Below are 106,246 nucleotides of genomic sequence, written 5' to 3' on the forward strand. Positions count from 1 at the left end.
CACGGAAGGATTTTTAATCTTCTTCACAAAGACAATCTTTGCAGGAGGGGGAAACAATCAGCTTTTATGGGGCTGTTCGCTCCTTTATTTATTTGCAAATTCTCAGCAACAGTCAAACTTGAGCAAGAGATTAAAAAAAAAGAGAGACAATCCAGGAAAGGTGAACAGGCAGGATGGGTATTTTTCTTCTTACCATATCCCATGGAATAAGAAACGGATGTCTTACACGTATATAAATAATAGCCATCTATAACCTACCGGTATTGAGATAGAAATGAGGTAACAGTGGGAATTTTATCTCATTCCACATGAAAAATGAGTCTCCTGTTGCAGGGAGTTTAAAGGCATGCCTTTGAAGCTGCAGGCGCGCGCTCTTCCCTGGGGCAGGGGGCAGCAGGGGCAGGTGGCACCCAACTGAGACCCACCCTGGTCCCCCTATGCCTGGGGTCTCAAGCAGGTGCCAGTGAGGGGCTGGGGGTCATGGTCCTCTTGGTGCTGTTATCACTATGCCCCAGGTATGGGAAGGTCCCTCTCCATCTCCTGCCCGCTGCCTTGTCCCCACAAAGCAGCACCCCTGGCCTCCAGGCATCCAAATTCTTCTCCTCTTGAGGCGGGGGATATCAGGGGGCATTTTGTACCCACCCAATTCTCCAGTTTCCCATTAAAAGGTGAGCATACAAAGGCCTCCCAGAGCATGCAAGGGTTGTTCCTTTCCGTAAATGTTTTCAGTCCTGGCATACCAATTGCTCGAGGAGGTTTTGGAGATCTTATTAACAATTCTAGGGGAGATCCTATTGAAATGGCACTATCAGGTTGGTTAGGACCAGCCTGTCTTCATCAGTCAAGGAGTTGCCTCTTGATGCTAACCACTTAAATAAAAAAAATCAGCACCTCCAATTCACGGCATCTGCTGACAAAACAGTCGTATCACTCGGTTAAACCCACAGAGTTAAGAATTAGGAAATCAAGGTCACAAAGAAAAATCATGTAATGCTGTTGGAGATAGGCTTTTCATGAAAGTCTCTGAGATTTCCACTCCTGCAAAATATATATATATGCACGTGTGTGTGTATATATATATATATGTATATGGCATTTCATTCATTTAAACAGAGAAGTAATTAGATCTTGCAGCTCAGACTGCGACCAATTATCCTACAAACAGCATATGGGCACGGAGGAAAGGAATAGTTCCTGAAACACATGGTCTTGTATCCAAGGGTTTGTCAGCCAGCGAGCAAAAAGGAAGGTCTGTGGAAACATCTGTCTGATCCTGCATGTGCCCCAGCAGTCCTGGCTGAATCCATCCTGTGTGTTCTTAGCCCTAAAACCTGGCCTTGTCTGCAAAGCACGGGCTCGGAAGTGGATAGATAAATGCTCTAATCTCGGTGCATCGTAAACTTGGAGTGCATAGATCCATCACGCTGCTCCTCAGCTGTAGGAAGGGGAATAACAGTGCTTCTTTCATCCTGCTGCATCTCTGTGCTTCACCTCCCCAGGCTGCTGACCCTTCTTTGGTGACGTCCTCCTCTGATGCGTGTGGTTTGCTTACCACTGAGGCTACTGACTTTTTTTTTTTAACATATATTTAAGTGCTACTGCACTAAATGGTCATTATAAAGCTATAAATAGTTCCCAACACTCCAATTAGGAAGCTGTACTTAATTGCACGGGCAAGCAGAGGGAAAAGTTGGCTGCTGCTTGCAGTTCCTGATGGGGAGACTCTTGAACTTAGCAAAAGGCATCCTGAGGTCATCTGAGCACCTGGACAGCAGGCATGTGAAATGGCTTCTCCATAGGCCAGGAGCATGAGAGGGGTGGCTGGGGCCACGGTGCCTGGTTTATTTGGCACCCATGGGTGGGATGATGGGTGCACAGAGGAACTGACACGTGAACTTGGGACAGCAGAGCATCCCCTGCTTGTCCCCAAGCATCCCCAGAGCCTTGCAGAAACCACCGATGCTGCTGGTACGTACTACGGGAGGGAAATGAAGCAGGGGACATTTTACTTTAGGGCTTTTTCAAATAGTTTGGGAGGATTTCCATGGACGTGGAGCCTGGTGTGAATCGTGTGGTGAAGGCCCTTCCTCTGCCTGCTCCCACAGCGGCATCGCGGAGAGCAGAGCACAGAAACTGCGCTGAATGGAGCGCTCAGCGGTGTCCTTTTCACATTGCTCAGACAGCGGCCTTCCTCTGCGATGCCTTTGGAGCAATTTGCATGCTATTACCCACAGTGCCTCCAGCTTTAATGCTATTACCTCTTGGCAGTCTCTCTAACCTAATGAAGAGAAGCACTGCAGTGTGCCCGGACTACTCTTTGCCACCCCCACCCCCTCCCCAGTTATTTTTTTGGGGAAGAAAAAAAAGTTTTGTCTGCTTTTTTTTTTTTTTTGGTTGCTATAGAAGAGGGAGGTTCTGGAGGAAGAAAATGGGAGCGTGATAAACTTTAGGACAGGACTGGCCACGATACCAAGTACCACACGGGTTGTCTTGCTCGCCCCAGTGCCCACACGACCCATTCCCTTTATTTTATTGCTCACCCTATAGCCTATTCCCTTTCCCCTTTGCAGCACTTCCACCGCCTACTGCTCCTGCTGCCTTCCCTGATCCATTTATTGCAAAATATCATTTATTTTCTTCTGTTTCTTGTTGCTTGTACAGGGGAGTAACGCTGCAGGCTTCCAGGAGATGGTTTAAGTGTGGTCCTCTTCTAGGTCTACGCTGCTCTTCAGGCTACCTTGTTCCTCTTGCACTAGGAAATACTTGCCGAGTGATGTAATGAGATATTCTGAGTTTTGAACGTAATTTCTGGAGATGTTGCAGGCTGTGAGAGTGTGCCAGCCCGCTGCCTGCTCCCTGGCAAGGAGCCTGGAGCAGGGTTGCTGCAGACCTGGCTTCCTAATGTGGCCTTCAGGAGGCTCCTGCCTCCACCAGGATGGAGGATTTGGCCCCAGGGGAGGGCACTGCTGTAGGAAAAGGACACCCTCTGGAAAGTCAGAGGGATGTGTGCTTTGGCAGGGAGGCATCGCGGCGCTTTTCCCTGTTCCCTGGCGCAAGCCCAGCTTTTCATTATCTTCTTAAAGCAAAGGGCTGGAAGGCTGAGCTCTGCCTGTCGGATGAGCAGGGTTAGCTCCCCGCACACAGCAGCTTGGTGGCTCTTCTGGAGGGCTGGGAGGTCCCCGAGGTGGGCTTGGGTGGCACAAAGGGCTTTTCATTGGGGCTGGTGTGTGGCTTCCTCCAGCCTGGCCCATGGGGAAGGGAGAAATGTTCTCCCAGAGGGAGGATGGATGTGAGAACAGTAAGAATAGGGCTGGCAAAGCATCCATAACATCTCTTTGGGCTTCTGGTTTTGGCTCCTTGAGAGCCAAAAAAGAAAGCTGCTGCTTTCTCCTCTGGCTTGAACGTCCCGTGCGTTCCCAGAGAGCACCTGAAAAGCGTGTCGGGCACTGAGTTTTGGTGGCCCTGTGTGCCACCCTGTCCTTTATTCTGTGCCTTGGAGCTCTCTGAGGAAACAGGACGAGAGACAGGGGTAGAGCTCATCAGGGGGAGCAGGATTTGGCTGTAAAGCTGCCCCAAAGCAGAGCCCCAGCAGCAGGTTGGGTGTGGGCTGAAGCGCTGGAGAAGTAACCAGGCTCTCCTGGAAAGCTGCCCCTCCCTCCTCCTCCTCCCTCTCCCTGGCTTATTAATTAACCTCTGTTAATTAAGCCACAGCTCTCGTTGCTAGAAGGTAGGAGCATGTTCAGGAGCTTAGCAGGATTAAATATTATTAGATGTTCTCAGATAATAACAGTGGCTCTGTGTGCAGAGCTCCAGTTGGTGGCAGGCCCACAGACCGGGGGCTAGAAAGTCGGGGAGAAAGTTTTTATTCACCGAGTCGTGCCTGAACCAGAGAGTCTGGCTCAGTGGAGAGAAAAAAAAAATAATAAAAAAGCTGGTTTTGGTAGCCAAGCTCTCCTTAACCTCACCTGTGGAGCCAGAGGCTGGGAGCAGCCGCTACAAGAGGGGTGGTGAAAGGTGAGATGCTACAAACCAAGCTCGGGCGCTTCGTTTGGTGGAGTTTAGCCCTAAGCAGTGAGTTCTGTGCAATATCTTTTTCCTTCTCAGTATCCTGCGGTGGTCCTTCCCCCCAGCTCCTGCTTGGGGTGGGATGGGGGAACAAGGCAGGGTGATCCTGGAGCAGAGACAGAGGCAGCCGCAGAGCGTGCCGGATTATAAAGTGAGCAAACATAATATTTACATCCATTGGGCTCCCGTGTTTGACTAGAAGCTAAACAATTTAAGGCAAGATTGATTTGCGCGTCAAAGGGTAAACCGGGTCAGGGTTATGAAAAGTAGCTTTAAATACCATTCACAAAAGCACCAGAGCAAATCCCCCCGGTGCTCTTTAAGCGCTGGAAATGTCACACGGAGATCGCTCGGGCTGGGGCGGTGCTGCCGCGCGAAAGCAGCGCTGTGAAGTTGTCTGCTGCTGAGGTCTTCATCTGATGTGTTCCTTGCAGTCAAGCAGGAGCTGGAATTTGCATCGTGTCAAAAAATTCAGGCCCTTTGCAGGTTGTGGTTATTTATTTATTTTTTATCTTAGGAATAGGAAGCTGCAAACTCCCCGTAAAACAATAAAAAAGTCAAGGCAGATTCACAGAGGCAGTTTATTCAGGTGACAACACAGCATTCCAAAAACGTGGCGAAGAACTTAAAGCGTGAGAGAAATTCAGATGCTTCCCTGCTTCTCTCCCCACCTCTGGTCAAACTTTTAATTGCTGGAATTCAAAGCAGCTGCTTTTTCTTGCTGGAAAACTGCTCCCTTACATTTTTAAAGCAGTTCCCTTTACTCTAGGAGCCTTGGGAGCAGGATGGCACCTTGTTCCCGTGGGTCACAGGGTTTGTGCATGAAGCAGAGGATTTTTGGAGGGGCAGAAAGGCTGTGGACACTGTGTGCATGGGATTGGGGTGATGCTGCAGAGGGGAAGGTGGGCTAATAATCACTGACTGCAAAAGTAAAACAAGAAAGGGCCCTGAGTCATGCAATGAATGGCCTCAAGCACGTTTAGCCCTTTTTCCTATGAGCAGGCTGTGACTTTCCCCTCCCCAAATGAACCCTGACAAGCTCCTATCCAAACAGTAATAATAGTAGTAATAACAGTAATTATCTCAGCAGCAATATTAATCATAAAAATAATCTTTTTTTTTTTTTTTTAATTCACCGCTCTCAAGAGCATGAAGCAGCCTTGCAGAGCTCGTCCGGGCACTCGATTCTCACGAGCAGGGTGCACCGGGCTGTTTGGGTGCAGGATATGGCCACCCTGATGCTGCTGCCCCCCTTTGCACAGCACTCAGGGATGCTCAGCAGGTTTGCTGCATGGGTTCTGGCTCCCATGTGTGTTATCAGGAGCGAGTTAGTTCCTCCTCGGTGTTTTCAGGTCTGGCTCTGCGCTGGAGTCATCTGTAGCCCCGGGTCCTCCTCTGCCTGGCTTGCCCTTTATGCTCCCAAAACCTGATCACAGGGGACGAGGCTCATCCACCAGAAAAGGGCAGCTGGGTGAGCAGCCTCCTGGCTTGATGTTCTGCTGCTTCGGAGGGATTTTCCTTGGTTTTCCCTTTTCTTAGGGAACGACAAAGCGGGAGAGGGAGGCCTAGGGACGGATGCAGGGAACTGGAGAATTCCTCTTTTGGCTGATGCTTTTTCCCCTTTGATTCAGCACTGGCAGCCTCTCCGAAAGCAACGTGCTCGGGGGTCTGCAGCCTTGCTGGTGTTCAGCCAGGCGAGTGGATTCGGGTGGCTGCGTCGCAGCACGTGGCTGGAGGTGATGCTCCTCTGAGGGCAGCACGCAGATGGGTCTCCGGTGATGGAGCTCAAAATGCCAAGGAAATGCCATCACAGAACTAAGGAAGATGTGGTGCTGAGTTTGGGGAGAAAAAATGCTTTCTGGGGTCTTCACAGTCCCCATCCCTGCGCCACGCCGGCTGCTTGGCGCTGTGGCAATTAATCACTTTGTAAATATCTTCTGGTTTATTACATAAGCAATAAGCACTTTGTCGGAAATTACATAAGTTATAATCCAATTAAACAATAATTACATTGTAATGGCTTTGTAACTATGGCATTAATTAACTTTTATTGCCCTGTAAATTAACCACGGTATTGATACGGCGTGGAGAGCAGGCAGCTGTCTCCGGCAACAGGAGGGGAACCCCAAAAGCTGGGGGGGGGGGACCACCAAAGCCCGTGGTCAGCCTTGGCGAGAGGGGGTTTTGTTGGAGCTGGGAGCATGCCCAACGTGCATCCTCTTCCTCCAGGCTCTTTCCCTGGGGAAGGGAAGGGTCCTGGTGGGCAGGGGTCCCTGGGGACCGGGGTTGAAGCAGTGGGAAGGCAGCTGCACATCGGGCAAGCCGCACGCCTACGCCTTGGTGCTCATCTCCACCATGGCTCGCCCGTATATCCCAGGTGCTCGAGGGCCTGGAGCCACGGCCAAGGTCCTCCCAGGTAGCCCGATACCTATCGCCTCTTTGGATGGGAGGATCCGTGCTTGGTGTTGGGAAATCTCCTTCCTACAGGGGGTTTCTTACCTGATGGCAGCACTTCAAAGCGCCCGCTGTTGATGGCTCTCGACGCCTTCCCCAGGGGACCAGAGAGCGGGGCTGGGATGGGGCTCGATGTGAAATTAAGATGCCAGCCTCTGACCAGGAAATCAGCCCTGTGCTGATGCTCCTTGGCACACGGATAGCGGGGGAAGCGTTTGCAGACCGAACCTCCGGGTCTCCCAAACTAAACCTCCGGGTCTCACGGGGTTTGCTCTCCATGCTCCTGAATACACACGTTGTGAGCAGCTCTGCTGAAAGCCCAGCATTTATTGCCCAGGTTTAGTAGAGCTGTCTTTACACCAGGCATGCTCAGGATCTAGAAAACCAGTGCAGCCACTCGTGTTCTCGTATAACCGGTCTAGTGATGCAGATAGGGAAATATAACAAAATAATTATCCTTTGATCTGGCATAATCTCTAAATCTCCTCCCCGGCTTCTGAACCCTGTTGAACTACCTCTCCGCTCCCTCCCGGTTTTGTAGCTCTCTGGCATGCTCCTGCTTTGCCACGTGGCTGCTCTGAACGCTGCAATCGCCCAGGATGTGCAAGGAGCCATTACTTGGCCATGTGTTGTCCTACTTTTGTTGCTGTGTTGTTTTTTTTTCGTTTTTTTTTTTTTTTTTTTTTTTTTTTGCTTTGCACAGACGCATTGATCTTGGAAAGAATGCAGTTTGCATGCAGGATTGGAGAAATGGGGCTCAGCATCCCTCTTGGCAGAGCCTTGGGGGTGGCTGGTGGGCTTCTGTGGGTTGGATGGCAGCAAATAAAATGATTATGGAGACCTGCCACCTTGTGGGAGCTCAGGGATGTGGCAGGACCCCTGTCCCAAACCCCTTGCTCTACACACGGGCTGGTTTTGGAGGATGCACCTGGGGATAGGGATGGCCACTGTTTCACCTCGGCTTGATGGGGTGTGGGACCTTCTGGTCTCCTTTTGGGACAGGTTTTGGCACCCAAAAATGAGAAGTTTTTATTCACTGGAAGAAGAGTTAAGGCCACCCCCTCCTCTTTTTGTGAAAATAGATGGGGAGATAGAAATAAGCTAGGAGAGGCGGTTGGAGGTGAAAGCCAGTGATGGAAGAGCCATCCATCATGTTGGCTTGGGCCTGATGGGAATTTCCATGTTCTCCAGCCTGTGTGCATGTGCTGTGACCTCCCGGCCGTGCGTTTCCCCGGGCCCCCCTCCTGCCTGCCTGGGCCAGCAGCCCCGCTCCTCCGCAGGCTGTCGCTCGGAGGGCGAAGGGCATTGCAGAGAAAAAACAAGACAGTGGCGGTGGCAGCTTGCTGTTTCTCTTCCCAAGCTACTGCTTCTGCAAGAGAAGTGGATGTGGTGATGTGTGGCGGTTGTTTTCCCCGGTTTCCCAGGGGTTCCCCAAATTTCCCCTCTTTTCAGGGCATCCTCAGCTGCAGGGGCAGACCTTGCTATTTCTCTGGGCTGCGTCACATGTGGCTGCGCTTTTAAGAGATGGGGAGGAAGGAGGGGTAATTAATCAGTGAAGATACTTTGCTCATTTAACAACTGGAGTTTAAATTATTGATGCCCAAGCTTCGTAATGCACCAGGAAATGCGACAGATGTCGTCAAAAGAGCGGAGCCCGGGTAATGTGAGACCACGCTCCAGCCCTATTACACTTGTGTTGCAGTGGGAAGAGGACGTCTCTTTTTCAGCAAATTAATAATGAGTGCTGATTAGCACAAAACAGATTAGCGAGGTTCCTCTCTATGCGCTTTGTTTCGTCAATAGGAAGTTAATTAACAGTCCTCTGCCTTCTGACACCCAGCTCTAAGACAACATGTCAGCGTCGTGCAGGCCTTAATCTTCGATTATGAGTTTGTTCATTTGCTTTAATTTTAGCTACTGTTGCCTACCTCACGTGAGCTGGCTGGGAAGTGTGTTTTCATAACAGACGGGCTCATTTTGTTAATACCCTAAGTTTCCTTATTTCGAGGAAACATTGTATTGGTTAGAGCATTGGGGCTCTCTCTTCTGGCATGAAATTATGACCTGGTTTAAAAAAGAAACAGAAAAAGCACCAAAAAGATATTAAAGTGGTATGCAGAGTATTTGGGACATCCTACAGGTAGGAGAGCGTGATAAGGATAGAAAATGCATTTTGCCCTATAAATTGGAATTATGGCCCTGGGGCATAGACACCCCTGGACTTGTTTCCCCTCTCCAAAAGATGCACCACTTGGTGCAGGACTCCTGCACGTAAAAGGTGCCCCTATATACATTCACTCCAACCTTTAGCTCAGGCCGCTCTTTCTTAAATCACCACATGGTTAATTTTCCTATATTTGCCTCTATTTTCCCATAATTAGTGTGATCGCTCCACAAAAGCCTTGCCCCATCCCCACAAAACCTGGCCGCTCGGCGGCGAGCATCGGGGCCCTCAGGTTGGACGCGCAGTGGACCTTCCCGAAATGCCTGTGCTGGGAGCCGGGACAACACCCAAATTCCTTGTCAAGTCTTGACGAGAGAGAAGCGAAAGTCCTGCTCAGGGCTCTCCCTCCCCTCGGAGCCCAGTCGTGACACCCCATTGCCATCCCAGGAAAAACCACAAGGAAAATAGCCCAAAGACGCTGCCTGAATTAAGAACGAGCCTGGAGCTCCCGGCCTTTGATCTTCATCTCCCTTCTCCTGCCCCCACCCTGCGTAATTAAAGGGAGCAGAGAACGGGTTGCTAATTAACAGGAGGGAGGGTTCCAAAGCACAAATCAGATAGATCTGTTTCCATATAACCTCTGAGTGCCTGCTCTTTGTGCCGAATTCACCCGTTCGGGTAGACGTACCCAGCCCCATAGACATCCCCCTCCCACTGGGGCCATTCCTGCCTCTGCCACCGTTGGTCTAAATCCTGACATCCAGCAGGGTCAAAAAAAATAAAAAGAACCAAACTTAACAATAAAAATAAGCAGTTGGGGCAGCAAAAGGAGAAGAGAAGAATGTGAGAGGGGATCTGAGGGGCTGCCAGCGAGCAGAGGAGCTGGGGATCAGCAGCTGAGTGCAAAGAGGGGTGGCGCAGGATGGAGATGGGGCAAAGCCTGGTGAAAGCCAAGGAGAAAGGGAGGACACGATGAGCTGTCCTGCTGGCTCCGAGCTCTACCCAAATCACCCCTGGCCCCGAGGGAGACACCGCTTGCACCTATTCGTTTTGAAAAATGGGTCCTGTTCCACCTGTCGTGCCATTACAAATCGAGGAGCGACGGGAGTCAAGGGGAACAGCGACTTCCATCCAGGAGCGATGGGCGAAGAAAGGCGGCAAGGATGGGGGAACAGCCCACCTACCTGCCTCCTTCGCTGTAATTAACCCCGGTGCTAATGAAGTGCAGCCAGACAGCTACCTTCATATGATGGAGAGCTTGCGAGGAGCAGCACTAGCTAATGAGGACATTACAGGCTGATCTCTCCCTTGTCCGCCTCCTCTTGTTTTAATATTAGGCTAATTTCACTGTAATGTAGATTAATTGGCACCTTTCTGACTATGAATTCCTTGGACAGACAAAAAATATTATTATTTTTTTATTTATATATATATATTTTTTGTTTTTTGAAATTTGTTTTCCCACCCCAAAAATAGTTTGATTTACAGGAGAGGCAGGGAAAGGGGGAACATCTCCTCTGAATACTAGAAATAAGACCCAGATGGAGCCTGAGCAGGAGGAAAAATGAATTTTGTTGTTCGGTGAGCAGATTCGTCTCACCCATTCTCTTGCTGGGCAAATGCCATTCCCTCCTTTCTCAGTGCAGTGGCAAGGTGGAATGAAAGAGGGCTAAATATGGCAAATAACATGAAGAAAGAGCAGGAGGGAGCATTGCTGAGCACCTAGCTTTGCAGACTGATGGAGCCCAAACCCTACTATTTGTGGAAATGCCTTTGCTCATTTTCCTCCTGGGGTGAATTTGGCAATTATTCCATTTCCAGGTGGTGAGCAGCCATAACGGGCTAGGTTCAGCTGGTGAGGACCATGCTGGCTCATCCAGGACGTATGTATCAAATGTTTTCTGGGCAAGGGCTCCTCTGAAAGCTCTACTTTCCACTCCAAGCACGCCATTTCTAGGTGACATTTTGCTTTAATAAGTAGGTATCTGCAACCTTGGAAGTTCTTCATATTTGTCATTACTAGTACCCTAATCATCTCCCTGGAAAAAAAAAAAAGTGAGATCCTTTTACACCTGACTAATTCTGCTGCTGTTATTCAGTGCTGCTTTCACACCACTTCCCGAGTCTGCCAAGACACCCTTGAACCTGTTTAGAAAAGGTTAGGATGCTAATTAAGAAAAGCTATTTTTTCCCCCCTAACCTGAGGGAGAAATGGAAAAAGGTGCACGAGCAGGGGTTGGATCTATTATTATTCTTGGTTTTTTTTTCCTGCTCTGCAATGTATGTCCTGCTTTTCCCAGGGGAGCATGCTGCTCCTGCAGGTCCTGTGTGCCGGAGTGGATACGGGACAGGAGGTTAATTTGTAGCCCTGCGATGCACGAGCTTTCCCTTTGCACAAATATTGATCTAAGGCTGTTCGAATATCCGTCCTGACCGTAATAGCAGCAGGGTGATATTGCTGCGGGAGATGTGCAAGGACGTCGGAGGGGAGGAGAACGGGGAAAGGAAGGAGAGGTTGGTAGGAGCTGCGGGTGGGGAATCCATGTTCCCTGCCTCTTTTCCTTAAATATCTTCTTAAATATCTTCGTCTTGACATCTCCCTCACCGGGCTGGGCAATATTTCAAAGAAGGGGAAAGCTCCTACCGCCTCTGCTCCGCAGCAAAGCTCTCCAGAATTCCTTCTCCGTGAACAATAATGAAAAACCTTTGTAGATTAGTTGATTAGTCAGCTCCCCTAATTAGCTAATTGCTCCATTCTGCTTTCACTTGTGCTTTTATGTCCTTCTCCAAACCTTGGGCTGAAGGAACGATGCCCCTGCCTCCTGTGCCAGGGCTCCAGCACTGCCTTACGCAGCTGTACCCTCGCCTGTCCCTCCGAGCTGCCACCATCCATCCCCGTTAGACTCCAGTCCCTCTTTGTGTTTTGTGGGACGTCTTTCTGTTGCCTGAAATCCCGTGGGTTTTTCCCAAAGCTGCAGAAGGGGATGTGCTGTCTCTTGGGCAATGGGTGAAGGTGGCTGGCTGCAGATCTTGGGGCATGGTGACGGTCATGGCAGGACAGACCAGATATTTTCAAAATACAAGGTCCTGTCTCTGATAGAGGCAATCCTATGTGATCAGAAAACTGTGTAAGTAGAGGGCAAACAGTGGTGATATTTCTCCAGAATACTTGTCCGGCCTCCCATGGTTTGCAGACCAGGGGCCTCCTCACCCATAAGCACTGTGTTTGTACATTAGAGGCTCAGCAAACACGCTTTCAGCAGAAAAAAACCATTTTTGTCATTTTTTAATGAACTCTTAGGAGCTCTTAGCAGCCACAGATCGCCTGTTGAAGAGGCTCATGGCTTGGAGACGCTCTGAGTAGAGCGAGCGAGCTCATTTTGTTTGTTTTGAACCTGTGAGCTTCTTCTGAGGCTCCTAGTCCTTGCTCCAGGAGAGGTGAAAACAGCTTTTCTTGTGCTCCTCAGATCTCTGTTGTATTCCTTTCGAAGACTGAAGAGCCCTGACCTAGTGTTCCTCATTCCTTTGATCATGGGATTGCCAGTTTCTGAAGCTCGTATTCTCTGGATCCATGGTAGTTGCCCTATACCCTCCAGATGGGGAGGGGGGGGCAGAGCTTTGTGGAGAATTCAAGGCTGGGCTTTCTGCCTTGTTTTTTGCTCTTCCTTGCAAGTCCTTTCCTTGTTCCTCCACGGGAGCGGGAGAGGAGAGGAGAGGAGGATGTCATGGTCAGGGGGGATGAAGGAGGGAGGCGGCAGGGGAAGGTGATGGGAAGAGAGGGGCATCAGTGAAAGCCAAATCCAAGGGAAGTGCCAGAAGGAGTGATGTACAGGAGCTGGTTAAGGAGGGAACTCAAGCCAATAAGTTGACTTTCCCCCTCTGCAGCTGCAGCAACGTCCTGATGAAGGGCCCAGCAAGAGTCTGAGAGATGATCCTGTCTGTGGCCAGGGGCAGGAGCCCCCCTGCCTCCTGCCTTTCCCATTTACTCATAGAAATGAAGTCTGTGGCGCAAGACCCTTAAGCTGGTTAGACACTTGAGGCTCCAAAGTCCTTAAGCACATTAGCAGCTGGAGGTCCATTATTATTCATTGAATCTCTCCGGGGCCGATTGGAATCCTCCTTTTAATTGTCTGCATCCCCCTCTCTCCTTTTATCAGGCAAGAAAGAAAGAAAGAGGGTGAGAGTCGGGTTATCTCATTACCCATCCGGACCCCGAAATGGGACACATGCCTGAATCTGCTCTTCCCCAGCAGTTCAAGGAGGGAGGGTGGCCCGTTTTACATATTAATGGCAAAATTACAACCCTCCCCTCCCCACACACACGTCCTGCATATCTCCCTCAGCACGCTGCAGTTAATAACTCACACTTCATTAGCATGTCTGTGTGGCCTCGTGGTCCTTCCCTTCTGCTGATGAAGAGATACCGGGGAGGCTTAGAGGGCTGGGAATTGGGGCAGGACAAGCCGAAACAGCTGCTGAGATCAATTGGGCCGGATGGGAAGCTAATGAGCTTTTGGTGCATGGGACTTTTCAGTGCTCCCGTGCATATTTACTGTGGCAGCCAGCGCAGAGCAAAGGCACCAGGGGCCACAGCTCCTCAAGAGCTGTGAGGGAACCAGAGAAGACCTCCAGACTGACCACCAGCAGCAGAGATGGTTGTATCATCCCATTGCCCAAGGAGCTGGACCAGGGCAGGAAGACTGTTGTGGCCATCACAGCCCTCTGCCCAGCTGGAGCAAGGTACATGGGGACACCAAAGCCCATCTGAGCATCATTTGTTGGCACAAGGAGCTGTTCCTCCTTGCACAACCCCAGTGGACGTCATCAGTGCCCTGCATTTGTAGGTGAAGCACCGAACTAGCATGTTGTGAAGCTCCAAGCCACCAGCAGGAGCATCTTTGAAGAAGGGGGTTAAATGAAACCCACCCTGGGAGGAGCAGGCCGTACAAGTCCTCCTGCCAGCGTAAAGAATTTTACATCGGGAAACTCATCTCTCGAGCTCGGTTCTCCACACACTGAAACATTAATCAACTTTTGAACCGTGTCCCGTATGAAATATTCATCTTTTCTCCTTGTGAAAAACAAACCAGAACCCCCAGCTATCTTCAAAGCTGTCTTGTGGTGCTCCATGCTCTGATCCTTTAGGAATTGCTGTGTCATTTCCACCTAAGTTTATTCTGTGACTGCTGGAGAGAGAGCTAAAAATCACTTCCAGAGTGACTTCGCTGGTGTGTCTGGCTTCGCGAGACAAATGCTTTTTGGCTTAGAATTTGCTGGCCAGACCCCGGCCAGTTATATTTCCATTAAGGAGAGAAAAGGGGTTTAATGCCATTTTCAAACCTAATTTCATGGGTAGCCAATTCACGCTGTGATCCAGTGGCAGGTGATTTCTTTATTAAAACGTCTGAAAAGAAGGCAGCTTAGATCAGCCATCCTTGAAAGGGGAAAGACCATCCTGCCAGCCCTTCAAAGGCCGGAGGGAAAGTCTTTTTGGGAAGCATGGGAGCCGTGAGCCTCGTAGGGATGGTCCTGCCTTTCATGGAGACGTGCGAACACAGCCCCAGCATGGATCTTCCTCTGAAACTTACTCAGCTATGTGCCCTTGGATAACAGCCTTTTCCCTAACAAATAACTGCTAAAAAAAAAAAAAAAAGGCATAAGAAAAAATAATAAAAGGGGAAAAAAAAACACATTATAAAATGTAGCTTCCATTAGCAGACCGTAAGGCACTTTTAGAAACGTTGAGTGAATGGAGTCTTTCCCTTGCCCTATCTGGGGTAAACAAATCCATCCTGTCCTTCAGCTTGATCTTGCAGTAATGTCATAATCCCACCTTTATTACATCACTGTTGTCATGGAAATAACTGTGATTTCATAAAGTCTCCATAATGACTTTACCACAAGATCCATTAGGATGGGAAGATGGATTGTGAAGGCTAGAAAAATGCTTTCTTTAAGCAAATGCATGCTGGATAATTAGCAAATGCAGCAAGGGGAAAGAATGGAAATTTGATGGAGATAAATAAATGGATCCATCCTTAACATGGGCTATTTATGAACGTTTTCCTTGATTCAGTTTCAGATGGCACAAAGGCACTATCATAATATTCCTGGTCAAGTCTAAAAGTCCTATACTTCGGAGCATAGCCAACACATGTTGAACAAGAAGTCGGTTCCTGCCCCAGCGAGTTATCCTCAGCCTTTTGAGGTCCCCCAGATTTTGGAATAACTTTTGAACAACTGGACGCTTTTAGGCTTCCACTGGTGTCCCGAGAGCCACCCAAGGTGTTGTGGGACCAGGTGCCTGGATGGTCCCAGGAGGAAGATGATGGAAGATGGCAAAGAAACCTCTTGGGCTTGCATCCCATGATCAGGTGTTGGAGGAAGAAGGCTGCCTTAACTCCCTCAGACTGTTTGGAGGAGCGATATTGAGCACAATTTCTTGCTGGACATCAGGTCTGCGGCTGCCCCTTTCCCTGCAAGGAACTAGAGCTGGGAGGGGAGGTGTTGGAGCACCAAAGGTTCTCACTTGAGGCCTGCTGGCCTCATGCTGAAGCACAGCTTCCCTCTGCCAACCATGCCTGGCCTGGGAGCAGAGAGGTAGAAAAACACTCCTGAGCTAATTGGAGTGGTCAAGGTCTAGCCAGCGGCATTTCACGCATTAGCCAAATTTGAGCTAAAACTAATCTCCCAGTCAAGACAAATCTTTCCTCTGCAATCCTCTTACTGCGTTTACATATGAAAATCCATGAACACTTGCTGAACAGGGCCATGGTGAGACTTGAGGGGATTGCTCGTGAAGTGGCTGGCAGTGCTGTCTGGAGAGGTACAAGGCTCTGATGGACCCGTGTTCCCCAAACTCCTGTCCCCCAGGATCTGGGCAGCTGGAGCCCAGCCTGGGTGTTTATATCAGTCCTCCTGGTAGGTGAGAAATATTGGCAAATGGGAGAAAGAAACCTGGAAGGACCTGATGCAGGTACATAAGCATCGGTGAATGTTATCTTGTTAATCGGAGAGCCTTACCTAATTTTAATTGCAAGCCTTGTTACTGACTGCTGTCAAACCCGTGATTTTGTGCATTGGCTTTGAGGAATAACAACTTTTCATGATTAATCATCGCTGCTGGTCACACGCAGTCTCTAACGATCTCCTGGGATGGCTTGCTGGAGTGGGAGGAGAAGGTTTTTAGCCACTTGTCCTGGCTGGGCTCCAGCTTTGACTGTGATGATTGGCCAGACAAAATTCATCCCGTGCCTTTAGCCACCCGTAATGATGTTCCTCACTTCATCCTGGCAGCGACAGGGCTGGATAATGTGTGGTCTGAAACATCTGTTGCAGCTCGTAAAAACACCACGTTGCGGGGGGTGATTGCTCCTCTGCCGCAGAGCCAGGGAGCCACAGGCACAGCGAAGCAGTCATCATTGCTGACGGGGAGCCGAACAGCTTGGCACGTCCCAGGTGGGCACCGCCTTGCCCCTTCCTGCCATAAATACTTGAAATGTCTATAAACCAGCTCTGGAGCACATCCCAGGTTGTCTCAAAGCAATCTGCAGGGAAGCAGGGCTGCCTCGGTGCTCACTCACCATCCCCGAACCAAGGCACCGTGTCCCGGGGCACAACCCAGGGCTTCTGCATGTGTTTGCCAGCTCCCGTGGTCAAGAAAAGAGTCCAGGTGATTATTTTGGATCTGAATTTGGAAATAGGGTGCTGTTGAAGAAGTTTTCTTCTGTTTTCATTTCTTCAGCTAAAAAAATATTCAGAGTTAAAAAAAAAAATCACCTGAAACCAAGAAACTACATTTTGGGCAAAATGAAGCATTTTCAGTCAAGCCGAAATGAATCTGTTGACCTCCGAAGCATTGTTTTTGGGGTGTGATTTTTCAGCTGGATCAGCGAGCCAGCAGATCTATTATTCACACTGCTCTGCTAATGAGGTCCTGTGGTCTGAAGAATACGTACAGTATTGACACCTCACTCCTTTCCGTGTCTGATGCAAGCTCTATGAAAGTTGGTGGAAAAAAAAAAAAAAAAAAGCTTTTAATAGGAGCTGGGCCAAGCTTCTGATGCCGAGTTTTGTTTGGGCCTGCTTGAAGGACATGGGGATCCTTTCGGATGCATTACGAATGGAGTCCTGGTTTGATAAACAATGGCATCTTTTTCCTTCCCTGAAGTATACTCTTACACATCTCTCGGATAACACCGATTTATTCTGTTAGGCTGTTAAGGGCTGCAAACTCTGCCTGTTTATTACCGGGATGTTTTCATCTCGAAACACACACTGCTTTTGATGAGGTCTTCAAGGAATGCTACTTCTGCAAATGCGGTGATGTAGCATAAACACCCAAGCAGAGCAGGGTAAGACATTGCCTATCTCCTTGGCTACCCATGCCAGTCAGGAGGAGAAATCCTTCCACCATCAGAGGTGTCCCTGCACCTTCAGATGCTCGTGTTGCTTTCTTTTGTGCCTGCCTTATTAGCAGTAATAAATAAACACCCCCCAGAAAGAAGCAAAACAATCCTGTCCTGCATAGAGGAGGCTGTAGGTGATGTGAAAAGGAGTGGGGATGGAGATGGGAGGATGTGGACGCTGTTTGTTTCTGTGGGAAGAAGTTAGGAAGGGATGAAATTGACTTTTTTAAAGCATCCAGCTCATTTATTTATTTATTTTTATTAAAGTATCCAGCTGCTGCCATGATTTTTGCTTTCAGGTTAGGGATGAGCGCACAGCCTCCTCCCAAAAAAGGATGGATAACCCTTGCAGCTCCTTCCCCTCTTCCTCTGCTCACCCGAAGGGCAGCGATGGTAACCCTGGTTGGTGGAAAGGTTTGTGAACATACGTGTGTGGCAGCCCCTCAGGATGCCAGGGCTGATTTGCCTTGATGTCGTGCTTGTTTTTGCCCTGTTCTTTGGCTTCCTGAGGACCACTTCTGCAACGCTGAGTCTGCTCTGAGCAGATGTAATCAACCCCCTGTCTTGCCCCATACAGTTACTGCAAATGGAAGAAGTGGCTCAGGGATGTTTCGAGTGCTGAGCCTGGCTTGTGCAGCAAATACTTGAGGTTGGATATCGGCCCCATGGAGCTGAGCAGGTGAAACCAGCTGAGGCTCGTCCCTGCAGCACTGGATGTGCTCCAGCGGGGACATCGGTTGCGAGAGCAGAGAGGAGCCCACTTTGTGCGTGGATCTGCTGAGCCTCCCATCACCTAATCGTCAGGGATGTCTTGATTTAAGCCAGGAGAAGGACAAGGAGGGTTATTTTCCTGGCTCTGGGGCTGAGCACCTCAAGAGCTTTCTTCATGGCCAGGCTTTGCTGCTCCAGCTTTGGAGGGCAATCTCTTTTCTGTTCTTATTTCAGCAGGTTGTTCAGGACCAAGTGGTGACAAACGGGTCCCTAAATAACCCTGCCTTCAGCAATGGCATTGCTGTTCCATGGAGAAGAGAAAGATGTGGTTATAGCAGGGCTTTTCTGCAGCATGTTGCTTGTGTACCCCTGTGGGAGCTGAGCTGGTTCGGAGGGTCCTGAGGAGGGGAAATAAGGAGAGCAACCCCCTTGCCAACAGGCCTGAATTAGCCCCACTGCAAAACCTTTAAAGCTTCACAGATTAAAAGGTGAAAAAACTGCAGGCCTGGACTCCTAGCAAGGGCTGGGGGACGCAGAGCCCCCAGTTTGTATGATGGGGGACTTCTCCACGAAATAAGGCTGCAGAAGTGGAAGTGCGGCGTAACAGCGGAGCTGGGTTCATTTGTCAAACCCCTCTCTGCTTCTGCACTTAGGAAAGTGAAATAATAATTGGGAGCAAAGCTTAGGTTAATCTGCGCTGAGAACATGATATTATTAAAAGAAGGGGCATGGGGGGAAGCACAGAGCTTTGGTGGCTCATTTTATTTTCAGCTTTATCTTTGACGGTCACTGGCACTGGAAAATAACACTTGTCTTCATTGAATGAAGTGATGTGTAAGGAGAAGTCCTTGTCTGGGGAAGAGCTGCTGGTGAGACCCTCGACACCCCTTTCACACCAGTCTCCTCCTCGTGAGAGTTTTGGACCAAACCTCATAGGTGCCAAAGCCCCTGAAAAGGAAATGTGGCGTCAGCTAGCATCGGCAGTGTGAAATTGCCCTCTGTCCTCCTTCTGAGCCCAGCTCCCTGCCGAGATGTCCCCAGACATGTTGGGTTTCCTTCCCCGAGGAGCATGGCCAACATCTCCCTCTTGTTGGCTGTTATGGACATCTGCTCGTTCTAGCACAGGTCTCCGCTGAACGTAATCACACCAAAATAATTTTGGCAAGGCTGGGATGTGGTGATGCCACTGAGCCATGGCACAACACAAGAGATGCTTGTGGTTTGGGCTGTGCTCGCACTGAGCTGACGACGGGATTCCCAGGCACAAGTTAATGAGCCGTGATGCCACGGAACCCCCTGGCAGAATTATAGAGCCGTAACTCAGCTGCCACAATTGGGTTCTCCATACACAGGGGCACCTGTCAGGAATATATTACTAATGTATTTTTATACCAGGCCTCGTAATAAGTAAAGAAGGGCTCCAGCTGTCTCTAGTGACTTTTTAATCATCTAAGGATGCGTTCAGCTAAAAGCTCCACACCTGAGGTGACAAACACCCGGCCTGTTGGTGGGAGCCACTTTGCTTGATGTATTTATGGGAGCTGCATGGCTTATTCTGCTGCTTCTCACATTTCTTTGTGAGGAAAGAAAAAAAACAGCTTTTTCTTCTTTACAGCTGTAAAGAAAACCTTTCTGGAGTGCAGCAATGTCTTTCCTGAGTCAGCTGCTTGTCACTTTGCATTTAGTGCATCCCAGGTAGGTGCTCGGGTGCCACGAGCGATGATGGTGTTGGATACAGATGTTTTCTGCCTAGATGATGAGAATTCTTTGTATTTTATTTTTTTAATGTCGGTTAATTTTCTTATGAAAAGAGCAGAGGGCCTGTGGTGCCCAGAGCTGGGGCAGCCTGAGTAAAGCTGCTTTATCAGGCACCCAGGCTGTGAGGGCTCAGGTTTGCCTGCCCAAAAAATGCCCTAGGAAGTCTTGGTTTGCTTTGGGTATGTGCTGGTGTTGCTGGGGAGTAGCGTTACCAAATTTTGTTGGAGACAAACTGCTGAAATGGCTCTTCTCAGCATGGATTTGAGCTGGTTTGGAAGGTTGCGTGTGCTGAAGAGAGGCAGGTTTGGCTTGTCCTGAGGCTGTTGGCACTGAGAGGTATGGGGACAGAACAAACCCAGGGGAGCCTGGGTTGGTCAGAACAGGAGCTGTAGCCGGCACAGAGCCTCCAGGAAGGTGGCTTTATCCCTGCCAGCTCTTGTGGCTGGGCACAGAGCTAAGCCTGTGAGCTCTGCTGGTTGCGCAGCTCAAACCACACAGCACCGTGTCCTACGATGTGGGTGGGATGCAGACCTGCTTGTGGGTCAGGAGCTGCAAGGCACCCATAGTCCTGTCTTAGTACAACTTGCTTGCTGTGGTTCTTGTATTATTCCCTGAGATTGCTGCTGCTGGGGAGATGGGCTGGGTGGAGCTGGGGTGTGACACTGAGCATCTGGACTGATGTCCCTATGGAGGGCGCGCATGGTGATAGCATCACTGCCGAGATGTGTAAATCCCTGGGATGCTTTGCCTTGTGAGGTTGATCTTGAAATTGGTCTTGGTCTGACCATGTTCTGTTTTTTCCCTGCAGCCCCCCTGATTTTAGAGGTTTAGGATTTGAGAGAGCTGTTGGCAAGCTGACAGCACAGGGAGGTCCTCTGCTGACCTCTTCTCCTGGTGTCTCTGCAGTCCAGGCAAATTGCGTGTGTAGAGCCTGGCTGTAGGTTTTACCTCTCCATCAGGTATCGCGGCAGCTCCTGGGAGCTCTAAGAGCTTCCTGCTCAGCCCCGGGGGCAGGTTAAGCTCGGTTTTCCTTGGGAATGTCTCTTGATACCTTTTACAGTTTAGTATTTGTCTATGGTGAAGCATCTTCCTTTCATACTAAATGCGTGACTATTATATGCATGGCTTATTTCCAGATTCCTAGAGGAAGCAGGAGGCTTCCTTCTGCTGTAGGAGGGAGGAATCTGTGTCTGCAGCCTCTCTCAAGCTAGGAAGCTTCCAACATTCAGTGACTTCAAACCCAGCACCTCAAGAGCTGTTTTTTTCCTGTGTCTCCTGGTTGATTCGGCTAGAGGCAATGTGTGCAGGTTTCCCTGAGGTGCAGGCTACAGGCATGAGCAAATTCAAGGCCAGAAGAACATTTTGGAAGGGCATCGTAGGTTGTGTGTGTTTGCTTTTTGTTGTTGGTGGTGATGTTTGTTTGGCTTTCGCTAGGGAAGGCATTTACCTCTGGGTTTTAGAAGTGACCTCCTGCAGTCACCCTGTGGATTCAGGAATCTTCTCCCACTGTCAGCAATTTTACCATGTCGTAAGAGCTTAATTTCCCACTCTAGAGATTGGTTTATTAAACATGCTTGTCACCTCTGGGCATGAGCTTCAGGGGTCCTGCTAAAAGAAGACAAATGTGGGGGGGAAGAAAATAAAGAACAAACCCAAACCCCAGTAGGTTCCAGATTTCCCCTTTCCCCAAAACATCCTGGTTTATTTGGTTTATTCTGAAGTCAGGGGACTTTGCATCTTTGCCAAGTCCATCTGCACTCTTTGGGGTGGAGGTGGGCAGTGCTGCCTTGGTCCAAGGTGCTGCCCTGCTCCTTGTAGCATTCCCGATGAGTTTGCAGGACTGGGGCACGCTCGTGCAGCTGCTGCGGGTGCGCAGCAGGCGAGGCAGGCAGCACGTCGCCCTTCATCAGCTTGATCAAACCTCCTGCCGGGAGCAGCATGGCCTTCAAACGCCATGTTAAATGAAGCAGGAAGGTTGTTGTTTCAGGAAGGACCAGTGAGTACTGCTGGGGGGTCCCCGAGGAGGCACTCGGCAGCCTCAGCGCGAGGGATCCGCTGGGAAGCACAGGTCTGGTTGCGCTCCCTCCTCGTTCGTCTGAGGCCTTGGGAGATAAATGTCGGATTTGAATGACTAGACTGTGGGCAGCCAGTGGAGAAAATCAATTAAAATACCAAGCGGCTTAGAAACAGGAGCTTTAATTACTACATCGACAGGTCTTAAAAGGTGAAAGAAGGCATTGCCCATGAGCAAGACCTTGCCTACCCTTGTGGTTTTTATCCCAGTGGTCTCAAGACATCTCTGGGGCATGTTGTCTGCGTGCACATGAAGAACAGCCAGCCAGACCTCCATTGCTCTGGACAAGGGCTTGCATCCTGTGCCATGCAGGGTGAGCTGTGGGTGTCTGGGCTCACCTCTGGACATTCTCCTGTGTGACTGCAGAGAGGGATGAAGGCTGCACGAGCCGTGGGGGGCTCGGTGAGGCTCTGGTGGTGACCACGTCTCCTCCCCTGTCACAGCACGCCAACGCCATTTGCAGTGCCATTGCACAATGAAACCAGCATGCTAATAATACCCTGAGTGTGGAAAGCACAGAAAAAAAGCATTGATGAAACTACTGCAGGCTTTCCAGAAGCCTGTCCACATCGGTGTCATGCACAGGGTGAAATAAGGCTTGGTGGGAGCCAGCCAGGGGATGCTTTCTTCTCCCACCCTGGCGGAAGAGGTTCAGGACGCAAGGATGCTCTGCAGGACGTGCTGCTGTCTGCCAAGGGAACAAACCAGACTATTTTTATGTTTTTATGTAACTTGTGGGGAAGAGAAGAGAAAGATAAGCCCTGCTCTGTATCAAAAGCTTGGACGCATCAACTTCCAGCTCTTCTTTCCAGGGGCTCCCAGCAAGCGATTCCAAATCTTCCTGTAAATCTCCACTCCACTGCTGCCCCAAAAGAAGGCAGGAGGATTTGGGATTTAAACCCCCGTTGTTCGGAGGAAAATTAAAAAAAGGGATCTGCCTGGAAAAAGTGGAGGAGGCATCCCCTGCCTGCAGGGAGGAAGAGATTTAAAAATATTCCCCGTTGACAGCAAGATGAGTTATTGCAGTCCCTAAGCTGCCGGGATGGGGCCGAGCTAAAAGCCTGTGCCGTGCAGTGGGGGAGTTACTGGGGCTGTGGCGAATCCAGACTGGGGGAGCTGGAAGGGATGAGTGCTTTTGTCTGCTAAATGCTGTGCTGTCAGCTCTTGCTGCTCTTGAGAGAGCCTTGCAGCATCTGGTGGTGTTTCCTGCAATGAGCCGCGCGGCTCTGTGATGCTCCCTGCTTTCGCTTTTCCTTTCTGAAGAAAGTTTCCAGGCTTGAGGCTGCCAAAAACATCCTGGAGGCAACAAGCTGAGCTCACCCCAGGGCTTAGAAACAGGAAGGAGGAGCAGTGAGAACCCATTCTTTAAAGAAAATTTTAAATAAAGTGCTTTATTTTGAGGAGGGGGGAAAGATGCATTGCTTCTGTAGAGCTGGTGCCACCGTGGGGCGATGGGGACAGGACAGGGCCCCCTCCTGGGTATGTTATTGGGATTTTGGGGTGTGTAGTGCCACAGGTGGCAGGAAGGACCCACTCGTGGCCGTGGGCTGTCTCTCTTGCATTTTGGTGCTCTCCTTTGGGATCAAGCTGCCATGGGATGGCTGTGGGGACCGGCTGCTCATTGGGCCCAGGACATGGGCGCGATGCATGAATGCCGGCTAACGGCGCTTCCCCCGTGCCAAAACCAAGAGATGACATTGCAGAAACAGTCTAGGTCAAAATAAATTGCTTTCTGGCATTCTGAGATTATCTAAACCCTTCCTTTTCCCAGGATGAAAAGGAACAAAGATTCTGCTCTGCTCTGGAAAAAGCCTGGGATACCATTTCTGTGAGCCATGAGAGCTTATTAGGGGAGAGGGTAAACAAAGAGATTTGGGGTTAATTTGCTCAGGAGGGGGAACGAGGGAAGAACAAGATACTGTTTTTTAAAGCCTGCCACTTCTCCTGTCAATAACAGCAGGCTGCTGGTTGGGGCTGTTGCAGGCAGTGGTGTCTTTTCAGCGTATTGACGGGCAGCCCTCGGTGGTTTCTCTAACTGCACATCGATTTCACGTGGACTTGCTTCCAGCCCAGCGGCTGCCCCCCTGATTGGAGCGGCGGCAGCGCTGCCGTGTCACCTCGAGCCCACCCTGGCCACCTCTTGAGGCTGTCCCTTGGGTTTTTTCCCCTACACGAGGTGCCCTGGGGCTTTTTCCCACCCCGAGGCTGTGCTGATTCTGCATTCCCCGCTCGCCCTCCCTCGCATCTTCTGCTGCTCCTGCTGTCAGCTCAGCAGCAGATGCCTCTGCACCTTCTGAGGCAGAGGATGCCGGGTGTTTTCGGAGCCGGCAGGCTCCCAGCCCCCCCCCAAACCCCCTGTCCTGGGAGGATACATCTGTTTGCAGCACTCAAGCTGCTGGCAGCTGTCGGTACTGCTGGTGGTGGGACCAGTCCCAGCTGCTGGTGCTGACCCCATCCTCAGCACCCAGTGCTCTTCTGTGGGGTGGCTGCTCCTTTTGGAAGGATGAAGGCATGCCTGGGGGGAAAAAATGATGAGGAAACCTAGATTTAAGAAACAAAAAGCTCTATTTCTTTACTTAAGTGACCATGTGCTTAAGTCCTTTTCACAGAAGGGGTTAGGTTGGAAGGGACCTCTGGAGGTCATCTGGTCGTCACTCCCTTCTTGCTACACTGATGTCTCCTCTGGGTTAGGTGTGTCTGGCCAAGGAAGGTCTGCTCCAGAGCCGTGTGCTGAGCCTCCACAGCTGGGGATTTTCCTCTAAAGTCTCCTAATATCCTCATTTCCTTGTTCCTCTTGCAGACAGGTATCCCTGAAGCTTCCCCAGCTTTGTTCTAGCACAGAGAACTTTGCTTGGGAGGGCTCCAAAGAGAGAGGCGCATGCAGGGAGAAAATCAAATATACATTTTTTTGAAATATTATGGGTTTCAAATGCTTGAAAGTGGGCTATAGTGGAAACTCTTCTTTTCAAAATGCATGGAGTTCCATGTTGATGCCGTCTGCAGAGAGCCGTGGTATGAAGGGAGAGTTTCATGCTCTGAGCTTCCAGGGGATGGACAGAATAAAGTGTCCCTTTTCTCCCTGAGCTCGCTCTGGTGAGCTCTTCCTCCTGCTTGGGAAATAAAGATAGATCTGCAGCTGAAAGATAAATCCTAAGGCTTTTAGTAAAATTGTTTCCTGCTGGGGGCCTGGCAAGAGCAGCACAGGGGGCTGCTGAAAACAAAACCCTGCTGGGGGACTAAATCTGAAAGGCACCTGGCTGGGCATCGAGAGCATCCTGGTCCTCACCCTAAGTAAGAGAGAACTTCTCTAGAAAACATTGGCATGGGCCAGGAGCATTAAAGTGGAACTCTAAGCCAACTAACAGCCATGTAATTACAACCCGTCCCCTCCTCCTTGCTGCTGGCTTCCCTGTGTAATTTCCTTTTAATTTTTGCTTAATAGGCATGTGTGAGAGATGAGCGGCTCGGCGCGTTGCTTGCCCTCCTGGTGTTGTTGGCTGGAAGCAAAGGAAGCCCCGGCCGTGCTCCATCCATTCCCGGCTCCAGCAGGGTGCTGCAGCCCACTGGAGCTCCTATGTGAAATCTCTCCCAGCCACGCTGTGCTATCCCAGTTCCAAGGTGTGTGTCAGAATGGGAGGCTTTCACGAGCATTAAATTAAACCAGTACATGGGCTCTGTTTTGGTTCCCAGGCATGCATGTTGTATCACTGCGCCGCTCTGTGTGCTGTCTGATAACAGCAGCACCCGCTGTCTAGGCTTGGCCTGCAGGACAATATGCAAAAAATCTTTTTAAAAAAATCAGAAAAATAAAAAGCAGGAGACTGGTAAATGCAACTTTGGGTGTCTTGGCCTCTTTAGTCCCTCTGACTCCCTGGCTGCCATGCAATTAATTCTGCAGAGAACCCCCCAAAATGTCTAATTGAGTTGTTTTCCCCTGGAAATTACAGGAAATGAGGGCTGAGGGCTGCTCTGGTTGCATGCTCAGCAGCTTCACCCACGTTTTCTGATGGGTCTCACAGCTTGACTTACCTTGGAGCCAGCAGCAAGACCCAGAGCAGGGCTGTGGAGGTGCATGAAGGAACCAAAGAAAGGTGGAAGGCCCTTCTGTGGACATCCCTTTAGGGTGGATGGATTTGGAGCTGTGCAGGTGATGTTCCCACCAAGTGGGGAGGCTTGATGGGTGCTCAGCTCCGTGGAGAGCAGCGGAGCGCAGGGTTTGTGCACCAAGCATCTGAAGCATCCTCCCCACCGCGGCACCCTTTGCAGAGCCTCTCCCCCAGTGCACTTGTGAGGTAATTAGATAACTGCCACGAGCAGATAGGTGTGCTTAATAAGCATGCTAATTGGTATTGACCAATGTGTGGCAGGCACTTTGTCAAGTGCCAATTAGAAGTGCCTAAGAAGTGCTCGAGAAACGAGTGGCCAGTGATTAGACCTCAGGGTGGGGGATGTGCATGCTGCTGGATAACCAGGACAAGAGCCACCTGGCTCCAAAAAAGAAAAAGCTTTTCCTACCCAAAACAGCACATGTGGACTAGGCACCATGCTGCTAGGAAGCTGCTGCCCAAGTCTCCAGGCATTTGGCTGTGGGCACCCAGCACCCCAAGGCTGATAACTGCTGCACGTCTGCAGCAGCCTCCCCAGAGCGGCTCCGATGTTCTCATTCGCCTGGCTTGCTTTATTTATTGCCACCGTTAATTAATTTTTTTTGGATAGGAAGGACAAGTCCCCTGAGACCGTCTGCGTGCTGGAGACCATTACTGCATTGGTGTCTGAAAGCTCCAGCACACAAAAAGCCCCGGCTGCTGTCAGCTGGGTGCAATTAATTAACTGGCCCTGCTCAGGAACTGCAGCCCTGTGGCTGTGTTGTAGTGGCTCTGGTCTGTGTGGCACCAGGACACCTGAAAAAGGGGCTCGGCTCAGAGGCACAGGGCTGCTAGGACCCCCAAGCTACACCAGGTGCACCAATCCCTTCCCAAAAGGGGGCTAGGGTTAGGGTTATGTGTGACACCCCTGTATGTGTCCTCCAGGTGTGAGCAGGTTGATCTGAGCCCAAATTCAGCCTCTGCATCCTTTTTTTATTGCAGCAGAGGAGAGCAACTCTTGTTTTCCCCAGTCTGTGCCACTGGCTTGGTGCACACACTCGGTCCTGGAGTGAAATGGTGAGCCCCAAGGTGCGGGGCCGTTTGGTTTTGTGTGCCATCAGGAGCCCATTGCTCAATAGTGCAGTGACATAATCTCACTCATATTGATTTTTGTTTATATATCTAAAATATATATGAACATGTATGTGTAGACAGATGCACTACTGAAGATGCAAAATCCTAACTCCTGGAAGGACAAAACCCCTTTCCTCCAGGCTTGTTTTTAAACCTGAGAAAAGAAAGAAGCATGCGGGGATGCTGATGCAGGTCCGTAACGTGGGGCTCCTGTCCCCACCCCATGACAAAAGCCAGCCCCAGGAGCGTAGGGTTTCAGCAGGTGACTCCTGTGGTCCTCTCGTGTCACATTTGCTGCACCAGGTGAGGACTTCACAGCAGGACAAAGCGAACAGGATGAGGACAACACAGCTTGTAACCTGTTTTATTCTCTCTCCAAGGTGCTCTGGGAGGGTCCAAGGCTTCGCCCACAGCGATGCCCCCCAGTGACTGCCAAGTCAAGCAGGTTCCCTGAGACCACCTCTACTTCCAAACTCCCCCCAGCAGGGCATCGGCCAAAAAATCCAGGCGCCAGGAGGAGCAGGAAGGGCTCCAGCCCCGTTAACCTTCAGGAGGTGAGTTGTGCCTCGTCCCCACCCCGTCGCTTATGGTGCCCAGCCTCCCCAAAGCACTGCTCACTGTTATTGCTCCTTCCCTCCCTGGGATATACAGAGTGGGAAGAGAAAAGCCCCAGCAAATTAGGCAGAGCAGTTTATCTGACAGGCCAGCGCTCTCCAGAACAAAGGAACAAACAGAGTTTGTCTTGTGGCCAGGGTGACACTGTGCCACAAAAGAAGAGCAGGGAGAAGTTAATTAAACTGTAAAGAAGCCATTTGTTAAAGGAGGAAAGTAAGACATGGCTGTTCTTCAATACTGCAGGAAGGCTCATTATAGAGGGAAAACATTCTTCAGCAGTTAATAAACTATTTTCTACAGCATAGCTTTGAGAAATGGTTAAGGGAGTGTCCATGGCTCATTTTAATGTGGAGTTTTGCAAGGTGTCCATGGCCTGTTGGCTCAAATGGTGTAGAAAAGGGCTGTCCCTGAAAACTGGGGAGCTTGGCAGGTGGGTAGCTGCATGCAGAGCCCCTGCTGCCTCATTTTTGCTTTGCCCCATGTGCACAACTGCCACGAGATCTCGGTCATGCTCCCAGCTGTGGGGTGGGAGCCCTTTTGGGGTGAGCTTTTTGCTGGCTGGAGCACAACTGGGATGCTTCTTCCAGATGTGCTGGCAAGGACAGCCTTGGCTTGTGGAGGGCTGATACCTGAGAGCCTTCCTTGCCACTGGATATGTGTATATATATACATATTTAAAAACCACAGCCAAACATGATTTGGGGTGACACGCTTTCCCATTTTTTGGGGAGGATGCTGCCTTGAGAAGAAGCTCATGTGCTTGCTGACACCCTGGAGCATCAGTCCGGCTGCAGCTTCCTGAATCTGGAGAGCAATGTGATGCTCCAGTGGGCTGGTGATTAAAATGGCTCTGCAGCTACCGTGCTACCCCAACATCACATTGCCCCAGTTCTCCTCTGTGACATAAATCATATTTTGGGAGATGTCACCAGCAGAGTCCCAAGGGAGCCTGTGCTGGCACCTTGCTATCTGGTATCCTCAGAAAGGACCTGGCTGCAGGTCCGGGGAAGAAATGAAATAACAGCATGTGCTGGCAACGCTGAGTTAATACCAAAAAGATTAAAATACAGCCAACCTCCAAGAATGGGAAGAGGACCTTCTGATTCTTAGTGACTGGGTAATAAAAGGGCGGATGAAATTCAAGGCTGCTAAATGAAAAACAATGCACAGGGGGAAAATCATTCTAACTTCGCACATAGAGCAGTGGGCTCTGAACTGGCTGTTGCTGCTCGGGGAAGAGATCTTGGAGTTATGCTGGAAATATCTATCAAAGTGACAATTTGCGCTCTGTGGTAGTCCAAAAAAACGAAACATAATGATAGGAGTTGTGGGGAGATAAGAGTGAAATGGGGAATGCTACTCTGCTGCTTAACGAATGTCTTAAGTAATTTGTGAGTGGGTCCTGCCTTCTCAGCCCCAAAAACGGATGGGGAGAAGCCTAGAAAATCAGCCACTGATGGCAGGGGTTGACTTAAGTTAGGGATGAGTATGAAATCACATATATCGTGGAGCTGAAGAATTGGCAATGATAGCTCAGCTGAAGAAGCACACAGTGCTGGGAGTAGGGACAAGTGAGAGAGGCTACCAAGAGGCAAGAGAAACAAAATCTTTCTTGGACGCAATATCCCTCAGCCCTGGGAGGTGACATGTCGGACCTCAGCCCAGTCCAGCTGACGGAAAGAATCTGCCCGGCATCACCCTTTACAGCCAGCAGACAGCCTGAGATTCACTGCCACCACTTACCAAGGAATAATGAAACATTTCCGGAGACAGCAGTAAATCTCTCCTGCCACGACGCTTACCAGCGCCTCTTCGATCTGGGAAAAAGGTTTTTAAAACTCAGCAAAGTGGGAGTTATGATGCTGCCATGCCCATTGAAGCTGTTTTGGGGGTGAGCAGTTTGATGGGGCCCAAAAATGGATGCTGGAGGTAAGGTCGAGGTCTGGATGCAGACCTCGAGGTCGTGGCTGTCCCCAGTGGTCATCAAATCTCCAGGCTCAAAGGGACAATGCTCGTTTCTCCTGTCCTTGGGGCTGCAATGAGCACAAGTCCTAAGGAAGTCTGAATAATAGGGGGATCCGAATAGTCATGTTGAGAGAGGTTGTTGGGTTGGAAGGATGCTCAGGAGAGGAGAAGAGCTGGATGAGAGCCTTGGGATGGCCACCCTGGGACGAAACTCCCTTAGTATGTCCTGGTTGGAAGCATGGCAGAGGGCTGATGATCATCACCGTATTATATTGATGCCCAGCAGAGCCTGGACAATAAAATTTCAGTCCCCCAGCAGCACAAGAGGAGGGGGGAAACATGCAGTGAGGAGCAGTGGGGGAGAAGGGGACATCAGATGGCAGCAATCAACAGAAAAGCTCAACTTAATGGGATCAGCCCTTGTTTTGTTCCTATTATCAGCACCTCAGGAGCGTGCCTTGTCTAATTAAATCCTGGTCTCCAAAGCACCCAGCTGAGGTGTGTGTCCCAGCAGCAACTGCTTGTGTTAGCGCTTGCAGGTCGGGGGCAGGCAGAGGAACGTGGGGTTCCCTGTGCAGCCACTCTTGGCCCAATAGCTTTCTATAAGCCTTGTTTCAACTAGTTTGGCTCTCCTTTGGTGGATTTCAGTATCTTAAGGCTGAGGACTTCTCTTCCGGATGTTGTTGTGCCATTATTTTTGTTTGCTTTGCGATGCATTTAATGCATGGTCTGCTCGAGCTGTAGAGGCTGGGAATGGTTATTTCTAGAAGAGGTCTTAATCCTGCTTTGGAAAGAGCAGCCTCTTCCACAAAGCGCTCTCGTCTTCCAAAATCCTCGTGTATCCTGAACACATCCAAGTGTACTGTGCAATTTTCCTGCTGGCATGCTGGAGCCAAGCCTGGGTCTCCATGCTGCTGCGTGGCCCTGAATGTGCTGGCTTGGGAGGGAAAGCATTTCCTTTGGTCTCTGTCCATGGTTTGCTAGGCCTTTCAAGCAAGGCAGGAAGAAAAGGAGAACTCAATTTATGCTCTCAGTCTCACTCAGCAGTTTATATGCCTTTGGTAAAGTTGTGATTGTTATCAAGGCTATCAAAGCCTCCAGAGTCTGAAAATCAAGGTGAAAGCTTGCTTTCATGGATTATTTCCAGTCACTTTTCTTCTGGCTCTGCTAAAAATAGCACAGGAATAACTTTCTTAGAGCTTTCCTATTCCCTCCTGGCCGGAACGGAGAAGGTCAGGAGCCTGAAAGTGAAAAAATAGTGGGGGGAACGAGTCACAGCAAACTTCTCACGTGCACGGCCGCGGATGAAATTGCTCACTGTTTTTCCTTTGATCTGAACCTGATTAACTTTCCCCTGCCTCCTTGCAGCTCGTTTGTGCTCCTAAGGCTCTTTGTTTTCCAGGCTTAGCACAAAGGAAATTTTTGGACTTATGGGGTGTTTGGGTCCGTCTGGAGCAGCAAACTTGCATTTTCATCCATTTTCCTTTGGAAAGCTAATTGGGAACATCCCCCGAGCTAGAAGTTGGTCTGACAACTTCTCTCTCTGTGTTTTAGCACCCTGATCCCAAACCCGAGGGTGACAGGGCATCACACCTTGGTGTCATGATATATCTGCTTGGTTTGCGGGTGAGACCTCCCCATGCTGGCCATGGTACAGGCATGGACCCAGGTTGCTCTGAATCCTCTGGCAACGTAAAGCTCTTCAGCTGCACTGATGATGCCTGACTTGCTAGGCTTAGACAGGCTTTATGTAAGAAAAAGGCTTTTTTTAGGTGCTACGTTGCATTTCGTTATATACAATAGCTTTGCCTTGCAAGAGTTCTGGGTTTTGTTAATTACTGGCTTTGTGTCTAAATTTGACTCTGGTTTGTTGTATCTTTATTGTCTGAGGTGTTTCCACATGATCTAACATGAGATAGCTGTTCCACATGAGATTACAGCGTTATCTTGAAGTACGGGTACAGCCAGGAGAGGAGAACTGTTTTTAGGGCACGTGGAAATGGCAAAATAATAGTTTCTTCCCAGAAAGAAAAAAATAAAAGGAAAAATAAGAAGCTTGGTGCTTACCAGGAGTGGGAAGGCATTGCAGCTGAAAATACAGGTTTTACCCTGTACAGAACTCAGTCAGCTGCAGGTCCTTGAGTTGTGATGCCTTCAAACAAGGGAGTAATGCTGTTTTTTCTCAGCTGGCTGGTCTTCACCCATGGAAGAACCTCCTTTCTTCTTGTCTCCTTAACTAGATGGAAGAACCTCCTTTCTTCTCGTCTCCTTAACTAGATGATGTGCAATGAACCTAGGGCCCAATTCAGATGTGTGTGCTTACATCTCAGGAGCATAAAGCGATCCAGAGATGTCAGTGGGATTGTCATGGGCCTGCGTTTACCGATGGCCTCACAGTGGTTTTCAGCCTGGGCTCCATCCATTGCCCCGAAGTGGTGTCTGAGCCGCTCGTGCGAACTGATGTTATCCCCCAGACCAGCTCAAGTGGTCACTGGGCTGCTTGTTATAAATAATAAAAAGAAATAATTGGGGTAATAAATAACAAAACCACAAGGAGCGAACCTCAAGTACCTTTGTTTGTGCACAAGGGCCCTCTTTTGCATGCAGAAATGGGGATCTGCCTCTCCCTAACCCCAGAGTTTTATGGGTGTGATGGGTTTAGGTTCATTTTCCCTTGCTCACTTCTCTCTGGAGCTGTTCGCAACCTGCGTGTGCTGTAGCCAGGAGAGCTGGCAGCATTTGACCCACTCTAAATCCATTGACAAAGCTTTAAGAGAAAGAGGAAAAAAATACAAAAACAACAAACTGATGCTTTTTGTTCCAGAAACTTTTCTGCCACCAATTAAGTACAGAATTGAATATGACCAGCCAGGTAGAAAAATGAAATAAAGAAGGGGTTTGCTTGCTGTTGCTGCTTTCTTCTGCATTTTTCTCCTGGCGCAGGCGGGCTGCCAGCGCTGATGTGTTGCTGGCTGTGTCAGCAAGGGTCAGGCACGCTTTTTTTTTTTTCAGCTTCTGTCAGCTGCTCGGCCAGTCACCTCCCTGTGTCACCTCTTCTCCCGTGTCGTTTGAAGGCCAGCAGCATCACCTTTTTGAAAGGAAACAAAGCTAACACTGTTCCCAGGTTTTGCTGGAACAGGCAGGGGCACAGATCACCTGCACTACGCTGTGCAAGCATTTGCAAGAGCGAGGCTGGAAGTACCAGCATTGCTCATACTCCGTGAAAGCCAAAAAACCATCCCCAGTCTATTTCCTACCAGCAGGGAGTCCAAGTGCCTGCAAATGTGGCTTCTTGCTCCGTGGCTTTGTGCTATAACAGCATCGTGGGCTCCCTCTCCTTCCCCTCCCCAGTTTTCCAAGTGATCCACCTGGACCTGCCCATGGAGCTGCAGCAGGTACATGAATAATTTTGTGATGTATCTTGGTGCCTCTCCATTTAGGGCTCCAAATCTCAGCTCAGTTCTGCTCCTCGGGCCCCCTTTCTGGTGTCTGCTGGCCCTGTTCTGCAAAGTTTTGCTCTGTGCTGGAGGAGAACACGAGGACACAAAACTCTGCTCCTGGGGAAGGGCTTCCTCGGAGTGCTGGGCTCTGTGTAAGGAGAGGAGACTGGTTTTTTTTTTTCCAGTAAATAAATCAATATTGAATGTGTCCTACCTTCCTTTTATTTTTTGGTCCGTAGCCAGGAAACAAGAGACAGATGTATTTTTTTGAGGGCAAAGAAGGCAGCAGTTAGCCATGGAAATAATATTGGCTACTCCCTGCATTGGAGATAACTCTCTGTGACATGCTGTCTCAGATTCTTCCTCCGCCCCCATCCACAGGTGAGACCAACTTCAGAACTTAAATCCAATACATAAAGGCAGAGAGGGAAATGTTTAATTGTCTGGGCTCTGCTGCAGGCTGATAAGCCCACATTGATTTTCTGTAGCAAAGTCTCCAGAGCGTACGTGTTGGTGTGTGTGCGGGACGTGCATGAATGTTTCCTGCTCCTTTGGTATTTCTGGTCTCCCATTGCATGGCGAGAGCTTGATGCTTCCTCCAGAAAATGGCCGTTTACAGAGCAGTTAGGTTTTTTCCTTGCTTGCTTGGTTTTTCCTCCTTTCAGCTTGGCTTCCCACACTTTCCCTACCAGAGGTGGGAGAGAGGACTTGGGGAAGGTGGCCCTTCACCAGCACGTGTCCCTCAACCTGGAGCTAGAAGTTGGGTGAGTATTTAGGAGGTTAAACAACCCTCCAGCCCAGGGGTCTAATCCCTGCCTGTTTCTGCTTGTAAATACAAACAAGCAGTAACACACACACAAAAAAAATGCAAGTCCCAACTGTGTTTTTATTAATAGCTTGAGCTGTTTTGCACTGGAGATGCACAGAAAAAATGTTCAGCTAACTTTTTATCTATTTATTTTGAGGGCTTAGTGGAAGCAAAAGCAGCAATAAGAGATGCTCCAGCAAGTTTTATAGCTCATTTCTGAAAATTACAAGCTCCGGAAATTCTGGATGTCTAGCCAGGACCTGGCTGTTTATCTCACCTGAGCCTCCAAACCCCATGAGGTGCTCCCAGTGTTAATTATAAAATGTTGGTCTGTAGTCGGTGATGGAGAAACGTCCAGAGGAGCCCAAAAGGGGACAAGCAGCGTTCAGAGGGGATAAATAAATAAATAAATCAAAGAGAAAACTCCAACCTCCCTGGAGATATAATAGGCTTAGCAGGCCTGCTTGACACATGTCGGATGAAATAAAATAAATAAATAACCGAAAACATCACCGTTGGTAAGAAGATTAGCTTGAACGCGGGGAAATTTCTCTAGGGACCATCTGTGGCCAGAGCTGGAGCCGGCAGCTCCCTGGGCCTTATCAGAGCTGTGGATTCCCCCTCCCTGCCCGCAGGGGTGGTGATGGGGAGCTGGGGACACATCTGTGGGGGCACCTCGATTGTCACCGTCCCCATCCCCAGCTCACCTGCTGGAAATAACGCGATGTGACTGCCCAATTTGTGAGTGCTGCCCCTCCAGGAAGATGACCAGTCCCTGGGCAGCAGATTATCCTCTGGTTTATTACAGCATTGTTCCGAAACAAATCCCACGAGCGTCTGCCTGTAATTGTTTTTCCCTACGTGCGGGCAGACCTCTCCTGTACAGACCCCAGGCTGAGCTTGAGGCAGTGGCGTGGAGTGGGGAGAAGCCCCCTCTTGCCTTGCTGCTGGGGTTTCCACCTGCAGCATGGATGAAAAAACAAAAGACAGGTGTAGTTTTCTTTGTTTTAAAGAGAAAAAATTGAGCTTTAAATATCTGAAGATGCAAGTGTATGGGAGATAAGGGGTTAGCATGCGCTCCCCTTGCCATGCTGAAAGCAGGACGGTCGCTGCTGACATCAGCCTGGAACTGGAGTTGTTTGGGTGATTTTGGTGATGTCCCTGGGGGTGCTTACCCAGCAACTCCTTTCTTCTCCCCACCCCATCTCCATGAGTGGGCCCTGCACCACAACCCTTATTTTCCCTTCCCTTTTTCCTGTTTCACAGGGACAAGCCCCACTACGAATTGCTGCCTGGCTATCAATAACCGCTCCAACACGGGCTGCCTGAGCTGGTGGCCGGGCTCTGTTCCTGGAGAGTGCACTTTTATTTAATAAAACAGCGCTGCATACAAATGAAAAGGTGTGCTGAGCTCGCTTCTCCTACCTGATATTTATGGCTGGAAATAGGAGCGTTTATTTGGCCAACGTGTATTAAAAGGGCTGTGCAAACCTTATTTTCTTTGTTACAGACCCGCTCGTGACTTAAAGCTCAAAGCTGCTCACCTGAGAGCTGATTTCCAAGCAGAAGTAACCTCTTTTGGGGAGGAAAGGACCTCCTTGCCTGGATGAAAGCGTCTCAGCATCATAACCACCATGTTCCTGAGGGGTTCAGATAAAGCTCAGAGGCCACAAGGTAAGGCTGGAGATGGAAAAACCTTCTCATTTTGCTCCCTAGCTCTGGGCTGTCTGGAAGATCAGCTCAGAAGACAGCGTGGTGGAGGGTTGTACCCATAAAACCACATCTCTTAAAAAGGAATGCATTATCTATTTTAAAGGAATAAATGAGTAGAAAACCTCTGGGTCTTTTACGAAGCAGCCATCGGGAAGAAAGCTTTTAATCTTCTTGCTGTAAGAGAACTAGGAAATTAGCTGCTAACCAAGCGTTCCTCTTCCACTTTACTTTTTAGGAAAAAAAAGGTATCTGAATGGTGTTTGAATGGTCCTGAGGTCCTGTCACCGGGGTGGGATGCTCCTGTTGGCAGGCTCTTCTCTACAGGTGGACCCTATCCTTGTGTTGGGGTGTTGGGATTTGGACACGGTTAAGATCTGGGAGGTGCCCTAATGCTGCTGGTGGTGTAGTGGCAAACTGAGCTTGGCCAGGCAATTTGTTCTGAGAAAGGTTTGTGTTGTTTTTAATTAATACCAAGAAAAAAAAGAGTGAGAACATAACATCAGCTGGGACCCTGCTATGTCTGACACCTCCATCCTCCCATTCTGACGCTGCCTGGCCAGCCTGTCTGGTAAATGTATTTGATGTTTCTGTCTCTAAACATGATGGATAATTAAGGCTGGGCTGCTGCTGGGCGCTGGGTACCGCACCTGGGGGGATGCGCCATGCTGGGCACGTCCTGGGCTGCCCAGGGCTGCCTCATCAACACCCCCTGCTTGGGAAATAGGTCTTCTTTCTCCACTGATGCAATTTCTTCCTCTCTTTAGACCTGGTTATTCAGCCTCTTTCCTCAACATACCTACTTCTGTTCCTTGACCTGTGCGTGCAGCTCAGCATTCTTTCCAGCTTCTCTTTCTCCACCTCGTGCCCTCCCCTCTGCTCCTGTCTCCCTGCCCTGTCCCTTTCCCCTCCCATCCCCTACCTCCTCTTTGGGTCTTGCAGATTTTGGAAATTCACATCCCATTTGGTTCCTGCCGATGTAGAGATATCGTATCGCAGGCAAGGCGTGCAGGGCCCTCTCGGAGCCGCAACGTTAATTAATGGTAATCCCTTAATCGCAGGGTTACGCCAGAGACCTCAGTGCCCGATTTGTCCCCTCCTGAGCAGCACCGGACCCAGAACAGCAAAATTGCCTGCCTTACAACAGGCTGGGCACCCGAGGTTATTTTCCCTCTGATTACCTATGTTTGAACAACAAGCTATTATCATATTCTATTTTTTATTCTTCTTGCTGTTGGCTGCCATAATCTGACAAAAACACCTTTGCCACAATTAAAAAAAAAAAAGGGAAAATTATTTCTTTCAAAATTTTTAAAGGGAATTAGAGTTTGCTAGGATGTTTTTTTTGTTCCCTTCTGCCCTTCCCCCTGGCATCAACATTTTTGTTCAGAAAGGGGCTGAAAAGCCCTGTTTCACTCAGACAACTTATCTCGTTTGATCTGGAATTTTCCCGAGCTCTTTCATCCAGTCAGTCAAAACCGTTCAGCTCTCTGCTACCTGACATAAAAATGCCTTTTTTTGGGGGGTAAATTTTGTGCGTTCTTCAACACCAACAAGAAGTAACCAGAGAAAATATCAAGATCATCTAATTCCCACAGAAAACTCCTCAGAGCACCTTGCAGCCTCTCTAAAGATGCTCGATGCTTCCTTTTGGGCTGTCTTCTCTGGGTGCTCTGGTGAAACCTCTTCCTCCAGTGCAGAAAATTACAGACTTCTCCCCAAAACCCTCTCTGATAAAAACCATCTCTGGTGTACCCAGCATCAGGCAAGTGGTCGTTGCTGGGGCCAGCCCCTTCTCTTGCTGCCCAGATGGGTGTAAGGAGGGATGGGCTAACAGGTGGGGCGCATTGCCACCCACAGATAACTGGCTGCACCCAGCTGCTGGGGGGAAAAGGGGAATTGGGGAGCAGCTCTGGGTTGGCGAGGGGCTTTGGGGAAGCCTGGGGCTCTTCTTTGCTGAGCCTCTGTCCCTAGACTTGTGCTGGAGGAGCTCTGGGTCTGCTACAATTCAAGTTAGTGCTTACTAGCTCCTTAAAATGTCTTTTTTCTTTTCTTTACAAGAGCTAAAAGGCTCTCTCTGGCTGTGCTACGGTTTGCCTTTTGCACCTTTCCTTTCCTGGGGAGGTAGAGCCTGACTTTGTGCGAGCTGTTAAGCCTGCACCAGCTTTCCCTTCATCTTGGGGCTTGAATTTCCTTATCTTCTAGTGCTTGGATCAACCTTCTAGCTCATGATTACTGTATGGGGAAATGCCTGGGAAGATGTTGGCTGAAAGCATCTTGGTTTGCATGCACAACAGCAGCAATCCTTCGTATGGAAAGGAAAATAGCAGAGGAGTATGGGTGCTCTGAGATGTGCTGATGAGTGTGTTTAGTGGCTGTGATGTGGATAAAGCCTCAGCTGTGCTTAGCCTTGCTCTTATATTACTTTGGACGGGTGAACCGGAAAAGGAAAGAAATGAAAAAGGAGTTGCACATGCATAAAAATTAGAGATGGAGAAGACCTGGGTCACCTACTCAATACTTTTCTGCCACAGGATGATTGTTCCTGGGCTGAGAGCTCCGCTCAGGCTTATGGCAAGGAATACATTAACCTTTAAAACAATGGCATTACAATGTTAGATATTTTCTTTAACCCAGATGCTACAGTCCTGAGAAATGCGAAGTGCAGGTTGTGTCTGAGCAACTGCTCCCCCAGGAAAGGTTTTGGGGGCTTTTTTATTTTTTTATGAAGGGGAGCTTGGCCTGCAGTTGCAAGCAGTATTAAAGTGGAGCACAGCTGGCCAGCTGTGCCACATCCTGCCATACCAGTCTACCCTTGGGAGCCCAGCTTTAGCTGTAGGATCAGCTCATGATGGTACAAAGCATGGAGGAATTGTTGTTTTGCAGAGATGCTGTTGGTTTTCCAACCCCTCGCATAGAGTGGCTAAATGGTACTTTAGAGCTGAGCTGCAGAGGTCCTGGGTAATTCCATCTCCTGCTTCTGGCTGTTTACTGGAGGGGGATGACATAGAGATCTTTCTTGATCTCTTCCCATTTCAAAGCAGGATGGAAAACATCGAGGGGATGCATCTTCTTGAGTTTTGTCAGTGCCCAGGAAAGCACTTCAATAGCAGTGATTTGCCTGTGGCTTTCAAAGGGGTGCTCTTAAATTTCTAGCAGCATTTTTGCCCGTGCTTCATAGGCAGGGAAAGGGGAATGCCAAAGTAGAGGAGCTCTGCCTGGTACCATCCTTGATACAAGCAGAAGTAAATGAGACTAAATGAAAAAAGAAAAAAAAAAAGGAAGAAAACTCCTAAAATCCCACCCATATGTCTAGGAAAAGCCTGGTATGTTAATCCAGAGCACTCTGTCTCACTACCTCATTTTGAAGTGGTCAGAAACCTTTCTAAAGGTACCAGGGTGATCAGCCAGGCCTGATTTGGAAGCCACTATTTTATTTTATTTTATTTATCTTCCATTTGGGCTGTTGTCTGCTCCTTCTCCAAGTTGTTCAGCAAGATGCGACACAAAGGCATGGAGAGATGTATTGTTATCGGTGGTTGTTGTTCCTAAGTCTTTATTGATTTTTATGAAAGAAATAATAACAACGTGCATGAGGGATCCAGCTAACAAAAGAGGTCCTGCAGTACACATCTCGAATTAAATATATAGAAGCCGGATCCAGCTGGGATATTGACGGGCAGGCACAAAGCGACGTGAGTCAGCGCGGTGCTGGAGCAAAGGCAGGACCTTGCCTCACCACCTTGGTACCAGAGCTGGTGCCTGGGACCCAGAGTTGCCCCAGCACATCCTGCCTTTTGGCAACAAAAGAAGACACGAGGAAGGAAAACAAAGGGCAGACCTGGTCCTTGTGGCTGGTCTCCTCTTCCCACCGTGTTGACTCCATGGCTGATGCAACCCATGTAGGGAAGGAGGTGAGGAACCAGCTCCAGCGTTGCAACCTCTCAACTTCATCTGCTTTTAGCCAACTCCAACAGAGAGCTCAATCTCCTTTCTCCCCTTTCTCCCCTTAATTTTGCACATTCTCGTTTGTGGGTGTAACTCACAAGTGAGACCTTTTTGCTGTGGTTCCCCAGTGGGAGCAGAAGCGACCTGACCTGACGTTGTTCTTCGTGGGTCTGTGCCTGATTCTTCTTCCAGGAAGCCTGAGAAATTCAGACAAGGCTCAGGTAATCCTATAACGTCAGAATTTGTCTCTCCCCTGACTTTACAAGGAATTCCAGAGCATAATATTGAATCACAACCATATCTCTGCTCTTAAATCATTTCCCCTAGCAAAACATCACCCCGTAGAGGAAGTCCTTTCAGCGAAGACAAAAATGAAAGCATTTATCGCTTTGAAAAGATCCCTCTGTGTGCCAGAATCAGTGAGAGAGAGAGAATGGAAGTGTTAGTGCCTCCGGCGATGCCTTTGCAAGGCTGTTTGTCATCCCAGCCCAAGAAGCTGAGCACACACAAATATTAAACTAATATTTTTGGTGCTTGGTGAGTTTTGATCGGCGGTTCACGGCGCCTGAGGCATTGAGCAGGAATGAGATGCAGTATCCTGAAGCTTCGTATTCATGGCTGAGTTGACGCTCCTTTTATATTTATTTATAGGTATGTGTGACTCTTATTATTGCTATTTATCTCTAGTATTTGAGAGAGGGAGATGCTAATGATAGTCAGTAGCAGCACCCACCCAAACTGCCAAGTCAGGAAGCAAAACAGCAGAATAAAGTGTTTTGGGGCCTCGAGACGCTGCCTATACCAACTTGATGACGCAGCAGGTTTATGCTCCAACATGAGCAGGGAGCTGGCAGAGGATGCGCAGGAATCCTTGTTTCCCAAATCTCTCTGGTTTGGGGTCAAAAATCCTCCTTCCTACCTAGGTACAGGCTGAAAAACAGCAAAAAAAGGAAACTGAGAGCTGGTTAATCTCCACAAGGTCGAGGTTGGTGCAGATGCTCCTGCACGCAGTGGGATGGAAGCCTGTCCTGAAGTGGTGCTACCCGATGTGACTTTGAGGAGCTGGGTTGGTTTATTTTTTTTTTTCTTTTTCTTTTTTTCTTGTACAAATGCAGAGGGAAAATAAACACAGTTGTCAACCCGTGACCCTTCTGAGCAGCCAAGGCCACCCCTCGTGCTCCAAATAGCCACTGTCGGCTGAGATGTGCTTTGCGGGGAGCATACAATTATGTGGGCTCTTTCAGCATCTGGGAGCGGTGTAAGCTGTTATTTTCTCGAGCAAGGAAGAGGCTGAGAGGTTCAGGAGACAACAGGCAGCTCTGCGAGAAAGCCACAGTTAACCCTGAGTTAAATTTAACTCCCTGGGAACATCGGGAGCCTTGCGGCACATGAGGACGGGCACCCTCCTGGAGGGAGCTTCTCTGGCTCCAAGCTGCTTTGTACGGGGAGGTTTTGGGGCAGAAAAGAGCTGAATGCTAAAGAGGAGAAAAGACGAGAGGTTCCTCTCCCAGCCGTCTGTGAGGGTGACTCACCCTTCCCAAATTCCTGGCAGTTTCTCTCGGTGACCAGCAGCTCTAGCTCGCGTTGCTGATTCATAACTGCTGGAAGCTTCTCTGCCTGGGTTCAGGGTAGGAAAATTGATGTGTTGGCTCTGATCTCACAAGAAGTTGTCTTAGAGAGGGCAAGGGGCAGCCCGAGAGAAGGGAGGGATGGTAGCAAGAGAAGTCGTAGGGAGGAAGAGGTAAAGGAAGAGGAGGTGGTACCCAAGAAAGAAAATGTGTTTGGATTTCAAGTGATGGGGAAAAACACTTAGATGATCCGAAGCCAAACAACAGAACAGCTTGATGTGATGAATGATGCAAAACTCTGCTGTGATTGATTTCTTATTGCGGCAGGGTTATTAGTAATAAAATCAATACCAGTAGTTAGCTAGGCCTAATAACTACACAGATCAGGTCGGATTAGATTGATATTACTTATCCTAATAATCCACTCTTGTTGCTATCACATGCTAGGTAGAAACAGATAGTGGCTTTAATTAAAAACAGGGGCTCCAGCACTTCTATTCACTCAGTCATAACTGGAGATGGCCCGTCCTTACCCCAGCAATTAAATCTGTCCTGAAGGCTTTCTAAATGAGAAGAAGGACTCCATTGTTTCCTTGGAGCTGTTTCTAAAATAACCAAATGTTGTAACTCAAAGGTCGTAGCACAAACACTGTCTTTGTCGGCGGATGGGTTGGCTGTGTTGACCTCGGGTATTTCTGACTCGTGTGTGTTCCCCAGGCACTTGTCTGGAGGAACCAGCAGCTTGTAGTGTCCAGAAAGCTGGATCTGTGGTGGGAGAGCAAGGAGAGGGGACCTGGCTGAGCTTTTGGGGATGAGCTGCCCTGATGGGTTAACCTTTAGGACATCCCCTGCAAGAAGACAAGGTGCTGGGGGGTGAGATGGGACCCTCGACCTGCATGGTGTCAGGCAGTAGAGCTTTGTACTTGCCTGCCCTTGGATAAAAAGGGCTTTTTGCAGAGCTGTGCCTGCCTGCTGGGCTCAGCAGGGTGGGTTTGGCTGGCTGAGGAGCACGAGCTGCTGGCTTGGGGAGGCAGCTGATGGAGCAGTCCAAAGGTTTCCTGCCCCCAGAGCATCTGGAGACCGTGGCAGGGCAACTCCTGAGGATGCTTCCCTTTGGATGATCATTACCAAAAAAAAAAAAAAAGCTGCTGGGAATTAAGCTTTGGACCGTGCAAAAGCCCCCAGACTGACCTTGCAGCAACTCTTGGTGTTCTGACATCAGGTGTTGGAGCTACGCCTCATGCTGGAGCACGACCATAGCCCTTCAGGTGTTCATGCCAAAAAAAAATGTGTTGAAGCCCTTGCTTGCAGATGAGCTGGGTCAGGCTGTGGTCACCACCCCCTGCCCCATCTCGAGGTGACGGCCGTGCCCAGCAGCTCACCCCGGGGAACCGGCTGGTGGCCTCAATCAATGCGCTTCCGCGAAAAACGCCAGCGTAGGGAAAACAGCATATTTAGAAGCAAAAGGCTCACCGGGTTTTATTGAATTTGTTCCAAGCCGTTCTGCGTTCAATCACCCAGAAACTGTCTCCCTGCAGGCAACGATATCTTTTACTAACGAGTGTTTGCTGTACGAAATAGCCCGTCTTGTACTTCCTGAGGTCTGTGTGCGGTGCCTGCCCTGCGTTGGGGCTCCTTCCTCCTCTCCTCTTTGTGCCTTAGTCATGGTAACGAAACCTTATGCAAAAGGGGAAGAAAAAGGAGGAGGAGAGAGAAGGAGAAAGCATAAGAAAATGTACCTAATGGGTTCTGCTCTGGTCCCCAGGTGGAAAAACTGCATCCTGCACTGGGGCAGCATCACCTGAGTGATTATCTTCCTTGGGATGCAAAGGGAGGCTTTCCACCTGGAGTGTTCCCCAAGTTACCCATCCCAGCAGGCAGGGCTGCCTGCCCGTGCCCAAGGTGGGCTCTGTTTTGGGAAGCTTTGAACCCTGCGGTGGCCGGGCATTGAGTAGGCAGCAGGTATTTTTCTCTTGCCAGGAGCCAGGTCTAAATTATTTCTCTTTGGGGAAAGGGAGCAAGAAAATGCACGTGCTGCTTCTGGGGAGGTGTGTCTGTGCTGTGCCTCTGATGCTGGAGCCAGGAAGCATCAAATTGCCTTTTTCTCCTCCGCCTGGCTTGGTGCTCTTCTCGCTGGCTCGCACATCCTGTTGGGTTTTGTGTGCTCTTCAAAGCCTAACAGCAGTGTGTTTTCTGTGTTTTCGGGGTCTAATCGGGACAAGCTTACCAGGCCTGGGCTTTATCTCACAGTGGTTAATACAGCTCCACACTGATTTAGAAACACCAGGAGGCAGGAGCTGTTCCTCCCCGGGCACCCTGGAGAGAGCACAGCCAGAGTTTCCCCAAAGCACACGGGAACACCACTTCCACCACAAGTTTTGTTTGGGCTGCTTTTACTGCCCATATATAACAGATTTGCCTATGTCTCTGCTTCTCTGGAGTCGTCAAATATCACACTTCCCACCCAGCTGCACCCTATTTGTGGAGTTAGGTTTATATTTGTTCTTTTTTGGCGTGTTTCTTGTTTGGCTTCTGTTTGATTTCTGTTTTTTCTTTGTGCTCGAGCACCCATTTAGGCCCCAAGGACCATGTCCCAGGAGGGCTGCAGCTGGCTGGAGGGCAGCACCTGCCCTCTTCCCACTTGCTGGGGGTCCTCTTTGCCCTGTCTCTACCCTACCACAAGTCTTACTCTGCTGGCTTTCACATGGCTTTCTGCCCCTCCAGACGTGTCAGCCCATGTCTCTGCTTGCTGTAGGGTGAAATCCTTCGTGAACCCCAGCAGCACATCCAGGTGCCCACCCCCTGCTAAATGCTGGAGGAACAGGGACTGGGGTGGCTCAGAATCGACTGCTTTTCGCTTGGAGCGTGGCTGGCTTTCTTGGGAGTTTGGGGAAATTTTTAATAGCGCTGACTATTGATAACCTGTCACTGGGAATTTGCTTAGCACTTCACGGTGCAAGCGCTAAAAATACAAGGTCCCGCTCCCTGGAGCCTTCGGGAACATTGAGAGAAAGCAAAACCTGAGAGGCAGGAGGGTTGTGGAGAGAAGTGGAGATACCAGGGCATGGTCAGCCAAAAGCATAGCTGCCAGATTAATGGCCCTTGAAGCTGGAACCCTCTATTTATCCTCCAGACATGCGTGGCAAGGGAAGCCACCAGGTCTGCTGCAGCAAGCCTCGCTCTTCTCAGCCCAACGGTGGTGTTGCATCAAGAGAGATGGTTCTGGAGGGCTTCTGTAGGCAAAACTGCACAAGGAAAAAGATGGAGAAACCTCAAAGTGTCAGTCCCCTGCTGATGGTTTGGGAGCTCTTGTACCACGGCAGAGGGAGTCAAAGGGAATTTTTCCTTCTGTGTTAATGGAAGCGGGATCGGGCCATTTATCTTTGATGAAATGCCAAGAAAAGGTTGATGGTGTTTGCAGGAGGCAAAAAGGTATAATAAATAGTGCTTCCTGCTGCCTTTGGCTCCTGCCCTGAGATAGGAGGAGAAGCGAGAGGCAGGAGAATGGATCTGATAACCCCGGCGTCTGTGCTCATCCCTTCCTGCCCTGTAACTGATGTGACTCAGGTGTCTGCCCCATTCTCACTCAGGAGAAGGCTTTGAGGTCTGTCGACATCTCTAAGCCCCATTATTTTCCATATTTTGCACCCATTTTCAGCCCATCACAGTTAAACCCCATAAATCAGACTTTGAATTTGGGCTGCGAGCTCCTCGGGCCAGGAAACTGTCTTGCACCCAGGGATGTTTGGTTTTTTGTTTTTTTTTTTTCAGTGCCCCTGATCTGGTGGAAATAGATGTGTTTGGGAGACTTGAACAGAAGTGGCAACAGACGCGCTGTGAAATAAAATCATGAAAGCCAGGGTTATGCTTTTAGGAGGGGGACAGAGAGGAGGAAAACCTGCAGGCATCGGAGACAAACCCAGGCAGAATTAGGGAAAGGCGATATTTAATAGCTCAGCAATCATGCTCTCCTTTCCAAGGTGCGTTACCCCTAGCACTGAATTAAGGCCAGGTTTGTTGTGTTTAATACCTATGCTTTTAGCCCTCTTTCCTTACTTTCTTGTCATTAGACAGATTTGCCTTTAGAGAACTTTATTTTTCTTTCCGAGTGTCTGTGCTGGCTCAGAAGTGACTCAGGACTTGATCGATACCTCTGGTGGCTGCTGCCGTGGCCACTGATGGGAAGCTGGTGAGAATTATTCAGGTGAAAGCCCCAGAGAAACATCAGTCAGGGTAAGGTCAGGTAGTTTGCTTGTTTTAAATCTTCTTTGTTTTCAGAAATGGCAACAGTGAGAGAGTGCCAGAAAACAGATCTTGGGGAATATCAAGATGGTTTAAATGCGCAATGGAGGAAGGCAGGAGTTTATGGCAAGGAAATACGTTATCAGTAAAAAAAAAAAAAAAGTGCATTTCTAGTAAAATCAGGCTTTGTTTTGGCTTTTCAAAGGGGGAAAGACTGGTTTTGAGCCTTTTGAGGTTCAGATCAGGAGTGCTTCTGTACTCACCACCAGGACTGTCCTGCCCTCCAACTGTTCTGCTCACCAGGGAGCCCTGGTGGGATCTCTCTGCCTGGTAGCACCCAGCAGCTTCTCCTCCTGCCCGAGTGATTTCTCCCGGGTCTGGTTGGGGTTGGAAGTGATGTGAGCATCCCTTGTAAATACGATCATGCCTTGGGGTGGCTGGTTTGTTCTGGGACCGCTGCTGGGTTTGCAATGTTTGGTTTCTCCACCCCATGTGCGGATGGTGGGAGCTTTATTTGGTGCTGATTGCTTGGATTTCCACCTCTCCTGGCAGCATTCCCAAGCTGTGGTCTTGGTCCAAACATCTCCATCCTGCTCAAGGGCCACCACGCTACATCTGCTTCCCATTCACCCAAGGGAAAAAAGGACTACTCTTGCTGCACCCAGGATGAGTTTGGGCCGTGCAGATCAAACCCTGCTGCCAAACTTTGCGGGGTGATGAGCAGAGCCCAGCAAACGATAACATGCAAACAACTTAAGTGAATCTTCTCCCTGTTCAGATGGCTTGCATAAAATGAGATGGAAGAGAGGAATAACTCTTTAACGTGCATACATCAGGCAGCATTTTCAACATTTGCCCAGAGGATGTTCATGCCTGGTAGTGCTATTTTCGTGGTGGCTCTTTGCAATGATTAATTTAAAGTGCCAGCATCAGAATCATGGGAACACACAAGAAACTCAGTTTTTCTTTTAAAATAGAAGTGAGTTTCCTTCCTGATGCTGCAGAAAAAAAAAGAAAAAAAAAAACCACTTGTTAAGGTCACCGTTAAAGGCATGTAAAACACCCCTCTGCTTCTCTTCTAATCTCATACTTTTGCTTTGGTTTCTTAATTTGGAGAGGAACCCTCTCGCTGGGAGCACACCATATGGTTGCGGCTCACCAGAACAGAGATGCTGATGTCATCCAACCTTTTGCAGCAGATGCCCCGATTTCCCGCAGCCAGGGCACTCGATGAGAGCTTTCTGTGACGAAGCTGAGCCCTTGCTTTCTTTCCCCGAGCTCCTCAGAGGCCATCCTTCAGGATGCCTCGTGCCCCATCTTCCCCCTGAGCATCTTCACGTGGAGGCGTTGGACCAGACCCCTCTTGTGTTGGGTGCATCCCATCCCTTAAAAATAACCTCAACTCCTCTTCAACTAGTGGATACGGTGGTCTCCACTCTGTTCATTTCTTTGGCACCTGTGGGGCATGCCTTGGGGCATCTTTCCTTTCACCACTGTGGTATTTGGGATGTGCATCCATGGGTGGCACAGATCTCGTGCGGATAGCGAGCAGAGAGTTTGAGGTTATTTACCGGGAAAGGATAAGCCCCGGCATTTATATAAAACATTAATAATTTCGCCCTTTCCCTCCACGTTTACCAAATTGATTTTTGAACTGCTAGCAGTCGTATTGCAATAAATATAGTTGAAATCCATTGCACGTAATGGTTTATAAATTGTGAGTCATAATTCAGCGGGAGCCTTGGGTTTGGTTTGCTGGCTCCCGTCGGTGCATGCGCGGGTGCGTGTTTTCCTTTCTTCAGCCCCTAAGACTGCATAACTCTCCAGTGGAGTAATAAATTGGGAATAATAGAAGCTCGGCTAACTAAATTTCACTTGTCAGGTTGAAGATTTCATGTTGTGCATTAACTTCTTGCAAATAGCACGTGGCAAAAAATAAAAATAAGATAGAATAACCCCCTGGCTCTGCAGTACCAGGCTGTCTGGGTGAGAGGGGAGCCCCTATTTTTTGCTCCTAACAGCAGCATCTCTTTATCCCTCTGCCAAAATGGGCCTGTGGGGCGTCAGGAATAAGCTGTCCCCACCCCGAAGTTTGGTATTGGAGAAGAAGAGGGGTTTGGGTAGAAGGAGCATCCGAAAACTGTGCAGAAGATGCAGAAGGGCTTAGCTCAGGGTTGCAAATATGTGCAAGACACCTTCCCAGCAGCCCAGGATACACGTCCCTCCTCTATCCCTCCTTCTCCAAAAATGCAGCAGCAAAGCCACGGAAAAATCCCCCCTGGGTAAAGAAGGGGAGCCAGAGCTTGGAGCAGCGGCTGGGCAGGAAAATCCATATCTGCTGCAGATTTTATTATCTGTCGTGTGAGATGTAGCATGGGTATTTTTAAAACGTGGGCCCATTAAGCTCTCCAAACGGCTGGCTCACCTGCTATTTTAACAACGTGCTGTGACACCGGCTCTTTTATGAGTATTCCTCCTGGACTTGTTAGCTCTACGCTGTCGCATCCCATTCCGAGGGAGGAAAATGCCAGCAGGGTGACCACGCCAAAAGGGCTCGCTGAGGCTTTTACAGGGGGTACCGAGCCCAGAAATGCAGAGGGAAGTGGGGGAAGAATGAATAAGTTTGTAATGATGGGTTTAGGTGGTTTTTTTTATCAGGTGCTGGGGCGTAGAGGTGCTGGATGGAGGGGCACGAAGCGAGCAGGAGAAGCCTTCCCCGGGTGCGGGCAGGGCTTTGGAGCACGTCAGCGCTGGCACCCACGGCCAGAGGAGCTGAGCCAAGTAGGGGAATGACACATCCCAACAAAAACAGCTAGGGAATGAGTGTGTGGAGGCGAGGAACGGCAGTGCTTAACCCTTCGGAGATGGCACACGGCGGGGACCAGCTGTGCACAGGTTGGGGAAGGTAGGGAGGAGAGCCAGGTACCAAAAGGAGGTGCGTTGGAGCCCAAATGCAAAAATTTGGCCACCAATGCTGGCGAGGGGGTCTGATTTCCCATGCTGTTCCTATACCATGTGCCCGGACCTCATTGGTGCTGTGTAGCACCTTCTGGCTTTCACCTTTGGGAAGTAAAAAGGAAATTTTGGTCCAAATTCCTGGCAGAGCATTCTCCTTGCTCCCTTTTTTATGTTACAGTCACGGTGGAGATTTGCTTGGAAAACTCGCAAAAGTAGCCCAGAAGAATAAACACAACTGCCTGGCAGAGATAATCAGTTGCTAAAACATGCCTACTGCTCTAATTATAAGGGAAATGAAATTGGGTTTAAGCTGGAATTAACCTGAGACCCCTCCCCTTATCCCATCCATCTATCGATCGCTCCTGGCCCTTCTGGACAAATGGGATGGGAAGAGGAAAGGAGACTCATCCTCACCCCAGGGCCCCAAAACCTCGATCCCCCCCAAAGCAGCACAAGGTGCCCAGCCTTCACCCAGCCTCCACTCGCTTGTGTCTGACTGACTGAGGGTGGTTCGCCTGTCACCTCGTTCACCTCCCCAGCCTGGTCCTTCGGCTGATTTCTGCCTTTTCTTCCTCTCGTAACAGCACTGTGGCTCTGCTCTCTGTAATTCAACACCGAGAAACCTCACCTTGCCCCTGCTGCCCTTTTCTGCTCGGTTAGAGGATGGATTAGGACCGCGATCTTTGCTCGGAAGCATTTTTGGAGGTGTTTATTTCAGTTCAAGCCCTAGAGATGGCACTGCCAATGTGGTGCATCCCAAGGAAGCCTTGTTCACCCAAGGTTGTCTGCCCTCTCCAACCTTTGCAGACACAGAAAATTTCACTGTGGGACAGCTGTGAGATGGGCAATCTTCATAATTGTGTGTTTTACTCATTTCTGGGTGATTAATCTGTCACAATTAATTGGCAATCCTTGTTTTCTTTATGACCATTGGCCGTGCTTATCGTTCACCGCACGCCTTTGGGCCTGAGCTGGGTACCCGGAGCTGACACACAGATTGTTTTATGGTGATTTATTCTGATTCCCAGCCCTGAGGAGGCAGAGGTTTGATCTTTACCTGTCTGGATCTTTATCTTTCCCCAGCCCTCGTGGGATTTTGGGGTGCCTGCTTGGGTGCTGGGGATGCTCAGGCTTGCTGCTGTGCACATCACACAAGGTCAGCCGGGCTGTGCAGGTGCTGCTGGGTTGCAGGGAGATAATAATTCATGTCTCCGTTGCTGGGTCACAGCTGAAAGTAATGAATGGCTTCCAAAACTTGTGCAAGTTTCCTTTTATTAATATATCTGGGGCTCCTCCTTTGCCCATGGGTGTCTGGGCACAATTAGGTCTTACTTTTCCAACCTAGAAAACATGAGATTTTCTTTCTGCAATGAGAACTGAGATTCTCTGCTAATGGCAACGCTACTGAAGAAGGGTCGGGGGGGGGGGGGGGGGTGGGGAGGAAAAAAAAAGGCAGATGTGGCAAGCAGACCGTGATAAAACTGTGATCTGGTGTGATTCCTGTGCACAGCTATTCTGCACTAAGAGCATCTCTTTCAGAGGGTAACCTTCTCTGCATGGGTCCGATCCTGAAGCCCACTGGGGACCTTGGAGCCCTCTCCATCACTGATCTCACCTTCCTCCTGCATCTGGAGGAGGCAAAACTGTCCCAAAACAGGGGTGGAGGGGACATCAGGAGCACCACGGTGCTCCCACCCCACTGCTGGGCTGCATCCCCATCCTGCGTGCACCCTGTAAACCCAGATTTTTGTTAAAAAAAGAAAGCGACCACGTGCACAGGAGGGGAAAATAATCAAGCCGAGGGGAAGGAGAAAAAAAACAACTTGTCCTCATCTAACATAAAAGCCCTCCTCCCCTCGAAAGAAATAAAAGCCAGAGCGAAATGAAGGTAAATGCCAGAGGTTTAAGTACCACGCTGCCGGGTGTGTTTTAAAGGTTACCTTTCAGGGGGTTGAAGAGAGACAGAGAGGGAAGGAGCTGGAGCACTTCCCGTGGCGAGGGCCACTCCAGTGCTTAATGGCTTTTTATATCCCCGTCTGCTTTCCGTGACATTATTAAAATTGTTTATTTTTAATTTTTTTTCCTCCCTGCATCTGGAGGAAGGGGTCGGGTTGGGGAGGGAGGACAAGCCGTTGCCGTGGCAATACCCGGTGTAAATCTACATCGTGGATTGGGAGGAAAAAGGACGTTTTGGGGTGGTTTTTAAGGATGCTGTGGGTGGGGGCACAGGCAGGCAGGGGTGCGATGCCACCTGGGAGGAATGGCATTTTCCTCCCCCCGGGCACCCTGTCCAGGCTCTTGGGGATGTCAGATGGCCTCACGGGGAGCAATTATGACCAGGGCTGGGGAGGCTGTTGGTGCAACAGCCCTGGTGGGGCAAGCGGAGGGGATGGAGGGCTCCTCCCTGGCTCTGGTACCCCAGCAGATGCTGGGGAGAGGGAACTTGTTCAAACTCTTCAGCTCTCATGCCCCAAACCCGTGTTTTTTTGGCAAACAGGTATTCTGGCTATTATGTCTAATAAAATAAGCCTAGTCTTTACTCCAAAGCTGCTCCAGGGGCTCTGGTAACTGCTGCTTTGCTATTTTTTTTTCTCCTATTTGATCTGAAAGCCCAGAATAAAAATACAGCAGAGACACTTGGAGAAAAGGAACTGACAGGACAAACAGCCATGGGAAATCCTGGAAAGACACCGAAGTCCCGCAGGAAGGAGGCACCCGGATGGGCTGAGGACAGATCCTGGCACCCCTGCTCTGAACTGGGAAGTTCTAGGGGTTTTCCCGAATATTCACGTGTGTGCAAGCAGGGTTCAGCATCCCTGCTTACAGACAGCACTGGTGCCTACTTCTGCTGTGCTTGTTTTTTTTTTTTTTCCCCAGCTCGCAGCCTCAGTGCCAAAGCAGAAAGGACAGGCTGAGTGAAGAGGGATGAGTGCTACCAGAAAGAGAAAAACCCCTCTGGTCAGCACAGGCCCCCTGGGGGCTCCACCAGCATATGCTGGTGTATGTATTTAGGTTTGGGGTTAGCTTTGCCCCCCCCCAGCCCCAGCAGGGGACCCAGCACCACAGCGCCCGGGGTGATGGCTTAATACAGGAGGCCCTTGCTTAGGGCCCCGTTGGGTGGGCTGATAACGCCGCCACAATGTGGAGAGGGAAATGAAAGCAAGGGAGAGGTGGAGGTTTAATTGGGTAATTCTCGCTGGAGCAGCTCTGGTGTAAGCAGGCAGAACCCCACCTGCATCTTTACATGGTTTTGCATGTTAACAAGGCCTGCGTCCCATCAGGAGGCTGGCGGGGTGTGAGGGGTGATTAAACCCGGCAATAATAGCATGAAGCTGGCTACTGGGAGTAGAATGGAACAACCTAAAATGTCCGGCTTGTTTATTTTCCCCCCATTACTTATCCCAAACAACCCGAATGGATGGATTCCTCTCTGCCAAGGCCGGGCTGAGCTGAGCACAGGCGTTAAGCTGGGTGGGAAAGACCTGCCAGAGCACAGGTCAGGGACAAATGCTGAATATATTTATATATCACTGGCAATTTCTGGAGTTCTTCCCATCCTAGACAACCTGACATTCAGTTTGCTGAACTCCATCCTGCATTTGAACGGCCGCTGGTGTAAAAGCAAGGCGCTTGTCCCTGGAAGCACCAAGACGTCCCCCGAGGAGGTTTAGCCCCAAGTGCTTTATTTATCTCCCAACCCCGTGCTGTTCTCAGACTGGGAAGGGACTCAGAAAATCCCTTGGGTCTGTGATCCAGACGTAATTTTTAGCCAGATTTCCCAAGGAAACGGAGCTGGTGCAGTCGTGGCTGTCGGCGTGTGAGCGCCTGGCTGCTTGCCAGTGCCCGTTTCAGCCCTTCTGACCCTGTGGCCTGGTTTGGGGCAGTTTGGAGAGGGTTTGAGGTCTCAGAACAGGACAGATCCCACAAGATCTGTAAGCACAACATTAGTTTAGCATCAGTAGGGAACACCCTGGTCCCCCAAACCCATTCCTGGTCACTGGTAGCTCCCCTTGGCAAACACGGCCAGAAGGCTTTGCGCCACGTGTCCCTGCTCCTGGCCAGCCTTGTTTTAAGGTCAGGAGGCCAAAATGAAGTGGCCAGCATGCTCCTACACTTCTCAGCTTTACCCAACATGAGGCTTTGGTTGCAGATAGAGACATGGAGCCCTGCTTCAGCAGAAGAACAGCAGACAGAGGCATGCCCATGACTTCACTGCCACCTGGGCTTATTGCATGCTGGAAAAAGCTGCCAGACGCTTGCTTGTACAAAGCTGGGGGAAAACTGCACCACATTGCCATCCCACCCTGGGAGCACCCGCCACATCCGCAGGAGCCCCACGGCCACGCAGTGTCCCCAAGCTCCAGGTGGCTTCAGGCAGCAGCAGAAGCAGCAGCAAACAAAACCACACCAGGACGCCTGGTCCGAGACCCCGGCCCCACCGCACCGCGCCCTTTCCGGGTCCATGCTGGCTGCCCCGGTGCTGTTGGCAGGTATATTGCGGGAGGAAGCTTGCCTCGACCTCCGAGAGCGCCGGGTGTCGCTCCCAGGGGATGCTCGCAGCGCCGGGCAGTGACACGCATTGTTAGCGAGGCCAGGCTGCATCAAGGAAAACAAGTGGAGTGACACTTGGCCATCGGTGATTCCTCCCCCTCGCTCATAAGTCTGTCAGCCGTTTCAGCTGGATTGTCAAAATATGTTTGTCACAGAACAATTCCTACTCTTTTTTTTTCTTTTTTTTCCCCCTTTTCAGACTCTGGCTGAACTCATCCATTTGGAACAAAACCCAATATTCATTTCCTCTCTGGGCAGTTTATTTTATTATTGGCTCACCTGCTCCCAAGCTTGAAAAGCTATAAGACTAGCTGGGTCTTCAAAATTAAATTCTGCTGGGTTTTTGGTGTGTTTTTTTTTTTTTTTTCTTTTTTTTTTTTTTTTTTTCCCTAGTCTCACATATTCCATGGCTGCAGGTTACTGGCAGGGATTTGGAGATGTACTTGGCAAAAGTGCTTTCTGTCTGGGATGGGGATGAGCAAAACAGGAAGCCTGTTTCTCTCTGAACCAGCATCTTTCCAAGGGCTGGAGCTGTTTTGGAGCAGGACGGGCCTTAGCTGTGCTTTGGGTGGTGGCGAGGCGGAGCTGGGGGCACCCAAACCGTCCCAGCACCCAGAGCGGGTGCATCCAGCACCTCTCACGCTCAGCGCACCCTCCCTGGATGCATAGGGCTGGTGGGAGTGGAGCGAGGACAATTTGCTGGTGGAAAACCTCCTTCTGGTGCCACCCCCAGTTTCCCTGCCTCCAACAGCACAGCTGGCTCACATTTAAGGACTCAGGAGCTCCCAATTAGCCACTTTGGGGTTAAACTCCCCACCTCTCCACGTATAGGTGATGCCATCTTCCTTCTACAGCCAGACAAGTGAGGCCCAAAGGCAGGAAAAACCCCCAAATTGCAGCTTTCACTTTCAGGGACGCATTCCCTGCCTCCTTTGCCTGCACCCCCAGGTTTTGTGTGTGGCTTTTCCGTGGGAACCCTGCCGGAGATGCTCACTCCCTGCAGACACTGGCGGCGGTGCGGGAGCCAGGAGCAGACCTCACCATTTCTCAGCAGGAAACCAGTCAGCAGCAACTGCTGTTCCCACTGACCTCATGCTGTGGGAGACCTGTCCCGTCTCACCTGGAAATGCCAGCAGCCAGACAAAAGCTGCTTTTACCCGGAGAGCTATTTCTAGCCTGGATGCATGTTGTACCGGGAAGCTTATTCCTTGGTCCCGTGGTGCGGCCGTGTGGGCTCCCCGGGACGGGAGCACCCCAAGCATCCCCAGCACCACGAGAAGCATCCAAACCCGCCTGCCTGCCACGTGTTGGAACAAGAAAAGCAATCACAGCTGAAAATGAGAGGAAGGCAAGGTGTGAAGGAAAGGCTGGTGGGTGTCAGACAGGTTCCCCACTCAGGGCAGTGGGAGAAGCAGATGGGGTGATTTTATTCATTTTGGGGCAGAAGGAGGCAATTTCCTCCCTGTGAGCACCTGGAGGACGCAGCTGATGAACAGGGCTCTTCCACCCGTGCAAAGCTCAGGAGGGTTTTTTTATCCGGGGCTGCTCCATTAACGCAAACAGACAGCGACGCTGGCTGCTGACACCAGGGTTAATTAAATCCATCTCTCCATCAATTCTTATTCAACTATTATCGATGGTCATTAGATCAGCGACAAAGTGACAAGCAAACGGTAATAGACTCATCTTAACCCTTGCGGTGCTGGAGAAGGGCAGCGGGATGAGGAGTGGGGGGGCTGCTGGTAGTAGTTAATGGGTATGGGGCTGGTTCACCCCTCTCTGGTATGTGCTGCTGTTTTTTTGTGGGGTTCGGGCTTCTTTCTTTGTGCAGCTCTTTACGTTGGCTGTTAACACCTGCAGGAGCCACAATGTGCTTGAGAGCAGCTGAAGAGATGCTTGCAAGTTAGACAAACCACTCATTCCTTGGAAAAAAGCATGCACGAAAGAAATGGACAGAAAAACTAAGGCAGGACATCCCAAGGCATGGTGCCGGAGAGGGACCTGGTAGGTGCTCACGATCCGGCCTTGCTCGGCGTTCTGAACTGCGTGCGTCCCTCGCTTCTTGCAGAATAATTGCCATCTTCATTTGGGGAGGGAAATAATTACTTCCTTTGTGACACGAAGTCAATTTTGGTCCTGAACCAGAGGGACAGACTGACAGAGGGAATTTCAAAGAGAGTGAAAACAAGGCTGGCATTTGGAGGCTGCAGTTAAGGACACCAGGGGGGTTCTCACCCTTCTTTTTTTGCACATCAGATCAGAGAACTTGTAAGATGGGCTGGCTGCTCTGCTTCAGTCTGGGGGGAGAGCAAAGGCCTGCCTTAACTTTTCTACTTTTTGCCCAAATATTCAAAGATGCACCTTTTTTCCCCCCTTTGCCATGGGAGCAGGGTCATTTAACGGGGTCCCTCGGAGAGCTCCACCACGGGAGCATGGCCACGACATAAAAAATGCTCCCAGGAGCAAGGATCCTGCAACAGGGACACGAAAACCCAAATAAATCATCAGGTGGTTCCTTTTGTAGGGTTTCTCTGCTCCAGGGCAGCCCCGGCTAAGTGGCAGCGGGTCCCCGCCGAGGGCTGCACATATCCCTGGAGCAAGGGGGAGGCCGAGATCCAGCCCGGCTAATTGATGCTGAATTATGTGTATAAAAAAATAAATAAAAGGAAAGCAAAGCGGGTGGTTCTATAAACATACATATTTTTCACAATCCGCACCAAACTGATTGAAGCCAGTGTCAGGGGTGATATATGGTAGCAAATTGATGAAACATTGATGCCAGGGATGAATATTTCAGGAGGAGCTGTATACACCGTACGGCGCTCTTCTTAAATCTTTAACCAGTGTTGGGTAACCTTGAGAGGGGTGTTTGTAAGTTTATTCGTGGTGAGGCGCCGCAAGTAAAGAGCAAGGGCGAAGGGACCTGAATTTGGCTTTTGCTTTGCTTGGGGTGTTTGTTTGGTGCCAGGCATCTCCCCCATGCCCAAAGCAGGAACCAAGCGAGGGACCAGCACTTCTCGGTGACATTTAGGAGGTGCCCTGGGCTCTCTGCATTTGCCTCTCTGAAATGTGCTTGTTGAGTTTGGAAATGAGCAGCACTCAAGGTTTTTTTTTGTAAAACCTCTAAGAATAAGTGTTGTGTTTTTTTTTCGTGGAAGCAGCATCACCAGGAGGATGCGGTTTGGAGGGGTTTATTTGTTTAATTTCCAGGGTGGGGAGAGAGAGAGGAAAGGTTTACCATTTGTTTTTTTTTTTTCCTCGTTTTGAGGAACTGTTTTGATTTTTCCTGAACAAAACCCATGTTATTGTAGCACAGGGAGCGCCTTCCCGTGCGCAGGACCTCCTGCCGCACCGGCTCCGTGCCTCCTGCCCAGGACAGCTCACACCACGCACGGGGAAGCCTCTCCTACCACTGACACCATCTCGTAGCACTTTCCAGCCTTTGGGTGCTTTTCCTCCTCCCCTTCCACGCTGAAAGCTGCAAGTCGAGCCCCCGAGGCACTCACGTAGCGCCAAGAAATCCCTGCTCTATGTCTTTTGGTAAGAGGCATTTGCTGTTTTACAGTGCTCAAACACCATCTGCTGTTTTGTGCAGTGGCACTTTCACACCGGGGGGGCATTTTTAAGTTTAAATCGCTCCTTAAAGAACAAATTTACAGAACTGGGGGCGGCTGGGGAAATCCCACGGCGGATGCTGAAAGGACCACAGCCAGGACCTGCGGTGCCCATCCTCATCCTGTGGGCACTGAATTTCTCATCCTCCCACCCAGCAGAACATCTCCTGCCCCTGCTCTCTGGCAGCCCCAGGGATGATGGGCAACTGAGGTCCTTCCACAGCGCTTAACTCAAAGCCCTGTTTAATGGGGCTGAAAAAACCCCAAGCCCTGATGGATCACAGGCAGCATCGTGCCGCCGAGGCCACTTGTGCCAGTGACAACGCGGCGGTGTCGCTGCTGTGATGTGTAATTTGTGGAGGAGTGTGGCTGAGCAAAGCGGTAGCAAACACCTGCTGAAGAAAGTTCAGCCATGATCTGTAGTGCTTAAACAAATATGATTAAAATAATTGGTGGCTGCTCTCCTTTTTCTAGTTTGGGAGCATCACTGGGATGTAATGGCTGCAGCAGCATGGCCCTGTGCTCACACAGCATTCATTTGGTGCCTCATTTCCAGATATTGCATCGTTTGGTCTAGAAATTTTCATTTTTGTGGAGCCAGGGATGCCACTGTCACGATCACATGAAGGTTGGCGAGTGTGTCCTGCAAGCAGCGTGTGGGTGCCCTGTTCCCAGGGTCCCCCCCTGTCACCCTGGGAGCCACCGGGGTGTCTGCACTCAGACACGCTCCTTGCACGGAGCATCTCCAGCCATCAGCAAAGGCAAGCAAATGATGGTGTATTTATTTATTTATTTTGATGTTTCTTGGCTTTTTTTCCCTCCCTTTTTTCTATTTTCTCCTTTTTTTTTTTTTTTTTTTGCTGTTCTAGCTTCTTGCTGGCAACAGCAGACGCTGTATTTTGACGAGTTAATAAACATCTCCCCCGGGAGTTAGGGAGCTCCGGCGTGCTCTGCCTCACCATGCTGTACGTCTGCCGAGCAGAGTTTGTAGAGCACGAGAGGCTTTTCTCCCCCCTAATCTGAAAACTCAGCCTCTCACCTCTCAGCCTTCCCCACCTGCTGGAGGTCTGCCTGGCCTCCACGGCACTGACAATGCTCCTGTGTTATCACAACCTGCTTATCAGCCTTCCAGACCGAAAAACGAGACTTCATAATTTCAGAGAGCGGCAGTGATGCAGCCCTTGGGACAGATGGACACAGCTCCAAAACCTGCCGTTTTTGGGGTGCTCCACACTGTTGTATCAGCCCAGAGCCGGCCACTGCCTTTTGGGAAGAAATGCCATTTGGGATGTGAAGATGGCAAGCAGTCCGGGGAGCCAAATTGCAGGTTTGAACTTGTAGAACATTACTGCTTGTGAATTATGGATAGTGATTGCACCTCCTGGACAATAAATTATTGAGCTGACATGCTGGATGGAGACCACATGCTGGTGCCCTGTGGATGAGGGGGGATGTTTGGCCCCCCCCCCGCTCCTCCTGAAGCTGCGGGAGCCCACCCAGTGCCACCGAGTTCCCCACGAGGACAGCCACGGGTAACAATCCCAGCTGATGGGGGAAATTTTGGCTCAGCCCTCGGTGCAGACCCATTGCACGTGGAGCTCCTGGCTCGCTGGGGCTGCTTGCACCTCTGCAATGCATGGGGCCAGGTGTCGCCCTGTCCATTCTGGTGCCCCTCATGCCCCTTGCTGCCCATCCTGGGCATGTCCGAGGTCCAACAACCTCCTTCTTGCCCTCAAGAGCATTTGGGAATGGCTTATTCCCATCCCTGGAGGTGCTCAAGGCCGGGCTGGATGGGGTTCTGGACAACCTTACCTAGTGGGAGGTGTCCCTGCCCATGGCAGGGGGTTGGAATTAGGGGACCTTTAGGGTCCCTTCCAACCCAAACCTCTCTGTGGTTATTTCGGTGATGAGGCATGGTATCTATTTATCTCACAGCCATCCAGAATCCCTGGCTGGGGATGGCAGGTTGGCCGAGCCCTTGTCTGACGTCTGCCGCGGGCCTAGGGCTCCCTGGGGTGACCCCTCCATCATGTTTAATGCCCCGTGACAGCCCCGTGCCCCTCCAGGGTGCCTAAATGCTTTCTGGGGCCCGTTCACACTGTAGGTCTCCATAGCACCCCGTGGCAACGAGGTCCCTAATTCAATCACGGGCAGCGTGGAAGAAGAGCTGCCTTTTGTTTGTCCTTAAATCTGCGGCCCGATAACAAGATTTGGGCACTCTTCGTTCCTGCAATGGGAGAAATGGGGAATTATCACCGCCTCTGCACCTGCTCCATGGCGCTGGCGCTGTTACATGGGCCCGCTGCTCTTCTCTTTCGCCTCTCCCTTCTTCTGACCTCCTGGCATCGCCCCCCCAGCCCAGCTATGATGCCACCGGGGAGTCTCCGAGGGACACCAGGCAGGGGTGGCACTGGGTTTGCATGGCCCTGGGGAGCTGCTCCCAGCTCCGTGTCCCCATGGGACAGGGGGACATGTGCGATGCTCCTGCAGGGTTTGCACCGGGTCACAAGGAGGCTCTGGAGCCGGTACAAAGCGAAGTGGGTCCCTAATCGAATCACACGCCGGCTCTGCATCACTTGTAAAGCTCTGCAAAGCAGAAAGGGCTCGGGAGCCGCTGAACCACAACCACCTCCTCCCTCCCGGCACCTCCACGGGGATGCTGCTGCTTCTCTTCATGATTCTACGCGTCATGTCTTGCTCCTGCGGTGGCCCTTCTCCATCCCCAGCTGCCGTGAAGGTGCTGCATCTTCCCTGCCAGCCCTGTTTGGGATGGGTTTGCCCATCTGCAGCTGGGTTTGGTGGCGAGGGGCAGGCTCCTTGCCTTCACCTCCCTGGTCCTGGGGTAGCCTGGGGACCGCAGCCTGAGCCAAGGGGGCAGCTGGCTCCCACCCAGGCACCCACCACCCCTGGGGAAGCCCATTTTCCCCAAACAAGGACTGGAGGGGGGCTTGGGGAGCAGTGTCAGCCCTGCTGGGGTGAGGGATGGTGCCCTGCAAATTGGGGAGCTGGTGGCTGGTGGTCCTCAGGAGCGGTGCTGGGGTGCACGTAGGACCTGCGTCAACCCCAGCGCAAGCTCACGTCCCCCTGCAAGATGTGGGGGTGCCAAGACAAGCATTGGAGAGTTCCCCTCGTTGCCACCCAGTTCCCCTCATGGCTACCTGGTTCCCCTCGTGGCCACCAGGCCCTCAGGGTTTGCTGTGTGCCTGAGACCCGAGCACCTCACCACACCCCAGGACCTCCTGGGAGCACTGGGGCTCGGGCTGAGCCACGCACCCCAGGGATTTTGAGGCAAAGCAGGGGCAGCGTGAAAACACCTGGGAGGGAAAACAGCCCTCGTGCCTTAATGATAGTTTGCCTTGTCGTATTTTTTTCTACGGTTGCGAAAGAGCGGTCGGCTACCCATTAATTTGCATTGCTTTAATTCATATTTTGAATACCAGACGATGACTTAAACGCCACCAAGTTTAACCCCGTGTTCTCCCTGCTTTCTAAAACAAGCTCCGGGCAAAAAAAAACCCCTCCACTTCCAAGGGGCTCCTTGTACCAAGCTTTTCTCCCGAGCCCCTCAGCACCAGCGTTATCGGTGTTGTTTGAGACCAGGATAGATGCCTGCACGGTCACAGAGGATGCTTTGCACGGAGGGTGCTGGGGCTGTGGGGTGGCCGTGCGTGGTGCTGGCCGTCTGTCCGTGCTGGGGAGGCGTCCGTGTGTCCCGGCCCCCAACACGCGAGCCAGATTCGAGGCTTTTATGGTGATAGCAGCTGGCAAGGAGATTTTGATTTCACTCCCGAGCCTTTTCCAGCACGTTGCCCTGCTCTGAATATAGGGGATGGAGGGCTGCAGGGCAGCGGATGCACCGCCGGGTGCCACCCTCTGGGTGCCACCCCCCTAGGGTGCCAGCCTCCATCCTGGAAGGAGCCGGTGCCAAACCCCAGCCCTGGCCGCTGTAATTCCTCCCTGCCAGGGTTCCTTCTCCCCCAGTCCCTAAACCTTGCGGCTGCCGGCAATGAAACCCGCTTAGCAGCTCCGGGGCTGCCGGAGCTCCCTCTCCCCGAGCAGCGCGGTTCCTGCTGCCCCCCTGCGCCTCGCACCCTCCTTGCAGTGCCCCCAGCAACACCCCCCCACCCCCGTTCTGCCGCAGGGAAGGGCTCACATCCCCCAAATCCTCGCCCGGAGAAGTTTGCAAACCCATAAACTCGGGTTTGGACGGGGGGGGGGTGGGTTCCCAGGTACCGAGGAGGGGCTCGCAGGGCACCTCCCCTGTGCGGGGTTTTTTGTTTTTTTTTTTTTTTATTTTTTTGGAGCGGTCAGGGTGCTGGAGGTGACCACTTTGCGGGTCCCTTCCACCTGAATTATTTTACCCTGCCTCCTGTGCTTCCCTCCTGGCTCTCAGAGCTGGGGGGGGGGGGGCAAAAAAAATAAAATAAAATTAGGGGCACCCCCTCTCCGTGAAGCAAAATCTCTACCCAAAACCCCCGAAATCTGGAGTGGATTTCAGCACCCTTGGAGAGGGAGGGGTTGGGCTGCAGCTCATCGCAGGCTGCTGTGGGGGGCAAGGAGGGGTCGGGGGGGTGGGGGCGGGGTTAAGCCCCTCCCATGCCCCGCCCCCTCCCGCCCCCTCCCGCCCCCTGCCCGCCCCTCCCGGCTCCGGGCAGCCCGGCAGAGCGGCGAGGCGGGCGCGGAGGGCGGCAGTGCGCTGTGCGCTGCGCTCCGCCATGCAGCCCCCGGGACCCCCCCGCCGCATCTTCATCCTCCTCCTCCTCCTCCTCCTCTTCCTCCTGCACCGCCGCTGGGCGCTGGCCGCCGCAGGTAAGTTGGGTTTTTTTGGCTATTTTTTTTGGGTAGGGGGAAGTTTTTTTGGGGGGGCATCCCCTTGGCTGAGCGCGGAGGGCTGCGCCTCCCCCCCTTTTTTTGGGGTGGAAAGGATGAGAAATGGGGGTCATCGAGCATCCCCTCTCCGGACGCCCCCGCTGCACCCCCAGGGCTGGGGGAGCCTCGGGGAGGGCTCGGGGCTGCTCCTCTGCCGCTCCCCCCTCGCTGCTCGGTTCGGCTGCTTTTGGTTTTATTGCGCCGTTTTATTTCTTTTTTTTTTTTTTTCCCTTGCCGTCTGGGAAGAGCAAAACAAACCCATCCCTGTTTATAACGCCGTGGGCTGTAATTTCCCAGCGGGTCAAATAAGTAATTACTCAGGCTGGATATTTTTTTTTATCTGTGTTCTTCTAAAAACCCAACTCTGGATGGCCGGGCAGCTCAGCGATCTTTTTTTTTTCTTATTTTTTAATTTTTCCGCTATGGCTTTTCAAAGTTTCCTGTGCGGCGCCGAATCTTGTGATTGAGATGCTCTTAAAATCCTGCCCTTCCGTCGTAATCCCTGCCACGGACAATAAAATAAACAGAGGCACGGCCCTCCCGCTGCCCGCTCTCGTTGGGGCTCCCATCGTCATCCAGTTCAGCCTCTTGCTATAAAAATATGTAAAAATTATTTCCTTCCTCCCTCCTCCCCACAAATGACACCTCCGGACTCCGCTCCGTCCTGCGGCAGCGGGTTTCTCCTCCGTGTCCACATGCAGAAAGTCATCCTCTGATGCTCGGACGTGGAGCCCTGAAAAGTTGGAGGCTGGGGAGGCCGTAGCCATACATATGGGACCTGCCTGCCCTGGGCACTGTTGTAATCCCAGGGGAAACTTACGGGGAGAGCATCCCGCCGGCTCCCCGCAGCTCCTGGCTGCTCGCTGAAAGCGTCCCCTGCCAAGCTGCTTTTCTAGGAAAATGAGCTGAGCCTTCCTTTCTGAAGCGTAATTAAGGCGACGAGGAATTTTGGGGAGGGAGTTTAATCAGATTATTATTTATTATTTTTTTGTCTGCCCCCGCTGTGCAAAGATCCTACCCGGTTCTGCCAGTGGCATCTCTGGTGGCCTGGGTGTTGCAGTGCAAGGAAATCCTCTCGCTTGCAGACAGGCCGAGGGTTTGGGGGGTTTGGTGGCTGCTGGGGACACGGGGGGAACATCAGCACCCCATGCCTGGCTCCGTCCTGTGCGTTGCTCTTGGCTTTTGCATGCCCGTGAAATGAGAGGGAGGGGACGAAGAAGCAAAAACGAGTCGAGCCTGACCGGGGGGGTGTGGGGAGCTTTCCGGTGTGCCTGTATGAAACCACAGAAAGTTGGTTTTCCTTTTTCTTCAGCTGCTCTGTGCCTGATGCAGAGCCTAGATTAAAACACCCCGGATAATGGGGGTGCTGTGGGGTAGAATAGGGATGTCTCTATGGTGGGCAGATTGTCATCCTACCCCTCTTCTGTACCAAATACCCATGGAGATTGGGATCTGAATGGGATCTCCTTGGGGTTCCCAACACCTGGGGAGAAGGGGAACAGGGGATCGGTGACAGTACTGGTTCCTGTGACCCCTGCATCATCCCCATGGGCGGCAGGAGAGCTGCATGGGGACCTATTGCTTGCCATCCTGATGTCCCAGGAGGTGGAGGACAGCCGCACGTGGCTCTCCGTGCGTAGCAGGAAGAAATAACACCCGCGTCCTTGAGCTCCTGCAGCGCGAGGTCCTGCGGGTCCTCCCGGTGCTGCGCCAGCCGGCTCCCCTCCCTGTGCCGCTGAGACAGGAGTTAACTAAACCCGTGTTTTGGCTTCCAGCTTCGCGTCTCCTCCTGCTCCTGGCGAGCCTGGGGCTGGCAGGATCAGGCTGCCAGCCCCGCAGTTTAACGGGAAGCTTTGCCCTGCAAAGCAGCCCAGGCCCGGCAGGAAGCGTGGGGCGGCAAGGTGTGGGTGGAAGGGGCTCGATGGAGTCTGGAGGAGTTCATTACAGCACACGTCGGGGCCATAAAGCCCCAGGTTCCTACTGGGCCTTATTCACTTGTATCTCCCCAGCTTTAGCAATGCTAATGCGAGGGGAAGTGTTTCCCCAGCTCCCACCCGCGTCTCGCCTTCCTTGCCCTTTTGGACAGAGGTGGCTGCACCTGCTGGTGCCACTGGCCGCCTCATGGCCTTTCGAGGCCCGTCGCCTCTGCTTTTTGGTGTGCCTCGCCGTGACGAGCTGTAATTTTCTGTAATCACTTGTATTGTGCAAGCCAGCCCTGCTTGTGAGTCAGCGCTTGGGGGGGACTGGGCCCTTGCACTAGGGGTACTGGGGGTCTGGGGCTGGTGGCGTGAAAATCCTGTCCCTTCTGGTATGAAGGGACCTCAAGAGATGCAGCGTGGGATGCTTCACCCCAAACCCAGAGCTGTTTCCCCTTGTGGCACTGCAGGAGGGGTGAATTGATCACTTTGGGGTGATGCGGCTCCTTGGATCCAGCTGGAAAAAACAAATCCTGACCTACTGAGGGCTTGCATTAATGCACAGCTTTGGAGAAGAAAACCCCAAAAAACCCCATCTGGCTGTCCCCAGGCTCGGCTGGCACTTGACATTTTACAGCTGAGGCTGTTTCGGAGCAGGGCTTGGCTTCAACTTGTGCACTGGAGCCCCAGCCTGGAGGGTGATGCTGTCCCCGAGGGTTTTGTCCGAATTTCGGTCCTGTGCGGGGAGCTGGGGCCACGGTGGAGGCGAGCGAAGCATCCCAGCCGCGCCAGGATTATTTTTGAAGCCTCCTGGTTTTTCGGAGCCCTGACTCACGGCACAGGAATGCGCTGGGCTGGCAGCCCCGGACCTGCTCCTTGGGAGCGCGGCGGGGAAGCGCGAGCAGCCCTCTCCTCCTCCGAAACCGCCAGGCTGGGAGCAGCCGCGGCTTTGCTGAGCTTGGGCTTTTTGGGGGATTTTTGTCTCTGCTGTTTGTTTTGAGCTTATAAAGGAAAAGAAAAAAGAAAATTTGGGGAGTTGGGAGCGGGGGTTTGGTGAGGCACTGTCGGGGTGCCCTTGGAGGGGAGGGAGGGGCAGTGTGAACCCCGACATCGAACAAAAATCGGGCTGGGAAAGGCAGCGTGAAGCACTGCTTGGGAAGCACTGCTTGGGAAGCAGGGATTATTTAGTACGGGGCTTGCTCCAGCGTGTCCTGCACACTGTCTTTCATCTCCTGCGAGTCCCTTCCCGCTCCGAGGGACCCCCCTGCTCCAGGCTAGGTCTTCTCTGAGACCCTCTGGGTTTTGGGGTGCTGTTGCCTTGCTGCGGGGAGGAGGAATTACCAGCTCCCCAAACCCACTGGGGAGGCTTGGAGGTGCACGATGGAGGGCTGCGCGTCAGGGCTGCCTCCTCCAGCAGCCCCAAACGGAGCCCAAAATCTCAGGACCGGGCTTGCTCCTGACACGAGATTTGTGTGGATTGAAATATCGATGGGGAGGTGGAGCGGGGCTCGCCCCAGACAGATGGGGCTGGGATAATCCCCCTGGGATTTGAGAAGTAAATGTTTGGAGCCAGTTTGCTTCCTTGTAGCTTTGAGAGGTGCTTTAGCTTCTGTTATGGAGCAAGAAAAAGGGATTGCCCCCATTTTCTGCCCCAGCATGGCTGGGAAGAAGGGGCTTGGTTGCCTGCCCTGCCTCCAAGCATGGGCTGTCCCCAGGCATTACCAAATGCTCACCCATCTGGACTCGAAGCCGGGTCCTGGCATCTCTTGTGCTTGCTGGTGGTCCTGCTGGTGTGGCTCTGTGTGGGTCCCTCGGGTCACCTTGCCTCCCCTTCTTGCGAAGCCTGAAGCCGAGCGATTGTTTTCCTTTGAAAGAGCATGGAAAATCTTGTTTTGAGGTGTTAAACGTGTCTGGGGTGAGCAGCTGCAGTTCGGAGGAGAGGTGAGGACCTCTGGGTGTGGATGAGCTTCGTGATCCTTTGGGAATGATGCTGTGGGCAGCATCCTTGAGCTTTATGTTTTTTTTTTGTTTGTTTTTTTTTATGGTTTTATGTTATTTGAAAGAGTAAAAATCCCCTTTTGTATAGCTGGAGAAATGTGCTTGGCGTTGATGTTACTGAACACAGGTGGAGGACCACTTTTGGATGCTTTTGCTCACCAGAGGGATGGATCCAGCACACCTCGATGTAGCTGCGCCTGAGTAGGATTTGGTTTGCTAAAATGAGGACAAGAGGGGGTTTCTGAGCGGGCAGGGATGGCTCATGTAAGTCACGGCACTGCTTCCCATAGAGCATCCCTCCCCATTGAAGTTTTATGGGGACTGACACGGTGACTTGTTAAACGATGCAAGGGAGATGAGTGAGCTCTTCTCCACCCTGCCTTGATCTGCTGTCGCCTGGTGAGGTGTCTGTGGAGCATTTCTCCTCCCTGGGAGCTGCCAGCCTGGAAGTTATCCCCGATGACCCCCTCATTACTGCCTGGCAGCCTGCAAGTGCTTATCCTGCAACCCGGGTGGGAGGAGGAGGAGATGTTGTAGGACAAGAACCGGGCTTCCCGGCCGGGCGGCTCGCGGGGGTGGATGTGGGCGGCGATGAAAGGGGTTGCGATGCCTTGGATGGTGTGGGAGCTTTCCTTGGGCGGGAGCTTAGGGAGCCCAGGGGCTCCTCGGGATGGATTTAAAACAGGAGGAGGGACACGCCTGGGGTGCATTGGGGTGATGCTGTCTGCTCGTGGCCTCAACACTGAGGTTTGGGGTTGGGTCATCACTGGAGCCGTGGGCGCATCCAGCCCGCAGCAGATGAAGCCCTCCGAGTGCCTCTTCCCCATCCCTAGCACCACGTGCGTTATGCCAAAGAGTGACTTCTGCAGGCGTGTTCAAAGGGTGTAAGGCCTTCCTCTCCCTTCCCCATCGGTTAGGGGCAGGATGTATTTTTGTGGTCACTCGGGAGCAAAATGGATCCCACCCAACGCTGGGCTGAAGCCGCAAACCCCCATGGAGACCTCATCGTCGCCCTTCTGCATGCTGCCACCCTGTTCTTGTGCTGGAATAGTATTTGGAAGGTTTTTCCTTTTGGAACAAAGCAAGGAAAGCTTGAAAACCCTTCATTTTGCTACGTGCCACCAGAAAATGTGGTGGTGCAGAGGGATTGCTGAACACCAAAGGCTGTGAGACTCTCCCTTTTTCTCCGTGTGTGCCTGTGCTGGGTGAATTACTGCTGGTGAATGGACAGTCTGCGCTCTGTTAGGGTGAAGCAAGAAAGGTTTTTTTGTGTAGGTTTTGAATGTTAAAAGTATTGTGTTGTGATAGCCTCGGGATGCCAGCTTTGGGTTGAAGGCGTTTTAGCCATGCGTTTAATCCCTTTCCTGGGTGTTGGGTGCTCCAGCTACCGTGTTGTAACCTGTAGAGAGCGACTTCAAAAATAACCGGGGCAGCGGCCGCAACGGGTATGTATAAAACAAGGTACGGAGGCACATATTTCAGGCCCTAAAATTTATACAACAACATAAAAACCTTGGCTCTGCCCAAAGCTGGAAAAGCGAGCTCCAAAAGCTGGAAATAGGGCTGGGTCGGTTTGCTCTGAGCAGTGACTAACAGGAGCCGAAGTTTTTAAAACAAACACTGGGATAAACTGGTTATGCAAAGCGGGGCGAAATGGGCAGGTTCCTTTGGAGTTTGCAGCAAAAACACCGAGGCTGGGGCGTGCTGGGGCCGGTCCTGCCGGGGCTGGAAAATCCCACGCGCCGGCTCTGCAGCCGGGGTCCCAGCCGATCTACACGGATGCGGGGCGCTGAGCGGTCGGGGACACAGCGTGCCGAGCTGTGAGCCCGGCTCTGTTATACCCTCTAAGTGAAATCCATCAATGCTTGGCTCTGAGAAAGTGTCAGGCTTCCTGATTCTGTGCTGCAGGGAAAAAAAAAAATATATATGTAGAAATCTGGAGGATCGAGGGGCTTTTTGTTGTTGTAGTGAGCGCGTCAGCAATGCTCGGCATGCTTCGCAGAGGCCGTGGGGCTCGTGGAGAGCAGAGCTCCTGGTTTCTATCACGGCTGGTGCTGCTCTGGCCAGGAGCACCCATCCCATAGCCCCCCGGGGTTCAGTCTGCTCTGTAGCAGATGTGGGTGCGAGGGGCCTGGCGGGTTTGAGGGGATGCTCTGAGAGTGCTGCTCCTTAAGGCTCCCTCTCGCTGGGTTGTTTAACCTAAAAATATGGTACAAATGGAAAGAATGATGCTCGTGGGAAAGGAGAAGAGGCTGAGTTGATGCTTGCCCCCAGCTGTGGCTGGTGCCTGCCCTTGGAGCAGCCTTTAGGCATGCAGCGATGTGCCCATCCAACGGGATCACTGCTCTTCCTGGCTTTCCCCTGCTGGTACGAGGGGACAGGGCTTGAGGTCTGCATCTGGGTGTTTTTTTGGTGGCCTGGAGCCTCTCCTTGCCCCGCACACCCTCTCTGCCTTCCCCCTGCTCACCCCAAAGTACACATCCATGCCCGTCCACCTTTTTGGGTGCACGGCGCATCCCTCACGGCTGCACGAGGCAGGCGCAGCGCGGGGCTCTCGCTGCAGCCTCTCCATCTTCAGAGAGGTATGCCTGCGATTTCCTCCCCGCGAGAGGAAGGGCTCGTTGCGTCCAGAGGGGGAAGGCTGCGGAAAGTAGAGGGGAGAGAATGCAAACCACATGTTTTCTGCCAGGCTCGAGTTGCAGGGCTGCAAACGGCGGGGGAACAAAAGGAGCCGGAGCCGCACAGCTCGGCGGCCTTTCGCAGCCCGGTGGGATGCGGCGCGGCCGGGAAGGAGGATTGAAAGGGTCAAAAGCTGCTTGGGGAGGAGCTGGGTCCCTGCTGGGGCTCTGCGGTGTCACTGCTGGCCCCTGTGTTCAGGGCTGGTCCCAAATCCTGAAGATCCCATAAATGAGCAGTGCTGATGTTGGGAAGAAGATTCTCTGAGTTATCCTGGGCTCATGGCTCCTGTGCATTAATGAGAAGGCAAGGGAGGAAGTTTTAGGGTCCAGCTGCCTTCTTCCCATCTCTGGGATGTCTTGCCACCTTCTGGGGGCACAGCTGAGAGCTGATGTGAAATCCCATGGGGAAAAAACTTGCTCAACCTCCTTCCAGGTCCCTCCTCTCCATATCTGCCCTGCCAAAGGAGCAGTGTGGGTTTGATAATTTTCTTCTTCAGGCTTTGAAACAATTTCCCCATCCCCTTCTCTCCTCCAAGGAAACTTCCCGTGGCCTCTCCCCCTTCCCTGAAGACAGTAAAGGTTTGTCTTTTAGTGAGAGCTTCAGTCTCAGGGGAGAAATTACAACCCCAAACCCTCAGATTTGCTGAAGACATCAAGGTTTTGACCAAAACCTGGTAATTTCTACCATGCCTAGCTTCCAGAACAGTATTTCTCAGAGCCTCTGCAAGAGGGCTGGTGCTTCTTGGCAGACCGGCCCCAAAAAAGGGGAGAAAGGGCTGGAAATCCCCCCAAAATGCGCCCATGGACGCGTGGGGCAGGGAGTGTGCTGGAAAGCAAGCCCCGTGTTGTTTTTGTGTCCAAACGGTCTCAATCCAGCTCTGTAAGGGATGGGCACGTGAAAGGATTTGCTTCTCCCTTCACAGGGTGGAAAAAGTGATGCGCAGGCACTCATAGAGTTGTTGGAAGTCGGTGGAGGTGCTTTTAAAAAAGGGTGTGAGACCCAGGGTGGGCAGCAGCCGAGTTGTTAGCTGGGAGGGATCTTCCCTTCCAAAACCTAGAGGCACGGAGACAATATCCGATCCCCTGAGCGGCTCGCCAGAGCTGTTTGCAACCTGTCAGCTTGGAAACCATCTGCTCCAGCCTGTGGGGACCCCGCTCCGCGTGGGATGCAGGAGGAGACGGAGGTGCTACCGATGCTCCAGCCCTCCCAAAAGGGACCCCGGGGCACTGCGGCCCAAGAAGAGGTCCCATGCCTGAGAAAGTATTTATTTTTCTGTCTGGGTTATTTTTTGTTTGTTTGCCTTGGGGGGGGGAGGTTTCTGTTTTTAGCCTGGCTTCCTAAAAGAATCCAGATTGGTAGGGAAGAGATGTCAGGGTGCTGGGGGGCGTTAGTGCGGTCTGCGGGGTGCTGAGAGGGGGCCTTTTGGGGAAGCAAAGCGTGTTTTCCTCCTGAATCGGGGTGTTTATTCTGGATAAAGCGCACGCAGAGGGATGGCATCGCTTCTGAATCCAAAAAAAAATTCTATATAAAATCTGTTTTGAAGCTGCCCCTTGTGATGTTTTGCGGCTGAGGTCACTTCTGGCTGCGGGAGGTTTTGGTCTCCGTCTCTGCGTTGGTGAGCTCACGTTACTAAGTTTTGCAGGGAAGGAGGGAAAAACCTCAATAATTTTGGACCAAAAAGTAAACCAAAGCTATGAAGAAGCATTGGTGAAGAGAAAACATGCGGGTTTTTTTAGTGAATCCTGGTCTGGAGCTGCTCTGCTCCCCATTTTGGGGGGGAATTGTGTTTACACACGTGTGAAGTGGAACAAGAAATGCAGAGCATTCACCGAAAGAACATCAGTGAGAGCTGGAAGGAGCTGCTCCTCTCATCAGAAAGAGGCAGTAGGCATTATTTTTGGAGCAATTTAAATTTCCTGAGTGCTTATTTAGAAAGAAACATGGTCAGCTCGCCGTATTGCAGGCTTTTGGAAGGGAGATTAAGTCCGAGGCAAGCAGGCTGCCTCCGGGAGCGAGCGAGACTGCGAGCAGGGCTTTAATTTCGGCGCAGTACCGGCGTGATGGCACTGTTTGGAAGCTGCCCTTGCCACATCAAAGCAGCCCTGCGTTGCCCTGGCTGGTGCCGAAAGCAGTGCGGGAGCCAGCGGAGGGGTGATTACAGAGCAGCTCTTTCTTCCCATGGCTACAAAAGAAGAAACAACAGAGACCTGGATGCGGTTGTATGTGATGCGATGCCCTCCTCCTGGTGCTCAAACCACACGCCGCACGGGGAGGCGGTGGCTTTGGGACCGGAGTCGTGACCCTTGCACTCATGCAAAGAAATGTTTGTTTTTTCTTTTCTTTTTTTTATTATTTCGGAAAGAAGGACAAACCGGACCTGCAGGAGGTGGCAGGATGCAGCAGCATCCATCTGGAGGTATCTCCTGATGGCAGCAATGCCAAACCCCAGACCTGCCCCATCTCTGTTCTCTGCCCACTCTGTGCCTTCTCAACCTTTTTTTTTTTCCTCCCCTGCTAATCCAGCTTGCAGTTAGGAATACCTTTTATGTGCTCAAGACTTATGGTTCAGCCTGGATGTGTTATCAGCGCGGTGCCTGATAAGTTTGCTGCCTTGAAGCCCTGGGGAAGCGCCTGCTCAGGGTCGCTGCAATAGATTTACCTCCGGCTTCCCGGTGTGATTTTACTTACTCCTTAACCGAAAGGAATTACTTTCATCGCTGGAAAGAAAAATGCATGTCATAGCCAGCGTTGTCCGTAAAAACTCATGATGTCTCTCCCCGTTTTCATAAATTTATTCGTCGCTGCCTGGGTTTGCTGCTAGGAAAAGAGTGAACCTGGTGATCGGGGTGAGCTCAGAGCGAGTGGGAAAGGTGGAAGGGGAAGGAAGGAAGGTCTGGCTCGGTGGAGCTGATATCCTTATCTTGGCCACAGAGGTGGCTGGGCGTGATGGATAGGGGATGCGGAGCCATCGTCTCCCTGCGGGCTGGTCCCCATCCTTTTTGGGGTGCTGGGGGTCTCCACCACGGGTCACCACGCTGGCTGTGGCACTCCTGGAGCAGCCGTTGCCCAAAACCATAGCACAGGAGGGCAAACACCTGCATGATGCTGCCATCCTTGTGCCCTTAACGGGAGGGAGATGCAGGGCACCCGGCAGCCACTGAGGCAGGAGGAGGCTCCAGGTGGCTTTGGATGCCGAGGAGCAGTCTCATGTTCATCAATCAAAGTGCCTGTAGCTCCCCTTTCAAGCTGCAATAACCAGAGCTGAGAGTCAATCCATATCTATTTAAAGCACTTCAAGAAATAAAGATGCTAAATAAAAGCACAGTGGCCCTCTGCTCCCTTCCTGTGGCCAGGAGTTCGGGGACCAGCACCAGCAGCATCCCTGTCCCATGGGCACCTGCAGGAGGGTGGCAGCACTGGGGGGACACTCCTAAGGACACTTTATTAACATGTGCTTACATTTTTGCCTTGGTGAGGGGGTGACAGGCCGGCTCTGCAAGCCCTCTGCCATGCTAATGGGGGCTGCAGGCTGGCTCCACCTCGGGTGGTTTTTCCCTTCCCAAAGACAAGCCAGGGAACACTTGTGGAAGGGTGAAATGAAAAAGCCCATGGCGGTTTATTTTGAGGACAGCGTGTTTGCTTTCACATCGTGCCGGAGGGAATTGCTCTGCTACTGTCAGCAAATAAATAAAATAAGAGCTTTGTTTTAAATGAGGCTTTCTTCTGCTGGTTAATTAGGCGAGCTGGTACCTGCAGTTGCGCTGCCACGGCACCGACTGCACCGTGCGTGTCGGAGGCATATGGCTGGTGTCGGCAGCTCCCAAACTTCATCAGCCCCTTATTAGTGATTTTAAATATCCCTTTAATGGTGTACAACCCCCCTGGGGGTTCGGTGGCACCGGCAGAGGCTTTTTGAGCTGGCTGTATGTGAGCACGGCTGGGCTGCCTGTGGATGCACATACCTATGGCACTGGGTGCTGAGCGTGCTTATGCCATGTGGTGCTTTCCTGCAAGCGTGGGGCAAGGCTGGTGAGCAATATTTGCTTACAGGAACAACTCCTTGTGGCTTTTTTGGGACATTGGAGCATCATACACTGGTTGTGGAGGGTTGGGACGGAGCTGAGAGCATCAGGCTTTAGTGGTTGCTCATCTCTCGGTGCCCGTTGGCTCCTGGTGCTGCTCCAGGTCTTGCTTTTGGTGCCTCACGTCTGCACCCAGAGCTCTCCTCGTGCCCGTGCGGGGCTTGCGCTGGCTTGCACCGCTGCCTCCGCCGCCTCTGCCCTGGCGGGCGCGGGGGAAAATCCATTTTGGGGTTGTTTTCTGCCTGTTTTACCGGGTCTCCCCTTCCTGAGAGGGTGCAGCGAGCAGGGTCTGCGGGTGCCGCTGGGCTGGGACGTGGAGGAGGCTGGCACCGGGACGGCCACCGTGGGCCGAGCAGGGCTTCCCGCAGGAATGGGGCACGGCAGGCGGAAACCCAGCGCCTTGGCTTGGCTTTCTCCTCCCCTCCTTCCCTCCCTGCTCCCAGCCTGCTCCAAATTCCTGCACGGCCTGCGGGCAGCTCCGGTGCATGTCCCCGGGGCTGGGCAGAGGGGAGGATTTGCGGGGACTCATAATTTTTCCCCCCTCCGTCCTGCCGTAAAGGCCGCTCCGACCTCAAGGGGTCCCCAAGCTGTTAGAGATCTTTGAGTATTTTGGGATGCTCGCGGCCTGGGCGCCTTGGCTCGATGGGAAAGCAAAGCAGGGCGATTTTCCCCGGATAATTACAGGGCCCTTGCGCAAGGCCGGGTGGCGGGGAGCTTCCTCCGCCTGCAGCCATGCTGGGGCTGGGAATTTGGCTCTGTGCAACCCGCCTGTCACCCACCCCATCCCTTCCTCCCTCCTCTGGTCCGTGCACACGTGTGTGTGTGCACCCACTGGACGAGGTGTGGGGGGGGGTCTTCTTGCCTCCCCCCTTTCTCCCGAAGCTGTTGCAGGGGCTGCCCCCATCCCACATTCCTCGAGATAAGGATCCTGTCTGGCGCCGGGGTTTCAAATACGCTCCCTGATTATCAGCAGGCGCCGGGCTAGAGCCCCAGGCAGCAGATAAAGAGGGGAGGGAAGAGGAGAGGAGGCTCCCTGCATCCCTGCCCCGTTGCTCCCGCACCCTGGGATGCCACTTGCTGCCCCCGATGCGCTGAGAAAATTGTTAGCCCTGCTTGAAAGGGTGTTTTTTTTTTTTATAGTTTTTATTATTATTATTTTCTCTCTCTTGCCGACTGGCTCTACCAGACCGTCCGGCTCTCGCAGCCCAGCCATGGATGGGAGTGGGGAAGGTGAAGCTGTAATGAAAGGCAGCTGTGGGGCACGGCCCCAAGCCTGGGGCTGCGGCACAGCATGCCCAGGGCCATGCACAAACCCCTGCTCCGCGCGCTGCCTTTGGCATCCCACCCCCGGCGAGGGCAGGGAAAGGAGGATTTTCGCTTGCCTCTTGGCTGCGGGCCCTCACTGCCCTGGCTCATGTGGCTTAAAAAAGCAGAGAGCAGCCACGATGGTACCCCTGCGCCTTGGGCACCCTGGTGCGCCCGTCCCCCACCAACCCCAGTGTCTTTGGCGATGGATTTTGGAAGCCCCAGGACCAGATCTTGACCCGCTGACTCAGACAAGAAAAACAACAAAAAAACCCTCTTATCACCACCGTGTCCTGGCTGTGGCATCTCTGTGTGCCATTAAAACCCGGGCTGTCTCCTCTCTGCCAAGGAATTTGGAGGTGAAAGAAGGCGCTTATCTACCCCGGGGGCAAGCTGCTGGCTGGAATGCATCCCAAAGGCATTTCACTGCAGCCCCAACGCTGAGGTCTGGGGAGTTTTGCCCTCTCTCCCCCCTCTAAGCTTATAAATAAGAGCTCAGCACCCTGCTCCTGCCTTTATTCTCGGTGCTGCCAGCCCGGCTCTGCTGGGAAGTGCCTCCATCTCCAGGATGTGGAGCAGAGGAATGTGGTCCCTGTCCCAAAGGCAGCTTCTGGCCACCTTTTTCCATTAAAGACCCCAAACTCAGTGGGGTCTCACTTCCACCGGAATGCTCCCCAGTACATGGGGCCTCTCGTTTTCCCCTGTGATTTCCCTGAAGCTTCTTCATTAATTTTTGATGCTTTTCCTTGGGGGGGGGGTGAGCATTAGAAAGAAATGACCACCGTGGAAAAAAAAAAAAAAAGAGAAAAAAAAAAAGAGGTGTTTTTAGTGAGCAGAGAGAGAGAAGGAGGGGGGAAAAGGCTGAAATGTGATCGCTTTTTATGGCTTCCTGGAACTGCTTGGCTGGGGGCAGGTCGGGAGCAGATAGCCCCATGACGGTCTGCATCCTTGCATCTTTCCCTTTCAGGTCGTAAATATAAAACCACTACTTGAAAAACGAAAAGCTTGTGAAGCTGTCAGCGGGCTCCCCCTTGGAAGGTCATAAATGGGGCTCGGAGCGGCAGCTTTTTGCTCTCGTCCCGGCTGGGGGCCAGGCACCAGGACCCCCGTGGGGCTGTGGGGTGGGACGGGGACGCCGTGGGGTCGCCAGCCCCATTAGTGAGGGGAGCAAGATCCCATCCCTGCAGATTTGGTGTTCCCCATCCTTGTGCGTTCGTGGACCTTGGGGTTCCTCCTCCTGGCACCGTGGTGGCCCTCCATACCCAATCCTGCTCGGGGCTGGGGGTCCCTTATCTGCGGCAGGGTGGGCGCAGGATCAAGGCATCCCTGCTGGCTTGGTGCTGTGCCACCTTGCCTTCTCTCATCAAGCTTTGATGCCTCTGCTAGGGTGGTAAAAGCCATCCCCAGCTCTCAGCACCCTCAGGATCAATCCCTCGTGCCCAGACCTGGCACGTGTTGGTTTTTTTTTTTTTTTTTTTCCTTGGTTCCACCATGTGCTGAGAATGAAACTGCTCCCGTATTAACATCTAATTAGCAAAAACTTGTTTCGTGCCTGAAACAAGAGCAGAAAGAAAAGGGTGAGAAATTAAAGATGCAAAAGACCTGTTAGATCATCTGGCCCTTCCTCGGGGATTGTTTCTGCCATGTTTTGTCCAGTCTTGCTCAAAAGTCTCCAGGGCCATTACCGCTTCTCTCAGGAGGTGATTCCATTGTGCATTGAGGGACCAGGCGAAACCTTTAAAAATGTAAAAAGCTTCATACAATGGAGGTAGGAGAAACAGATTGAGTCATTGTATTGTTCTTTGTAATCAGCTTTGCCTTTCATTAATTTCCTCCCGCCCTCCTCCCCAAAGCCTGATTGAGGCTGGCACTCTCAAAGAGAAGCGGGGAAGCTGCACACGTGCCCAGCTCCGAGGCGCTGGGGCTGACTGTGCAGCAATGATGGGGGGAATTAATTGACTTTTCTAATTATTTACCCTTGAAACGGAGCCGTGGTGTCACTCGTGTAGCTGCTGGTCCTGTATGTCAGTGTGCATGTCTGAGATGGGGAGTGGGCAGTGGGTGCTGGATGCTGCGCAGCCCCTTCTGCGGTGTTGGTGCTGCCTTGTTGCGGAGCTGTTTGGTGTTTGGGGTGGGAAAGGGAAAGGAGAAAATAAAATAGCTCCAGCTTGGCGGTCCTGCGATGCTTGGGCAGTCCTGCGATGCTCAGAGCCCTGCACCGGGGCATCCTTTAATGCTCAGGGTGTCCTGCTGTGCTTGAAGACCCGTACCAGGGTGTCCCGCAGTGCTCGGGGCATCCTTTAAGGCTCAGGGTGCCCTGCGATGTTTGGGGTGTCCTGCAATGCTCAGAGCCCTGCACTGAGGCATCTTGCAATGCTCTGGACATCCTGAAATGCTCGAAACCCTGCACCAGGGCATCCTGCAATGCTCAGGACATCCTGCAATGCTTGAAACCCTGCACCAGGGCATCCTGCGATGCTTGTGGTATCTTGCAATGCTCCAAACCCTGCACCAGGGCATTCTCCAACTCTCGGAGCATCATGCAATGCTTGAAACCCCACACCAGGGCACCCTGCAAATCGCTCCCCAGGCAAGAGGAGCGGGGTGACGGGCCCAGCTTTCCCCCAGGAGCTCCCTTTCAAGGCAGGGGATCATGTTTGGGGTGCCAGGGCTGACTCAGAAGCATGTGAGCAGGTACGCGGAGCTGTGCCGGGGCTCAGCCTGCGGGGCAGCCGGGGCCAGATGTTTCCCAGATGTTGCTCACTTCCTGGCTGGCTCCTCGGCATTGGGCTTTTTATGTACTTGTTTGTTTTGGACTACAAACAAAATAAAAAGGGTTTTTATAACCCCGTTCCCAGGAGGCCGCGAGTTCAGGATGTAATCTGAAATCTATTCACTATTGTCTTGCTGCGTCTCCCTGCCCTCGGTGCCGTCCCCGGGCACGCACCGCTTTTGTTAAAACGCCTTTTTTCCCACATGACGTCTTTTCTTGACGGGCCGCCGGGCATTTTCCTTCGTGACCCCCCCTCCAGGGCTCAGGGGAGCTGTGGGAATATCCCTGGCTGGCTTGGGATGGAGGCAGGAGGAGGAAATCCCGTGGTTTTTTGGGCCCGTTCCACTCATCATTGTGCGGTTTTCTGAGGATGGGAAACTCATTGCACTGGTGGTGCCAAACCCAGCGGCCCCTTTGTATATTTGGGGAGGGATGGGGGGCTGAAAAAAAGGTTAAAATGTATGGATTCAAGGTGTTTGGATCAGGTGAATGCAGGGGTTTAAAAAAAAAACAAAAAACAAGGGGATTAGGGATGGCATTAGGTAAGGGAACGCTGTCAGCTCGTGGTTAGGGGGTGGGAAATAAATTTTAAAAATCCCTAAAAAATCCTGTGATTTCTGGGAAGTCGCCACCACTGCTGTGGGCAGCAGTAGTTGAGGATGAGCAGTTGAAGCCGTCCTCTCCTGGAAAGAAACTGGGGCAGAACTGGCTCCCCCTGGGGCTCGGGGCATCCTCTGGAAAAGCAGCCTGGCAAAAACCCGCAGCGAGATGTGCTCGAGGCCGGCAGCATCCCTCTGACGTGCGTGCGTTTGGCTCTCACTGCTCTCTTCTCACTTCCATTTTTATTTTTTCTCCCCCCCACCTGCGGGGTTAAGGCCCCTTTTCCTCTTTCCTTTCCCTCGCTCTTAATTGCCTGTTAAATAATTTAAATATTTAGGACCAAAGGGCTTCAATTATCCATTAATTTACATTAGTAATTTATATATCAGGCTGGATGGACGTGCTGGTAGCCTGATGGGTCCCCTGGGACGGGCAGGAGCCCTGCTGCAGTGCATTTTCCTGGAATGGGGGCTGCTCCTCCTTGCTTTTAAGGGCACAGGATGGAGCCCACAGCACCTGCAGGGCCCCCCAGGCACCAGATTTTAGAAGCTGGATATTTGCTCGCAGTGAATTTGTGGTGGACCCAGGTCGGGCCCCGCTGCTCCCGTAGCACTGCCTGCTATTTTTTTTTTTTTTTTTTTTTTGATTTATGGCTGCTGACAGCAAATCCCAGCCCGGTGGCATCAGGGGGACGTGGTGGGGTGCGTGCTGCCCTCACCTTTAAAGCAATTAGTGCAAATCACTCGTGGGAATGAGGGTGCCAAGGGGCCATGGCGCAAGAGGAGGGGGCCCGTGGCACAAGAGGATGAGGCTGGGGGGCTTTTTTCCCCTCTTTCCATCATTTTTTTTGCTCCTTGGCATGCATCAGCCTTCGTCCCCTGTCTCTCTGAGGACCTTTTTGGGTCGCCTTTGGAGGAGGCTGGTGGCGTAGGCTGCAGGAGCCCGGAGCCCCGGTTGGAACTGGGGGCAGGACAAAAGGAGGAAAGAGAAATTCAGCACCGGGAGAGTGGGGAGAAGAAAAGGTGGAAGGATTGCCAGGGCTGGCTTTGTGCAGCCAGCCTCCGCGGACAAATTGGGGAAGAAACAGTCAAAAGGTGGAAATTGCTGGCGGTGAGAAAGGAAGGAGCAGGCTCTGGGGTCCCATAGGCTTTAAGCACCCCTCTGGTTTGGTCCCAAACATCGTCAGGTTTTTTTGCTTTATTTTTTAAAGACTTAGTGCGAAATGACTGGAGATAACCTCCGGGAGGAGCAGAGTTGGAGGCTGGGAGCTGCTCCGCTACCTGTGCCTTGCTGCAGGGATTAAAGTTCAGCAGCGAGGGGATGGGGAATCCTCGGCCCTGAGCGAGCCCTGCTGAGGGCTTTCTTCTGGAACAGGGGCAGGGCTGGCATGGAAGGGGAGAGCAAAGTCTTAATATTTCATATTCTGCATCAGGGATTATTTCTTTTTATTTTTTTTCCCTCCAATCTCTTTCTATCCTTGCTCTCTCCCTCCCCCCTTTTTTCCTTCTGTTTGTCCCACATTGTCTCAGTGAAACGAGAAGGGAAGAAAAGGGCAGAGAAAGGACAAAAGCAGAATATTTCCATCCTCTGTTAATGCTTTTTTTCTTGATCAGGGCAACAAATCTGAAAGATTAAGGGCAACTTTAAAGGCCATTTAATAAAGGGGTCTTAACCAGCTGCTCTTTGACATTGCTCCCCCATTTGAATTTCTAGTTATCTGGGCGCATTGAATGAGCTGTTTTTTTCCTTTTTTTTTTTTTTTTTGCAGTAGGTTTTGTGTTTTTCCACCAGCAGCCTCACACCAAGGGAGCAGCCTTCCAGGAGGCTTTGGCTTCCCAGGGCTTTTGGGGAGCTGCTGGGGAGGAGAGGGCGGGTGCCAAAAAAAAAGGCACAACCAAGCAAAGTGAGCTCCTTCTTCTCCCTTTGCACCACTCCTCCAGCTGCCGAAACTCCTTGCTGTGCCTTGTTGGGCTGCTGCCATCCCTTCCCAGCTGGGGATTGGGATGCTCCAAGGGCAAAGCCCTGTGCCCTGTGCGTTCCCATGCTGGCCCCAGGAGGGTTTATTTGAAGCTGGGGCATCCCGTGGTGAATAACCAGGCTGGCAGCAGAGCATCCTTCTCCTCCTGCTTCTCCTCCTGGAGGAACACCTTGTGTCCCAGGTAGTTTCACAGTGCTGATTTTTTTAAATTGCTTTTTTTTTTTTTTTTTTTTTTTTTTTTTTTTATGCCCTAAGCAAACACGTTTGCCTCCGCATTTGCATGTCGAGAAAACCCATTGCAAAATGCCTGCCTCCGAATTGCCAGGCTCGAGTTGGAGTGCTGGGGAATTTACATTTTTAAATATGGATGTAATTTGTGTGAACAGGAAATCGCTTCCTGCCTGCAACTTGACTTCTCTGGGAGCTGGCATTTGGAAACTGCCTGGAGAGGAGACCTGTTGTGTGCATGCCCACCGTGGTCCTCCCGAGGAGAGCTTTCATCCTGCCCTTGATTCACCGCATCTCGAATTGATAATTCATAATTCTCTGGACTTTCTGGCATCAGTCGGGACAACAAGTCCCTCTTCATTCCCTGTTTTCCTTTCCCCTCTCTCTTTCCTCGCTGAAATTATTATTCTTTGCACAACGGGAAGGCAGCGCATGCCATACATGTGAATAACCAGCATATTGCCACGTTATCTGCTGCTGGCTTTTTTCCTTCTCCAAGCCAAAGCAAACAAATAAAGTCCATATAATTATTATATCCATTAAAAATAATGTCGCAGCTCGGTAAACAGAGCAGGCTGCACGAGGGGAGCGCGACAGTGGCATTAAAATAGCACAAAGCCAAGTGTCTGGGCCCCAATGAGAACCAGTGTAGATGAAATTTGGCGATAGTTTTCAAACATAACCCTGAAGGAAACGTGCGAAATAGCACAAAAGACTCGAGCACAATAGAGTGTAACGGGGATTTGCTACGTAATTCCTCCTTTTTTCCTTCTCCTTGGGTATTTTTGGGGAGGCGCGAGGCATCACAGGAAGCTGTCTCCGAGCTCACAGCGAGGGAAGTTTTGGGCACAGCCTCGTTATCATCATCTGGGGATGGAGGTTTTGGGATTCCTGTGCCTCGGGACCCTTGTAGCAGGGCTGTTTGGGTATGGAGGCTGCAGCAGCATGGGGATGCTCTCGTGGGATTTCCCCTAAAGGGGACCCTTTGCCAGAGCACGACCCATGAATTTTGCAAAAAAAAAAGAAGTGACGATTTCTGGTTGGAGAGGTGGTTTTGGTTCGATAAGGCTGTTGCATGCAAAGCAGGCCTGGTGCCGCCTGGCTCCTCCGTCCCACCCTTTTTCAGCCCAGACTTTGCTTTCTCTGGTTTTTCCCTCCCCTCCCTGCTTCCACATCCAGTCCTGTTTAATAAAGGTGCACAGCGCGGGCGTCCGTCTGCAGGCTTTTAATTTCGCTGGGAGAGGAATCTGCTTATTTTCTCCAAGGGTGTAATTAGGGCTGGCTGGGAGCACCCCCTCATTACTGCGCCCTCTGTAATTACAATATTTGCCTGCTGCGGGGAGCCGGCCGGTCTGGGGAGCTGCGCTGAAATGCTGGGGGCAGAGATGTCCCATGTCCCCTGTCCTGGGGCGCTGGCTGAAATAGAGGAGGGGAGGTGATGGGATGAAGCTGCCAAGCCCTGCTGCTCCGTGCTGGGGGGCACCGGTGTGTTGCCCCTGCTGGGTCCCCAGGGCTTGGATCTGCTGGTTTTGGGGGCAGCAAATGTGAGGCAAAAGGTGCAGAGCCGAGCACCCTGGCCATGGGTTGGATGCAATCGTGCCTCAAGTGTTGGGATTTCACGGGTTTGGGAGGAGTGTTGGACACCACGGGGATGTGGACAAGAGGTCGGGTGCCCGTGTTCCTTCTTTTTCCCTTCCCAAACCCTCCTTACCCAGATCTCCCCCTCGTGCGCCCCCAGTCTTGTATCCCGCTGGGGTCCCCCGCCCCGATTTGGGCTCCGTCCCATGGCAGGAGAGGTTAATGAGGTTAACGCAGGCTGCTGAGCTAACGAGCTCAGAGCTTTGCATCAGCACCTTGAAGGCGAGGGCTGTGAGGTCCTCATGGGACGTGGTGGCAGCCCTGCTGCGCCCTCCTCGCCTTGCTTGCCTCCGCTCGCCGCGGTTTGCGTCAGCCCCTGGTGATGCCAGAGGGTTTTTGGCTTTGCCTTTGGGACCATGCTGGTGTGCGTGCGGTGTGCGGGGTGTTTGGGGGGAGAGGGTGCTTTTTGGAGAAGTTCAGCTGCATTTTGCTGAGCCCATAATTGTCCCAGGAGGGCTTTCTGCGATGAGAAGCCCTTGGGAGCGGGCACTGCCCACCAGGTAGCCAGCCCGTGGCTCTGCATCTACCACCATCACCCTTCAAATCCTTTTGCTGTTACTTCATTTAAGCCTCAGGACACCCCCATGAGCCGGGCACCCCTGTTTAGATGGAGAAACCCAACAAAAACCCAGGCTCCCAGCTCCATGCTTAATTTTAGCATCATGTCCCTGCCACCCTGTGCGCCGGGGGTGACACCTGGCCCCTGCGATGGGCACTGGGCTTTGCTGCCACTAATGCTCCTGTAATCTCCCAAATATTTGCAGGGATAACAATTGCAGGAGAGAGGATTTTAATGCTTTCCTGCGGAGGTTCTCCCAGCTCGGGGGAATTGCTTTCTGGCCTCTCCATCCCTCCTGCCGTGCCTGTGGGGTGGTGGGAGGGGGTTGGTGCTGGCTTGGTGCCTCGCTGTGCAAGGTGCCGCTGGGGTCGGCGATCTTCTCGCATCGAGAGCGCTGGCTGCCAACATCTGCACGTAACTCCCCCGGGAGCAGATGCTGCGGATCATCCGGCTCAAGCCCGCGGGATTAAAACGTGTGATGAGGGAATGGGGGAGAGGAGGCCGGAGAGAAGTCAGTGACTGTTCTCCCCTCCTCCCTTTTCCAGCTCGCTGTTCCTCCTCCGCTTGGCATCAGGGCTTGGTCCCTCCTCCTCCTCCTCCTCCTCAAATCCCTCGGTGTGACCCGAGTGATACAGACCACCATACCCAGGCTGCCCCTGAACATCCTACAGCAGTGTTAGCATCCCAGGATTTCTCAGGATGCAACAGGTGTCAAACAACTTGGGGAAACGTGAACGCAGCACTTAGGGGACGGCATGGCTTTGTCTCGCTCCTCACCTCCCTGGCTATCCCCAGGGACACAGGGAGCCCTTGCGGGTGTCCATCGAGCCCTTACAAGCTCTCCAGGGCCTCTTTTCACAGCGGGGTCAGGCAGGCATGAGGACCCTGTTTACAGGAGCCTCATGACTTTTTATTGCCCCCCAGAAAGCCTCTGGATTGCCCAACGTGGCAGAAAATGCCAAGCGGCACCTTGGGGTGTGTGTCATGTCCCATGGGCTTTTCTTCTCCTCACCCTGGCTTTTCTCTCCTTTCTCTGTGACTTTTCTCCCCTTTCTGGGCTGTTTTCACCCTGATTTTTTGCTGAGAGGAGGTTTGCAGCAGCAGGTGCAAGGATTTAGCAGGAAATCCTCGCTGCGATGAAGGTGCTCGTGTCTGCCAGTGGGTACCGGTTCCTGGAACCACTTCAAGCCACTGTCCCTTTGGGAAATACCGAGTGGCTTGGGGAAAAAAGCACCCACTTTTCACCCACTAAAACTCACATAGCCTCAAGTGCCTGCGTCCCCATCCTCCGAGTGCACGTGGTTCATGATTGTTTGCAGCACAGAAGGTCCTGATGTGCTCTGTAGCCTTTAGGAAACGGGTACGGTGCTCAAGTGGTGGCTCAAGCATGCCACATAGCTGAGCCATGGGTCCTGAGCTTTGTAGGATGTTGGGATGATGATAATCTGGGAATTCTGCCCCAAAAAAGGGAGGTGGGAGACAAGTGCCCACCCAGAGTGAAGGGAAGGCGGCAGGTGGGAACTCCCAAAAACCCAGGCAGGAGCACTTGGGGGTGCCGGGGGAACCACCCTGGCACCACAATGGTGATGTTTGGAGGATGCTCTGCACACATCCCCAGCCACCAAGCCCTGGATCCGGCTCTGCAGGATGTGCACACACTGCAGGAGCATAGTGTGACTGAGGAGAGGTTTTCACACAAGCCCTTGAGTTGAGTTTTGTTGGCTGCCTCTCTTGCCAGCCCTGTGGATTAACTCCTGCCTGCCCCCTTTGCCAGGAAATTTAGGTTTATGGCACCAGAACGGTTTACAAGAAAAAAAAAATGTGCAACAACAGCTTGGCAGATGCAAAATTGAGTTGTAAATGGGAAAAAAAGAGGTGGTGTTTGCTGCTCTGATACAGTGCCTCCTCAATGCCCTGCATCCCGTGCAAGTGGTGGGGTGCCGAGAAAATCACAGCCCAGCGAGCGAAATTGGGGAGGGAATGGCCGGAGAGGTGGGGAAGAGCCAGGGAGACAGGAATTAGCCCCGAGTTTAATTCATTGTTTCCAAAAGAGCAGTTAATGGATTATGACGAATGTCCTACTGCTCTCCCGTAGCGCTGCGTTAAATGGAAATGGAAAGTCAATTTTCCTAAATGGATTTTAAACGACTGACCTCGCGTGGTTTTTTTTCCCTCGCTCGCTGGTTTTTGCTCGGGAGGCAGTTTGGGCACCTCCGTTCCTTGGCACGTGGGGCTTCCTCCTCCTCCTGCTGCCATCTCACGCGGCTTCCCAGGCTCTCCGAGCCCCCTTGCCAAAGGGCGACGAAGGGAGTGGGCTTGTTTCTGCCGCGCCAGCTCTTGGAGATGTTCTCACGGGCTGGTGATGCTGTTTGCTGCAGTGCCTGGCGCTGGGAATTAGAGCTGCAGGAGAGGAGAGTAGGCTCCTTAACTCTTTGCGATGTAAGGAAGAGCCTCGCTGTGCAACCTAAAAGCTTGCCAGGTGCCCACAAGCGGCAGGTTAAGCAATAACACCCCGATGTGCGTGCGCCCCACTGTATCCGCGTGGTTTTTATCTGGCCGGTGATGTTTGGGGTCGGCAGGGTACCCAGGGAGGATGCTCCCCACCTAGCAGAGATCTGCTTTCCCCTGGGGAGCCTCCAGCCCGCTTGTGCTGCTCTGAGCATCCTCGGGGAGGTGCTGGGGTACGATGGGTCTGACTCCCCTGTGTGCTTGCCCCGCAGGGCTGGAGTACAGCGACGTGCTGCCCGACTCCTTCCCCTCGGCCCCGGCGGAGACGCTGCCCCACTTCCTGCTGGAGCCGCAGGACGCCTACATTGTGAAGAACAAGCCCGTGGAGCTCGTCTGCAGGGCCAACCCCGCCACCCAGATCTACTTCAAGTGCAACGGGGAGTGGGTCAACCAGAACGACCACGTCACCAAGGAGGACCTGGACGAGGTCACGGGTGAGCGCAAGCACCCCAGCACCCCTCCCGCCTGCCTGTCCCCTCTTTTTCCAGGTTTTTCTGCCCTTTTTTTATCCCCTCGGGGCTCTCTGACTGGTGGGGCTGTGGGCCAGGAGCTGGGTAGGTGTTTGGGATCTGTCCTGGGGCTGGAGGATGCCTCCTGCTCCTCCTCCTCCTATCCGCACAGCCCGATGTCTCTCACCCCAAATGGCATCGCTCTTTTATGGGACTGTAACAGGCTGACTTGCTGTCCTCTGACCTCACCCAGGAGACTTTCTCAATCTCCTTCCTCCTTCCCAGGTTTCGTTTTTCCACTGCACCTCCATGCTGGGGATTATTCTCCTCCAGCAGACCTCTTTCCCATTCGTTTTAGCATTCCCAGGGGGCCGCAGCCCCACGAAGTAACTTTAATACGTTTCCCACCTCCTTGGTCCACGCACAACTTTTTTCTCTTATCATCTGAGAGCCTTAAAAGAGGAGCTGCCCCTCTGGACCAGGGGTGGAGGCACCATGAACACAATGCCCCCATCCCACGCTGCTGTCCCTGCACAGAAGCAGTTCCCTGGGGAACTTGAGGGCTGGCGGTTAGCTCCGCTGTGCTGTCTTCTCCCCATGGGGAGGTGCTTTTTGGGGGCACGGCTAGCCCCAGGGGTCTTTGGGGTAGCAGCACGAGGATGATGAGGTTTAGGGCATGTGGGAAGCTTCTGCCTTGCAGCAGTACCTCTGGTGTTGGATGGCAAAGCACTGCTGGAGGGCAAAGCCGGTGCCCGGTGGTGACCGAGCTGCTCTCCGAGGGGCCATTTATTTATAACATCTTCAAGGCAAAGGAGCAGGGGCTTAGGGGAAGAGCATTGAGGAGTAAAACATGCTGGAGAAACCAGCTTCAAGGGAGCGTGCGGGCAGTTTGGGGAGAAAAACACAAGTTCTTCGTCCAGATTTCAAAGCTGCTGTTGCTGCTACCGGTGAAAAACTTGACAGTAACTTCAGTGCAGAGGTGGTGCCATGCGTGTAAAAAATACGCAGGCTCGGGCACATGTGCCCAGTAGCTACCCTGAGGAAAGGAGCTGGAACCAAAGCGGTTTGCTGCTCTGAAAATCTGCATTTGCAGTGTGCTGTTGGGAGGGAAAGCTGCTGCAAGGGGCACGGGGGGAGATGGCCACAGAGCGGTGGCGGATGAGCGCGGTTAGATGTCCGCGGCTTTTCAGCGTCTTCGGTTAAAACCTTGGAAAAAGGGACCCTTAAAAAAAATATTAACTTTTAAGATGGCGTGTCTTGAATGAAGCAGGCTCTGTAGGGCTCTGACTGCATCTGATCCAAAGCTTTTCATGCGGAAGAAAGCAAAAATAGGCCAAGTCAGAGAGGATAACTCAGCCGGATGAGTAGGGACCATTTGGAAAAGCAGCCGTGTTTGGATGCGTGTAAGCTGTTTAAGTAGTCACTCTGTGATTCATAAGCTCATCCTACAATTTTGGGGGTAGGGCATCTTCACTTGCAGTGCTTACAGAGGCAGCAGAGCCCCGGCAGGTTCCCTTTCCGCTTTTCCTTATCCTCTTGGCTGGGGCTTTCAGACGAGACGAGAGGTTTTAGAGCATCTCTTTGGAGGTCTGGGTCTTTCTGAGAGCCCCGATTCTTCCAAGAGCACTTGGCCTGATGCCTTTTTCTTTTTTTTTTTTTTTTTTTTCCATTAATAGTGGCAAAATAAGTGATATTTCCTTGGTGCATGTCTGTCAGGAAGGTGGCAGGGAGACAGTAATTGCTCCTCACAGCGCTGGGAGCGAGCTAAGGAAATTACAGCCAGGGAGCATGCAGCCACGTCATGAGGGGTCGATGCTTCATGGAAACCTCATCATCCTCAGATGGTTTCCAAAGCCCTGGGGACCGTGTCCTGGATGCTTTGGTGTCACCTCTGTCCCTTTGTCCCCTCACAGGGCTGCTGGTGCGGGAGGTGCAGATCGAGGTCTCCCGGCAGCAGGTGGAGGAGCTCTTCGGCCTAGAGGACTACTGGTGCCAGTGCGTGGCCTGGAGCTCGGCGGGCACCACCAAGAGCCGCAGGGCGTACGTCCGCATTGCGTGTAAGTGCCCGGTCCGTGCGGTGGGCATCATCCCTCCTGCCTGGGCGAGGGGCTGTGGCACCGGCTGGGTTAATGCTGCTTCACCCATCCGCCTGCTCAGCTCTTCCTGGTGCTTTATTATGGGTAATAACCCGGTGGTTAGCACCTTGTGCCGTTTCCCTGAATCAGCGGCTCCGCGTCCCCGGAGTCCCCGCTGTCATCTGTCACTTCTCTAAGCCGCTGTTTGTGGGTGTCAGCCTGATTAAGGGTGAGTTAATCAGGCTGTTACCCGGCTCAACTTGCTCTCGGAGCAAACGAGATGGCAAAGCTATAGGGGAACAGCCAGGCTTCCCGAGTGGTAAACAGATTTCGCTGTTAGAGGGCTAATAATCCGGCATGCTATCCAAAACGGAGGTGGCTGGTGAATCAGCTACGTTGCTGACGTCCCCGGAGGATTTAGTCTCAACAAGGAAAATGTTACCCAGCACAGAGCTGGCCACCAAGGAAACCCTTTTTTCCCCAAGCTGGCCCCAGCTGAGCGTAGCTCAGATGAGATGAAGCAGTTTAAGACATCTCCTGTATCTCCAGCATCCTGTAACAGGAGCTCCCTGAGCGTGGCGCACTCTGCCGTGCCATAAATCAGCCTCTTTCCCTAATGCTGTCCATGCAGTTCCTGCTAACAAGCTTTTCAGCTTCACGCCCTTCCAGTTCCTTCGTACCTGGTCATTTGGATCAAAGCCTTATGTGTGGCACTGCCTAACATACCGGTGCCACGTCCCGCTGGAAATATGATGAGTTAAAACGAGGCTTGCATCATGGGCTGGACGCACAGCGTGGCCTGTATTTAGGGTGTACTAACAGCCGGTGTGGGCAAGGCGTGGGATCACCGTGCTGGTGTCCCCTGGAAGGCACAGGGGTGGGCAGCTCCCGAATTCGTGGTGCCCTGCACCAGCAGGAGCCCCAGCTTTTGGGTGCCAGAGCGGAGGATTGCAGCACCACCTAGTGATGCAGGGGGGCTCCTGCTCCTCCCAGAGCCCTGAAACCTGGGAAATTGCTTTGGTGCATGCATGGGAGCCCCGCAGTCATGCAAATCCCACTGCCCCTCTCCAACAAAGTGTCCCAAATGCACTTTGGGAAGTTGGCAATTTGGCCCCATCCTCCCAGGCTGTGTTTCCCTGCGTGTGCGCACTGATGCTCTCCCCCTCCGAGGTTTTGTGGGTGCCCTGTTTCTGCCACCTGCTGGTAACCGCTGGGTTTCCCCCTCTCCTCCAGACCTGCGGAAGAACTTTGACCAGGAGCCGCTGGGCAAGGAGGTGCCGCTGGAGCATGAGGTGCTGCTGCAGTGCCGGCCCCCCGAGGGGGTGCCGCAGGCGGAGGTGAGTGCACAGCCTGGAGAAACCCCACAAGGGAAGCCCAAAAAATGGAGAGATCTGGGGAGAGATGAGCCAGGTCCTTGCAGATGGCTTGCAGCTGTGCATTGAGACTGCCAGCTCGCGTTATTCAGCAGGGTTGATTATTTGGTTCTGGCTTCGAACAATGCACGTAACCTCAGCACGCACTCAGCCCATTTCTCCCTTGCCCCCTGGTGTGCTGGTAACCCATCAGCGGCCAGCTCTCACAGAGAGGAGGAGGTACCCAGTGGCTTCTCTGAGAAGCCACAGCCTTGGCCAACGCAGCAATGAAGATGAGGAGGTCTTTGGACCTGATCCGGGCGGGGTTGCTCTCTCCATCAGGCCCCCCAAGTCTGCTGTTTGTCCTTGCTCGTGCCCACGTGGTGATGTTATCGGCTCACACCTATCCCAAATGGCCCCGTTAAGCACAGCCCAGAAACTAATGGGCAGCCCTGCTACTGAGTGCTGCACCCTGCACTGCCACCCATTGATGGCGCAACTCGTCTGGGGTCAGCTAGCCCCAGGAAGTCCATGGAAGTGGCCGTGCAACACGAGCAAAGAGCTGCTGGACTTGGCATGCTCTTTGTGCCCACGCAGACCTCTTGTGCCCTGTTGGCACCAAGGGATTTCAGCAAGCATTGAAGCAGCTGGGTCCTGGCTTAATTTTGGGCCCTTTGGTGTGACCATCCTGGTGGGGGAAGCATGTGGGATGGGCATTTCCACTACACCTACGATGTGCTTTTCCTGGCCAAGTTCCTGCTCAGCTTAATCACCATCCTCCCCCGCGTCCTCCCCCCATCCCGCCCTTTCCGCTTGCCAGGTGGAGTGGCTGAGGAACGAGGATGTCATCGATCCCACCCAGGACACCAACTTCCTCATCACCATCGACCACAACCTCATCATCAAGCAGGCCCGCCTCCTGGACACTGCCAATTACACCTGCATGGCCAAGAACATCGTGGCCAAGCGCCGCAGCACCACGGCTGCCGTCATTGTCTACGGTACTGACCCTCGCTATCAGGAAGGGGCAGTGTCTGCGACCCAGGGGGGTGAACCATATTTTTAGCTCCGTCTGCACCTTCCCTGCTGGGCTCTGTTGGCGTGGTCGCTGTGGCTTTGGGTGCCCCGTGTTGACGTGTCCCTCTCCTCCTGCAGTGAACGGGGGCTGGTCCACCTGGTCCGAGTGGTCTCCGTGCAACAACCGCTGCGGCCGAGGCTGGCAGAAGCGCACACGGACGTGCACCAACCCCGCACCGCTCAACGGTGGCTCCTTCTGCGATGGGCAGCCCTTCCAGAAAATAACCTGCACCACCCTCTGCCCAGGTAAGGGGCAATTCAGAAACCCAAGGTCCAAACCCCAGCTTCCACGGTCCCACCATGCTCCTGCTCCCCAAGGAGAGGGGCTCAGGAGCGGGCACCTTTCCACTGCTGGAGACGCTCGTTCCCCATCCTGGGGGGGCTGTACCGAAGCGTCCCCAGCCCGGTGTCTGTGTTTGGTGGCCTGCAGTGGATGGCGCATGGACGGAATGGAGCAAGTGGTCGGCCTGCAGCACCGAGTGCACCCACTGGCGCAGCCGCGAGTGCGCTGCCCCGGCCCCCCGCAACGGTGGCAAGGATTGCAGCGGCGTGCTGCTCGACTCCAAAAATTGCACCGATGGGCTCTGCCTGCACAGTGAGTGTCTGGGGAGGCTGAGGGGACAGGGGACAGTGGCCCCGAGGGGATGGTGGCCCAGAGAGGATAGTGGCCCTGCTCCTCTTGCTTCTGTGGTCCCCCCGGTGCGCGGGAAGGAGACATCAGTTTTGGTTGCAGCAAGGCTGTTGGCCTTCAGAAAGTGGTGATGGGCTCAGAGGGGGAGGATCAGTGTGTAAAAACGGCAAAAAATGGAAAGTCTTGGGTTGAAGGTCTCCAGGGTGGTGGGGTTGAGGGGTGTCTCAGCTTTCCGTGCCCATGGAGGTGCTCAGCACCTTCCTGAAGCGAGGCTTGGTGGTGCTTGTGCAGGACACCAGAAAAGTTTTCTTAGCATTTTTTAAAAATTCACTCACGTTTTTAAAAATTTATTAATTTAAAGCTAGTTCTCGGCCGGTGCAAAGAAAGGTTTGGGGGATTTCTGGTGCCCGGTGTGGGACCTCACTGTCCCACTGAGCCTTCTGAAACCATGCTAGGTTTGGGGTCTGCTGAAACCATGCTGATTGTTGTCAGCGGGGGCAATCCAGCTGGTTTTCTCAACCCCGCTGCGAAAATGTCAGTGCTCAGTAGGAGCTCTGAAGCAGCAGCTAGCTTCTAGGTTTTTAGGGAAAAAAAAACCACTACCAGTGCGCGCTGCACTCCAAGCGGGCGCACCGAAGGCTGATGCTGCCACCTGCTGCCGCATGACACCAATTTCCCCTTTCTTTATCCCCAAAAGCCTCCTGCTCCAGCATCCACATTAGAGTAGGGGCTTGGGGCACGTGTCCCAGGACACGTCCTGTGGCCGCTTCCCTCTTGGAGAGCTCAGCAGTGGGGTCAGTGAAGGCACAGAGGCAGCAGAGCCACCCACAGAGCTCCCCGTGCCGCCAAGCACAGCCCAGCTGCACCTGCGTTTTGCATCATTTCACCCCGCCATCACACCATCGTCACCTTTTCTTTTCTAACTTTGTTTCTCCTAACAGATAAAAGAGTTCTAAGCGAACCCAAAAGCCACCGTAAGTGCTCATTTCATGGCCATTTTATTTCTTCGCGCTGCATCGCGTCTGTTTCGTTCCGTTTCCCCCACGGCAGGGCTCCGGGGAAGGACAGGGTGGGAAGGGGGAGCAACTGAAAACCTACCACGAAATTTTTATGTGTGTTAAATCACATGCCATGCTTTACACCTTGCTTTCGCACCCCTGCTCCTGTCCCCCCTGTTGCTGCTGGCTGCATGCAGTTCTTGGGTACGGCACGAGGCGTCCAGTGTCGCTCCACCAAAGGTGCTCCAGGCATCATCACCCTAGCCAAGGGCACCCTTCCTGATGCTCCCCATGCTCCCAGCTCCAGGGTTTCTGGTTTTGGCATCCAGATGGGGCGAAGTAAGGATGAGGAGAGCCCCCTGCTTGCTTGGCAGAAACAGGGGGGCTTGGAGTAGCTCGTGCTGTAGGGTGGTGCAAGTTCTCCGTTTGGATAAAAACCTCCCAGAAACAAAATAGATCTGACATGGTTGTGATCATGAGGGCAGGGCTTCGTTTGAGAATGAAACCATAGAAACAAAGCAATACGGGCAGCACGAAGGGAGGAAGGAGCGAAAGATGGGCTGTGTGCGTTCAGATCTGGCTGCCAGAGGGCTTTTACTTGGTGGCCACGCACAGCACCTTGTGTCTGCGTCTCATGGCTGGTGGCACTTGATTTCTTCTTGGTGTTGACTCTTGCTCTTTCCAAGTGGATGTGTAGCTTGGGCACATATATATGAGCTATGTGAGCTCAGGGTTGTCTATATTAGGATATTACAGTTGATGATTTTATGAGTTCAAGCTGCGTAAACCTAACATTTCACCCCCTTTCTTTCGTCCCTTCCAGTGCTGGAGGCCACAGGTGACGTGGCCCTGTATGCCGGGCTGGTGGTGGCCATTTTCGTCTTTATCGTGATCCTGATGGCTGTGGGGGTGGTGGTGTACCGGCGGCGGTGCCGGGATTTCGACACGGACATCACGGACTCGTCAGCTGCCCTGACGGGAGGCTTCCACCCGGTCAACTTCAAGACGTCCCGGCATGGTAAGGGACGTGCCCCATGCAGGGGACAGGCTCCTGGTGAGCCTCCAGCCCTGATTTTCCAGGGGTGCCTGGGGGTGATTCCTGCAGGTGTCTCCCACTTTGGGGGAAGTTTTACACCCCCTGGTTCCCACTGATGCCTCCCTCCTCTCACAGACAACCCGCAGCTGCTACACCCCTCCATGCAGCCCGACCTGACGGCCAGTGCCGGGGTGTACCGCGGCCCCATGTACACCCTGCAGGACTCCTCCGACAAGATCCCCATGACCAACTCCCCGCTCCTCGACCCCTTGCCCAACCTCAAGATCAAGGTCTACAACTCCTCCACCACCTCCTCGTCACCAGGCCTCCACGACGGGACGGATTTGCTGGGGGGAGGCCCCACCACCGGCACCTACCCAGGGGACAGCAGTAGGGACGGGCACTTTGGGAGCGTGCGGAGCAAAGCCCTGGGCTCCCAGCACCTCCTCGGCCTGCCCCGGGAGCACGGCAGCAGCGCCAGCGGGACTTTTGGCTACCTAGGGGGAAGGCTCACCATCCCTGGCACGGGTAAGCCCCGAGCTGGGGAGGAGGGTGTTTTTGGCTGGGGCGAGTGGTGCAGCTGAGGAGCATCTGGAGATGTTCCCCCTGGGATGCTCTGGAGTGTCCTAGCTCACCTTGAGTTCACCTTTTGGGGTCTGGGGGTGGCTTCTCCCTCATTTTGGGACTATCTAACGCCTGTGTGTGCTGTGCTAGGGGTGAGCCTGCTGGTGCCCCATGGAGCCATCCCCCAGGGGAAGTTCTACGAGATGTACCTGGTCATCAACAAGGCAGAGAGCGCCCTGTAAGTTGCACCGTGCCCTCCCCTCCTCTTTCCGTCGCCCACCGTGGGGCTCCTTGCACCAACGGGTGCCCCCTCTCCCCAGCTTGCCCTCCGAAGGCACGCAGACAATGCTGAGCCCGGCGGTGACCTGCGGCCCCACTGGCCTGCTGCTGTGCCGCCCTGTCGTCCTGACCATTCCCCACTGCGCGGACATCGGCTCCTCCGACTGGATTTTCCAGCTGAAAACACAGTCCCACCAGGGAAACTGGGAGGTAATGAGCGAGCCCAGCTTCTTCAGTCAGCCAAGGCCACAAGCTCTGTCGGATACATCCTCTAGCAACCCCACCCAGCAAAGGGTTGACCCCAAACCTTGGTTTCCCGTCTGTCCCTGTAGGAAGTCGTGACCCTGGATGAGGAGACCCTCAACACCCCCTGCTACTGCCAGCTGGAAGCCAAGTCCTGCCATGTTCTGCTCGACCAGCTGGGCACCTACGTCTTTGTGGGGGAGTCCTACTCCAGGTCAGCCATCAAGAGGCTCCAGCTGGCCATCTTCGCCCCCACTGTTTGCACCTCCCTGGAGTATAACCTCAAGGTCTACTGCTTGGAGGACACGCCGGACGCCCTGAAGGTACCGCAGATGACACCTTGTTGTCATTCACACTGATTTGTGTCAGCCTGGGGGTGACATTTGGGGAGTTTTGTTCCCCAGTATGCTTTGTTTTCCTGATGCAGCCAAGGTCTGGTAGCTTCAGGAGGGTGACGTTCTGGCAGGCCGCCCCCGGTGCCACTGCCTCCCAGGGCGGCAGGGTGCTGCTCCAGGGAGGAGCCAGCCTGATGCAACTCCCTGAAAAGCGACCACACTTAAATAATAAGCATGTTTACTGCTCTCCACGTCCTTCTGGATGCTTGGAGATGCTTCTCTCCCCTCCTGGGGAGGTTTCATGGCATAGACAGCATTAAGCACAACATGAAGGGCTCAAGTTTTGATGCTTTGGCGGCATGGAGCGCCAGCACCATGGCCATTTAATTCCCTGTGCCTTGTCCTGCTGCATCAGGATTGCTGTAGTGCCTCTAGGTGGAGGTGTAGGCAGCACTCTTCCGCCTGGATTTTGTTTCTCTCCTAAGAGTTGCTGGTGGGACAGTGGGATTGTGGTAAAAACAGGTAGGGTGGCACCTGGGGAGGGGGTTCCTGGAAGTGCCCAACCTTTCTGTGTCGGTTACAAGTTACAAAATCCCAAACAAAGGCCAGGCCGGTGAGCGGGGTGAGCTGACGGGCTCTTGGTGTCCTGCCGCCTGCAGGAGGTGCTGGAGCTGGAGCGGACGCTGGGCGGTTACCTGCTGGAGGAGCCCAAGCCACTGCCCTTCAAGGACAGCTACCACAACCTGCGCCTCTCCATCCACGACATCCCCCACTCGCTGTGGAGGAGCAAGCTGCTGGCCAAGTACCAGGTGAGGTGCCACAGAGGGGCACCAGTTCTCGTTTGCCAGTGGGATGCTGTCTGTGGGGTCCCTCCGTACCGCTTTGTCCCCACGGGGTGGCCAGAGATGGGATTTCCCCCTCGCTGAGCCCATGCGTTGGTGGCCTGCAGGAAATCCCCTTCTACCACATCTGGAGCGGCAGCCAGCGAGCCCTGCACTGCACCTTCACGCTGGAGAGGTACAGCCAGGCCTCCACCGAGCTCACCTGCAAGATATGTGTGCGGCAGGTGGAAGGGGAAGGGCAGATCTTCCAGCTCCACGTCACGCTGGGAGAGGTGAGCGGGTGGGGAATGGCGAGGGGATGTGGGCAAAGATGGGTGGCTTATCCCAGCCCTCCGCCGAAACGCCTCATGTCGCCCTTCCCCTTGCAGCACGCCGGCTCTTTCGACACCCTCCGCTCGCACCACAGCAGTGCCCCTGCCACCCAGCTGGGACCCTACGCCTTCAAAATCCCCCTCTCCATCCGGCAGAAAATCTGCAGCAGCCTGGATGCCCCCAACGCCAGGGGGAACGACTGGAGACTTCTTGCCCAGAAGCTCTCCATGGACCGGTGGGTGTCCCCATGCTTAGCTCGTGCTCCTTCAGGGCTGGGTTGTGTCCAGCCATGTTATATCCATTTACAGATGTCCACTCTAAGTTGGGGTACACCTAGGCAGAGTTATACCTGTGGCGTGGGGCTCTCCTCGTGTTGAGCTGGCCCTTGGTAGTTTGTTCCCGAAGGGCAGCGGGTCAACCTGGGCCTACCCCTCTGCCTCTCCCCTGCAGGTACCTGAACTACTTCGCCACCAAAGCCAGCCCCACCGGGGTGCTCCTGGACTTGTGGGAAGCCCAGCACCAAGACGACGGCGATCTCAACACCCTGGCCAGTGCCTTAGAAGAGATGGGCAAGAGCGAGATGCTGGTGGTCATGGCCACAGAGGGCGACTGCTGCTGACGCTCCCCGCCCAGTGGCTGAGCGAGGAAGGGCCGAGGGTGCCCGTTTATCCCTCCCCACGTCACTGCCAGCCTTAGAGACCGATCCTCACAGTTTACAAGCAATTCAAGTGTTACGCGGCGTTCCTCCTCCTCCTCCCGGCCGTTTTTGGGTGGTGCTGGGGGAGTCGGGGCTTCTCGGGTCGGGGCGGCGGGGGCTTTCCTTCTCCTTGTGCGTGTGGGTTCCCCTCCCCTCCGGTTCTCCTCCTCCTTTGATGGCATTTCTGCGTCGAAGAGGCGAGTCCAGTCTAGGCAAGCAGCTTACTTCTGTCAAAGGCTTCAGGCAGCTTCGTAAGGCAAATAGGAAAGGAAAAAAAAAAAAAGGAAAAAAAAAAAAACAGTTTCTTAGGAAACGCAAATAATTTATTATCCAGATCTTTGGATGACTCCTTTTAAAAAAATACAGAAAAAAAAAAAGATTTATAAATCTTTTTTTGTGTGTGTGAGAGAGGAAGAGCACTGTTGTGGTCAGAGTGGCAGAGAGAGAGATTTAAATGAGCGCTCTTCTGTAGGGAAAACGTGCGGTCGAGTGGAGCAAAACTTGTTTACATGTCCTGGGACCCCCGGGAAGTCCGTCGGGTTAAGTGCCTCTATGCCCCCGTGCTTCAGGGCAAGCTGAGACCCTCCCTGAGATTTTCATTGCAAGTCCCCCTTCCTGGCAGCAGCGTCCCCCACAAATGTGTCTGGAGGGATGCTGCCTGGTTTTTCTTGCTGGTTTTCCTTCAGGAGCAACCCGAGGTGGTGCCCCTGTTCCCAGCACCGTGCTGGATGCTCTCCTGGTCGTCGTCCTCCTCCTCCTCCATCACTGGGCTCTGTCTCCTTCGTTGCTAGTGGCAGCAGGGAATGCCGAATTCATTGGGTTTTTTAATGAATTCTTCCCCACTGTAGTTTTGGGGGAGCTTTTTAGGGCGACTGCGCCTTTATTATACATAAATACAAACCAAAGACTTCAGCCCTGCACTGATGCACAGGCCAAAGTGGTGGGTTTTGTGTTTTTTTTTTTATTTATTTTATTGGTAACAAAACCCCCAGATGTTTGCAGTTCATGCCCCGAGGTGGCACGGTCAGGAGGAGGCAGGTTGGGATGCAGGCCCAAGCAGACCTCACTGCTGCAGAGTCCCTGGTTTTGAGTCAGTATTTCGGCTGGGATGCAGGGAGGGGGTTTTGGGGCTGGGGGCTGCTTTGGAAGAGGTCGGCAGGGCTGCGCTGCTCCTGCGTGGGCTCCGAGGACAAAGCCCCAAGGGTTTATCCTGCTGGGTCTCATAGCAGGGCTGTTCTGTGTTCGCACATAGACCCTTGATAGGACGGCTGTGGCCTGTGCTGCCCAGCGTTTTGAAGAGCTGGTTTCTCGTTTGGGGTTGGAAGAAACACCATTGGAGCTGTTAGCATGCTTTATTTGGGTTGCTTTTGGTCCTGCGCTGAGTTCTACCTCGCTGGTGAGGAAGGGTCTCCAAGCTGCAAGCCAGGCTATGCCTCTTAGCTTTAGGAGGGGCGGCATCGTAAGTGGTCATCGGGTTTCCATCCCATTGCACCTCCTTTATTTTCTCCCCTTTTTTTTTTTTGTAATGGACTTGTTATAACAGTGGAGGGAGAAGTTGTGCGATGGATGAAAAGTGATCAACAGGTAACGAGTTTCATCGCAGAGATACGGTGTCTGGATGAAGGCTAAAAATTTAGACTACCTGCAGATAGAAGTATTTACTCGGTGATCGTGGTATCTTAGAAATTTCTCTGTTGAAAAATAAAGAAATAGGAAGGGGATGAGAAGCTCGGGATTAGATCAGACCACGCAGCAAGGCTGTGGACCCTCCATTGATGGAAGTATTAAGAGCAAAGCGTGGAGGGCAGCTCCTGCCTCGGGCTGCAAGGCTTTGTGATGCAAAGCCCAGGATGCAAACCGAGAGCATCATCACAGGGTGGCGCGGGAGAAGCTTTCAGTATTGCAAGCGTCTTCACAGGGTTGTTTTTGGCAAGATGAGAGGCTTGGTGTGCTAACCCAGCACATCCTGGTGTCATCAGGTTGTGTGCTGGGTGAAATCACAGCCAGGAGCCCAAATTTCTCAGGGGGGAAGCGTGCAGGCTCTGCCGAGGGGCTTTTTTTTTTCCTGTGTGTTGCTCAACCTTTTTTGAAGTCTGCAGTGAACACGCAGACCTTCAGACATGCAAAAACCACAGGTGGGTCAAATGCTCACATGCATTTCTTGGCAGCTGTGAACCCAACCCAAACAGCACTCCTTAAAAACAACAAGTGAGGGGCTTGGGGCATCCGACAGGTCCCAGCTCCCTCCCTCCATCTCCTCCGCTGTCTCCCTGCTTTACTCTCTGGACTGGATTTCCACCAGGTTGGAAACTGAAGGTGGGAAGACTTGTAGGTGACTCCCCTTGCCACCTAGGAAGGGTTTTCTCTCTCCGTTAGGTTGCATTTAAGCATCCCATTAGTGGCACCCCACCCCTGAGCCGAGGGGGATAAGCGAATCTGGGGAAAAAAATGAAGAATTGCTCTCGCGCCATGGCTGCTGGCGTTACCCAGGGCTTCAGCGGGAGATGAGCTGCCCTTTTCTGAATCTCTCTCGCTCTCATTCTGCTCCATGGACCTCGCTGCGCCAGCGTGCGTGCCTGTCCGTCCATCCGTCCGTCCTTCCGTCCTGCCCACCCCATCCACCTGTGTTCGTCTCCCCTGTCCTTTTGGGGCCATGTCGTGCTGGCAGCAGCCGCCCCTCGCTCTGGGACCTGTCCCTGTATTTATAAGCCCAGGGGACGGGCATCCTCTCCACCCGCGTCTGTTTATTCTGTAAAGAACTGTAAATAAAGTTTAGCATTCCTATTGTAACAAATTAATTTTTATGCAATAAATTATATTTCCTAGTCTAATAAAAAAAATAGCCAATCTGTTTTCTCCTCCTGCGTTCATCACTCGGTGGTGCCTGCAGGACCTTTGTACAGCATCCCCTTGGCTCCACTGCCCCTTGGGTCCCTGGAGGACCTTCGGTGCCTGGACTGGAGCCCCTGGGGAGGGGACGTGGGGACCCTCGTGCAGCGCGGCCACCCCTCCATCCATCACTCTTCCTTACAAGCAAGTTTCTCTGAGCTCAGCTCTGGTCCCTCACCATCACCCTGACCACCCTGGGTGCTTTTCCCTTTTCCACAGGTGTGGCAATCCCAAGGGACTTTGTGTGCCTCTGGCCAGAGGAACCCAGCCCAAGATGGGCTTGCCACGACAGGGTGAAGGTCGCCCTGCCAGGGCCACTCCACTCGCCCAGCTGCAGGGAAAAAGGTGCCACCAGGAGGTGGCAATGCTGGCCCTCTCCGAATCTGCAGCCAGTGAAGGAAATGGGAACAAATGGGACACAGCCCCAAATCCATTATGAGCATGGGAACATCCCTAAAATCTGACCGGAGCCGACCCGTGGTGCTGAGCAGCTCTTGAACAGGGGTAACTTTCACATGAGGGACCGACGAAGCCCCAGCCTGGCTTGGTTGACCCCGCTCAGTTGTCATAGCCCCTTGCACTGAAGTGACCTGAGGCTCTTCCCCAGCGCTGGGTTTTTTGATGTGATCGACTGCAGCAGGTCAGAAATATCAGGCAAATCCCTCGGAGCCCATGGGTTACAGACTCGGAGAGGCTGCGCCGACTCCTCAGGTGCTTTCCCAGCCTGGCATGTCAATGTGCGTGAAAATCCCAAGGAGAAACCCCTGGAGACCCCCTCCCCGTGCCCGTCTGAAGCCTTTCCAGCTCAGTGCACTGCTGGTGGGGGACATGGGTTGGTGGTGGGCTTCTGCTTGGGTGCTTTAAAAAAAAAAACACAGAGTCTTGGGGTATTTGGTTAGGGTTCTGCTGCCCTTTAGGGTTCGTGGAGGTGGCTGGTGCTGGGGGACGTGTAAAATGGGGGAAATGGGGGTTTGCAGTGAAATCACATTTATAGGATGATGCAAAATGGGGACTTTGTGGCCATGTTCATCCAGAAGATGCTCCCCGTCCCTTGTGTCCTAAGGAGGGGAGAGTGTTCTCAACCTTTTCCCCAAAATTCAAGCCCCAGGAAAGTAAAAAAAACTAAAGATAATGGTGGTGTGGGGATAATTTTGTTAAGTTTCTGACCAACGGCTGCGGGGCCATGCTGCTGGCTGGCCTGAAGGGGCTTCAGAATTAAAAAAACAAAGGGGATGGGGGAGAAAAAAAAGTGAGGGTTTTATGAAGAATGGGAAAAAAAAAAGAGGAAAAAAAAGTGTTTTTTTTTTTTAAAGTGTGGGAAAAAGTGGAAGAAGTGAGGGGAAAGGGGAGGGATATGGGGGGGAAAAAAAGGGGAAAAGGGGAGGGAAGAGGAAAAATGAAGGGGGCGGGGCTAACTGGGGGTGGGGTTAATTGGGGCGGTGCTAATTGGGGGCGGGACCACGCCTCTAAGTGGGCGGAGCTTCGGCCCGGCTCGGCTCGGCTCAGCTCTGGTGAGTGGGGCGGGGGGCTGTAGGGCTGCGGGGTGGGATGTAGGGTCGCCAGGTTCTTCCCACCCCACCCACAGCTTGAATTTTATGGTTTTTGGGTGGCTTTTTTCCTGCAAAATCCCCCATTTCCGGCATTTTGGCCTCAGCCCGGCCTCCCTGCCTCCACCCGGCGGAGGGTGGTGCTCAGCGGGTGGTGCTCAGCGGGGTTTGGGTCTGTCCCTTTCCTTCTCAAACCTGCCCCCAAAGCCCGCCGCTGGGGGACCGGGTGTGGAGGAGCCTTGGGGAGATGCTGGGGTGGGTCACAAGCCCTCCTGGTTGGTTTCAGGTCACTTTTAAAGCTTGCTTTGGGCATCTCGGTGCAAAGGGCTGGGGGCTCCCAGGTTGTTATTTGTGGGGTTTTGTCCTTGTAGGGGCGGAGGGTTCCTGCTTTGCAAGGGGGAAAGTGAGCGCAAGGCCACGGGGCTGGTTAATGATCACCTCTGCTGCTATGCTGCTGCACCCGCCTGAACCCATCGCACCTCTCCCAGGTTTTATGGGGTCCCGCACCCCGTGCTGACCCCATTCAGCTCCTCAAGTTGCCTTGTCCCAATCACTAACCACCCTCGCACCCTGACGGCCTCTTTGGGGTTGTCTTGCAGCACCATGCAGCCGGCAGCCAGCACCTTTCCCCCAGACGATGAGCCCCTGCTGGAGGAGCCTTTGGTGAACAGACCCGGCGGGCGAAAGCCAGACGACCACTCCAATGGGGCTTACGTTATTTTTTTCCTGCTGGGCATCGGGTCCCTGCTGCCTTGGAATTTTTTCATCACTGCCAAGCACTACTGGGTGTACAAGCTGCAGAACTGCTCGGAGCAGGTGGGACAGGCGCCCTCGGACCTGCGGGTGAGTGCGTGGCTGCTGCAGGTCGGCGTGCCCAAAGGAGCAGCTACCTTTAGGTGTTTAGGGCCAAAACAGCCACTTTCCACCTTAACTCGCTCCTTTTCCCTCCGCCTCCCCAGCAGGTGGGTGAGCATCCTTTGGGGTTTTGTGTGCTGCCAGCCTAGGGCAGGGATTTATTGGGGGAGCACAAATATCTGCAAGAAAAATAATTAAAAGTTGTAGTAGTTTGTGGCCTGACCCTTACCTGTGTTCAAAGTACTAGGGCACAGATTTATGGTGCATTAAAAAAAATCACTTAGTGTGGCCCGTAAGCAAGCCTGTAGTTCTTAGGATGATTTTTCCTTCTGTGCATTTCTTGCACTTTGTGCTCCTGTGCTTCCCCAGCCCAGCTCCGAGAGGGCCGGGCTTGCAGCTGGGTGCTGACTTGCTCTGAACTCCTGGCAGGGCACTGAACACATTTTAAGTGTTTTCTTCCTTGCAGTGGCTGTTTGGAGGTGATGGCAGCCACGGTGGCAGGGTTTTCCAGGAGTGTGGGGTTTGCAATGTCTTGCTCCCCTGGGATGTTTTACGATTTCTCCTTCAAGGTCTGGCAGGTGTGACCGGAGCATCTCCTGCAGCCATAAACTTCTGGCATACAGGACAGAGTTCTGGATGTGCCAGCCAGGGGTCAGCAGGCTTGCTAGCAAGGGGGTCACAAAGCACTTTTTCTCCCCCCAAAAACCTTCCTTTGCTCCTCCTTGTCCTCGCTGCTTGTTCCCCTTTGGAGACCAGAAAAGCCACCCCCGGTGCCGCAAGCACCCAAAATCAGTTTTATTTTCAGAGTTTTGCCATCTTGAGATCCAGCTGCTGGCCAGAGAATCATCCCTGAGACTCAACCACCCAGGAGCCACCCAAAATCACCCCTGCCCGGGGCATGTGGCCTCCCTTTGCCTCCTCACGCTTGTTGCACCGGGTGATGCCATTTCTTTGTGGCTGGAAAAAGCGTCAGCGTCATGAGCCCACAGCCAGCCCTCCTGCTGCCCAGCTTGTCCAGGTGGTTTGGGCACATTTTTTATTAACGAGGGCAGAGCTGGATGTAATGCCCATGTTTCCTCCGTGCTTTCTGACCAGCATCCAGAGCTGGGCTGATTTTAACGCTCGGAGCAGGGTGTGAAGGGGACGTTCCTTCCTCCCCATCGCACCCGCAGGAGGTGAGGTTTGGAGCAGCTGGTTTCAAGTAAAGTAGGTGGTTATTGCTGATTCCGGCTGCTTTTTGTTGGATTTTTCCCTTCTGCTTAAAGTTTTGTTGCTGTGTTTCTGAAGGTGCATCCCACAGGTGGATTTCTCTGGGAATCTCAGCACTTAGCTTCCAGTTTTTCCTGCTCAGAAATAGCTTAGCACAAACAAACTGTGCTAGTTTTTAAAAATATTCTTTATTTTTATATTATGCTTTTCCTCAGAAGCTTTCCCAGCACCACGAGAGCCCTTCTTTATGCTTGGGACAGCGGCGGGCTGGAAGGCGGCCCACCCAAAAGACCTTATTTTCCTCCCGCACCAACATCTCCATCCTAAAACCTCTTGTTTTGAAGGTACCCTTGATTGGATCAGCCATTTCTTTGTTGAAAAAGATGTTTTTCCTCTTTCCACGTGTTTTTTTTGTCCACTGGTGCCTTAATTGTAGTAAGGGCATGGTAAAGTTTGTTTTCTTCCTTGGTGATGTGTCCGTGTCCAAATGTGTACGGGATGCTGCTGAGCGTGAGGATTTTGAATTCCTTCAGTGCAGAGCAACCTGGGTCTTCCGTGGTGGTTGAGTCTCATCAAAAATAACGCCATCAGCCCCCATTTCTGCCATGGGAAGCAATCTGGCCATGGCAAGGACTTAAAGCTTGCAGGTGGTTTGTGATTCCAGCCCAACATGTCCTAGTGCGCTGCGCTCCCGTCCACTGGGCGCAGCGATGCTCTGGTGCTCGCTGCTCCTCAGTGGTACAACGTAACCCTGCTGGTTTCTGAGCTTGCAAATTGCGATTTGGGGCAACACCGAGTGGTTTAAAAACGGATATACCAAGTGGTTTAAACAGCACGTGGTTTAAAAATGGATATACTTCTGCTTGGTGGAAAGCTCCCTAAAGCTTTGTTCCCCAACACACACCTCAAAAAGAAAATTAACTTGAAAGTGTACTAAATATCCATGGGGTTTTTTTTGATTTATTTTTTTTTTTTTTTTAGGTAGGCTGGTAAACAAGGCTTAGTTTCAGCAGGTCGCTTTGTCTGTTCTCCCCTAATTCGGTGCGTGGCTGCGGAGCTTGGATCCTGCTGCTTTTCCCTGAGCTGATGCAGTAGCTGCAGGTGTTTATGTCTCTGCATATGCAGCCCCTCCAGGAGCAATTATTACATTTCTTGTTGCTTTCAGTAAAGCCCTTGATGGGGAAGAACAAATTACCGTGCTTGCAAACTGATTAAGAGACTACAGCGCAAAGCTGCAGGAAAACCTGTGGCGGGGAGAGCAAAGGTGCCGGATTCCCCCCGGATGTGGCTGCTGGGGACCCGGGGAGGATCTCATTTGGGTCTCGTATGTAGGTTGTCCTCCCTGCAAACATTGTCCCACCTGCTGGCTGGGACTCCTGGGGGGAAAAAAGGGGTTTTAGGGACCTTAAGGAGGATGGAGCGGACGGGGTTTTAACAGCGTGATGTGTAAAGTGGGTTGAAGATGCAGTCTTGGCATGGAAATCTCACTTTTTGCTGTGGTTTATTGCTTTCTGTGTCCATCTTCTCCACTGGCTGTGACCAGCCTGGTGGCATTGACCCATGCTCCAGCCTGGTCTCCCAAATGATGGATGAGCCCGTGAGGTGAATGTCCACTAAGCCTCAGCCTCCTTCAGAGAGGGAGGCCAGGAGAGAAAATCACGTCCCTCTGCTTGAAAATGTTTCTCTCTGACCATTTATTTCCCCCCTTTTTCCTGGTAGGACTATTTTGAGAGTTACATCTCCATCGCTTCCACCGTGCCCTCAGTGCTGTGCCTGGTCGGAAACTTCCTGCTGGTCAACAAGTAGGTGCAGGGTGGGCACCTTCCCCCTCTCCTCCTCCTCCTTTCTGCCCCAAAAGTCCATGCAATGAGTAATTGCTCAAACAATTAATTATCTCCCTTTACCCTTCGTTTTCTTTACTTTAAATGCAATTTGCTCCTTCTCACAGCAGAGGAGATGCTCTCTGCATCACGTTATGGTTATAAAATGGGGAGGCAACAGCAAAAGGTGGGTTTGGGGTGGGTTTGGAAGGATGTCGTTCCTCCTTGCCGTCCCCAGGGTGCCCGCCAGCGTCCGCATCCTGGCCTCGCTCTTCGTCATGCTCTCCGTCTTCCTGGTGATCACGGTGCTGGTGAAGGTCGACACATCTGCCTGGACCCCCCTCTTCTTCGGCCTTACCCTCGCCTGCGTGGTGGTGGTCAGCGGCGCCTCCACCATCTTCACCAGCAGCATCCTGGGCCTGAGCAGCTGCTTCCCCATGAGGAACTCGCAGGCACTGATCTCAGGTTCGTGTCCCCAAGCACTGGAGGGTACCTCCTGCGTGGGCATCCTGGTGGGATCGTGCTCCTGGGACCCCTTGGGTTGTTGGTTTGTTGGTTTTTTTCCCCCTCCCTGCATCACGAGGTGTTTATTTTAGAAACTTAACTTTGCTTTAAAAAAAAAAAAAAGCACAAAACTTGCAGGCTGAACTAAAGGGAAGTTGCTGAACGAGAAGCACAACGGGTCACATGAGCCAGCACTCTCATTTCTGTAAATACCCTAAAAGCTCAGCGCTGGGGGCTCGGCAGAGACAGACCCTCACCATCCCTGTCCCTGGGGGGAACATCCTCCCGAGCAGCCATGGCTCGAGCTGTAATTTGTTCCCTGCAGGGAAAAGGGGGGAAGGAGGTGTTATAAATGTGCAGTAGGATGGCTGAGAAGCCAAGAGGAAAGGGAAAAAATGGAAGAATGTCTCCATCACCATTTCCTGGGGCCAAGAAAGGAGTGTTTTAAGGAGCAGTGGAACCATGGCAGTGCCTGCCTGGTGCTCCAGTGCCTTGCCAGGTTTTGTGGAGCCAGCTCCAGCCTTGGGGCATGGTTTGGACCCGCTGCTTTGTGCCCCACAAATGTCTCTCTCTCAGGTCAGGCCATGGGCGGCACGCTCAGCGCCATCGCATCCCTTGTCGACCTGGCGGCGGCGGCCGATGTGACCGACAGTGCCCTGGCTTACTTCCTCACCGCCGACATCTTCATCGTTGTCTGCATCATGGTCTACCTCCTGCTGCCCCGCCTGCAGTACTCCAGGTATGGGCTGGGCTTGGTGGTAGCACCCATGGGATGTCGCCATCCGACCAAAACCACAAACTGGTTTTGTTTTCTTTTGTTGTTTTTTCCCCATCCCTGGGGTGGGAGAAGAGGATGCTGACGTGCGCCCCTCCCGGATTTCCAGCACCTGTATGACTTTGCATAAGGCTCATGACCTCCCTCCTCTCTTTTTTTTTTTTTAGATATTACTTGAGAAGCCACCAGGAGAGCCTGTCCCCAGCCACCGTGCTGCCTGGTGGCCCCATGGGGGACGAGGCAGAGCCGGGAGGCACCGCGAGCAGCGTGCTGCTGCCCGGCCGCCCCGGCGTCCCCCCGCTGCGCCCCATCCTGCGCAAGACAGCTGCCCTGGGCTCCTGCCTCTTCTACGTCTTCTTTGTCTCCATCATCATCTTCCCATCCCTCTCCTCCAACATCGAGTCCGTCCACAAGACCTCAGGGAGCCCGTGGAGCACCAAGTACTTTGTGCCCCTCACCAGCTTCCTCCTGTACAACTTTGCCGACTGGTGCGGGCGGCAGATCACCGCCTGGATCCAGGCGCCAGGCCCAAACAGCAAGCTGCTGCCCGCCATGGTCCTCCTCAGGACCATCTTCCTCCCCCTCTTCATCCTCAGCAACTACCAGCCCCGGGCTCACATCCAGACGGTGCTCTTCGCCCGCGATGCCTACCCGGTGGCCTTCACGGCGCTGCTGGGGCTCAGCAATGGCTACCTGGGCACGCTGGCCATCGTCTACGGCCCCAAGATCGTGCCGAAGGAGCTGGCCGAGGCAGCGGGGGTGGTGATGACATTGTACCTGGTGCTGGGGCTGGCCCTGGGCTCCGCGTGCTCCGCGCTCATCGTGCACCTCATCTAGAGCAGAGTGTCCCCGGAGCCCCCTGAGGACAAGCTGGGGACCAAAACCAATGGACCAAAAAGCCCCAAGCTCAGGGACGCAGTGGGGACACCCAAGTGGCCAAAGAGACCTCTCCCTCCTTAAAATGCCCCCTGGGAAATGGCGGCTTGCTGCGTAAAAGCCTGGTGGCGGCATGAGACCAAAGATCCTGCAGCCCTCGAAGTCCCAAGGGAGCTCGGAGGGCAGGGAGCAGCTGGGCATCGTTTCAGGGGGATTTCCCTGAGGAAAGGGAATTCCTGGCGTGTGTGAGGGCAACTTCCTCACTTGCACTTCTGCTTGCTTGAGTTGTTCCAGCTGAGAGCAGCCCGTGGCTGTTGGACTTCCTGTGCTGCGGGGTGCAGCTGTGAATTGGTTAATTCCAGCAGGAGGACCCGAAATGCCTCCGGGGGGTGGGGTCTGGGGCACCCAGAGGGCTTCAGAGCCACTTAACTTGCTCTGTGCAAGTGCAGCCTGGGCTACATGCAATTATTATATTTATTTTCTCAAATTTATGGTCTGGAAGAGGGGAAGCAGTGAGCAAGGAGGCAATGGCATAGCTTGGCGTTGCAGCTGCTGCCTCGGGGGGGAATATCTGTGGAAAACCCTTCCTGTAAGACTTGGTGACTAGAATTACTGGAAGAGGAACGGATCTCTTTTATTTTCTTTGTAGCCCACTGGGTTTAACCCCAGATCACTTACAGAGACAAAGCGCGATGCTGTGCCTTCAGTGCGATGCTGTCGGCATCGTTTGGGCTCCTGGGTGATGCATGTGCAGCTTTGCTTTACGGGTGATTTTATTTTTTTAAATGATAAAATCCTGACACAGGTGGAAAATTTACAGGGCACGTGGTACAGAGGCTAAGCTGTACAGCCCACAGCTTTGCACACAGAGGCTCTGCAGTGCACAAGCACTGGTGATGGCTTTAATATTTCCCTGGTTGGACACTGACTTGCTCTGGGTGCAAGTTGCTTCTTGTCTGCAGGTGTGAAATCATTTCCGAGATGGAAATACCCAGGGCTGAGCACCTGCAGGTGGCATCTCAAATATTCATGTCTTCAGCTTCAGGTGGCCTCGGTGGGGTTTCAGGGGGAGAGGTGTTGTGCTGGGCTGGTTCCTGAACTGCCCGGTACCAGGTTACGAGGTCCTGCTAATTACGGGCTGCTCTGCTCGTCCTCCCTGTGATGTTACAGAGGGAAGTGACCGAATACCTCTCGAGACAGCACTTGATGGTCTGGTACTGTCGCTAATAAAGTTAATTCTTGATACTGTGTAAATGCTGGTGGCTGGAGCAGTGTTTTGGGAGACATGCAGGTGATGCTCTCAGGTCTTTTGCTGTTGCCTTGAAGGCAGAAAACTAACACTGGGAAGCTGGTAGGGAGAGGGGGGTGGATGAAAGGGCAGCGAGTGGAGGAGCTGCATCTGTCGCAGCTTCTGCACAGAAGAAATAATCCAGCCTACGCCCGACCTCTTTTGTGCCCTGTCTGTCCTCGTGGTGA

General features: G+C 52.4%; 2 protein-coding genes across 4 annotated transcripts; both read left to right on the forward strand.

Moving 5' to 3' along the window:
- Positions 1-57,553: 57,553 nt before the first annotated feature.
- Positions 57,554-96,370, forward strand: UNC5B (unc-5 netrin receptor B). Of its 3 annotated transcripts, none has more exons than XM_050711940.1 (17): positions 57,554-57,599; positions 83,618-83,839; positions 85,768-85,911; positions 87,163-87,266; positions 88,102-88,282; positions 88,437-88,604; positions 88,789-88,953; positions 89,931-89,963; positions 90,811-91,005; positions 91,159-91,551; positions 91,738-91,825; positions 91,908-92,076; positions 92,199-92,432; positions 93,104-93,253; positions 93,394-93,558; positions 93,655-93,833; positions 94,049-96,370. In XM_050711940.1, exons 1-17 carry the CDS (start codon positions 57,569-57,571, stop codon positions 94,215-94,217), a joined length of 2,790 nt encoding a protein of 929 aa, XP_050567897.1. In that variant the 5' UTR covers positions 57,554-57,568; the 3' UTR covers positions 94,218-96,370. The 3 variants fall into 3 exon arrangements, with proteins under 3 accessions (XP_050567897.1, XP_035393070.1, XP_035393064.1); XM_035537177.2 differs by lacking the exon at positions 57,554-57,599 and adding an exon at positions 60,913-61,081; XM_035537171.2 differs by lacking the exon at positions 57,554-57,599 and adding an exon at positions 60,936-61,081 and having other exon boundaries at positions 93,394-93,833.
- Positions 96,371-98,628: 2,258 nt separating this feature from the next.
- On the forward strand, positions 98,629-106,021 carry SLC29A3 (solute carrier family 29 member 3). Its single transcript, XM_035537404.2, has 6 exons — positions 98,629-98,695; positions 99,331-99,574; positions 102,515-102,597; positions 102,854-103,080; positions 103,696-103,858; positions 104,062-106,021. The coding sequence occupies exons 2-6, from the start codon at positions 99,335-99,337 to the stop codon at positions 104,729-104,731; spliced, it is 1,383 nt and encodes a 460-aa protein (XP_035393297.1). The 5' UTR covers positions 98,629-98,695; positions 99,331-99,334; the 3' UTR covers positions 104,732-106,021.
- Positions 106,022-106,246: the final 225 nt, after the last annotated feature.

This window comes from Cygnus atratus, chromosome 7 (genome assembly GCF_013377495.2).
Source record: "Cygnus atratus isolate AKBS03 ecotype Queensland, Australia chromosome 7, CAtr_DNAZoo_HiC_assembly, whole genome shotgun sequence".
Lineage (NCBI taxonomy): Eukaryota > Metazoa > Chordata > Aves > Anseriformes > Anatidae > Cygnus > Cygnus atratus.

What these genes read in the sequence shown, in the direction of transcription:
- SLC29A3 (XM_035537404.2), top strand. Translation starts at nt 99,335, where the DNA reads ATGCAGCCGGCAGCCAGCACCTTTCCCCCAGACGATGAGCCCCTGCTG. An exon ending in AGGCGCCCTCGGACCTGCGG is followed by an intron (nt 99,575 to 102,514) that starts GTGAGTGCGTGG and finishes TTTTCCTGGTAG; the next exon opens with GACTATTTTGAGAGTTACAT. An exon ending in CCCCGCCTGCAGTACTCCAG is followed by an intron (nt 103,859 to 104,061) that starts GTATGGGCTGGG and finishes TTTTTTTTTTAG; the next exon opens with ATATTACTTGAGAAGCCACC.
- UNC5B (XM_035537171.2), top strand. Translation starts at nt 60,988, where the DNA reads ATGCAGCCCCCGGGACCCCCCCGCCGCATCTTCATCCTCCTCCTCCTC. An exon ending in GGCTGCCGTCATTGTCTACG is followed by an intron (nt 88,283 to 88,436) that starts GTACTGACCCTC and finishes CTCCTCCTGCAG; the next exon opens with TGAACGGGGGCTGGTCCACC. An exon ending in AGCTGCTGGCCAAGTACCAG is followed by an intron (nt 93,254 to 93,393) that starts GTGAGGTGCCAC and finishes GGTGGCCTGCAG; the next exon opens with GAAATCCCCTTCTACCACAT.